General features: G+C 41.9%; 1 protein-coding gene across 2 annotated transcripts; it reads left to right on the top strand.

The window, feature by feature from the left end:
* The first annotated feature begins 40,006 nt into the window (after positions 1 to 40,006).
* On the top strand, positions 40,007 to 139,963 carry SKAP2 (src kinase associated phosphoprotein 2). Of its 2 annotated transcripts, none has more exons than XM_080975038.1 (13): positions 40,007 to 40,180; positions 46,138 to 46,243; positions 50,625 to 50,650; positions 60,474 to 60,581; positions 88,855 to 88,932; positions 90,405 to 90,488; positions 97,003 to 97,127; positions 98,045 to 98,108; positions 98,602 to 98,724; positions 118,186 to 118,272; positions 124,350 to 124,462; positions 135,709 to 135,810; positions 137,776 to 139,963. In XM_080975038.1, the coding sequence occupies exons 1-12, from the start codon at positions 40,132 to 40,134 to the stop codon at positions 135,799 to 135,801; spliced, it is 1,056 nt and encodes a 351-aa protein (XP_080831164.1). In that variant the 5' UTR covers positions 40,007 to 40,131; the 3' UTR covers positions 135,802 to 135,810; positions 137,776 to 139,963. The 2 variants fall into 2 exon arrangements, with proteins under 2 accessions (XP_080831164.1, XP_080831165.1); XM_080975039.1 differs by having other exon boundaries at positions 40,009 to 40,180; positions 118,189 to 118,272.
* The last annotated feature ends 4,216 nt before the right edge of the window (positions 139,964 to 144,179 follow it).

Here is a 144,179-nt window from a genome sequence, read left to right as displayed (position 1 = left end):
AACATGGCTGTTGTCAAACTGACATATGTTCAGGCCTGCCCCAAGCTGCCTGGAGTTGCAACAGCTTCATGGTGAGCTCCAGCACCTATTTTTCTTGAAAAAAGGGAACTGGGTAAGAGTATGTTTTAGCACATTGTGTTTTAGCTGTGATGTGAAGTCATCTACTAGTTTATGACAGAAGGTTTTAGGCAGATTTGAGATTCCACTGCAAGTATGGCAGGTTAGAGTTAGCAAAACCTGAAGGTGTTTGGTAAGCGGTAAACTCTGTTTGACTTCTAAAATTAAATGTAACAATGGGCAGGCTTTTGCGGGGGCAGGAAAAGGTTTCGTATGTATCTTCCCTGGCTTTCAGTGTTCTTGTGCTAACCTACCTCTTCTGCCAGATGTTGCCGAGTTTTTCCACTGGAAGAAGTTGGTTGCAGATTGCTGTCTTTATTGAAAACATTCTTAGGAAATTTGTCCCAATTAGCAAGTGCTGGGTGCTTCTGAAAAAATTAGCCCATGGCCTTTCCTTTTCATTGTTTTCCCTTTCAACTTGAGCAAAATACAATATGCCCAGCCATACTCGGTTTTCAGTTACATCAATGGATTCAAAATAGTGCAGCGCAAATTATAAATGAAAACATAATGTTATCCACCGTGTGGTTTTTATTCAAGGCTGTCATACATTCTTTGCCTAAGCAAAGCTCCTGTTGAACCCGATGGGATTTGTCACGTTGCCTATTTTATGAAGGGTGTGCAATTTGAGCCATATCATTTGTCAGCAATGGCAAGGTGATCAAAGTACAGTAACAGCTGTAATTGAGGGTGGGGGCGAGAACAGATGGAGAGTTTGAAATAAAGCACCTCACAATGGCAGGTTCCCCCCACCTTCCACTTTTTGTGTGTGTGCCATGCTGTACTTCTTGAAACATCATTACAAATCCTTTATAATTGGGGGACCTTAGCTTGCAATATTTCTCACAGCAGAAAATATCCCCTGCAAACCTATTAAGGTGAAAAGAAGTGAAAAGCCATGGCAGGATGTTGTATTCCCCCCCCCCACCTCTCTCTCTCTCTCTCTCTCTCTCTCTCTCTCTCTCTCTCTTGGCTGAACAAAAGGTTCGAATTTACTTTTGTTTGATCACACACACCTCAAAGGCTCGCCCCACCAGGCTCTGTCAGTTGGCAGTTTTACATGGCTTCAAGAATGCTCCCTAGGCCATTCTTGTAACAAGCTGGAGGAAGAAGCCTTACATGCAAATGAAAACAAAACTTCTGAAGCTTTTGATCTGCGGAGGGTCTTGATGGAATCTCTTGAGCAAACGGAGGGATTACATGCAACACCAAATTACATACAAGTATAATCACCAATCAAGACTAAATGAGGAAGTTGGAGAGCTTACAACATTGTTATTTCAGACTTGTTGAGCCAAAGTCTAGAAGCTGCTCCTGAAAAGGATAAATAATTACTGAATCAAAATATTCATTCATATGTAAAGATCTTTGCTCTGGAGGTGCCTTTTCTCTAATCTCCCCCACTCTTGGTTTCAGCACGTCCTTCTGACTGGGATGCATAAAACAAAGGCAACCCATCCCATGAAATTCACCCGGTTACTCTCCCCAAAGACTCTTTTTTTTACCACCAGGGAGAGAGGTTCCTAAAGGTCTTTTGTTGTTATCTGTGTAAAGAACAGAGAAAGCAGGCATCCTGTACATGAAGAGTTTTGCATGGAAAGACAAAGGCACTTTTGAGACTCAAGGATTACCATATCCTCCATGTACCAATTGTCATTCTAAAAGGTGACCTATGCATTTCTCCTCAGCTGTAAACAAGGGTGGAGCGATGACCTGGTCAATCCAGGTTCAAGTGTCATTGATTGGATGATGATGGACAAGAAAGAGTCCTCGGCAAAACACGAATCTTTCAGATTTATTTTCCAGTTCAGCTCTTACTACCCCCCCCCCCTTTCCATTTTAGCAATGACAACATGCATGGACATATCTCTCAGCTTGCATCTGGTAGCAACTCACTGTGGGGGGAAACCAACAAACCATAACTCTTTATGCAGTTTTCACATTCCACAACTATTAAACAGGCTGGCTAAGTTACAGCAGGAAAGGGAAACACGGAGGAACTAATGCAATTAAGTACTTCAAAGGAGCAGTACTGGAAAGCAACTGAGTGGAGAGTGTTTCTTTTACAGCGCTGCCAATTGTCTTATCACTCCACTTATCACACGGCTGTGTGCAGGACAGAGAGAAATCAGCTACCACTGAAAAATGTTAAAAACCAGAACAAAGTAAGAAAATCAACCTTAAAGTGTGCATGCTTAAAGCTGTAGCAACGCAATTAATTGTGGGGGGATGTACATTAAATGAGGCCTGTTACTGAAATTTGTATTTAGTTTCCTAAAGCATCATGAGAGACTAGTAAGTGTTCACACTGCACTATTGTCTATTTTTGTCTATATTTTTTTGTCAGTATGTCCTGATGCGTTTATTAGGAAATGTCTATAAGACTGGCCTCAGGGACTTTGAAAATTATCAGGGTTGTTTTTTTTTTTTGTGTGTGTGTGTGTGTGTGTGTACCAAACAACACTTTCAGAAACATAGATTAATGACAGGGTTCAAGATGAACACCAAGAAGTTCTGAAAGGAGTACATTTTCTTTATCAAACAGTGACCTGTATCAGGTCCCTAAGCTCTCTGAAGTACAAAGGTCTGCAGTATTGCTTGCTATCATGAAAAAGATAGGTTTATCTCAAACCCTACCATCCTTCATGAGAAGAGATAGCAAGGCTGCTGTGACATTTTAGCCACTGTCTTTCAAACTAGAACCAGCTGTTTACAAAGCACAGAAACTTACAGCACATCCTCCATCCTCATTCCTAATGAGAGCAAGGTGGGGTGGGGGTGGGATGGAGGGATTAAATGAGTTGCCATGAATACCAGCCCTTACCCTTAACTGCAACAGACTCTAGAATTAAAGAGGCCTTTTGCCCTCCCAAGCAACAGTTGAGAATAAATAAAATAAAATAAAATAAGTAATAATTCCCGAGCCAGCTGAAAAGAAGTGGTTTGATAGGCATTCAAAAGATGGGATATTCCACATAGTTTTGACAGATCTATTTCTCTCTTATTTCAAAAACTGACAGTTGCTTCTGGCTCCTTTCTTTCTGTGCAAGGGAGAAGACAAGCCCCAGTTTAGCAATAGGTCTACAATTAGTTCACTCTGTGTATCTGCCAAAGGCAATACTTTGTAGGGTGTAGCCAGGGATAGCTCAAGACATGCTTCTGCCTGAGCTGAAGGACAAGATGGTGCCTCCTTCCTCATTCCATGTATTCAAAGGAAACAGGACTAGCAGTTTAATATTACTTCAGTACTGGATATGGGGCAGCACCATCCATCGCACCTGAGAGAAGGAAGCTAACTTAGGGAATGTGGGGCTAGGCCAAGCTCTGTATGTTTCACATATTTCAGAATCGGTCACCTACCGAGTGGTAGGGGTGGCCCTTTGGAGTGGGCCTCTACTTTTGCTTCTATCAAATGGAAGGGACTTTAGTACATGAGCTTCTCTTGTACCCAAAGATGAAGAGAGTGACGAAGAGTACAAGGAAGCAAGGAGAAACTAAGCTGCAAGAAAATTATTTGCAGCAGGAGGATATTGAGGACTCCAGTTCTCTAAGGGTATGAACAACACATGTCATTAAGGCAAAGAGTTTATTGTGAAGCATGGAAGGTGCAGAGGAAACCAGACCCCTCTCTAGGTTGGTTACTGTAGATATTAGAATGGAAGGAGTGAATGCAAGGGAGATGGTTGAGAGTGAAGGAAAGGGCCATGGTTAAAGAGCAGAACATCCATTTTGTCTGTATGTATGCAGAAGGTCCTGTGTTCAGTCCTCATCATCTCAAAGTAGGGCTGGAACAGGCCCTGGCCTGAAAATCTGAAAATTCATCTGATTCTGTATAGGACAACTTTCTGTGTTCCTAAGGAGTTACAGGATAAAGGGCTATGTTGGTGTTAACATTGAATAGTTTGCTTAATATGCCCCAAATTTCCAAGGCTGGCCCTAGTTCTGGAGGTGCTGGGTCAAACCCTGACATTTCGCAAGTGTATATCTCTATCACATAAGGAGATGGGAGGAAAGGAAAGGAAAGAATAAGTTTGTCTGTTATTTAAAAGGGCCAAAATAAATAAGTGTGGAATCTGGCATCTGTCAGAGTACCTCAAGGACTGCTTCCCTGGACCCAGAGATCATCTTTTGAAGCTCTTCCTCGTGTGCTTCCTCCACGAGAGGTCCGGAGGCTGGCAACAGGAGAACGGGCCTTTTCTGCAGTGGCTCCTCATTTGTGGAATGCTCTCCCCAGGGAAGTTCAGCTAATGCCCTCATTATACACCTTTAGACGCCAGGCAAAAGTGTTCCTCTTTAATCAGGCTTTTGGCTAATTGACACCCATTGCTCTTTTAAAATGTGTAGGGAGGGGGGATTTATTGGGTTGGTTTTGTTTTTATTATGTATTTTGTGATTTTTATATTGTGAATTTATGTTGTAACCACCCTTAGACCCGCGGGGATAGGGGTTATACAAATTTAATAAGTAATAATAATAATAATAGAAGTACTTGGAAGAATCTTAGCCATTCTTTGCATAAAGGCTTTGTAACCAGAAAAAAACCATGGAAATAATTCCGTTAACCTTCTAACTCCAGCCTCATAACATCTGATTGGCCATTTAACTGCAATCTCATATGATATTTGTGATGAAGAACTGGAATTTTGTTTCATAGATCTAAATCAGGGGTCGGCAACCTAAGGCCCGTGGGCCACAAGCGGCCCACGGGGGCGTTTAACTGGCCCATGAGCCACCCCCGAACTGAGCTGCCCGCTCAGCAAGTCCCCATGCGCTGCGCTAAACTGGCGTAGCACAGTGTGGGGACTCGCTTCCACAGCGCTGGAAATTGCGTCTGCACAGACGCAGATGCCGGAAATCGCAGGTGAGCGCGCTCATGCGTGCGCACAATCCAGCCCACAGAGGGATCTCCGCTGGAGTGAACCAGCCCAGGCAAGGTAAACCTTGCCAACCCCTGATCTAAATGGAAGAAAGACCTAGGACACCAGAATTATGCGTTAGACTGTATAAATACAATGGTAGAGGATTTGCATACTGTATTGCTATTTACAGTGGTACCTCGGGTTACATACGCTTCAGGTTACATACGCTTCAGGTTACAGACTCCACTAACCCAAAAATAGTACCTCGGGTTAAGAACTTTGCTTCAGGATGAGAACAGAAATCGTGCTCCGGCGGCAGCTGGAGGCCCCATTAGCTAAAGTGGTGCTTCAGATTAAGAACAGTTTCAGGTTAAGAACGGACCTCCGGAACGAATTAAGTACTTAACCTGAGGTACCACTGTATAGTGCTATGTTTTGATACTGCCCCACCTAGTTTTGACCCCATCTGTACCCACTTCTGTAATCCAAGGATCTGGACCAGGATAAACAACATAATTAACAACCGGGGATGTGTGTGTGTGGGATGCTGAGGCTGAGACAATGGATTGTGTAGGTACCTTTCCAATCAGTGCTCTGTCAGTTTTCTACCATGAAAATTCCACCAAGTACAATTATTTCAATGAATATTACCATGGAAACCTCAGTTAAACCGTCAGTCTGCTTTCTAAACACACAGGGTTCTTGTTTCTTCAGTTGCTAACATTACAGGGGAGCCTATGGGAACCAGGATTCCACACTGTTCTAGGAGTGATCTCCATTTCCTCTTCTGCATTTGTTTTATATTATCCAGAAACAGGAAAAAGCAGTCTGAGCAATGACCTATTTGCTTTCTTTTACCCATAATTCAAGAACTGGGGCTTTCTTGCAATAAAACAAGAAACAAAAAAAGTTCTGTCTTCCAACAGGCAGGGCACAGTCATACCACAGTCTTGGTTTAGCCATCATTGCCTTGCCCCAGAGGATCCTGGGAATTGCCGTCCTGTAAGCAGCTTATGGAATTCTCAGCCTCTTGACCAAACTACTGCTCCCTGTGTTTTCCTGGGGAAGCCATGACAGCTAAACGGAATTAAAAGTGCCATATAGGTTTGCAGTGTCGATCTGTGCTCATTCCCAATTCTGTCTGGCTTACCAGGAGCATGGGAACTGTGAGACTAATCTACTTGGCCTCGGTACCATTCCCACTTCCTGTGGGACAGAACAGTATTTTGCCCAAAGTTAATTACAGCATAAAGTTCTGGACTTCATGATCTGAATATTTTTCAGCCCCCACCCCCAAAGTATAAATGAATGATGTGGTTAAAAGACCCATTAGCTGGAAGAAGTTTGACATGTGGGTGGACTTGATCCATGGTAATGCTCTATCCTTCTCCATGTGGATTACAACGAGCAGTCAAGCCTCCATATTCTGTATTAGCTGCAGTTTTCCAGGTCAACCTGAACAGCAGCCCCACATAAAGTGCATTGCAGTGATTCAGTTTATCATCAGTCCTGTGCGGGTAATTTGTGTTCACTTCAACAGGACTTACGCAAGGGTTACAAGATGTAGGATTTCAGCCAATATGTGCACAAGCTTTTACAGTAAGAATAAGTAACTACAGCTGTATCTTATCAAAGTGTTATTTACACTGTCAGTGTAGTGTCAAATATTCTTTTTCGCTTATCATATACATCAAACATGAAAAATCTGAATTACTTTTTCCATGTGGAAAAGACATCTGTTTGATGTACCCTTGTGTCTTTATTAGCACTTGTTCTCGATAGTATTTCCTTTTGTTAAGGCTAGACTTCTTCTGCCGTGTTGGTGTAGAAGTTGCAGCTTCTTTTCTTGGAACCCTAAACTAATTCAGAGCCAGTGACAAATGCCAGTGCCTCAAGTTTATTTGAAGAGCCCCTTGAGGAATACTTTGTATTGTGCATTCAGGATTAACAGTATTGGGGTGGTCGCTCATGCACCCACATTAAAGCTGATTTCAACCCTCAAAACGTTCAAAGTGATCACATGGCATAAGTAGCAATCCACAGCTGCCAGCAAATATCATAACATTTTTCATGCTAGAAATGTTCTGCTGCTGTTTTGATGTGAATGGTGGTACCATGGCACTCATCAATGCACAATAAAATGATGTCAGAAGCATACTGTCCATCATTTCTCAGATGAAAATAGTTATTTAACAACAACAACAACATTTATGCTCTGCCCGTCTGACTAGGTTGCCCCTACCACTCCGGGCGGCTTCCAACATATATAAAAACACAATAAAACAGTAAACGGGGGGGGGGGGGGACTTCCCTGCACAGGGCTGCCTTCAGATGACTTATGAAAGTTGTTTACTGTTATACCTCAGCTCCCAAACACCTTGGGAATCGAACATTTCGGCTCCCAAATGATTGAAAACCAGAAGTGTTCCAGTTTTCAAACATTCTTTCAGAAGTCGAATGTCCAATGGGGCTTCTACAGCTTCCAATTGGCTGCAGGAGCTTCCTGCAGCCAATCAGAAGCCACACTTTGGAAGTCGAACGTTTTAGAAGTCAAATGGACTTCTGGAACAGATTCTGTTCAACTTCCGAGGTATGACTGTAGTTACTTATCTCCGTGGCTCAGGGGGTCACATAACTCCATACCCTCCAATATTTCTTCAATGAAAATAAGGACATCCTATCATACCCTCCAACATTTTTCTGATGAAAATAGGGACATCCTAAGGAAAAGCGGGATATTCTGAGATCAAATCAGAAATCAGGACAGCTTCTGTAAATCCAGGACTGTCCCTGGAAAATAAGGGCACTTGGATGGTCTTTAAAGGAGCCCAAAGTTGCTTCTTTGTGATGTGGCCAAAAGGAAGACATGTCACCAAAAAAGAGGACACAGGATGCATTGACGCTGCATGTACCAATTTACATCTATAGCTGCAGATTTGGAATTCATTGCTTTAGAAGTACAATTCTTCCCATAGCAGGGAAGACTCTCACCCAACTGACCTGTGTGCCTGCTCAGTCGGCTGTTCAGAAGCTAACTGTTGATGGCCAGCTTCCAGGCCCCTGCTCTCCCCTCTTCTGACTCTTATCTTTGAGCCATACTTCAATAGAGAACTGTTCTCTGTCAAGGAGGACATATGGCTACTCAGATAAAAGGATAGAGCAGAAGCCCCAGTGCAAGTGCAAAAATTGTGATATTTAGATCTTGTTTCTCTATCTGAAATGGCACCAGGCCATGGTACAGAAAAATGTATATGAATAATTTCATCAATAGCCAATTACTCAATCGGCTATTGATGAAATTATTCATTTTTTTTCCCTTTGGCATAAAACAGGATGATGTTTCCACTAGATTCAAACTTTGTCTGTTGATTGAAGAGATCCGTGTTTGTTTGTGCCATTTTCATCTCTTGGCGAAAGCTGAAGGTACAGTCAATTAAGAAGCTAATAAACCAGGCTCTCCCTGAAAATCTGACATCTCATGTCATAAAAATAGCAAAGCTACTTGTGCGCTAGATACTTAAAAGAGAGCTGGCTAGTTATTCATATCTGATTGTGATTAGAATAATATGATTGTTACTTAACACCAAGAAAACTAGCGCTAACATGCCCAGGAACCTCACCAAAATACTGGAGACGGTGTGCCTCCACAGGCACATACCTCCACATGTAGTGCCCCAAAATCCAACTATTCTGGACAACAGCCATACAAGAGAAATATGTAAAATAACTAAGCAAGTATTAGAAATCACCCCAGAATTGGCCCTACTAAACATCTTCCAAGACAATAATGCCCATTTACACCACAAATAACTCATAACCCACTTACTTTCAGCAGCCAGAAACACCATAACCAGACACTGTCAGGAGTAAGCATGGACCAATGGTACCAAATAGTATGGGAAATAGCCTTACTAGAAAAATTAACCAATAAACTGAAACTGACATCGGTATGGCTCCCCTTTATCACATACACAGCCCAACAAGACAATGACAAAAATCCTCCAACAGCATACAAATCAATATGGCTAACCTGATCCAAAACACACCCCTCCACTCACACATGAAAACAAAGATCACCACAGCCAATCACAAACAAACAACCACACCCTAGGCCAGAGGTCCGCAACCTTTAAAACAAAAAGAGCCACTTGGACCCGTTTCCGAAGAAAAAACAACTGGGAGCCGCAAAACTCGTCATTACAAAAATAACTTTTTTGTCACTTTTTTATTATTTCTTTGTTTGACCCCTCAGAATTACTCCTCCTCATAGAAATAAACGTTAAATTAACAAGTTACCTTTTTGTGTGTGTGTGTTCTTCACTCCCCTTCAAAACAGTGACCAGCGTACATGCCCCCTTTCAATGCAGTGACCAGCGTACATGCCCCTTACAATGTAGCGGGCGGGTGGGAAGGTGACGTCGGGACGGTGCGTGACTAACGCACGCATTGCCCCCATGCGACGTCACAGCCAGTACAGCGCCCGCCACAGTGGGGAGTGTCGGGGCGCACAATGCGCCTCCTCCCCTCGCTAGTATCCGGCCCGGAGCCACGGCAAAGGTGTAAAAGAGCCACATGCGGCTCCGGAGCCGCGGGTTGCTGACCCCTGCCCTAGGCCAACCCCAACCTGTCTCACCACCAAAGGAACACAAGTGAATAGCAGAGAACCTGCACAAGCGATGCTGACACAAAAGCCCAAATATATTAAGTAAAATAGAAAAATTGCCACCCGACCCCACCCCCACTCCCACTCACCTTCCCCGCCCTCCACCTCTTTCCCCCTTTTCTTCCTAATGTCTCAACAAATGAAACTGATCTGTAAATAATGTTACTTGGGGGGGAAAGAGAGAGAGAGACATTGCACATACTTTTGTAAACCAGGAAAATCTTTAATAAAAATACATTTAAAAAAAGAATAATACGATTGACTGTGTTTTTACTGGTCTGTATAGAAGTTTACCCTTTTTACAACTCTCTAACAATCTCAAACATTTCTCCAGCAACAGAAGCCTCAGCTCTTCAACCTGTTTCATGTAAAATATGACAGACAATTAGTTTTTCAAAAGTCACATTAATTTGATTGGGATGTTTTGTGCAACAAGCCAACTTCCCCCTAAGATCAGGCTTTTTGCAAGAAGGAAAGTGACAGAAAAATCCAGTGGAATGTGTGGAATAACACTTGCTTTAATGCAACGTCTTCAGGATTTCAGATGGATCATCTCCCAGCCCCATCTGCAAATGCTAGGGACTGAACCTAGGGCCTTCTACACACCAAGTGCATTGTGGACAAGTAGCGCAAAGCCATTGTCTCAGCCATGGTGACATTTTGTTTCTACTATTTTGTCTTTTAGATAGACAAAAACATGGCCTAAATAAGTAAAAATGAGACTGCAACTGCACAAAAGTGACTTGGGAGCTGCTTCTCAAATCCTGATGTGATCTTTTCTGCAATGAAAATGTTTTAACAAAATAACTACAGTCTGGTAAGAAAAAAAGCCCAGGTTATTGTAGTACATTAAATAAACACAGAGAGACTTCTATATGGACTTTCCCAAAGCAGTTCTATACATTTCAGACAGTACTGACAACGCAATGGATTTTATGCTTCTAAAAATCGTATGAGTGCATTTAAAAGATGTCCACCTTCACGGAAATAAAAATATTGTCTGAAAGGATTCTGTAGGAGGTTGTTTGATAAATCTACACGGTACTAACATTTCAGTGTAAAGAGTTTTTAGCTGTTAATCATAAGCCACCAGTACCAATTTGTCTGTCAACAGATGTCATACTTCTCTCGCCAATGAGACGAAAAGTGAAGTAAAACTGAGTATCATGATCCAGAAACAAAACAAGACGTGTCTAATCTCTTTGAAGAAAACATAATCTCGTTTAGTCTGTTTTTTATATATACCTTTGGAAGGTTACTTTCTTTAAGCCCAGACGGTGGAAGTTAAGAGCACCATACTTAGTACAGTTTGAGCTGAGACACCTTGTCAGTGTTAGACCGCCTGCTCCCAGCCAAATGCATCTCAGAGACTTCTACAGTCTTGGCTCAACAACCCACTCGATTGAGAGAGTGTGCTGTGTATTACATATTTACATTAGGAACTGTTAGCTGCTTGTTTGATCTGGCACATACTGCTCATGTGATGCACCACTTTACATGGAAGTTGATACTAGAATCAACAGTCTGATTCCAATCTGCGCCACAGTGTAAACACCCTTCTCTGCAATATCTTATCTCTCGAGTAGGAATAACAATATTGCATGTGACAGTGAAGTGTTTAGATACAATTTCCCCAAAGTGATATACAAAGACAGACTTCTCGATTCGGTTTTGCCAGTGTAAGGAAGCAAAACTTGCCAGCTGCATGAGATAGAACCTTGGGGGAGGGTGGGCTTAAATAAATCATTTTTATGTAATGCTCAAAATACTCCTGTTTGATTCAGGCAACAATTCTATACACACTGACCTGGGAATGCGTCCCATTGAACTCAATGGAGCTTACTTCTGAGTAGACCTGTGCAGAATTGCACTGTTGAAGTAGTAACACTAGGGTAGTCAAAGTGGGTTCACTCAGCCAAATGAAGTGCTGATTCATTCCTACTAAGTTATTTTTTTTATTGCATTTTGTGTACTTTCTGTTTAAAGAACAAGAGAGTCCCATTTTTTTTAGCATAGAAAAATCTTTGATAAAAAACAACAACTGGGGGCAGTTGGAGCCCCTCAAAAAATCCCAGCGCTCCAAACTGCATCCAGTTCACCCACGCCACTCTGCTTAACTAAATTGCTTCTGATGAATTCTTCAAGAATCTGAAGTGACCTCTTCGTATAATCTTTAACTGCTAGATTTTAACTTCTACTGCTGTGATCACAGCAGATTGCTTAAAGGTTTGGAGCAACAGGTAATGTGCAGCACAATTGTGTGTGTGTGTGTGTGTGTGTGTGCGCGTGTGCGCGCGTGCGTGTGTATACACACACACACACACACACACACACACACATTAAGTTCAATGGGACTTACTCTCAGATAAGTGTCTGTATAGTTTAGCCATAAATGGATGTCATGGACTGGCTGGATACAGAGGAATGATGGGAGGCCCCAGCTGAGGAAATCCCAAGGGAACCCCCAGGGGAAGAAGCTCAGAGTCAGGGGATTGGTGGTGGGATGATGATGATGAGTGGTCACCTGGGAAGAGGAGGTGTCAGAAGCTGAAGAAGCAACAGGGTTTAGTGAGCAGGAAGAGGCTGGGGCAGAGGGCAATCCAGACTCAAAGGCAGGAGAGGTGAGGGAGGGGGGAAGAGGCAGACTGGAGGCAGCAGGGCCAGCTTACCCATAGGTGCTAAGGGTGTGGGGCACCCGGGCGCCAGGCTCTCAGGGGCGCCATGCCGAGAGTCCAGGGCCGAGATTTGGAGTCTAGGGATTGAAGAGCCAGGCCAGCCGACAGCTGCTGCCGAGCAAAGCAGAGCCCGTCAGAGTGCCGTGGGCTTTTCTACTGCAGGCACTGAGGCAGCTGGCCGGCTCCGCCCTCCTGCGTGCCTGGGATTGATTGGAGGCCCACCCAGTGGACGCATGCTGCTCACACGAGGCATGCAGCTTCCCTCGCAAGCCTCTGCAGGGAATGCTCTCCTCCCTCCACCCACAGAGGCATGGGAGAGAGTTACTCAAAAAAATGGGGGTGCTGAGCAGTTTTTTGCACCCTGGCGCCACCTATGCTAAAGACGGCCCTGGGAGCCAGGCTGCAGAAGAATCCAGGGAGCCTCCCCCTCCTGCTATCGCCAGATTCCCTCCCCACTGATCTCCCAGAACACGCAGAGAAATTAAGAAGATGGAGCAACGAGTGGGAAGGATCTGCTTGGGGGAAGAGGAGACTTCAAGAGTGGTGGGAAGGCCCTCAGTCCTCACAACTGCTTCTTTTGGACAAGACCTACTGGGAAGGGATGCTGAGACTACTCCCTCTGTTAATGGTGAGTCCCCAGCCCAGAAAAGCTTTTGGAGAACTTATCCTCTCTCTGGATAAATTGGGTGAAATGCCAGCCCATGTTTTCTGTGGAGAATTTTGAGAGGCCATTTATGCACTGCTCCAAGTATCATAGAATCATAGAGTTGGAAGGGACCTGGAGGACCAGCTGGTCCAACCCACTGCAATGCAGGAATATGCAGCTGGATCAAGCCTGCAACCTTGGTGTTATCAGCACCATGCTCCAACCAACTGAGCTACCCAGCTGATATATTGGCTCTAGCAAATATGACAAGATCTAGACACACCTTTTAGGTACAAGGAAACAAATTTGCCTAAGCATCTTCAAGGCAGGACCTATATCAAGGATGGGGAAACCTCAGGACAGGGGTCCAAACTCTCTCCAGGCCACACACCACCCAGGACAGTGGGCAGGGGGCTTCAGGGTCTGGGTCAAGTGTTTCCAAATCCTCGTTGCTTAGTTTGGCCCTTGGCATGGCAGCCATGATAAGTGCATGGTTCCCATGTGTTTTTACCCAGCCAGCTCCTACTTTCAGAGAGTTTATGATCCCTTTTCCAGGGGGTTCAGCGACGGGACAGGAAGGAGGCTCTCAGCTGACAAATCGAAGCATAACTTTTGAACTGAGCTCAAGTTAATTTCTATCTTGATTGCTCTTGCGCAAGATCGATTGCCACTTTCTGTAGGATACACAGGAGCCTTGGGGGAATCGTGGAAGATAAAGTATGGAAAGGAGTGTCACTTTCCTGAAACCCTACAGAGAATGTAGAAGCTCTAAAACATAGCTCAACGAATGTTTCTCTTTGCATTCTTGATAGTGAAAAGGCCTTTGTTCAAAATTAGAGGAAAATATCACATTAAAGAGAGTGAATACTTTGGGGACTAATGTCTTTATCTTAGAAATATGGCTCACATGGTGCGCCAAGATAACTAAAAAATTAGATTATTTGCCTCCTGAGAGTAGCATCAAACTATAGCTGGTTAGAGACCTTTAAATCTTGCTCCACAATTTCCCCCCAAAATGTATTATCTCCCAAAGGGTTATTTTTGCTTGAATTATGCTCTTTGGTTCCCTTTCCTCATTTTTCACAGCATCACATGCGCGCGTGCACACACACACACACACACACACACACACACAGTATTTATTTATTTGTTGTGTGCTGACTGCAAGATACTACATTATGTTCTGTGAAGGAAAAAGAAAATCTACGCTCATATCCTTGACAAGGAGAAGGGAATACTGGGAGAATCCAGTGCAATTGCAGCCAGATATCTGCAAGGCATTACAGTAGCAAGGGATTTGGGTGGCACAGATAACCTCTAGGTTGTGGTGTGTGTGTGTGGGGGGGGAGCTTTTTCAACCCGAGAGCTGCATTCCTTTGTGGGCAACCTTTTGGGTGGGGCCAGAGGCACAAGTGGTCAGAGCCATGGAGGTGACTTTGCACAATGGGATGCATTCCAACCATGCAGAAGTCTGAGATTGCTACACCCTCATCCTTTATTCAGGCAACCAAGAGGTAGTATCACAGCAGAGGACAGTCCTCTATTGAAGTCTGGCTTGAAGATAAAAGAGTCAGAAGAGGGGAGAGCAGGGGCCTGGAAGCTGCCCATCAACAGTTAGCTTCTGAACAGCCAACTGAGCAGGCACACAGGTCAGTGGGTGAGAGTCTTCCTCGCTATGAGAAGAATTGTATTTGTATAGCAATGAATTCCAGATCTGCAGCTGTAGATATAAATTGGTACATGCAGCGTCAATGCATCCTGTGTCCTCTTTTTTGGTGACACGTCTTCCTTTTGGCCACATCACAAAGAAGCAACTTTGGGCTCCTTTGAAGACCCTTCAAGTGCCCTTATTTTCCAGGGACAGCCCTGGGTTTACTGAAGCCGTGCTGGTTTCTGATTTGATCCCAGAATGTCCTGCTTTTCCATAGGATGTCCCTATTTTCATCCAAGAAATTCTGGATGAAATTTCTTGGATCTCCGAACCAAGGAGATAAGTCCGCTCACCCCTTTTGGTGTGGCGGTGTTGCAGGATGGCAGAGGCTCCACTGGGGCCCCAACAAGCAAACCATGGCTTGGTGCCCTTCCTAGTAGGGGGGTTGGGGTGCATAAGCTCCCACCACCAATCAGGAGCTGGATCCTGGCCTGCACCCTGCCTTGGCAAATGGGGATGCGGGCTGGGACTTGGGCTGTCCCCGGGGGGCAGAGCCAATGGAGTGGGAAGGCTTCTCTTGGATCCGCCCCCTGGTCATTTAAGCAGCCTGCACCTGAGGTATTACCTGTTTGTTCCTTCGTTGGATTTCTTGCTTCGCCTCTCCGTCAAATTGTATTGCCGTCCTTACCATGCAAACCAAGAAGATAACTATACAGCCTTTAGAAGACATCTGAAGGCAGCCCTGTATAGGGAAGTTTTTTGATATTTAATGTTTTATTATGTTTTTATACATGTTGGAAGCCTCCCAGAGTGGCTGGGGCAACCCAGCCAGGTGGGCAGGGTATTATTATTATTATTATTATTATTATTATTATTATTGAATAGGACTTCCCTATTTTCATTGGAGAAATGTTGGAGGGTATGTTACATTTCAAGGAAACATTTTAGCCAGGCAGAAGTGCTCAAGGAGTGTGGGGAGAAGAGCTGGTGAGGAGCATGACTTGGAGAGAGTCCCGAGAGACACAGAGAAAGGTTTGGCAGACTGCATTCAACCTCCAGGCCTCATGTTCTGTGCCACTGCTCCCTCTGATAGTTATGTGCAAAACCTGGCACTTAAAAAGAAAGGTCTTTTGCAAAAGAGATTGGAAGAGATACCTTCACCAAGAATATAAACCCATATCGTTGAAGGGAAATTTGTTCTTCGAGATAGAAAAACTGCTTCTGGTAACCTTCCCCAAGGCAAGTGTTCTTTTCAATGAACCTCATGATTCAGAAGCTGCTGCTGTCCATTCTTGCCAAGTCCAGGGCAATTCAAGACCAGAACTAGCACGACAGGTTCCGATACCTGTGAACCTTTACCTCCGTAGTTAATGACAAAAGTGATTTAGATATGAGGGGAGGAAAAGAAAAGCTGGGGAGTGAACTCTCTGTCTGGTCTTCGCAATGAAGACTGCTCAGCTAACTGTCAAACCTGTCTGCAGGAAGACCTGCTTCCTGATTTGCATTGTTCTATCAAAATCCCAGGTTTAATTATATACATAATAAAATGCTTGACCACGAGAGTCCCTGGGCAGCCTTTGGCAAATTCCTCAGCCTAACGTCAGTCTGAGGGTTGCTGTGAGGATAAATGAAAAAGACTTGCAAAGCATTTGGCACAGAGAAATTATATACAGTTATTGCAATGGTTTTAATTTGGTTATTACAATCTGCTTTAAAGAAAGGAACAGAGTGGGAGTTGTCTTCCACCCAAAGTTGTGCTTGCACATGAAAGCTCATACCAAGAACTAACTTAGTTGGTCTTAAAGGTGCTACTGGAAGGATTTTTTTATTTAAACCTTCCTTAAGTGTTTCTTACAGCACCATTGTGTTACCATTGGCAAATACTTGTTACCAGATGACTCCGGCACCCATGCCTTTTATTATTATTATCCCCACCCCCTGCCAATATCCGATTTCTCTGCCTTGACATCTGATGAGCCATCTTAAAATCAAAAATATGTTCCGTATAATGACATTGCCTGAAACAAGGGCCCAATAATCAGTGTCCGACCCTCAAGGTCACCTGGTCAGCTTGTGATTACAGCAGCAGCTTTCCTGCTTGCTATTGTCCTATGTCTGTGGCAGGTCAATGGAAAAAAATGTGCTTTAAACACCATAGTGTCTGATTGTGCAATTCCTAAATCAGTGTCATTGATTATTCACACCGCCGGACTGCTCAAAGCTGGGGAAGTAATTAGGGCTTTTTGTGTGGATTATCCACCGAGAAAAGGTCAAATAACTACAAACAGTGCCAGAAAACAGGAGCCACCAAGGACCTCAGCCTCCGTGATCGGTTAAGAAATGCTCGAGCAGGGGCTTGATAATGATGTGCTTATGCCAGGTTCTGCAGAATTTGATCATTCTGTCATAGAAATCCAATGAAGCATGAGTGATGGTTCCTTTCCCCCTGGAAGCTTGCTTTAGGTCCCCAATGCCCATCAAACAAGTTTGTCACGCCAAACTTGACTGAGAAGAATTTAAAAGGCAGTTTTTGTTCCGAAGGGAAATCCGAATATATATATCCATGCGTGTACATTAAAGTCATTCGTTGTCAAGTGACGTTCATTTCTAATTCAGAGAAAGGCCGTAATTATCTTTTCTTGATATGCAAGCTGCTTTAGCCGTCTCCTCCTTTCCTGCTTCTTATTACCCGTCCTTCACTGTAGTGAATCCAAATATCTGTTTCAAAATAGTCATCTGTAAAAAGGATCGGTGTCTGCAAATTACATTTCCCCTTCTACTGATATGCAATAGAAATAGCTGTGGATGTGTAACAGAATCTCTGGCACCTTGTCACATTTACATAGGGGATCATGATACAGATACGACAGAGTTTAAACCTGGGTCTGTCTTAATGGGAGAAAGAGGTGGTGGTGTCTGATTTAAGGGGCATGGGGAGCTGACTCCTCCATCTTCCCGTGCCTTCCTTTCCTCCCCGCTGGTCTGTGAATGTGCACACAACATTGCCCACAATTCACCTCTATCCCGTAGTTTCTTAAGAAACACTGTGTTTGGATGGGTTTTCCTCCAAATGAGCGTCAATCCAATTTGAAAATGTAAACCATATGAAGGCATCCACACACCCTCTCTGCCCACTGGTGTGGACAAACAGGGTGACTTGAAAGACGCATCCAGCCGTACTGATATGTACGTCAAAGTACAAATGTGATTTGAAATGCAGCAGGAGGGAAAAACCTCGCTGTGTTTCCAGATAGTAATGTGTACACAGCCTCAGTCTGTTGCTCCAGACACTCTGCCCCCAATCTGGGCTTGCTCCAAATAATGGAGTTAGTACATCAGGCTGCCAGAGGTGAACTAAGGAGGGGGAAAGCTCTGCGCTCCTTTTGCTCTGATAACCAGGCCACCCTATTTGCAACTTACAAGTGGGTCTAACGTAATCATGCCTAGTTTCAGCCTGAGAGTCTTTCGCGTTGCCACTCAGACAGGTTTTCACCCGTACAAAACGCTGACGTTGTTTTAAATGAAATTCTTCCGTTGCTGTAAGAGTTATTCTGTGTTGTGATTTACACATTGTAATCCTGCTTCTGAAGCACACTTCTTAGCACCCATAACTTTCCTATCAAAATCTGCATTCTGTCATGGAGTGAAGCTTTCTTTCAGCAGGCGGCCCAAGTGCAGGGTGCCATACATCAATGCACCCTTTTTAGAACACAAAGCAATGATGTATTCAATTAGGTTGGAAATAAAACTTCTCAGCTTCCTTATCATAAATCTTTTAGTAACCCGCCTGCATCACACCTTCGCTGAGGAAATAATACATGTCGTTCAGACTAAGGAGCTATTGTAGATTGCTGAGGGAATCGTGAAATTCTGGAGGTTTCAGCAGTCCTGTGAAACCTTGCGACCAAGTAAGTGTACAAATTAGAAAAGGATGTAAAATGTGACTAATGATATCTCTTGGGATACCTTTGGAGCTTATGCTTACTGTTATGGTCATGGGGCCCACGTAACCTGCAGGAGTTGAAAAGAAATGCCCCGGTAAAATGAAAGCACCTCTCCGTTCGTTAGATGTGGCTGTAATTTAAGCTCAGAAGGCATTTTCTTTTCTTCTTTTTTTGTCATTCCTCGTGTTTTCTGGAATTCTGGTGCTTCCGCGCCTAATAAAAGCGGCAGACATCATGAGAACATAATCTACCGTTCCTGTAAAACACATTTACACCTCGCCATCTGCAGAAGCACCACGGTCTGAATAGCAGCCTAATTCACCCCAGATGGCACTTTAAAATGAAGCCTTGCAGAGGAGCTACTGTTTAGATTTTGTGATGGTCACACACTCTGCGAATCCAAGCGCTGTCAGTGAGTGATAAGTATTAGAAAATACACACACAATCTAAGGCTTTCCACCATGCAGATTGCTCAATCCCTAATTTTTTTGGAGAAAGCATCTTGTGGTGACACAGAAATAATGGGCCTTCTCTGTACCTGGGACAAACTTTGAAATGATATTCCCTCTGTTTCTGTCATTGACCAAAAAATATATCTTTTTGCAGAAGCATTTCCCAACATTTATGCCAGCTTTCAATGACCTTAGTATTCTAATTGTGATTCCCCCCTGTTTTATTGTTGTCTTTTATTGATACAGTGATTGCTCCTCTTTTATTGTTGTAAACAACCCTTGGATTTATTTTCAACTGAAAAGCAGTCCAGAAATTACTTTAAATAAAGAAGGATTAAGTCCCATTGAAATCAATGGAAGCTGAGCTAGTGGTGGCCAAGTCTCATTCCATTGTTTTCACTATGAGTACTTTTTCCTGGATCATACCCTTGTCAGGGGTGGACACCATGGGTTGGATCCAAAGACTGCAGTCCAAAACACATTTTAGGAGTTAGTCTCATTGATTGTCAGGAACGTGGCCCCCCAGAGCACAGGGGATGAGTTAGACTCAGAGACTGAACTAAGTGAACGAGGGATCAACTCTGCGGATGAGAATTGGCTGACAGAATTGAGAAAGTATTGTCCAACCCCAATTCACGGGGAAGACTCTATTAGCTCTTAAGAAGAGGAAGAGTTGGAAGGCAGCCAGAGCATTGCTAGGCAATCAGCAGATAAGCAGAGGTCTGAGGCTGTGTCGAGTGAGAGTGGGGAGGAGATGGGATGTCAGTCTCTCAGTCCCCGTTCTTGGCATTTGGATAAAATCAGATGGCAACGGAAAGGCAAGGGGAGAAAGGTGGGAGTCTGGCATCTTCCCTGCTGTGGGAGGGGCAAAACTTCAGACTGAACAACAAACGTAAATGCGAGCAGGCAAGAAGCCGGGCTCTAGGTGTGTTTTTGTTGTAAATAAACATACATAAACTTGCTGGGAGTCATTACTTCTTATTGGGGCTTGCTTGCTTGCCAGAGATCATTACACTGATCTCCATAGGGCTTAGTTGTGAGTGCACATGCATAGGATTGTGCATTAAGTTAGTTGAACTTAGATCCCATTGAAATCAATGGGATGTAATTGTAACTAGCTCAGTCTGGATATAACCCAATAGATTTAATTGCCTATAAGCAGGTGGTCATCGATCTGATGTGCTGTGGGACACAAGGAAGACCAGCCTTTTTGATATTTTAAGGCACTTTCAGAAAGGGGTGTCAACTTGAAGAAGAAGAAGAAGAAGAAGAAGAAGAAGAAGAAGAAGAAGAAGAAGAGTTTGGATTTGATACCCCGCTTTATCACTACCCGAAGGAGTCTCAAAGCGGCTAACATTCTCCTTTCCTTTCCCTTCCTACCTCACAACAAACACTCTGTGAGGTGAGTGGGGCTGAGAGACTTCAGAGAAGTGTGACTGGCCCAAGGTCACCCAGCAGCTGCATGTGGAGGAGCAGAGACGCGAACCCAGTTCACCAGATTACGAGTCTACTGCTCTTAACCACTACACCACACAGCCATATCGGGGGGAGGGGCAAGGTAATCCCCACCCTACATAACTGATCACAAGATGCAGCACATGCACACAATTAGAATGGTAATGCCCATAATCTTTGGGGGTGGGATGGCCCCCTCAAATATTTTATGGGGGAACTGAAGGGACCTTGGTCTCTAGGAGTTGACTCCTGTGCTTTCAGATTACCTGTTTACTGAGCATTCACCCTGATTGGTTTGCAGGGGGAATAGACAACACTGTCCCTTTAGTGAATATTCGTTCTGATTTGTTTGCAGGGTGGGGGCGTTAAATGATGTTACATCAAAGGAAGTGCTATCCCATACTGGAGTGTATTTTCCTTATTGTCTTTTTTGGGGGGATGAGAACAGGGTTCATTGTGCAAGATCATTCAATCAACTAGAATGGCACAACTTGAATCTGCAGGGATGTGATTGAACCCCTCCCAAAAACAGCAATGGCCTGGAAGCACCCTTTGACCCAGGAGTGAAGCTTCCGGTGGTGTCAATGGAAACAGTCTCCTGGAGCTAATGGAAATTTGAGAGGACGGAGGGTAATCCCTCTCCACCTGGTCGCAATCCAATTTGGTCACCAAATAACAAAACATGTTTTGATCTTGAGAAGGAGGGAGGGGAATTGTCTAAGCATTTTTCAAGCAACTGTTACGAGCATCAAGAGACACCAGAGCAAAATAAGCACCTGATTTCTGAGCTCCCCAGTTTAGTGTTAAGAAACCAGGTAAGTTGTGCCAGGTACATTATTGTGTGAGATGAACAGCATAGACACACCATTAGAATTATTTCCACTAAGCTCTATAGTGGTTAACCCATATTGAGTGCTATTTGAAAGGCACATCTTCTCTCTCCTTTATCAGGGATGCTTGTAGCTCAGCCTTATGGATCTGTCCGGAGGGAACAATCTCATAAAAATAAGATTTGTACCTTTGTGTCGTCTCATTCCAGTCCTTTATAAATTACGGTAACAACATTTTCTGCAGCGGCATTTAGGAAGACAGAGAGGTCAACGGTTGCTCTGCAAGCAGAGAAAACTGTCCTGTTGATGTGATGGACTGTGAACTTGGGGGGAATGAAGAAGACCAGATTTTGATATGGTTAATGTGGGAAGTTTGCCCCCTTCTTAAATGTTGTTTACTTTTGGAGATTCACCTGTTGGGTGAGATAATAGAGCAACCGAATAATATTCATCCAGCCAGCATGTTCCATGGTGAGAGATGAGGTGAGTTGTAGTCCAAAACATCTAGAGGACACTAAGTTGGGTGGCGCTGTGGGTTAAACCACAGAGCCTAGGGCTTGCTGATCAGAAGGTCGGCGGTTCGAATCCCTGCGACAGGGTGAGCTCCCGTTGCTCGTTCCCTGCTCCTGCCACCCCAGCAGATCAAAAGCACATCAAAGTGCAAGTAGATAAATAGGTACCACTCCAGCGGGAAGGTAAATGGTGTTTCCGTGTGCTGCTCTGGTTTGCCAGAAGCGGCTTAGTCATGCTGGCCACATGACCCGGAAGCTGTAAGCAGGCTCCCTTGGCCAATAAAGCAAGATGAGCGCCGCAACCCCAGAGTCGTCCGCGACTGGCCCTAATGGTCAGGGGTCCCTTTACTTTACCTTTACAGAGGAGGAAAAGTAAGCAGGGGTAGAGCATGGGTAATGGAATATTTAAAATGCAATTATATGCATGTGCAGAACAATTTGATGCATGTTTTCTCAGAAGTAAGGCTCATTTATTTAGTTGTGGCAGGTGCTGCTTGGTAAGTTTATATAGGGCTGCAGCTCTAGCCTTCATCCCAGTGCAAGGTTAAATCAAAGGTGACAGAAGTGGTGCGTTGAACTCAGGGGGCATGTAAAGAAGTACGTGGAAAACTAGATCTATGGCAATTATAGAGAAGCACTCTAAACAGAAATGAAGGGAACCAAATCAACCATCTCGAACGAGAAACACTCAGATACCGAAACGCAGCTAATGAATCCTACACTTGGTGGAGACAGCTGCACGAACGCTCCCTCCCAGGGCTGGAAAGGGGTTTGTTGAATGTCTGGTTTGCTGGTAAAACTGAATTACTGTGTTGTAAAATGATGCATGTTGAAAAAGTGTGTCACCAACGTGAAAAGTTTGGAAAGCTCTGCTCTGAAGCAACGGCTTGTTCTTTGAATTTTCCGGCCTAATGTTGTGCCTTTGTCATGCTGTGGACTTGCTGAGCTATAATAACCTGCGGAGGGAGAGCCCAGGCAAGGATAGAATGTGCTGGGCAAGGGAGCTGACGGAACAGTTTTTCCCAGTGACAATCATTTGGATTCATAAATATTTTACAAGTGCAGCTTTCAGATCACTAAATTTTACTGCCACATTAATGTGACTTGCAAATTTACAGCATGGGCATTTGTGGGTTGTGAACGTCGAGTGTATGAGAAAGATGTCAGTAAAAATTTTATGTTTTGAAGTGGTATCCCTTGTACAGTACAGCCTAACACACACACACACTCACATATATCACAGCTGTGTTTCTAGTATAATGTTACAATTCATCAGGTCCTAATTCCATTGAAAAGAACCATAAATATTTCCTGCACAACACACTCTGTGCTGTAAGAAAATATTTGCACGTCTGAGGATCACAAGGAAGTATCACAAAAGATTTGCATGGAATGCGGTCTACTTTCTTTGAGCCTAACTATATTTTGTTGTCAGTGCTCCTGGAATTTTAAAAAGATAGCCGTATAAATTGAAATCATCTGTAGACATGGCAATGTATTTCAAGAAACCCTTTTAGTTTCTGCTCAGTGGCATTGATGTAAATGAGTATTGGGAAGAAAAGGCTGGAGAGAAAGTGTGTTCAGCACCATCTTGGTGCTGAATACACTTACTCATGAGTATGTGTGAAAATTTCAGTGGGCATTTATTTTATTTGCATTCTTGTACACTGCTTTTAATCAAAATGGACCTCAAAGCAGCACACATCAAAACAAAACAGAGCACTAAGGGTTGTGAGAAACAGTAAAAATACAGTTAAAAATCAACTGAAGAATTGATGTTTTTGTTGTTGTTGGCCTCCGTCTGTCTCGAGAGACTATGGAGTATGCCTCAGGGGGTGAAGTCAAACCGCTATACTAGCAGCACCAAAGTGAATTCCCCAGGGCACAAGTCTGAGCAGTGCGTATGGACGTTCTGGGCTGCCCCGACAATAAGACCCCCTTCTTGGGCTTGCTGCTGTGGTCCAAAGGAAAGCAGAGCAATATGACTGGCACCAGCAGCTGTTAATGGAAAGTGTCACTTAGATTCCAAGTAGCACCAGGAGTTTGCACCAAGTTGCTGTTTTACTGTTGGGATTGGGTTTGCTGGTAATCTTGCCAGTTCTCAGCCTGACCTTTGAACTGGCAGTGATCTCCGCTGTCTCTCTGAGGTTTGCAGATAGTAGACACTGTATCAATGTGTCTGAACCTTAAAATCATCCACCCAGGAATACCCTAAGACAGAGAAGAGCAAACCCCAAAAGCAATTTAAGAACTACGGAGGGTGAATAGCATGAAGAAAACAGGAGATGAATATTTTTTTTGCTGCCATTTTGTACTGGCACTCACGGCACTTTTTGCAAGATGTGTGCCAGCAATTTAAAAAACAAACATGGTTTCCCATGTTTGCTCTAGAAGAACGAAGTATACCAGATAGAGTGGATAGTCTCAACTCATATTTATGTGAAATGGACTTCTGTGAATAGGTCTTACTGCCCTGTCATCCTTCACATACTGCAGCTTGTAAAGTGGCTATGAGAAATCAGATGCTCAATACAGTCAGTGGATAAAAGCAGACAGGAACAGACAGGTATGAAGGACTGCAAAGGTAGCATTGCAGACGTCAAACAAAACACCCCACCCACCTTTATCAGGAAAGTTGAATTATGGCTGTTCAAGCTCCCCAACCCCAATTTTTATCAAAGGATTCAGTAAATCAGAAAAAAAAAGTTTTTAAAGGATGGCTGAGTAAACATTTGTTTTAGAATCTGCAAGCAGTTTTAAGGCCTATGAGCTGCCTAAGCTGGAAAATATTAATCTGACATTTAGCCCCTGCATCTTCCCCTATTTCCAGAGGCTAAAATGCTCACATTTATATATTCCTGTGTGGTTAAGCCTTTGAGAAACAACAACTTGCTACTTGATATTACATGTGTATACATTCTAACGTGAAATGAAACATGACTCTAAATGACTTCCAGAGGGGTAGCTGTGCTAGTCTGTTGCAGAAAGAACAACAGAGAGTTTTGTGACACTTGAAAGACTAGCTGTTTTATTGTGGCATAAGCTTCCATGGAATGAGACTGTTTCCTTAGATGCATGGTGTGTTATCCTCAACTGGCAGATATACACATGAGTATAAATCGGTGTGTGTGTGTAACTGTAAACACTGGGGTCAAATCACCATAATATGCAATAAGTAAAGTCTGTGATAATTCTGTGCAAAGCTTAAGTGTATATTATTATTATTTTTCATTTCTAGACTGCTTTATATTTTTAAGGGGGGGGGAATCTCAAAAGTGGTTTATAACACATTGAAACATCCAGTAAAACAATCCACAATAAAACAATACTGAATACACTCAAATATAAAATACACATTCAAAGCAATGTAATTAACAGGAAACTAAAATATTATCTTAAAAATTATCCACACTTGCCCATTGACATTGCTGGTGAGTGTATACCAAGAACCCATTAATCTCTTCCTTCTTCACTCACCTGGGGCAGGTGCAGGGAACAAAAGGCATGGATAGTCTAATCAAGGGGAGAGTTTGCAAATACATAGCAAGGAACCACACCCAGCTTTGTGGACAACAGGATCCAGAATCAATCTAGATTGAAAGAAGCATTTTGAAGAGGTGAGCAGCAATGATTCCGGATTGAGAAAAACTATGTTTTTGTGCTACAAGTGAGTCAGCCCAAATGCGATCTGGACTGATATCAACGCAGGATGTGAAATGCAGGGCAAACATTTGTCTCAATAAATTTTTAGCTATCTGGATAAAATGCTTATGTTGTGTTACTTTCTTTTTTTAATTAAGCAGTGCGGAATTGGGGAGTGGCTGTATGATAATGTCACTTGGGCCTGAGAAAAATAACATCTGGTTAAAGAGAGAGCATTTAGCCTGAGTACATGGAACCTTAAATCAGTCAAAAGGGATTATTTACTTCTCTCATAAATCCATGATGATAGCACCATTATACATAATGGGTTGGGCTTTCCTTTGGTCAGCAAAGAGAGAAGCAATGGAAGTAAATGAGCTTTTTTTGTGTGCAGTAATGCAACATATATCTTCATATGGCCTGTAAAGATAGATGTAAATAATAATCTGGCATACTTAAAACTGTAGTGTTATTTGACAGCTGTGTTCTAAGTATATGTTGGGTTTTATTTATCTGCTTGGTAACATTTTATAACATTGTTTTCTTATTCATTCAGACAACAGTGTTCTGAAGTACTGTACAGTATGAATACACCCATTTTACAGGTGGAAAACAAAGCCTGAGAGAGCGGGACTTGCCCAAGGCTATCACAGGAATCCTTGGACATTGGGATTTTGAATTTAAGGTTTGCTGGTCCTTTATTCTCATGTCAGTGTTAATTTCCATGTTATCAACATCTACATCCCAGTTGTTTTTGGGTGACAAAATATCAGCTAGCTCCCTGAGGGGGGAAAAGGGCAGGAGAGAGAGAGCTCAACGGCAGTGCTGCAACTAGTGGTACCACAAATCTCTTAAGCTATTTCCAATAACAAGGACTGGGCTTCTAATCAGAGGAGTTGGAAATGCAGGCACTACACAGAGTAGAGCAATTACCAAATTTGTAAATACAGGTGATACTGATCTACAGTTTCCAGGAATGCCTAGAAAACTTTGGACCAACACATTTAGACAAGATGGACCCAGTTAGACACACAAGGGCAATGCAATATTAAAAGATCTACATCCTGCTGATCTCCTTTAAGTGAAAATACTGTGATCATGGTTCTTATTGTTTCCACGTTGTTTTGTTTGTATGCAATTTAATTAAAGAAAATGAGATGTCTGAACCATTTGCCATGAGCTTAGATCTCAGTTTGGAGAAGCATTCCATTTTTTTTTCTTAAGTGGGAAGAACAGCATAACAAATTGAGAAGGTCACACAGTTCTCCTTAGGTTACAAATATAAGCTGGTAGATTACACCAAACACACCTTTGCTGGGGTACAAGGGAATATCTCCTGAACAAAGAAAGCTGCCTTAGACGACTGGTACACATGCCTCAATAGTGTCCGGGGGTGGGTCACCTGTGATTCTCTAGAAGTCATTGGAGTCCAGCTCCCATCAGCCCCAGACAGCATGACCAAAGGCCAAGAATGGTGGGAGCTGTGGAAAAGAAACATCTGGAGCAGAGTTTCCTAAACTTGGGTCTCTGGGTTTTCCCCTGCCCACCCTTTAAGCTGATAGTCAATGACTTTGCTGTGGCTACTGTGATTGCCATTCTTTAAGGTGCTGGGTAGGAATTTGCCCACTGGGCTAATTGGCACCGACCCGGTGGTTTTGCCTACCTCATAGCAATCGTCACCACTGGGTTTGGCATTGGGGTAATCCTTTGTTTTGGATGGAGGGGAGGTTGTAGTCTCTGTCTGCCCCTTTAAACGATGGGGTATCTTGTTAAAGGGATCCGGGGGGAGTGGTCATGTCTGCGGGGCCAGTCAGGGCCAGGGCCAAAGGCACTCCCCCAGACGGTGGTCCCTGTGGAGGTCACCCTATTTGATGTAAGGAACCCCCGTCTGGATTGACCATGCATCACTTCCGGCAGGCAGGCTGGAAGTATTTTGATTGCCCCATGCCCAAGCCAAACCTCTTTCATTTGCATTCAATAAAGTTGTTGCCTGTTTTGACCCCCAAAAAAGCAGCCTCATTGGTCTCTTATTTGCATGGGTTGGGGTATAGGGAACCTGACGCCTAGTCCTGCAATGGTGGGAGCTGTGGACCAGAAACAACTGGAGCAGAGTTTCCCAAACTTGAGTCTTCAGCTGTTATTGGACTACAGCTCCCATCATCACTAGCTAGCAGGATCAGTAGTCAGGGATGATGGGAATTGTAGTCCAACAACAGCTGGAAACCCAAGTTTGGGAAACACCAGTCTGGAGGGCCACAAGTTCCCCATTCTGAATCTACAGAGACTGGTGGCAACCCTTCAGGTTTTAAACAGGACTCCTCCCCGTCCCTACCTAAAAATGCCAGAGACTGAACCCAGGAACTTCTGCAAGCAGCCTTCTGAGTTACAGCCCCTCAGCCTTTCCCCCCTCGCACAGAATCCTTCTGTTTCTCCCCCATTCCCACTGGACATGGCAACTCTCAGTGCAAAATGGCTAATGTGGAATGGACTCATTCGTCACCAGATGCAGCTTTTCGTATCAGAGTATTGCAGCTTGTGGGGGGGGGAGGGGGGTGACTTCAGCTGCCAAACCTATTCTTGACATGCATTTGTAAATGCTAATCCTAATGAACACATAGTTCACAGAAATATGAGTGGTTTAATTACTTAAATGTCCTGAGCCGCTTGCATGAAATATGTCTTTCCAGGGGAAAAATATTATTATTGCCAGTCTGAAAACATGCTGATCAAGCAGCTTGGAACAAGTTTACTCGCCCTGCTTCACTTGTTGGTTTTATTTATTAATTATTTCCGCAAGATTGCTTGCATCGTTATCTTTAGCACTTCTGTGTACGAAGTTCTTGATAAGAGTTATCTCCGTTAACCTTAGGACAACTCTGATGTTGATATTCCTGTTTCTTTTATCAGGAGCTTCAGCTCAGGAAAAGCAGCCCAACTCAAAGCCACTTTTGGCCTAGGTGTCGTAAGCTGAAGGACAGCACTCCAAGTTTACATCCTACATCACACTGCTCTCATAAACCAGGGCAGGGAAACTTCACACCTGGAGGCTGAATGTGGTCCTCCAGGCTGTGGCCTAAACCACTGAGCCTCTTGGGCTTGCTGATCAGAAGGTCAGTGGTTCAAATCCCCATGACAGGGTGAGGTCCCATTGCCCTGTCCCAGCTCCTGCCAACTTAGCAGTTTGAAAGCCTGCCAGTGCAAGTAGAGAAATAGGTACCGCTGTGCCAGGAAGGTAAACCGTGTTTTCCTGTGCTCTGGTTTCCATCACGGTGTTCTGTTGCACTAGAAGCAGTTTAGTCATGCTGGCTACATGACCTGGAAAGCTGTCTATGGACAAACACCGGCTCCCTTGGCCTGAAAAGAGAGATGAGTGCCACACGCCATAGTTGCCTTTGAGTGGACTTAACCACCCAGGGATCCTTTACCTTTACCTTTTTTTTCATCTGTGCACACCTCTCTCGAGCCCTGCTTTGCACCTTCCCAAAGTGTTTTTGCCTGTGTGTCACTGAACTCTGATAATTCTCCTGCATGCCTGGATAGAGGGCAGACGGGTTTGTGTGTAGAAACTGGCCTTCTGCATAAAGGTACAATTTATTCATTGTTCCACCCACTTTTGCCTCTTGCCCTGCCCACCACTAGCATGTGGCCCCCGCCCCTGGCAGAAAAAGGTTCCCCACTCCTGGGTTAAACGATGTCAGAATGCAAATAAGGCATCAGTTTGCACATGTGCCACTATGTTGATTTCAGCACACATTCCCATAGAAGGAGATAATATTTCATATATGATGCTTCTCAACCAGAAACAATAGATTAAAAATTCTGAAGGCATGTAGTATTGAATGCAGAATTAAACGCCTGTTCCTGCTAAGGTCTTGACTGATAAATGTCTCTAGTGGTACAATGCGTGTGCGCGCACACACTCACTCACTCACTCACTCACTCACACAGACCCAGGGGACCTCAACGATCATCTAGTCCAACCCCCTGCAATGCAGGAAACTCAGCTAAAGCATCCATGGCAAATGGCCATCTAAATTTTGCTTAAAAACCTCCAAAGAAGGTTCCCCATTCTCAGAATAGTGGTCTGAAATATAGGAAAGAGTACAAAATAGCAGAACACTTATTTTGTGTGTCTCCCTTCTCCTTTGCAAACTTAATAGCTTCCATTCAGAGCTTGTTCAAGAGATTTTGCTGCCTGCGGTGAAGGACAAGGCGACATGCCCACCCTTCTGTGTGAAGACACTGACTGGACTGGAAGTTGAATCTTCAATGGGGTCCTGTTCTCCCACACACCTGAGGGCAGTTTTTGGGGTGGGGATTGTCCATGCAGTACGTGCTGTCCTGTCTGTCCTTCAAATGAAGGTATAGTTGGTGTGCCCAGGAAGAAAAGACAGGGAGCTGTAGCTGCTGCCTCTCCCCAGCATCTGCCGCCTGAGATAGTTACTTCATTCTGCCTAATGATAGAGCCGGCCCTGCTTCTCTTGCATTTGTACACCCATAGATCAGTGTATCACAAAATACTAAGTTAGCAAAACAGAGGAAATTGAATTGAAATATTACCCACATTTGTCTCCTTCCAGAGTTACAGAATTCACAAGGAGGTACTCTGCCTTCCTCCTTCAGAGCAGAAACATAGAAATTAATTAGCAGAACAATATCTGCACCATTAATGCAATTAATTATGGTTATTGTGCTGTACAGCCACATGTAATACTTCACACATAATGGAACATTTCTGATTATGCCTCTTTAAAGAATAATATATATGAGAATTATGGACCTAAACCTGCTTCCACTGAGGTCAATGGGAAATCTGCCATTGCCTTCCTTTAGAGGGAGATCTGGCTTCAGGGCATGGGAGTTGCATTTACATTAATTAATGTAATGAATGAATGACGGGAAATGTTGAAAAATCTGACTTTGGGCCCCATGACAGACTGGCACTAAACTTGAAAGCAATATTGAAAGCAATACTGAAAGTAATATGCTTTCATTACAAATAATTGAAATGATAAACTTGGTGCCATACTGGATTGTGATAGATGTAGCACCACAATGAAGTGTTTGAAGCTTTAGTCTGTCTATTAGTTGCAATTGCACTTTAGAGCAGAGTTGGCCACCTTTTCCATCCTCATGGGCCAGTATCCTCCAGATACTGGTCCAGGGCCCAGGAGCACATTTTGTTATACAAACTGACCTCTTCATCGATGGCTAGCCTTGATCATAAAGCCAGCTCTATTTATCAAAAAGAGTTTCACAATTCTGGAGCGCTGTGCTCAATCCTTTTAAATTAAACAGTTGCCAATGGACCCTCCTGAGGAAATAGCATCGGAGCTAGACTAAGCTCACAGGCTGCCCTTTAAATCACCACTGCTTTAGACCACAATTTTATTTCTTTTGTATTTTCTTCCTTATAAACCCTAGCTTCCAAGCACTTTTTATAAATACATATTATTATGTCAATAGAAAAATACAGTTGTTTCCTGACATTGAGCAGGATCCAATGCAGTCACTCTGTGGACAGAATAAGCTTCTGTGAATCGAAGAATCCCTTTTGTGGGTGTTTTCCTTCCACAAACAGTCATATGATTTTGTTAGAGAAACAGATGCAACAGAGGTAGTGCAAAAGTTACATAGGACTGGAAATTGGCCTCCAGAGACATCTTTTCCCTCTCAAGACCAATCATCATGTATTTATTGTCAGGCAAACACACAGAACTTCACTGTGAAATTCACGAGACTCGAAAGTATATCTTGGGTAGAACAAAACTGAGTGTTAATTTCATGCCTATGTACTGGTTTATGAATGAAAGACAGTGATGGTGAAAGTTTGTGTCAGGGTCTGGAAGAGTGGTGGACACTGTCCATCCAAGAGCCTCCCAGGTATGACACAGAAGATGACTTAGACCCAGGAAAATGGTGGTGGGACATGAGGGACAATGGTGGTGGTCTGACATGGGGGACAAGATGGGAGATGCTAGGTGCAGGAGAGTGGAGTGATCAAAGGGGGTTTAAAAAAAGGAGATCCTTCCAGGACAGGGCTGAGTGCAGAGAGATTTAATGTGAGCACGGACTCAGACAGTGAGGAGTCAGAGGTTGCCTCAGCTGCCCAACAGCTAGACAGTCCCAGTCCTGCTGGCTCTCCTCCTCTCCTGACACCCCACTTGAGAAGAGTCCTGCACGTTGCTGAGCAATGGGCCAGACAGGCCCCCCAAAAAGAAGTGTAGCCCCTTGCCACCGTCTGCATCTGCTTGGGAGAGATCCAGAGTGAGAGGCTAGAGGGGGAAGGCAGGGTCAATGGTCAGTCCCAGCTACGTCTTCAGGTAGGTAAGATGAGACAGAGGAACTCTGCTGTGTTGTTTACTTTCTGTGAATAAAAGCTAATTGCATTCCATGTCCCAAGTTCTTTCCTGTCCTGTGGATGACCCATACTTGCCGGACAGCTCCTTGACAGATTGCTGTGGATTTGGGGGATACAGACCATAAACTTGCAGTGAGGTTATTGAAGTAATAGGATGTAGAACTGGATTCAGCCACATCCTGAGAAATTCAGGCTGTGCAATTAAAGCCGATTTGGTGCTCTAGTGCAACAACACCCTCTTACTCACCCAATTTGGACTATTTGCAGTAAGAAAAGTGTTGTGAAAATGCACTTGAAAATGTGGATAAAAACATGCTTGATATGACCTTGTATAACCTCCCTGCATATATAACCTTGCATATTGTATAACCTTGTATAACCTCCCTGCAAACAAATCACAATGAATGAATGCACAAAAAAAGTAGAAATCACACAATCTCCTCACAAACTTTGACCAAATAAATAAGGATGAATTATCGCATTTCATATTCAACTTTCAATAAAAATATAAGAGCCTGCAGAAAAAGTGGCAAAATATTAGTTTTGGCAACTGTTTGTTTTTGCTCAGCAGGCTGTCAGTAAATGTGTTTGAAAACCTTAGCCTTTTAGACTATAGCATATGGACACTGCTTCAGAAAATAGGTGCTGAGGAAAGCTCTTTTATTAATTGAACAGTCTCACAGTAAAACACGTGACATCCCATTAGAGAGTTTATAAATAAGGCTAAATTTGCATGTAGAGTTTTGCCAAGCTTCCCCCAATTTCACAAAGTAATAATTTGTAGCTTAAGCTGTTCTCTGAGGTGAAGTTCAATCGCACACCATGCTTTGATAAAACAGGAATGGATGCGTGGTCTGTTGGAAGCAAAAAAATATACCTTGTTCAGCAGGATATTTTATATAGTGGAGCATCATTCAAAAGAGGGCACATGATGGTGTCACCCTTACAAGTAGAAAGATGTCTAGAACGTTCTTCCCGCATCTCTTGCACTCTAAGCAGAATTCTATTTGTGAGGGTCTCAAGGTCTTCATTCGCATGTGCTCAGTGAGAGCACTGGATCCACACAGTTTGAACTCCTGATTCATTTGAATTTTTATGATGGCATCTTTATGTATTACTGCTAACAGCAAGCATATTTGAGAGTAGGAAATGAAAAGGGAAAAGAGCCCCTCGCCCCCCCAAAAAGAATACTAAATTGAGGAAGGTTTTTCAAGTATTCAAAATCATCCCCCAAATCCCAGACATTTTGCCACTTTTCTGAAATCCCCCCCATGCTATGCTGGTCAAATCCCATAAATACCGGGGGGCGGGCGAGGTCCTTTAAGAGTGATGTAATGGTTTTGAAGCAACCTCTAAATCCTGCAATCCAATTTTTATTTACAGAAGGCTCAAAATGGATATGCTGCTAATGTGTTTGGAGCAGAGACCTCTGCCCTCTGCTCTACAAGAGCCCTTTATATTGTTATGCATTTGGGGGTGGACAGGCTGATGCCTGAGACCCTTCTGATTCCTGGATCCAGCACAGATTCATTCCTGGAATAGCCAGGCTAGCTTCCTGGTGAGGTCAAAGGCCTCTAAGTATGGGCCATTAAGATAACAAAGGAAGTGGCTCTGTGGCAGACAGAAAATGGGTGGTTCCCCTTCCCTCAACCCGCTGGTAGTTATGTAAGCTAGAAGGTAGAAGATGGCAGAATGCAGGCTGGGAAGCTGGGAGCCAAGGCTGTGGCTATGGGAGAAGCAAGACCCTCTTGGGGTGTCAATGCTGTGAACCACTGCAGGCTGTTGTTGGCATCCATCTGTCTCAAGAGACAATGGAGTACACCTCTGGGGGTGAAGTCAAACCGTTGCATTAGCAGCACCAAAGTCACCTTCCCGGGACACAAGCCTGGGCAGTGTGTATGGAGGTCCTGGGCTGCCCAGACAACAAGACCCCCCTCTCAGCCTCATTGATGTGGTCCAAAGGAAAGCAGAGCAATGGGTTTGGCACCAGCTCAGCTGCAAGAGTTGCAGGAAGGAGGTGTGCAAAGCGCCATCCAACTGCCTTAGGGACAATACTCCAGATTTGTGTAATGTTTACCCCACTTCTGCCAGCTCCTAGCAGAAGGAGCAATAGCCCTTTTCTTCAGTGTATTTGGCCCTTCAATTTTTAGTTGAATGTACCATAGGCAGGTACATGTAATAGGTGAGGGGACGTAATTTAAAACACAGGTGAAGATTTCATGACTTGGAACATTTTGCTTCTTTTGTTTTAATTTATGCCCGCAAGGCAGAATTTGTGTAAGCCATGATTATTAAAGCCTATAAAAAAACCTCATGGTTGGCAGAGGAAAGAATCTTACCTGGAGGCAATGCTAAATAATTACATACATTAGTTTCCAAGTCATTAGATAACAAGGAAAAAGAACAGACAAAATAGTTGGCAGAAAGTCAGACAGCTTCAGAAGCTATTACACAATTAAGATAAATTGGAGGTATAAATATATTTTGAAAACAGGGCTGCTAAAAGATAGTTCATTACACAACTAATTCCAACCCTGGGTAAGCAGGCTTGTGATAAACCCCACAAAAGTTGGAGACATGAGTGGCCCAAATGATGGCTGGGTGGAGATTTGAACCCCGGTCTCCAGGTCTTAGTCCAACATTCTAACCACTACACCACTAATAGAATAGATAGCCCCATTGAAATTAACAGATCTATGTTAGTCACATTTCAAGGGAGCAGCTCTGAGTATGACAACTGTTTGTTATAACCTTGTATTGGTAGAACATATAACATAAGTAGCAGGACTTCACTTCTTTCTTAATCTGTTGTAAGGAAATTCAGATAGATTTTCCTCTTGCCATTGAAAGAAATGTGCTATACAAAATAACAGGAAAAGTTAGGTAATTCTTGAATTCCCCAAGTTATTGAGTGCAAGTTTTGCAAGATGCAACTGGATCAGTGGATTGCTCTGTCCTATTATGCAAAACTAAAATAACAATATGCAATTTTGGACTGCCCTTAGGCTTCTAAGATTTGAACTCTAAAAGATAGCAGATAGATTTGGCTCTAGTAATTGCTCCAACCTTTGACATCACATTTTTAAGAACAAAAAGTTTATTTCTTAACAGATGCAAATATATATATCTTTAAGGATTCCTCCTCCCACCTAGCATTACTATATTTAGAAGGCGATATCTCCTTACATCTAGACTTCTCCAGGCTTGTTGAAAAATTGTGTTCTGCCTACGTGGTTTAAGCCAAAAGAATTCAAATCACAGAAATCATCTCTCCCTCTGGTATTCTATTTCTAAAAAAAGAACTTTAGGAAATATGTTTAAGGAAATAGGGACAGAATATCTGTCCCCTCAAGTGTTTTTCATATATGTTGTCAAGAGGAGAAAAAGCATGATACAGACTTCTATTTTTATTTGCATAACAGTCTTAAAGTGGGCATTGGGTTCAACCGTCAGGGCGGAAGACTGAAAGAAAATGTACAGCTGGACCAAATTCTATGGGTAACTGCGCTGTGAGAAGTGGCATTACAAGTGACATTTGGGGAAGACAGCAAATTGTGGTGTTGTAGCAGTACAGCAAAGCATGCTGGGAAACTAGCTAAGGTAGCGGCCATACACAAGTCAGGTGTGAACAGAGAGCGATGACTCAAAGAGCAACGTTATCCACACTGCCAAAACTAACCCCACCACCTTTGTACAGGTATGTTCATGTAACACATGGGTGGTAATGCAAAAACACAAGCATAAATTCTCATAGGTTGAACGGGATGGGAAACCTATGACCTCTCAGATGCCTGCACCCCACAGTCAATAGTGAGGGATGATGGGAATTGTAGTGCAACATTTGGAGGGCCAAAGATTACCCATTCCTGAGCTAAGGAGTTGCCACATCGTTTGTGTATTCATCGGTGAATATGCAAGTGACAAGGCTGTGCTGTCAAGAGTCTTTCCCACAGCTGCTGCCTACAAACCAAAACCCAAAAGTGATAGGACAGAGAATCAGAGAATACACCACAGCGCAAATCTCAAAGCACCTCGGATTGCCAGATGGGAATTGTATGCTTATTAGTTTTCCCCAGTTGAAAGGTGCTAATGTGTTAGGAGCTATTTCGAGGCACCCTTAGGCTGAGGCTGCTAATCTACAAGCGAGTTAAGAGAGACTTAATGGATTTAAGCCAATTTGTTTTCATGAACTTTCATGGCAATATAGTTCTTTTAACTTGCCCCATTTTAGCTTGACTGCATTGTTGTTGGAGTTGTTGGGCCGTGATCCACAAACCATTTAAGACAACGTGCTTGATTTTTATTGGAGTATTTTCAATTGACTTCAGATCACCTTCTCTCATGCAGCTAACAGTTATAATAATGTCAACAGGGAAAGTAATTTCAATATAAATAGTATTTGTTAGTTCAAGTGACACCCTAAATTGGTTTCTGAGGAGAGACCAAACAGTAAATTAAACTAAAAGAATAAAGTGGGATTAAGATTAGCCCCAAAGGTCAAAGTCACTGGAATGGATACCATTTCCTTGTTAGTCTATTATGTACATACAGCGTGCTTCCAGAGTCTTTTGATGGAAATGTGTAACCTAAAGTACGCATTAATAGCCATTATAACAATTGGAGGGAGACACAAACACAATAGAAATATTCCCTAGGCAGAAAGAATAGGCATTTATTAACAATTAACACAAATATAAAATCACTATAACCCACAGCTACCATTATTGTATGACATTATACGGGCCAGTTACTTAACTGCTTGAATGTTGGTTAAGCCAGCAATAAAATGGATAATAAAATACTACTGCTATCTAAAATAGCATTCCTGTCTAATTAAAGATAAAAAGTGGAAGAGATACTAGGGCATAACCCATGAAGTGAAGAACTTTGATTTTCATTACTGTGCCAAACTGCATGTTACATGGGGTTTTCACATAACTTCCTTCCCAAGGTTTATTTTTTTATATATTATAATTATAAAAAGCTGCTGGAGACTGCCATCAGAATGAATGATGTGGGAAATTGTTAATACTTTCTGCCAACCGTTTTCCCTCTCAAAATCCTCTCCAGCTAAATCTACCCTGTCACCTCCCTTCCACCACAGGATCTATTATTATACCCAAGGCAGGGAACTGTGGACCTCTAGATCAGCCTCCCCCAAAGCTGATACCCTCCAGATCTTTCGGACTAGGACTTCCAATATAAAGCACCACATAAGTGCCAAATAATTGAATAATGGGCTTATTCAGGCTGAAAACCTCCATCTCCTGCTGCCAAAGGTATTTGGGATAACGGGCTTCTTCATACTGAGTCATCCATTCTTGTCTTGCTACCAAGGACACTCAAGGTGTCAAGCATTCTCCAGTCCCATTAGTTGGTTCTTTTAAATTGTGGATACTTAGGGTAAAGGCCTGGTTTTTTAAAATGTAAAACATAAGCTGTAGGTCGTCTTCCACCAAAGAGGTGACTTCACTTCTAGACTCAATGATCTCATAGCTTTTAAATCTTTGTAAAGGGGTTGCTATTCAATTGTCTCATATGGTTTTACTTGCCAAATTGCATGAGGATTTTTATTTTTTGCTAACTAGGGATGAGCTGTCTTCAGCCTTACATGACACCCCGTCATTCCTGTGGTTCAACCTTTAGAAAGAAAAACTGCATACCCACAGTCCCTTCACGGCGGATTGGCAAATCCTAATGGTAGAATACTTGCAGCTAGCAAAGACGACAGGAAGGATAAGAGGCCAAACAAAACAAACAGTCTATAAGGACTGGAGAATTTTTAAAGAATACATAAAAAATTACGGTATAAAAGGAAACTTCTTGACAGAATTAGACTGAACCTTGCATTGTATAAATATAAGTTTGTAGGGAAGTTAACAGAAACTATATAAGAAATATGTAACAGTGTGGTATAAGATAATCAACAGATAAAGTACAGCAAGACTAATTGGAAGTCATTTTTAATTTCTTGTTTTACAAGTTTTACAATCGTTCACATCATTGGGAGTACAAATGATGTTAGTTATAAGAAATGTGTTGTTTCATATAATGCTACTGTCTGTCAATTTATAGTTTGTTTATTTGATTGTATGTTTGTCTGTTGGTTTGCTTTCCTGGCATAAATGTATCTATTTTAAAACAATAAAGATATACACATTGACAATTATTTCAGTAAAATAATTTTGCAAAAATTACACCTGTCTGCTAACCACTTAATCAATAGATTAATCAGTGGGCATGCTTATTTAGTTTTGGAGTCTTTTTGCTGTTTTGAAGGAAGTACGAGACAATTCATAACTTAATAAACAAAGGATGCAGTTCATTGTTATTCCATCATTAGTATGTTGCTGTTTATTGTTTGTTACATACCAGAATCAAAATAATACCTAAAAACCCTCGTGTGTGTTGTTTCATCCCTCCCAAATAAAATCACAATTAATTTATTTATTTAAGAAACCTTATATTCCACTTTCTTTTAAAACCTAACCGAGCTGAAGCCAGTTTACAGAACACCTCATAATAACATGAAGTTGATCAAATTTCAAATAATTCAGCATAAAAATAACCACACTTCAAACAGCTTATCATGAAGCACAACCGCCACAGGAAACAGTATTAAAATAAGTGTCAGAGAAGCATTCGACCAAATGCCTTTTATGAACAGCTGTGCTTTAACTAGATGCCTGAAAGGGTGTAGGATCTGCTGAATCTCAGCCAAGCATTGCACAGAGCTGCTGCCCTCCAAAAAGCCCCTGCACCTAGTAGTTGCCCACTGGGCCTTACAGAGATAATGCAACAGAAGGAAAATGGAGGCCTCAGAAATTGAATGGAACATGCAGGGAGGAATTAAAACTAAGGAAGGGTGGGGAACCTGTAACACTTCAGATGTCACTGAACTATACCTTCCATCGTCTCTGCACTATTGGCTATGCTAGCTGGGGCTGATAGGATTCAGGAGTAGATTAACATCTAGGAGGGCAGTTCCTCCACCCCTGAATTTATACAGTAAGTTCTAGTTTCCACAAACAAGACACCACAAGAACTCCTTACACATGCTATTCATGAATTAGAAAAAAAGATCTTTAAGCTTTTGTCAAGGATCCTTTCTTTCTAGCTCTCAGACCCGGAGAGTGTAAGTTGCTACTTTATTCTTTTATAGGGGCAGGTGGGGCTCGTCAACCTGGGAAGGTAAACTCTGATCCTAAACAACTGCTGCCTTGTGTGATATCTTCGGGAGATGGAAAGGCTTAAGGAGTAAACCCTACACAAATCTGGAGTGGAGTCCCTAAAATGGTTGGATGGCGCCTTGCACACCTCCTTCGTGCAACCCCTACAGCCCAGCTGGTGCCAACCACATTGCTCTGGGCAGCCCAGGACCTTCATACTCACTGCCTGGGCTTGCACTCCAGGGAGGTTACTTTGGTGCTGCTAGTGCAGCAGTTGGACTTCACCCCCGGAGGCATACTCCATTGTCTCTTGAGACAGACGGATGCCAACCACGGCATATATATATATATATATATATATATATGTTTCGTTCTAAGAGAATCCAACGAAAGCAGTTTTATTTTGTGTGCTAAGTAAGTTTTTCTTTTAGCAGAATGACAGTGGTGTGGAAAAACAACTCTAAAAATTCTGTTTGGAAGCAAAACAAGGGAAAAGGAGCCTCAGGATTCTCTTCTCCGTTCTTTTTTTTTACCCAGGAAATCCCCCAGCACGGCACTGTAAACGCATCTCCCTGCCTAGAGCCCGGGGTCGTGACCCAGGCGGGATGGGAAAGGGAAATGAAGAGAACGCCAAATGGCGGCCAAAAGTGTCAACGAAACAAAAACAATGCCACGCTCAGCCAACCGCTGCAGACGCTTCCCGCGTGTCCTATTCCGATCGCTGTGTCCAATAGCGCCGAGGCGCTTAAGGCGCCATTTTTGATTTCGGAACGCTCGGGGCTTAACCCCAACACCTGCGGGAATGGGTTTTGCCCTCTTTTAAAATGGCGCCCGGCATCGGCTGAGGGTCACGTGGTCGTCCGTTCCCCCCCCCCCCCGGCGCTTTCCTGGACACACAAGGCGGCGCCTGTGACCATAGCAGACGAGGAAGTCGTGACTGAGTGTAACACAAGCGGACGGCTGAATGAGCATGCGCAGACCGACCTAATAGGCGGGACACCCCTGGGTTAAAGTAGTGTAGCCACGCCCCCCGCCTTGCCGCCTGTGGCTTCCTTGACTGAACTTCCCGGAGCCGGGCAAAGTGGGCGGGGCCGTTGTCTTTCCCTGACGGAGCTGCCGAACAGCTGCCTCTCGCGCGCGACCACCTGGCGCATCATGCACGGCTCCCCCGCCATCCCCGAGGAGGTCAGCAGCCTCCTTGCAGGTAAGGATGCCCCGCGCGCCTGAGAAAGATTCAACGTGGGTTTGCGGTAGAAGTTTCTCTGAGACGAAGGGTAGAGTGAAGTGGAGTTACAGGGAGGAGGGGAAGGTAGTCTAGGGGAGGGGGCGATGTGGCAGGAAGATGGGACTGGTGCTCTGTAAGCCGGATAGGGGAAAAGAAAAACTTATTGGGAATAGAGTTTTCCAGCTAGGGGAGAGAAAAGAAAATGGGGAACTGTAGGTAATAATATCATCCAGGAGTTTTGCTAGAAAAGCCTCCTGGAAAAGGGAGGAACAGGATGGAAGCTGTTGGGCAAATTGTTAAATTATGCATGTACAAATATACAGTGCTTTTTTCTTTAAAAATGTTTAGAGGTACTCTCGTTTTGACTCAAGAAAACCACCATTTTATAGTTCAAATCGCGAAAAATAAAGGTAGTAAATGGACAAAAGTACAAAGATTCACAAAATGTTTAGGGGTATGCATACCGCTGCGTCCCTCCAGAAAAAAAAGCACTGCAAAGCATAGTTAAGAGTGTTTCTTTGAGGAACTAAAGTGCTTCAATGTGTCCAGCCAGCTTCCTGACCCCCCCCCCCCATATCACAATCTGCTTTTATGTGTGAATGCAGGGTGGAGTGAACTAAATGGAGAAGTCCAAAATTTAGAAGCTTCCTCTTTAACCAAATGAAAGAGGCCTATGAAGTCCACATATTTGCTTACATTTTCATGCATCTGACAAATGGGAGAACAGTTCTGTACTATACTGCATTTCCTGTGTCACCCAATATACACTCTGAATGTCTCTTCCTTGTTGAAATTTGCATCGCTTATCTTGACAAATGCATCTTGTGACTGGAAACCTACAACTTCCCCTATGAAGTTCTTCTTTTACTCCCTTTCAAGAAACTTTGGAATAAACTTCCAATTTCTCCTGTCCCAAGCAGTTGCCTTTTTGTGTTTGTGATTTTTCTTTCTGCCTGGGATGAAGAACCTGTGGCCCCCTCCCCAATTCCCAATGATACAATTCTATACCCATTTACCTGAATGGACAGTCTGTTGAACTCAGTGGGACTTTCTGTGTAAATATGTATGGGGTTAAGAGTCAAATTGTTTAAATAACCTCTTTCAGAGTGAGCAGGAATACAAAGACATATGGTCCTGTAAGCACCTTAATTAAAGTCTAATTAACTTATTGCAGCATAAGCTTACAAATGCAGGGTCTCCCATTAACAACCTACATAGCTTCTTCTTTGGCGATCGCTTGTAGCCGAGTAAGATTAGCTTCCATGAACATGGTCTAAACAGTGAGTCCGTAAGTGACGTGTGGATCCACACGTCCTTCCACAGTGGGGACATAGGTTTCCTGGGTGGGAGTTGATCACGGTGAGGGTTTGCCAAACATGCCTTCCTCTTAGCACGTTTCTCCCTTTTGTCCTGAGTTCGAGCGTAAAGGTGTAGGATGTGTGTATGCATATATACATTCCTAAGACTAGAGCAGGCATCCCCAAACTCGGCCCTCCAGATGTTTTGGGAATACAATTCCCATCATCCCTGACCACTGGTCCTGTTAGCTAGGGATGATGGGAGGTGTAGTCCAAAACATCTGGAGGGCCGAGTTTGGGGATGCCTGGACTAGAGAAAGGGAATCTAGGTGAGAATAAAACAACAAGGAATCCATCTTTAATCTTACCTGCTTAAAAATGAGACTGCAGTTACACATGGGCGAGAGGTTGCCTGCTCTTGATGGAGTTACACTCGCTCTGAAGGAGTGGGTACGCAGCTTGGTACTTTTGGACCCATTGCTGTCGCCTCAGGCTCAGGTGGCCTCAGTGGTCCGGAGTGCCTTCATCAGCTTCTGCTGGTGGCCTTATCTGGACAGGGATAGCCTAACTTGTGTTGTGTATGCTCTGATAACCTCTCGTTTGGATTACTGCAGTAGAGTAATGCACTCTGTTACTTCCGGGTCGCTGCGAAGCGCAACCCAAAAAGTGAGTTCAACCCGAGGTATGACTGTACGTTATATGTGGGGCTATCTCTGCAGACAGTTCAAAAAACTTCAGCTGGTGCAGAGTTCAGTGGCCTGGTTGCTCACTGGGCAAGACAGTTTAAGCATATAACACCAGTACTGGGCTGGCTGCCAGTTCATTTCTGGGGGCCTTTTCTGCGGTGGTTCCCTGTTTGTGGAATGCTCTCCATAGAGAGGCTTGTCAGACAAAAACATTCCTCTTCTCCCTGGCCCGTGGCTAATCTACCACTTTTAAAACTGTGTGTGGGGTATATGTTAGTGTTTTTGTTTGTTACTGTGTTATGCATTTTTGGTTTTTTATATTGTAAACCACCCTGTGATCCTCAGATGAAGGGCGGTATAGAAATTTAGTAAGTAATAATAATAATAATATATTTTCACAAACTCTGAAAAACCTGTTACATTCCAGGTGAGCCTTGACCAATTAAGATTCCATCCAGCTATTATTTTGTTGGTTGACCTGAATTAACAAGAGAAAAACTCCTGAAAACTCTTGTTAACTCCTAAAAATATGCTTAGGTGGCAAGTTTTTGGATTGTAGGGCAGCTGCCAAATGGATTTGGCCAGGAAGGCACTTCCTGCTGGTTTTAAAGACATAAGAAAACCAATGTATTTGGAGTTTCTTCTGCTCATCTTCCACTAGGCAGAACATTATGCTCTGGGATATCTGTTTCTGACTTGCTGAGGCAGCATCTATCAATATGAAAAAGATGGAATTGCCCAGCATTGAGGTGATGGGCACCTCTCCTGGACTTCCTATGTACTGCTGCTGACTCTGGCCTTGTTTACATGACTAATTAACCCAAGATGTAATGACATATTAGTGGATTAATTTCTTCTTGATAAATCAGAAGCTGAAAGAAGTTAAGGGGTGCTGGTGATAAGTGACTGCAAACAAGCCTCCAGTCTCTTTGTTTCAGGGCTAGTTTTTGTGGGGTTGTAGTATATTATAACCCTTCTGGATGATAGGCCATTAGGCTGTTGGACCAGATTTCTCCAGGTTCGACAACTGCGACTTTTAAACGTTCAATGACGACGGTGCCTTGGATATGCCCATATGGATTCTTGCCTAAAATAGTTGTGAGAAAAGTGAATGGGTCAGGGCTAGTGAGGATGGGGAAAGAAAGAGAGTCTTAAATATTTAGCAGAATAAGTCAGATTGTAGTGCTTCGGTGGAGTATTTGCAGTAAGAATAGAGATTAGATAGCACATGCTTTTGGACTTCCAAGGAAGCCTTGCAGGTAGTTGGATGGCTTGTGAGCCTCATCTTGTCTTCTGCACCTCAACTAATTTTGCGTGCATCAGTGCACCCACATGAAGGGCTTGCATGTATCTGGTCTTTGAGACTTTACTGAAGAAATAACCACTATCATCTACTTTTGCATAACTGCTCCAAGGGCTATAATCATAATCTTTATCTAAATTAATATACCACCCCTCACCCAAAGTTCAAAGACAAGTTACAACATACTAGTGTTTGTACAAAAGCACATTATTTTGAATTGAATTACATAGGTTTGAATAGCACTCATTTAGGATTTGCTTATTAATCTTCAAAGCAGTCTTAGAATAATAGAATCATAGAATGAAAGAGTTTGAAGGGATCCCAAGGAACATCTCGTACAGGGTTTCCCAAACTAGGGTCTCCAGCTGTTGTTGGACTACAACTCCCATCATTCCTAGCTAGCAGGATCAGTGGTCAGGAATGATGGGAATTGTAGTCCAACAACAGCTGGAAACCCAAGCCTGGGAAACCCTGTTCACTGATCTTGCCAAACTCTCTGTTGTGTTGTGTCCAGTGAGTACAGTTGTACATATTCTTTGGCAAACCTATATGGTTAGATCAGGGATGGCCAGCTTCTATATTGTCATGTGCCAGTTTACTTTCAAGACAGTGGTCAAAAGTTTTTTGGGGGAGGAGGAGTAAGTTTTACAGAATGAGAAGGTTGGCAAGGTTGCGGATCTTGAATATGGATGATCCATCTGATCCTATAAAACTGATTTAGCGCCATAATTAAAAGAATGGTAACCACCCTCCTTATTTCTTATGCCCATGCTCCCCGTTAAGGCAATCTAGCCAAGGTAGAATATGATATTTTCTACATTTAGTTCTCGGACATAAAGATTGAATTCTTATAGTTCTTCATTTCCAGTCTGAACATTACTGAAATGAATGTTCATTACAGACGGATTCTGGATAACTGAATAAGACATAACCATTATGTGGATATCATTTAAGCTGATTACCTTTGCAATTACCATCTATTAAAACAGTATTGAAATGAGGCTAGATACATTGAAGTTAAGAGAGTGAGAGAGAGAAAAGAAAGGAGACCACTGACATTCTTGAAATAGCCTACAGTATCTGAAACATAGTTCAATTGTCTTTGCTATAAATTTGATGTAAGTGTCAGATCTGTAATAAAAATGGCATGGGGTATTTTTTATATACTTGCTGCTCAATTAGCTTCTTTTTTAATTAACAGTGGGCCTGGTTATCTTGTCCTTCTGGCTTTTCTTCCAGTTACCTGTCAGGGAAACTTAAATGGGTACATCTAAGAGTATGTAAACTTGGGTTTATGTTTTTGCATTTAAGAAAGTGGTGCTCAGTTTCCTCAAGACCATTCTAATTCCCCCCCTGCCATTCCAACTAGTCAAGTGGGATTTAAATTTTGATTCCACCCTGCCCCACTTGAGACCACTTTCCTCAATATGTGAGTGTGTATGTGGGGGGGGGGGCATAAAGAGCCAGTGTGGTGTAGTGGTTAAGAGCGCTAGTCTCGTAATTTGGGGAACCGGGATCGCTTCTCCGCTCCTCCACATGCAGCTGCTGGGTGACCTTGGGCTAGTCACACTTCTCTGAAGTCTCTCAGCCCCACTCACCTCACAGAGTGTGTGTTGTGGGGGAGGAAGGGAAAGGAGAATGTTAGCCGCTTTGAGACTCCTTAAAGGGAGTGAAAGGTGGGATATCAAATCCAAACTCTTCTTCTTCTTCTTCTAACACAAATAAATAAAACTACAGCTAATTTCACAAGCTGATTTGTCCATTTTTCAACATATTCAGCCAAATTTCCTCTTACTGTGCTAAATGGTTGTCCTTCCTAAGGGGACTTGTTTGCATGCTGACCTCTCCACCCTCAGAGCAACCCCCTCCCTCCCCAATTCTCATAGTAAAATACTACAAAGCATTTAGATGTTGGAGGGTATTTAATCATTTGCAAAGGGGATTACAAAAAAATAAATAAATGCAAAAATGTAAACTGCATAGTTTGTTCTGCATATGAGGTTAAATGTTATTTCCATATTTTTAATGATCAAAATCCAGTGAAACTTAAAATATAGGCTCATTTTTCAGATATTAAGTTTTCTGGTGTCATATCTTCTGTCCATAGAATTATACTGTTGATGCCTTTTAGATTATTGACTAGTTTTAATGTGACACTTTTACCCACATGCTTTCAAAATTGGGACCAGCTTTAACCCAGAGGAAGACATCATAAGTCTACGGTCACTTCTGAAAATGGGCTTTTGTTAATGAAAGTGCCAAATGATGTTTGATCTTGCTCAATCATATATGCATTAGAACAGTTTATTGTCTTCTAGCTTTTATTTCTCAAGTAATGGGGTGTATATATATTTTACACACTTTGACAGTTTATTAAAACTTGTTGGGTTCTTGTTCATTTAATGATGGCAAATGTCAAAACAGCATTTGCTGTGCTAAGCATAAGCACAGCAGTGAACAAATCTATCCAATTTAGAGTTTGAAATATCTTTCAATTATATTATGCCTGGGACTGATAAAGTAATTCCATTAGATAGTTTGGATATTATTGCCTTATGAAAAAAGCCATAATAGAGGTATTTATCTTCTGAGAATTATCATTTCTTCTTTTGACTCATCTCTCTCTCCTTTTATTCTTTCATGATTTAGATGTCGACACATTTATATTAGATACCCTAAAAGGAGAGAATTTATCCAAAGGAGCAAAGGAAAAGAGGGATGCTCTGATTAAGAAGATAAAAGACATCAAGTCCAAGTAAGGAATTATGCATGTATGCTGTGCATTTAGTGCAGAAAGTGAATTATCCCTGCATCAAACCTATCATTATTATTTCTTCACGTTTTAACAGTGGAAAAACTGAGGCTGAAAGAGGGCACCCAATGGCAGTGTCTAGTTAGAACTGTAAGCCAGAATTTCTGGATCATCATGGTTTGTTGTGAATGAGTAGAATACTAGTGCATGCTCCTGAGTAATTCCCTCTTCACTCCTCCATCTTCACTCCTCTGGCTCATGGTTTGTTGCTCTCTATCAAGTCATGGTTGCTAGCCAGCTATAAACCATGGTTTGTTGTTGGCTTATGGATAGTGACTTGTTAGAGAGTAGGAAGCCAAGGCTTCCTGGTTGCCCCCTCCCACTTGTGCCAGGAGCTAAGTGGGAGCAATCGAGTACAGTTCAGCATCATATTGCTCTCTTACAATTCTTATTATTACTTCCTATAATTGTGAGTCGCTTTTCTCACAGAATAACCAGTGCCGGATTTCTGTATAAGCTAAACAAGCTATAGCTTAGGAGTGGGCCCCCCAAAAAATGTAAAGGGGAAAAAACCACTGGATGTACATTTCCAAAATATAAGATAAAAAACAAATAAAATAAAACCTACATACAGCAACAGTGTTTTGTGTTGTATAGGCTCCTGTGATGTAAGTAATGTGCCCCACCTGCTAGCCTGCTCCCTAAAATATCACTGGTTTGCTCATTTCTATATAGAGGGTGCCTACATTCTGCATGTGCAAATGGCTTTAGATACCGATTAGGTCCATAAATTACCATATAGCATATATTCAACACAAAAAACAGCGGCAATTTGTTGTTGACAAAGGACAGGTGGATACATAAAGGGCCCCATTACCTTCAGCAGCTTAGGGCCTCATCAAACCTAAATCTGGCCCTGAGAGTAACCCAAAGCTGTATACCTTAAAACCAGTTAAGAACAACCGATAAAAACCTAAAAATACAATTACTGATCCTTCCCCGGTAAAATAAGCTGCAGTGCTACCCTTCAAATTAAGGTCGTAAAGCCCAGATTCATGCCTGAAAAAAGATAAAAATGGTGCCAGGCCTGAAACACCCATTCTCATGTTGCCACTCTCTGAAACTCCTATAGTGGAGCACACAAAGAAGAGCCTCAGATGATGATCACATGGTAAGGGCTCATCACAGTAAACCATGATTAGCCAGAAACTTTGGCTCACCATTATGTGTGAACATGGCCTATAAATTCCAGATCCTTGCCATTTAAATGGTTTCGATTATGCTGGTCCGGTTTGGGACATGCCATGTGGCCAGGCTCTGCGATGTAGTTGTTTCTTGCTTGTTGTGAAAAGTTCGGCACAGAAGAGTCTTTTGTTTTGCAGCCAGGCCAGAAACACAGGCTGCTGCTTCTCAGGAGGTTAGTTAAAAAATAAGGAAAGCTGCCTTTCACTAAGCAGAGTGATGGAGGAGGAGGACAACCTCCCCTCCAGCTGTGTTTCTGTACTGGTTGTGGAGGCTTTTCTTCCTTCGCAGCTAGCATGGAAACCAAGCGGACAGGCAGAGGACCGATGGTGAATCCATCTCACCCCAGCAGGCTTGTTCACTCAGCTGTATGGAATTCCTAGTTGCCTGTGGCTAGCAGGTGAGTTGTTAAAATACAAGCCTGTACTGGGAAAAGGAAAGAACTGCACTACCTTTTTATGGCTTTCCGTCCTGATGAGTAATAAGAATGAAGCATTTCTGTCTCTCTTGGGCTCTTTTGAGAATTTTTTTGGGGGGATCTTTCCTTGCAGTTGTTTGTGCATGTGGTTGGGTTGCTTGCATTTCTTTGGCATCTCAGAGCGTGGCAGTTGGGCAGAGTTGGGAAAATGTGAAAGGAATGTGCCTTTAAATTTCTTAAACTAGAATGCAAAGGCACATCTAAATAGCAGTGGCCTGTGTTTCCAGCATTGCAATCTGCCCCCCCCCCCCCCGCCGGCAACTCTGAGGTTCAGTGTAGGAAGTCTGCAGTCTGGATGGAATAGCTTATCATGGTCTTCTGCCAGTGCTTGTCAGCTTTGTGGACTTATAGAGACCAGCATGTTGCCGAATCGGTGCGCCCAGTCTCTGAACTTAGAAATACCAGAGCTCTTGGTTGACCCAGACAGATTATTTACCTAATAAGAGAAATCATGGCATGCTACCCAACCTGTGAATAATTGTTTCAAGAAAAATGAGGAATTGCAGAAGAATGGAGTGAGGTTGCTGTGGTTTTTGTGTAAACAGATCGGCATTTGAAATGAACTTGCTCTGTACAGAAAACTTTGACCTACTTTGTACTATTCCTGTGGGCTAGTTTACACATGTAAACCTTGCTTACTGACTCCACGTAATTCATTATGGCAGCCTGGAGAAATGGTTGTGTTAACTGGGCAATAGATAGATTCTTGCAAATCTGTGCAGTGATTCTTGTGAATATAATTTGTCAGTGTAAGTTGCTGTGAAAGATTTGTCTGTGCATATAATACTTTTGCAAAGAGAAGTCATCATTTTGATGACTTGCAGCCAGTGTAACATTTAGCACTGGTAAGCATGTCTTAATTGCTTAATTACAAGCCACAGCCAACACTCCTCAAGGACTGAAGTGAGGACACAGAGATAATAGAATCATGGAATTGTAGGGTTGGAAGATACTCTGCCCAATGCAATTCAGGAATCTGCAGCTTTCCTGTATAAAGGGAATGAGCCTGCAAAGCTGTTATTATCAGCACTGTGCTCTAACCAACTGAACTATCCCCCATATTAAATGAGTCAGATTGTTATTGTTTATAGTCAGTTGCTGTTATAAAACATATCTCACACAAAAATGCACCAGCCCCCCCAGGATAATCAGATAGTGAGTTAAAACGTATCAGTTTTCAGAGTTGCAAGCTATTAGAGTTTAAGACTGTAAAGTTTCCCAAATCTTGTGTGTTTGTCTCAATCTCTCCCTACACCTCTCTCTCTCTCTCTCTCTCTCTCTCTGTGTGTGTGTGTGTTCTGGCTAAAAAAAGTAGCCCATAACTTTCTCATTGCTAGTGCATATATAACTCCCCTGCAAGTAACAAACTTGTCTACACCAGCCAACAGCCATCTAATTTTGACCTCATCCCATGGAACCGTGAACCCCCTCCCCCGAAACAAATAGAGGAATTTATCCCTTAGTGAATTGTATAACGGGCAATACTGGATTTAGTGCGCAGTGTTTGGATCTGTCCTGATCTCAGTGCTTAAAAAAAAAAAAAAGTTTAGTGGTACTCTCATTTTCCTACTCATATTGAAATACCGGCCCTCAATGAGACCAAACTTAGAGTCACAAAATCTGCATCCCCTCTGAAAAAAAAGCACTGCCTGATCTGCGTATGCAAATATTTGTTGGCCTGCTAAAGGATTTACTGGTCAGATATCCCGTGGTTTGAAATCTAAGATGATCAAATGCATCTTGAACAGGCAGTGCCCCATATGAGCACCAAACCACTCTGGATCTCCACAGGCTGCTTGTTGCAGTAACAACAGCCACAAGTTCTTGGTGCTTCGGGCATTAATTTTATTTTTTTATCTATATCAGCAATATAAACACCCTGGTTTCTAAGCAGTGCATGTTGAGGCTTCAAAAGATCACAGAAGTTAGATCAGTCCTGAAGCTCCATTACTCATTACTCTTCCATCCAGATTGTTGCATGTTGCATTTCAGATGTTGCACTACAGATGTTGCACTGATGTTGGACTACAGCTCGCATAATCCCTGACCATTGGCTATGCTAGCTGAGGCTGATGGGAGTTGTAGTCCGGCAACATCTGGAGGGGCACCACATGGGCTTACACCTCCTCGCCGCCTTCTCCGCTCACATAAGTGGATTAACGGCATTTTCTGTTTTTGTTTTCTTTTGCTCCTTCCTTGTATTTCATCAGTTTTACCGATACTTGCACCTTCACTCTTTTGTGCTCAAAATGTTCTTGCCAAGTTTAACTTAATTGATTTTCTTGTTCATTTGATTTACCTAATCTTTCTTATCTGTCAATAGGTATTTTGCAGAGCTGTACTTAAACACCTATCAGTTTTCCAAATTAATATATTGATCTTAAAGTTGGAGATTGCATGCATCCCAACCAGATACAGTCTGTTTGCTCCTGTAAACATGCAAATCGTGTAAAACGTGCAAACCTTTAATTTAATATCTTGAAGGGCATCTTGAAGCTAGTAAAATATTCCCTTGATAGTTTCACTTAGCGTTAAAATATTCAGTGTCTCTTGTTGGTTTTTCTGTCTGTTGTATTTGTTCTCGTTTTTAAAATAAGTAGCCTTAAGACTTTCCAAATACTTACATTATCCTTTCTTTCCCATCCCCCACTTCCTCTTCTGCAGCTACCCACAAGACTTTCCTGAAAGAGGTAAGGATATGACTACTCATTTGCACGTGGCATAGAAATCTTGCTCACTGGTAGGCTTTTAAACCGATCTCCGGTTTTATTCAATGTACTGTTGTACAATTTAAAATCCCAAAATTCAAGGGTCCAGAGTTCACACTGTGTGTGCATGTTGACTTTTTCATGGATGAGGATGCTAGCTCCCCCTGCTGGAGGAAAAAGAGGACAGCTTGCGGGATTTTCCTTTTGTGAACTTTTTGTGTTGTTAAAAACAGGGAAAGACACACCACTACAAGAACAACCAAACTAATCATTACATTCCAAACTTTAAAAAAGGATTATTTCCTTTAGGAATTAATTAATATTGCCCTTCTAACGTGAACCCCAAGCTCTTTAAATGAACCCCAAGTTTTAAATGGACGTTTCAGCAGAAATTGAGCATGTTCAAAATATAAATTATTTATTGTCTAGAAGTTTGTGATATAGTACAAACATATTAATACAGATTTTTAATTAAGATTTTGTTTCCCTGACTGGTGTTGGTGTTAAAGCAAAAGAAATTGCTTTTTGCATTTGCCAATATTGTACTTTTAGTTTTTTATATGTGGGAACAAGATCTGAAATGATGAAATGGGAAACTCCAACGTGGTTTGCCTATAATCGCCTAGTGCATGTATTGAAACAGACCTTTATGGTTTCATTAAAAGCAGGCTGCTACAGTGGCCTGTTCTGAATTTGAAATGGCCCTATTTTCACGATGCTAATTCATGAGGTCATGACCTGCAGACTGTGAATGCTAGCATGAGGGTCACAGCATGAGATAAAAAAAAAAAGGATATGAAACTACAGTAGGGTCTCTGCTAACCTGCAATAACGTGGGGATCCTAGCCAGGACATAATAAGAGTTTATTTTATTTTTAGCATTTGTATTCCAGCCTTCAACAGGGGTATGTTCAGGGCAGCTTGCAAATAGAAATGTTTAGCATGGATTGGTGCCAGTATTGTAAGTGGCACATATCTGAAACAGAAAATGTGTTTTTTGTTTACAAGCGCGCATAACATCAACACAAAAGTTACTGCCCAGTGCAGGACTGCAACGATGGCAGAATTTGGAAATGGAAAAACCACATTAAAAACCCTAACTTTACTATGGGTAAAATACTATTTTGCCTGGTTCAAGCACAGACTTTTTAAAAGGAAAAAAAAAGAGTAAAATCAATATTGCATAACAAATACTAATGAGCAAATTATTTAAAATTGATCCTAGTCCATAGAAGCATAGATGCGAGTTCTGTATGAGAGTGGGGCTTTCGGTTCGTTTCCAAATAGCAAGAACTGGCTCAGGACCGAAATACAAAAAGGACTGCCTCTTTCCATATGAACCGATCGGGACCCTGTGATCATCATCTGAGGCCCTTCTTCGTGCGCTTCCTCTGCGAGAGGTCCAGAGGGCGGTGACATGAGAACAGGCATTTTCTGTGGTGGCTTCCCATTTGTGGAATGCTCTCCCCAGGGAAGCTCGCCTGGCGCCTTAATTACATATCTTTAGGCACCAGGCAACAGCATTCCTCTTCTTCTAGGCCTTTGGCTAATTAAACCATCTATGGCCTTTTAAACTGTGTGTGTCAGGGTTATTGCTTTTGTTTGTTACCATGGTTTGTATAAGGGATGTGGGTGGCGCTGTGGGTTAAACCACAGAGCCTAGGACTTGCCGATCAGAAGGTTGGCGGTTCGAATCCCCGCGACGGTGTGAGCTCCTGTTGCTCAGTCCCAGCTCCTGCCAACCTAGCAGTTCGAAAGCACGTCAAAGTGCAAGTAGATAAATAGGCAGGAAGGTAAACAGCGTTTCTGTGCGCTGCTCTGGTTCGCCAGAAGCGGCTTAATCATGCTGGCCACATGACCCGGAAGCTGTCTGCAGACAAACGCCGGCTCCCTCGGCCAATAAAGCAAGATGAGCGCGGCAACCCCAGAGTCGGTCACGACTGGACTTAATGGTCAGGGGTCCCTTTACCTTATGGTTTGTATTTTTGTGCAGTTGTACCTTGGACCACAAACGCCTTGGTACTTGGATGTTTTGCCTTCCGAACACCGCAAACCCGGAAGTGAGTGTTCCGGTTTGCAAACGTTCTTTGGAACCCGAACATCCGATGGGACTTCCGATTGGCTGCAGGAGCTTCCTGCAGCCAATCAGAAGCTGCGCTTTGGCTTCTGAGCGTTTTGGAAGTCGAACACACTTCCAGAACGGATTCCGTCCGACTTCGAAGGTACGACTGTATTGTAAACTGCCCTGTGATCCTCGGATGAAGGGCGGTATAGAAATTTAATAAACAACAGAATTTAATAAACAACAACAACACTCTCCACTGCACTACTAGCACCCCCCTGTACTTGCTCTGTACTTGAAGGAGTCTAGGCATAAGCCTCTGGGCAAATTAAGACACTGAGTGGCTGGGGGTTCATCAGCACTCTGCCTTATGACACACCCAGACCTCCTACCAGATAATGGTGATACTAGGGAAATTATAGTTTAAAAGCAGGGAATCCCGGGTGCTCTGCAGAAGACTCAAGGCTTGCACTGCCCGGTCTACCCTCTAACAATGTCCTTGCTGGGCAAGATGGGCCAACAATCTTGACTCTGTGTAAGGAGCTTCATACATGCATATATACTCACACGCTCATTTACTGTTATTGGTGGTAAGGGAATTGCTCCTTGAGTTCAAAACCTGGACTTTCCTTTTGTGTGGAACACATCTCAATAATATACAGGCCAAAGCACCACAAATGAGTGGAGTAAGATAGTATAGTGGTACCTCGGGTTAAGTACTTAATTCGTTCTGGAGGTCCGTTCTTAATCTGAAACTGTTCTTAACCTGAAGCACCACTTTAGCTAGTGGGGCCTCCCGCTGCCGCCGCGCCACTGGAGCACGATTTCTGTTCTCATCCTGAAGCAAAGTTCTTAACCTGAGGTACTATTTCTGGGTTAGCGGAGTCTGTAACCTGAAGCGTATGTAACCCGAGGTACCACTGTATAGCTATTTGTTTTTTAAATAGCAGAAAGACTTTTTTTTTTAAAAAAAGAAATGAAATTAGGAACTAAAGGGTCTAAAATGTATATGATTAGATACACAACTGGTTAATTGGCTAAGAGCACTGCAGAAGGTGTTTGGTTGTGGGATAAACGATCAGCTTAATTCCTAATGGAATGTGATATAGCAGAAGATGAAGAGACTTTTTAGAGATGGAACTCTGAGCAATTTGAGAGCATGGGTTCGTTAGATAGTGAACACTGTACATATGTCTAGGGATCTGAGAGGCGGGGTGGGTTCTCAGAGCAGCAACAGTTTGCTTCAAATGTATTGACTGAAATATATGTTGATGGCTCCTTTATTGCGGGTTTTGTGACAGAAGGAAATATTGATGATGTCAAAACACTCCGCTTGTTGTGGAGAGCATAGGCGGAAGAAAGTTCACTTGTGTTAGAAAACATAAGACACTATAAAATACCGATTCCTTGATATGAAGCTGATGCAAAGTCAATCTGACATCTTTATTGCGATAACTGGGAATTCCATTAACAATGGGGTTAAGTGACTAGCTTCCCGTATTTAGTGCAACACCATTATCTGCTAGGATCAATAAGCAAATAATACTATAAATGAAAAAAGATGCTATTTAATAAAGAAGGGTCAGGTACTGTGTGTCATATTGTGAGCAAATTAAAGCATCCTACCCTCAAAACATAAGTGATTAAATCACAGACGAAAGAAAATACGAACAGTGTATTTTTTCCGGTAACCATTAAATGTGTTTAATTAATGAAACTTTTTTTTAAAGTTCTAGGATAAATCAAAGGTTGTTCTGGGGAAACCATATTAATGAGCATTAGCCTCTTAATTATCCTCCTGGCTATGTCACAGGGACACATTCGTGCTTTTTCTTTGTGTAATAACTTTTTATAAAGAAGTATTTTTAAACTGATCATTAATTTTATGACTGCAGAAATGAGATGCAAAATTTATGCTGTTGTCATTGGCACAGGCTCAAGGCATCGCTGACATTATGCATGATTATAATGGAATGGCTGCCCGCTAATGAGTCTATAGACATTTCGTTTGAACATGCCTTGCTTTTAGATGTCTGATTAGGCTGTAATGCTTTCAATTATGCCTGCAAATTGTATTGGATACATTTACCTGATGCTTATTGTTCCTTTGTAGTTTAGTTTTCTATTACATAGATACCAACTGAACGCTTTGCTTTATTGATTTCCTTCCCCCTCCCAGGTATGCTAGTAGACACAAGGTACCTGTCAAGGGCACAATTATTATTATTATTATTATTATTGGGTGAGAAGCTCAAGAGTGACTTCTCTGACCGAACGAAGGCACAGCATTCATTGTTTCAAATGTGGTTCCCTTTGACAAGCTGTAGAGTGTTGGCCGTAGGGCCAGGCCTATGAGTGTGTGTGTGTGTGTGTGTGTGTATGTGTGTGTAACACAAGTTTGTTTTTTTTTAAAAAGAGGAAATTTGGACATGTTAAAGTGAACTGCGTTGCATCCTTCATCACATGAACTCTTTGTTTGGCTCTTATAACACTTTTTTTTTTTGTTATAGGAAAAGCTCGTTTCTTTTTGTTGCATGAAAGAGTGCATTGGTATGTTTGGTTTAGTTTTAAGTATGCTGTATATCTTGTCTAAATCTTTTGAGGAGGAAGCAGCCCACTTAACGTTGGCTTTTTAAATGGACAGACTTAGCAGATATAGACATCTGGTGCTTTTTAATGCCTTTCCACAAATCTTGGAGGCTTTGAGTACTTTTTCAAAAATATATTCCTCGTGCTACTTTCCTCACAACATTGAGAAATGTAACCAGGGATGCGTCTGCTCTCCATAAAACATATAATAAAATTCTGTGCCGAATCCAAACTCTCCAGTATGTATACAACTTCCAAATGAGGACCGTGAGAAGAGCTTGGCTGGATCAGGCCAAAGGCCCATCTAGTCAAGCATCCTGCTTCCCACGGTGGATAACTGGATCCCTCTGGGAAGACCACAAGCAGGGCATGAAATCAAGAGTTCTCTGCCACTGTTGGTTCCCATCAATGAGAGGGAGGGAAGGGAAAACTAGTTCCATATGACCATTTGCGTTATCACATGGAAATGAAAAAGAAATAAACTTTGCTGATAGTTGGGAGTCCACAGTTTTGGCTTGGGTTAACCTCAACCATTATCTTCAACTCCTAGGGTAGGAGTGTCCCTTTCCATCGCCAATCTTGTAGTTGGGTACCTTGTGCTTCCCATATCTCAGACTTGCGCTTTCATGCTGGGCTCCGCCTCCCACGAAGGACGCTGCCAGAATCTCATCCCCCTGGGAGAGATGCATAAGAGGCGCCATGATGGGGGAAGGCGCACAAAAGTGGGGTAGTGGACGAGGTTTCTGGTAGGGAAGAACAGCAGGTGAAATGGAGAAGCGAGCAGGCTGAAATGGAAGGACTCTCGCCTCTTTCTTTGTGGATGGTTCTATAATAATTTATTATTTATACCCCGCCTATCTGGCTGAGTTTCCCCAGCCACTCTGGGCGGCTCCCAATCAAGTGTTGAAAACAGTACAGCGTTAAATATTAAAAACTTCCCTGAACAGGGCTGCCTTCAGATGTCTTTTAAAGACAGGATAGCTGGTTATTTCCTACACATCTGAAGGGAGGGTGCTCCACAGGGTGGGCGCCACTACCGAGAAGGCCCTCTGCCTGGTTCCCTGTAACCTCACTTCTCGCAATGAGGGAACTGCCAGAAGGCCCTCGGCGCTGGATCTCAGTGTCCGGGCTAAACGATGGGGGTGGAGACGCACTTTCAGGTATACAGGACCGAGGCTGTTTAGGGCTTTAAATGTCAGCACCAACACTTTGAATTGTGCTCGGAAACGTACTGGGAGCCAATGCAGATCTCTCAGAACCGGTGTTATGTGGTCCCGGCAGCCACTCCCAGTCACCAGTCTAGCTGCCGCATTCTGGATTAATTGCATTTTCCGCGTCATCTTCAAAGGTAACCCCACATAGAGCTCGTTGCAGTAGTCCAAGTGGGAGATAACTAGAGCATGCACCACTCTGGCGAGACAGTCCGCGGGCAGGTAGGGTCTTAGCCTGCATACCAGGTGGAGCTGGTAGACAGCTGCCCTGGACACAGAATTAACCTGCGCCTCCATGGACAGCTGTGAGTCCAAAATGACTCCCAGGCTGCGCACCTGGTCCTTCAGGGGCACAGTTACCCCATTCAGGACCAGGGGATCCCCACCCCCGCCCACCCCCTGTCCCCCCAAAACAATACTTCTGTCTTGTCAGGATTCAACCTCAATCTGTTAGCCGCCATCCATCCTCCAAACGCCTCCAGGCACTCACACAGGACCTTCACTGTCTTCACTGGTTCTGATTTAAAGGAGAGGTACTACTACTACCAATGTACTGGAGGAGCAGGAGAGCAGCACTCTGAACCAAGTCTCTCATGTCAGCTGCAGGAGCTGGAGGGGAGAGCTGGATTCTGAGCCCAGTTGCTGTTGCTATTCCTCCAAGAATATGAGGAAGTAGCCACCAGGGAAAGGATGGGTGTCCTCTTCATTATTTTAGCTTGTTCTCCCTGTTTTGGTCCCTTCTTTTTCTACCCCATCCTCCCATGTCATTCCTTTCAGTTCTCCCTTGGTATCCCTCAGCTGTTGAGTGCCATGGCAGTACAACACTGTGGGCTGGCATGGTGTCCGTCATGTGGGCTAGATGGACATTGTTCCAATGCTCTAATAAATTGATTGGGACCTGTTTAGGGAAGTTTTTAATATTTGATGTTTTATTCTTCTTTTAATCTGTTGGGAGCTGCCCAGAGTGGCTGGGGAAACCCAGCCGGATGGGTGGGGTATAAATTATTATTAATAATAATAATCTTTGACATATTTAGTATACAAGACATAAGAACTGCTCTGTGTTAATTTTATGTGCTGTGTAAAATTTTTGACTCCCCACCCCCAAGTATTAAGTTGGAATATTTGATTCTGGGGGCATCAGCAAAGTGCATGTAATGTGGCTTGAAGACTTTATTCAAATATATTTTGAATATTGATATTAATTACATATGCACACACGTTTATTACATATGCATGCACACTTCCTAGGATAGTCACCAGAAAGACTGGAGTCTGGGCTGCAGCTGGTCGTGACTAGAGTCAGTGTTGTGAGACTCTAGCAACACAAAGTGAGGCTGTTGCACTTTCCCTCTTCCTAAAGTTCTGTGGCTGCCCGCCCTTATCATTGGTCTTCATGATCTAGTACAGAGATCCTTCCTTAAGTAATTTATCAGTAGTGGAGGAGAATTATTATTATTATTATTATTATTATTTATTCTCCGCCCTCCCCAGCCAAGGCCGGGCTCAGGGCAGCTCACAAGCAATAATAAAAACAAGTTGAATGAATACAACTTAAAAACAAGATTAAAATACAACATTAAAATATTGAAACATTAAAATATTAAAATGCAGAAAGAGGGGGAGGGAATCAAATTGGCTCCAAGCCAAAGGCCAGGTGGAACAACTCTATCTTACAGGCCCTGCGGAAAGAAATCAGATCCTGCAGGGCCCTGGTCTCATGAGGCAGAGCGTTCCACCAGGCCGGAGCCAGAGTTGAAAAGGCCCTGGCTCTGGTTGAAGCTAATCTAACTTCCTTAGGGCCCAGGACCACTAGGGTGTTGCTATTTATGGACCTTAAGGTCCTCTGTGGGGCAAACCGGGAGAGGCGGTCCCGTAGGTACGAATAATTGCCTATGGGGATGGGGATTTGTGGATCCCTGATGGTGGACCTTAAAATTAGAAAGAAATTGCCATGTGATCTGGCGTTTACTTGGCTTGCTTCCCATTGACGACAGAGAGGTTTCTGTGATTCCACGCTGGCTGTGGTCTGTGTTCACAACTCTGTGACAAAATGAGGTTGAGCAAACCTCTGTTACTTTATCTTTCCTGTTTTCATCATTCCTTAATGATTCAAATTCATAGAGTATTATAATGTATGTAAGAAACACTTTGAAACTTCAGTTTAGAGATTTTGAATTAACGAGACTGCATTTTTCAAACACATGGGGATATTCTGTTCTTTCTGTAAGCTTTAAATGTTGCTTTCATCAGCGTTCCAGGGCCTGAAAGATACTCAGAAGGCGCACTCATGCGTTAGCCAGAAATAGTTGCAATTATTTTGATTCTGTACATTGTGGAGGATTCAGCTAAGACACATCCAGATTACAAAGAAGCCCTGGGAGTTGTAGCTTTTGGGGAAGCACAAGGTGAGCTAGACAAATAGCAGTTGTGCAGGATTTAAATTGCTGTGGAATTTGGACACTAATTATTATTTTTTGTTCTGCCCTTCTTAAAAAAAATGCTTTAGGAGGCGAATATTTCAAGGAGGGCATTTTACATTTATTTTATAACATCTGAAGAGAAGTTTTTAAATCCCTTGTGTAACCTCTCTGCTCATAGTAGTAATAGGGCTCAGTGCAACACATTTTAGTTGGTTATTGTTGCAAATCAACACTGTGAAGCGAATGTTCAAGTAACCATGGATTTGACAAGCAACAGAGGCTAAAGGGCCCATTCATATGACCAAGCGGGTGTTATGTGAGTGTTATGTGTTGAGTGGATCTATGCTGAGTTTGGCATGTGGCATTTACCCTACCGCAAGGCTGCTGAAAAGTGGACTGAGTGATGGCATGATAGATATAGGTTGAACTGGCAGGTGGATGGGTGATGAAGCGTTCATGTCACAAGTATGTCATGCCACACATGGCCCAAGATTTGCTGCCGCAGCAAACGAATGTTTACTACAGGGAAACCTGACTACATTGTGCTACCTATGGCATGTCAGCGTTGCGTGGCTGTTATGCTGGAATGGTCAGAGAAAGCACTAAATCAAATGTTACGTTTAAGCACATATTGCTGTGTAGCTAATAAAACATGGTCCTCCCCCCCCCCCAGTTAATAAATGAATTATTGCATTGGGTTTCTGCTGGAAGGGATATTATGGTAGTTAATGGAATTTGTAGCTAGATAGTGCTGACAAGCCGTTCCTCATTCAAACACTTCATGTTGGATCCAGAGTAAAGTTGAGTTTATTTTTGCATTTATATCTCCTTTCCTGCAAGGAGCTCAAGGTGGTGTATAGAGCTATCGTCCCCAGGTTACTCAGTGAATTTCATGGCTGAGTGGGGATTTCACCTGAGATTGAAATTAATGGAATTTTAGCCATGATTTGAACATCACATTTTATGATCTTAAGCTCAGCTAACTTTAATTCGGATCCAACTCTTCTTTCTCATTCTTTACCATAGGGTAAGGTTACAAGACGTCCCCATTTCCCAGGGACAGCCCCCAGATTTACAAATCAGTCCCCTTACGAAATCCTATCATTCCGACTGAAGTTGAAAAGTGTCCCCGGATTCATTGAAAAAAATCTGGTAACTTTACCATAGGAGCCCATTCCTATTGCCCCCTTCAATAAAATATTTGAGCCCCCACAAATTGATTGGCATAGCCATTCAAATGGTGTATGTGTACCACATCTTGTGATTAATTTTGTGGGGTGAGGCTTATCTGGTCCCCCTCCCCCATTTTTATTCAAGTTGGCACCCCTGTTCTTTACTGTAACTTTGATCTCAACCATGCTTCTGAGGTAACTGGATCGAGGGGAAAGCTTACTGTTGGATTCAGGTTGGGGTTTTTTTTGGTCATGCTTTACTTTGAAATTCAGCTCATGATGAATATGTGTATAATTAAACTGAAAGGAGCCTGTTTTAACTCCTGATAAATATTTTGGTTTGTGCAGGAGAACTCGAAGATGGGGAAGAGCGTGAAGGCCCTTGCCCTGTGCCTCCTGACAATATCTCTGTAGCATCTGACCGCTGTGATAAAGAGGATGAAGGCCCCTCTGATGGTAAGTGGTTCTCTTTGTCTCAAGGTACCATAATCACAGTGATTTGGGAGTTTTGTTGGCCGCCAGTGTCTCTGAGCTGGTGCAATTCTTGGGAAACAGATGAGCAGCGAACCATGTGGGTCCTGTTCCTTACCTTCACAAGACCCTTAAGGAACTGAAGAGCTCTCTCTAGTGGCTAAAAATAAGATACAGTGGGATTTTTAAAAATTGCACACTTGCTTGTTTGTTTCAGTAACCAAAACAGATCTCTTAGTTTTTCCTCCCTGCCCTCCCACAAATGAATCAGCAACGGATACACTCGGATTTCTTTTCTTTAGGACAAATCTCTTCTTAATTCAGCATCAGATTCTTCCTTAATTTTATTGTACTTGTTTTATTTAGTGTATAAATAATGAAAGAGAATTCATTTGATGGATTTTTGTTTTTTGCATGTGGCACACTTGAAACAGAGCGAGTTCATAAAATATTAAATTAATTGTTCTTATGGTGTGTCTTCCCGTTAATGTACTGACGTTTCTCGATCAAACAATTTTTGGTGCTTACATTTGAACAGTACTCCCCCCAGTCCAAGTTTATTATATATCAAATTTTAATCATTCTTACATTTTTGAAGATAAGAACAAGTGAATGTTCTATGGGGATTATTGTTTGCAGCTATCTCTTTCTGCTAGTTGACAGTGTTGATAGATCACAATTTGCATGCACATAACAGTGTATACTAATTAGTTGTTCCGAATTTTAGACTTGGAAGTGAGCAACTTTTACTTCCTTTCTGTCATATGATGATCAAACTGTGTAGCTCCAACTCAATTGCTGTTTGAAAATAATGCTTCCCTGCAACATGCTACTCCACATTTTATGTTTTTCAGATTATTCCCTTTGGAAACATATATTGCTTTTATGAGGTATAAAATTATATCTATTGCAGAACAGGGATAAGTCAAATATGTGCATAAGTGATGCACATTCTAACAACTGATTCAGAAAACAGGATCTTCACATTTCTAGAACTCTGCAATTGGAGTTCTCTTCTGCTGGATTCAACTTGCGCTAAAGTAAAGGAAAAACAAGCAATAAAATAACCTTTAGCTTTTGACTACCCCTTTTATATTTGTTGGCAAAACAGATTCTATGAATTTTTTAGATGAATCTCTCCCCCCTCTCCCCCTGGCGTTAAACGGCGCAAAGACAGAAGTGGTTTATACCGTAACAAAATATGCAGCTGTGTTTTCTGCCTATGGCTTACTGCACACTAGGCATAACGAAGAGGTTGCGAGAAGTGTTTTCTCCTTGCTTGTTTAAAAATGGACAACCGTTTTTGTTTGCGAAAGCGAATTCGACGGTGCTGACGCTTTAGCATTAAGTACCACCAATATTAATGTGCGGGTCATCTGAGAAGTTTCCAACTTTGTTGCTGATTTTATTTATTTATTTTTGATTTTTTTAATGCAGTCTTACAGTTAAAAAATAAAAATTTGGGGTGATGTACGTCACCATCTAAAGGTGAGGCAGACATTAAAAACATCATTGGTTATTAAATGAAAAGTAAAGACGCAACACCCCCTTTGCTCCTTCCTTTCCCAGTCTGGGCAACCAATTGTGGAGTGGCTGTTTTAGTAGTGGTTTCTGCTCAGGGTGGTGGTTTTTTTTGGGGGGGGGGGTTGGAGAGAAACTAAGTGTAAGCGCTGATCAGTTTGTAATGCTAAGCCAGCTGCGCCATGGTTTGTTTCACAGCTGGGGGAGGATGTGGAGCAGGTGCATTTGAGCAGTGTGCACTAGTATGCTGCTCATTCAAGTTAAACCATAATTTCAGACTATGGTTTGCTGTGATATACAAACTAAGCAATTATGAATTTTGCTGTTTGTCTCTCGGTTAAATATCAGATTTATCCTCCTCTGGTGCAAATTGTGTTCGCTTTGCTCTATGTCAGACATTTTGATATCCGCTCCGTAAGTTAAAATAAGAAATCTGTATTTTTCTCTACATAGCCAGCAGATCTCAAAGGCTTCTGTGTACAGAGAAAGGAGTTACATTTAAGGTCAACCTCCACCAAATTGAGCCCATTGTTTCTCTTCAGACTTCTTTCAGTTGTTTGTGCTTTTGTTGGCATTCAGTGTTTTTAAATGCACGAACTTTGTTTCAGTATCTCCATGTGATTGTGCACACCTAAAATATTCAGATTCAGAAATGTGTGTTAATATTGCAAGAACACTTATTGAGAAGAATGAAATCGCTATATGTCCCAGTAAACTGTTTTTCTCCATTTAAATGGAAACCACTGCACTCAGTAATTATAGCACACCTAAAGAATTAAAGCACCATTTTCAAGTTTTTTTTAAAATAAAAATAAAAATCAACTTTTGATTTGACTTTGGGGTTTTGTCGAAAGATAATTGAGAATGTGTAGCAAAAATCTGCTTTCAGGACTGTAGGTACATTGTCGTATGGAAAAAAATCCTGCTTTTTTGTCTGACCTTTGACTAACAGTGTGCATTAATTAGAAAGAAGGTAATTATTTTTAACAGGTAACTACAGTATAACTAAGTTAGCCCAGGTCATCAAAAGGCCTTTTTGTCAAATCTGATGAATTTGTTTTGTCCTTTCGGTTGTTGCCAAGTGTTCGGCATGAACTCGGGATCCAAACGTTGATCGATTATATAAGCTATAAACATGTGTTTGTTTTATTATGTCGATAAATTTCTGTACGGCTTGAAAATAACAACCCTCTGTCCCCTCCCCATATCTCTATATGTATTTAAAGTCTGCCTCCTCAAGCCCACCCCACTTTGTTTTCTAACAAATATCCCCCACCCCACCGTTTCCTTGGTTCAAAAGTTCATCCCATTCCCCAATGGCCACCTAATTTTCCAGTTATTCCCTCCAGCCATATGTGTTTGGGTTTCTTTTATGGTTTATTAGGTACTGTAGTAAAGTGGCATAAGTTATATCTTCTAATGAAATTCAAGCGCACTTCAGTGATGCTCTGTCTTGATTGCCGGCAGCAATTAAATTGCACGGGAGGAGAAGCGTGCAGAGTCCCAGACACCTTAGAGAAAGAGGTTTAGCAAGACGAGGGGAAGGTGGAAAGAACTGCCAGGGAACAGGCCTCGGAATAAAGCAAGATGCAGAATTCTCGCCAGACACCCTGTTCCTGGCGAGCTTTTATTTTATTGGCTCGCAGCCTGATTGATAGCCAAATCATAACTTGCTATATGCTAACAGGCAGAGTTCACTGGTAGGTTATTGTGAACTGATAAAGGGTTAGATGGAGTTTTGATTTTCACACTGGAGCCGGCTGCACCAGATTAATGGAATTTCAATGAGAGGCTGGAGTAGTTGCCGCTTTGTCAGAAAAACGGATGGAGATTCTATAGTCATGCCTGCTCATTAATACGAGTTGTCTGAAAGGTGTGGTACTTCTCTATACAAAAGACTCCAGATAATTGATTTTTGAATAGGATTTTTTTTTTTTAAAAAAAATCTTATTGACGACCGGGTTTCTTGCAAAACAAACGACAGGATCTTGTATAGTACAACAGTGTTGCGCGTTTGTTGTTCTTCTTAATACATTTGTGGTGAGGAATAGACATTGACCTGATGGTGCTATAACCATTCCTTTGATATACTTGGAAATCAGAAAAGCTAAGGTGTGTGGTTTTATTTGCAATACATTGTTAGCATTGCTGTTTTCTTGAAAAGAGACGTGCTATTTCCCCTCCCTTCTCCCCCCCACCCACAAATATTGAAATGCAAACACATCTATAGATTTATAACCGGCAGGATCATTTTATTTTTAAGCAGAGAAAAACTGCAGCAGTTTTACATGGCAAACTTTTCTCTTACATGCAAGCTGGTCTAAGCTCAACTCAGTCATATGTGTGCCGATGACTGCACGGAGAAATGCATGTATACACTACAGTTGCAGCTATGTATGGGCATCGAGTGGCATACAAATTTAATAAATAATAGTAATAACTAGTAGAAGGTTTCACAATTGTCGCACCCTTTCCTTCCTCCTTCCGCACTTGCAGGAATTGATGCTGACTATAGCTATCTCCTTTATACAGTGGTACCTCGTGTTAAGTACTTAATTCGTTCCGGAGGTCCGTTCTTAACCTGAAACTGTTCTTAAGCTGAAGCACCACTTTAGCTAATGGGGCCTCCTGCTGCCGCCATGCCGCCAGAGCCCGATTTCTGTTCTTATCCTGAAGCAAAGTTCTTAACCTGAAGCACTATTTCTGGGTTAGCGGAGTCTGTAACCTGAAGCGTATGTAACCCAAGGTACCACGGTATTGACTTTCTCTGACTTAATCTGAGATGAGCCTCAGCTCCTCTAGAGCAGGATTCCTCAACCTTCGGCCCTCCAGATGTTTTGGACTACAGTTCCCATCATCCCTGACCACTGGTCCTATTAGCTAGGGATCATGGGAGTTGTAGGCCAAAACATCTGGAGGACTGCAGGTTGGGGATGCCTGCTCTAGAGGATGTGGGACAAGCAGAAAGTGTGCTTTTTCTTACCATGTGCAGAGGGTTATAATGAGTGAAGAGGGGCAGCGACAGTTCTCCTAGTGTGCCAACTACCCTTACACTGGCACTGAGCTAATGGACAGCCACAGGTTCTTAGTCCTGTAGGAGTTGTAATCATAATGAAGCACAATTCAGGTTTAGGGCTGTGTTCTACAGCACTGTGGAGGAAAGCGTACTGGGTTGATTCCTAGTTCACTGTTTTCTTTATGGAACTTTTGACCCCTGTTAGATTGTAACTTGTTTTCACGAACACTTTTCTGCCATCTTTTTTTCTTGCCATCAAGGATCTATACTGGCTTGCGGCCACCTTGCATTTATGGCTTCTCCAGAGTTTTCCTTCTGCCATGTATCTCCAAGCTTCTAAGGGTAAAAACATGTTCCGTACCCTTTTGGCCATTGTTGGCCAAATCCTCCTCCTCATAGTTTAAGACTGCTAAATTTTAAACTTCAGTTGTTTGAGACATCTTTCATTGCTTCTGAACCCTTCGTTTGTATTTCACTTCGATGCATCACACTGCACCACTTCTCGGTTTCCTTTGCAGCCCCAGCAAGGCCATCATGTTTCATTGCAACTAGTTGGCTATGGGCTTTATAGCACCATGCGAGTGGTAGAACTTGTGACCAGCCTCGTCTGACATACTAAAAAACGTCTTAAAGCGAGTGATGTTTCAGGGAAGCAGTGGTATTACTGTTGCTTGGCTTATTGCTTTTTGCAAGAAGTGGGGAAAGAGACTCAAAAACAACACTGTGTAGCATGTCTTGTTTCTTGGGAAAGTAATGGAGAAAGGGTATCACACTTGTCTAGTGTTCCCTTTTCTGCTTCAGATAGTATTTCAGCCTTAATTGTGTAGGCTGCTTGTGGGTATCCCATTGACATCTGACTGGCCATTGTGATAACAGAATGCTGGATTAGATGGTTCTATGGTCTCATCCAGCAGGGCTGCTCTTATATTCTTATGAGAAGTTTAGGTAGTTTAAGCTGTGCAATGAAATAGCTTTCTGCATGCTGGGTCACTGTGCGTGGGGAACTTTTTCCAGCTTGAGGGCCTCATTCCATTACTGTTAAACTTCCAGGAGTCACATATCAGTAGCATATGAGACCAAAGCTAAAAGTGCATATTCACTTGCTTTCATTGTCATCTGTTCATACACAGAGATTGCTGACATATCCCTTTCTCTGCCATAGGAATTGGGATTTTTAAAAGCCTCCTATTGGAGTGGAGGAGAATCTTCTTTGAGATTTTAGCGTTGGAGGAGGGTTAAACTGTGATCTCAACAAGATCGTTCCCCCATATGGCAATTATGCTTGAACAAGGTTCCCATTGGCCCCAGTAGGATATTACCCCCCCCCCCCAATTGTCTTGCGAGGGATGGGAATAGGGGAGGCTACAGGCCTTGTCTCTAAAGCCATAATGCAGAAGCTCTTGCCTTTAAACTTCCTAGCTTGCTTTTGAGTTTTCTCAGTGATTTCTTGCCAAATGAGTAGAGCACAAAATGCAGCTTCACGGTGCACATATTTCCAATGCCTGTAGGAAGCTTTTCATGGCAGTGCTTAGAAATACATTTAACTAATCCCAATAATTGCCAGCTACCAAATTAGGAGATGCTGCATTGTCAATCACAAAAAAACATTATATCTCATTCTATTCCATTTCCATTGGCAGTTAACTTGTCATCAGAATGGATGAGAACCTGATCACCTAACCAGGTGCTTGATAGTTAGGAGAAAGAAGTTTCTAAAGTAATCTTGGGGGGGGGGGGAAGGCTGCAGAGAGTTGGTGATAATTGATTTACTCTATCACATCTAACTATTCATTGTTTTCATTACTACTTCCCTTGGGCAGTGATCACAGGATCAGGCTGCCAGTCTGTGGGCATAATTTTTCCAGTAATGCCATCTGGCTCACTGGCACTTGAAGTTGTGATGGCTCCTTTGCTGTTGCAATGGACTTTGTCAAATGGCTAGGCAGTTGATTAGAGTTCTTCTGCTAGTGGCTGCTAATTTTCCTGTACTATTGATTTTAATTGGTAATTGTATGCACTTTTAATCCCACTTGTGGACACGTTGAGAATTCAGTACTGTACTGTAGACATTTTGGGAGGATATTATATTGTTCGCCTGTAGTTTGCTTCTAAGAAGTTCAGGTTCCACAATTAGTCTGATGCTTCAGCAGAGAAATTAACCCTTCTGGAGTTATCTATACTGATAATGGAAACTATGCTTGATCATTCTGGAGAATACTTTTTATAGTCTATGTGTTCATTTTGCATCGGTAGACAGTGATGCTCCAGATACTGAAAATTTCTGTAATGGATGAGGGACATAACACTTAACTGCAGTCAGCGTTAATCCTGATTTGTTAAGTTTCCTAAACATACAGTGAAACTGTGGTGTAATTCTGCCTGAGCTGAGCATTGCTTTTAGAGGGCATGTACAGGAAGACATTAATGGGGCCTCCTGGTCACATTTCAAGCAAAGAAGTGGTGAAGTGGGAAAACTGCCTCCGCTACGCTGCAGCAATGCACATACATAAGAAACAAAATGTAAGACACAGAAAGGCTACAAGATCACAAAAGCAGCACAGAACAATACCTTTTAGAAAAGGTATTTTAAAGCAGCCGGAAAAAAATAAGATAGGGAGAATTTGGGAGCAACACAAAGTTGGCCCTCTTTCTGGTAGTAGCTGTCTCCTACAGAAACTGGGGTACTTGCAGAATATTGTCTATTGAAGAGCTCAGTGTAGTCTACACATGGTGCCCCAAATTTACCTGTGTGCATGTGCTCAAAAAGCAGGTAGCCAGTACCTCTAGAGCAGGCATAGGCAAACTCCGGCCCTCCAGATGTTTGGGATTACCATACCCACCATCCCTAGCTAACAGGAGCAGTGGCCAGGGATGATGGGAATTGTAGTCCCAAACATCTGGAGGGCCGGAGTTTGCCTATGCCTGCTCTAGAGCCTGGCAACCTATGAAGGATTTCTGGCCCCTTGAGAAATAGACCGGCTCCCAAGAATGCAGAGGTTAGCCACCTGTGCCTTAGCTGGTGCATCCTCCCATTAATATATATGCATTAGATAATTTTCAAGAATTGGAATTATAAAGCACAATACAGCTTGCATGTACTATAAAAGTATAGTCTCTCTCTTCATTCAAATTCTTCATTGTTATTTCCTCTTCTAAAATTATGCCAGTATTTGGGGGGGGGGGGTGAATCCCGATATCTGTTTTATCAAAGCACTTAATGAAAGGGTAGATTTCATTATAGGCTACACTTAACGCTCTTCCTTAAACCCTAAGCAACAGCTTTCATTCGGATATATTTCGTCACTGCGTGTATTTCCTTGCTGCAGTCGGTGAAGCACTCTGATTATGTGCAATATTTAATGGTAATTCTGCAGAGAGACACTGCTGAAAAATCATACTTGAGAATTACACTCAAGACTTGGAAGAAGGGTTTCGCCTTCACTTTGTAGCTTGCCAAAGCTTAAAATGGACCTGGACGGTAAGTGAATTAAACTCGCATTCAGTAGCAGGGATGCAAAATTCATTATGAAGAAGGGATCCCATAGAAAACCGCTAACCCGTCCTCGGATATTTTATCCTAATAATTCTAGGTGCGTTCAGCCTAATGACGGTACTGGGATCCAAACCTTCTCATGCATCAATGGAAAGCAGCCCTGTGTGGACCCAGCTTGTGTGTGGAAGGGTTGCTGATTCTCAATATGGTCCCATATGGCCACACCGGAGCAGCTTTTGGAGGGGCTGCGGCAGGAAAAGGGAGCACATAGATGCAACATTGTGCAAGGCTATTTGGATCCCAGCCCATGTGTTCAATTTGTGTGCGTTAAAGTTTAGGCTGTTCAGCAAAAAAACAACAACGTTCCTCTATGGAAGGTTTATAATCAGCAAGTCGTGATTGGTTATACATCCTTTCTGAAATTGCATCATATCTTTTCAGCTGTAACTAAAACGTGCAGCTTAAATGTTTCCTCTAATCAATTGTATAGGATGCTGCCAGACCATTAAGATTTATGCCACCGTCCATTAAAAAAAAAAAGAAAAAGGAAAATCCACGGAAATTGTTTGTTTCACTCAAATGCAGAGATAGGAAATTCTGCCACATTTTTCTTTAGAATCACGGGGAGCTCGGTGACCTTTTGTGGCAAATTATGTAGAAAGAAAATATTTATATTCATTTAAAATAACCTCCGTGAAGAAATAGTCTCATTACCCTGTTTGATCAATTTCTCGTAGCCTGAGCTGTAGCATGCTGCTGTTGCCATTGGGTGATGGAATACACTGAGAAGTGGCTAATGGTGATGATGCTCATCAGGACAGAGTTCAGCCAGCGGTCAGCAACAAATAATTCAAGACTGTTTCTAAGTTTGTGGCTGGTGGAATTTGCTTTTCGCCCCAAGCCAGCAGCAGTGCTGAGCTGGGCTATTTGATTACAAGGGGCATATTTGCCTCTTAGCAACTGCACATTTGCACAACCGACAGAACTATACTGTCTCCAATGGGTCTTTCTCTCCCCCCCCCCAAAACCCCTTTTTTTGTGATGGTGGAATAATGCTTTATTGTTTCCTGACAGGCAAACGATGCCTTAGTTGTTCCATAAGAGTCTACAACCAATTTTGTATTTGTCCTTTGTAGATTTCTAGTGGTTGCATTGTTGCTGGAAAAAAATGGTTGGGGTGAAGATGTTTGCAGACAGAGCGTTGAGGCCGTACGTTTCTAGCTGCCGAGTTTATAACGCGCTATGTTTTACCGGCAAAGTCAAAATGATGCGTTCTCATCACAGTTTGAAACAGCTTTTCTCAGATATTAACCTTACCCACTCAGAATAAGGCTTTTAATACCCATGTGTGTTATCTCGCGGAGCACTTCAGTTCTCTTTGACCATAATAATACTACGTCTATGTGTTTGGTTATTATGGTAATATGTAAAGAATTTACAATTTCCACAGGAAATGGAGCCTCTGGGAAAAAAACGTGTCAGGAGATGAAAAGTATTTATAACCCAAATAGTTAAGGCACAACTGAGTGAAGAGGGTTTGGGAAGGATGCTTTGAGTTTTATGACCTCAAGAAGCCAGACCAGGAAATCGCACACTGGTTTTTATAGCTTTATAGCTTTCTTCACTCCTCAGCTGTGTTCTGACTTTCGGTGTATTCATAGTCAAATCTTTCGGAAGAATTTTCTTTTTGGCCACTGTGATTTTTCTTAATAATTCTATTATAACAGAACAAGGAGTGTGTTGTCACATGGGGTGTATATTCATATTGTTGTGATATTTAAAACAGGATTGGTAAGGGAGAGATTATTACTTTTACTATAGGACTTGAATCTTTGATTTTAGATTTCAGTATTGAAAATTTAGGAATCTATAGAACACCCCTAGTGTATTTTTAAAAAATGTTTAAGATTTCCAAAGTTAAAATAGTAAAGTAATTCTGTACATTACTATGGCTCTGCAATATCTGACAGGAGTTTTGCAATACATGAACCATTGTAAATATTATTATTTTGTTTATTTCTCCTCCTTCACCAGCAGCTCGCAGGGCAGATTACAATTTAAAATTCCATATTAAAAACAGTGAAAACAAATTGCAGCCACAGAAATAAAGACAGGATTAAATATATAAGAGTCCACTTAAAATACTAATTTATTGGAATTGTTGTCAGAGTACATCACTAATACAGACGTCTTTATTTGGCTAAAGAGGACTGGTGTATTTCCAAACCCCTTTGTAGGGTAACACAAACCCACATACACACGGTATGGAGCCGATATAGTCTGCAATGCACGTATCTGGGAGTAAAATCCTATTGAACTCAATGGGACATGTCTGAGCAGGCAAGCGCAGGATTATGCAGCTGGACACTTTTCTTTTTGCATGGTAGAAAGTTTGGCACATCTCACTAGCTTTGCATGTATTTCTGACATATATTTTAGCATTGATGTGAACTATTTCAGCTTTACTAATTTTACTAAAAAGAAAATGAGAACTATCATGCTAGACTTTGAATACCGGTAAGAGATGCATAGATCATAGCATTTTAATGGTGTGTAAAATTATTTGCTAGTCAACAATGTGAAAGGTTTTTTTTCCCCCGTCTTTGTTTATAGTTATAACAATGCAGTATTAAAACTGAAGTCCTATTACTGTATGCTGAAGTGCTTTATAAAATTAGCTGGTTGGTTTTTTTCCTGCCTCTTTGAAAGGAGCTTACATAGCATAATTCAGAGAAGCTTCCCCCGCCTCCCTGCTTCTCTGATTCACAAAAGAACTTTTCCTTTGAGGGGTTCCCACATATGCACTTGGGCACCAATTAGGTTTCGCTTTGTGGAATGTGGGTAGCTGTATGTGTTTTAGTGAGTTATTTCTTCAGAGTATTTTAATGCAACACAGTTAACACGATACTAATATTTTGAAGTGCTTCCTAGGATATAATCTGTGATCTAGATATATTATCATTGTGTTAACATCAAACGCAGCTGCCTCTTGGGTAGAACTTAGGAAGCCGTCGCAGTGGTACTGTGAACCCACGAGAACATTTTAAAGCCAGGAAATGAGGAATAGCCTATCTAATTAAAGTGACAAAGGGGTTTTTTTTGGCTAGGAAGATGTAATTAACCAACTTGGTGTTTGGCCAAAATGCTGAGGTTAAATCCCCCAGTCTTGCTAATTAGACTTTTCAGTTTCATTAACAATCAGTAAAACTTGATTTTCTGAACAGCATCCTAAGCGCACTCTGTTCCATCTTGGAAATGCCTTTTGTATTGTTTTCAGGCTGCATTAAGATAACCTAACTTGTCTTTTGCGAGCAAAAATGACTGAAGATTTCAGATTTCAGTTGTTTGTTATGTTCTCTTCAGAGGACAGTTTCCCTGAACGAACAAGGATGATACGTCGGCAGAATTGCATTAATGCACCATCTTTTGGATTATGAACCACATGTGGGAGGAAAAGGGGTCTGTGTACAGTTTCTGGGGCCTCAAACATCCTTCCTAGCACTGAATCGGGAACCACTTCTTGCACAGTGCCAACATAGTCAGCGCGGTCAGTTTTGACAGTGCTGACTATCTGTGCCAGGGGAGCAAATCCTGGGCCTTCAGACATTTGAACAGCGTTGCTGTGAGAGAGGTGGCTGTCTGGGTAGGCATGCACAAACGTGTATACAGGTGTGTTCATGAGGCCTCTTGTCGTTTCCAGACCTTCAAAGGCAGAGCTTTCTAACGCATACTTCATTCCATTTATTATGACAGCTTTAGTGAGATTAGCTCACCTTCCTCCTGCGTCCCCAAATGCCACCTGAAACAGAATAGCCACTGAGCCACTGGGTTTATCTGGAGATGAACAGAGAAGCTACTGGGTGACAGGGAGAGCAAAATGGAGGAAAGGATGGCTCCTCTGGGAAAGGCAGCCTTGCCTTGCCTGGAGATATAATACGGAAACAGCATGGCGAACTCCTAGTAAGTTCAGTGGCTGTTGGAGACGTGTGTGTGTGTGTGTGTGTGTGTGTGTGTGTAAGGCATGCCCCTCTTTTGACCCACCCCCTTAGGGGAAAGTAATAAGAGAAAGTCTCTTGAGGAGCAGAATTGCTTTTTGACAGCATTTGCCCAATCCTATCACTCTGCCATTTGGAAAATCCATTTTCTAAAATGGCAAGCTGGACCGTGCTGCAGGCACCATCCCTCCTGCCGATTGGTGGGCATGCCACTAGTTTATATAACACACAATAGAATTTTACAATTATGCTTACAAGTTAGTACTGTTTTTTTTATCTTATTTTTTAATTTTCAAGACTTTAATATGAAGTTAAAATAGCAACCCATGAAAACATTGTTCAATCCATCCAGGTAGGTGGACTGGTACGCCCATTGTAAACCTTTGCAATGCTCTTATATATTCTTTTGTGATTATTTTTATGTCAGGAATCACTTTTCTGCTCTGTTCTGCTGACTTCCATTATTACCATCTGGTTTTTATTTGCATTCCGGTCTCCTTCGAGAGAAGGCATTTGGACCTTTTTTAGTTCGTATTTTTTTTAAAGTAAAATAAGGGAAAGCATAGTCAAAATTTTATGAAACAACGAGTGCCATGAAGAAAATGTTTGGTAAGAAATTGGAGTCTCTCACACAATGCTAGAATTCAGCACCATTTAATGAAGTCAGTTGGCAGAAGGTTTAGGACTGAGAAAAGGAAGCACTTGTCACACAACACATAACTGACTTATGGCATTCATTACCACAATATGTGGTGATGGTCACTGGCTTAGATGACATCAAAAAGGGTTAGATATGTTCATGGAGGGTGGGTCTATCAACAGCTATCAGCTATGATAACTAAATGAAGACTCCACAAACGGAGGCACCATATTTCTGAATGCCAGATGCTGTGGACAAACAGGGAACTGCTATCATACTCACAATCATCTTGTTAGTTCCCAGAGGCTGGCTGTTGAAGACAGGATGATGTACTAGGTCAGCCTTGCTAACCTGGTGCCCTGCAGATGTCCGGGGCTGATGGGAGCTGCATTCCAAAACATCTGGACGGTGTGAAGTTGGAGAAGGCAGATTTGGGTGGATCTTGGTATCTTGGTATCTCCTTCAGCAAAATCTCGTTACGTTCTCATGCGAATGATGTTCGATCACTTTCATCCTAAGGAGCTCCCTGCTGTATTTTTGTAATTGGCATTAACCTTGAGGTTTTCACTTATTTTGTAACTTGTGATCCCTCTAAGCACTTCTGTACGTTTTGATGGCAACTGCCAAAGACTCCGAAGCCAAACGAATGTGCTACTTCATACTAGGATGTGGCACTAGCTGTACAAGGTGGGACTGGCTTTCCTTTAAACAGCCGTGGCCATATCTGCAGGTGGTTATTCATTTGTTTATTTGATTTATAGCCTACCTTTTCTCCATGGAGCTCAAGGTGGCATACATGCTTTGCACCCCTCCAATTTTATTCTCACAACAAATCCTATAAGGTAGGCCTACGACAAGGCCCAGTGACTGGCCCAAGGTCACCCTTGGCTTCATGTGTGAGTTGGGATTTGAATCCTGGTCTTCCAGCTCCTAGTCCATCACTCTTAAACCACTATACCTCAATGGCTCCTTGCCTTCTGTGTGTAAGTATATGCACTTCCGATTTTTCTGTTTTACCTGGTGTTCTGTAAACAACAACAACAAACTTGGCACATCCCAATAGTAATTGCACGACACCTGGAACTGCATCATCTATGGTATTTTAAATGAGAGTCCTTGCATCCTGAGCAAACCTATTTTTTTAATCGGCTTTCCCGCTGCAAAGTGAAAACGCCAAGCGTTAATCAAGTTGAATTGAGACCAGAGTGGAGTCATGATGCAGTTGGAGGTATTGGTGAATTGTGTGTGTGTGTGTGTGTGTGTGTGTGTGTGTGGGAGAAACACATTTTAATTTCAGCCTGCCTCAGAATCAGCAACTTTCATGTTTTTACATGAGCAGGCAGATGCCAGCAATGATGTAGCGCGGCACATACTAGCAGCAGGGCTCTGCCACTGCTGACAGGAGAAAACACCTCACCTTCTCTTTCATCTTAATCTGGACTTCTGCTTAATAGCTGCTCTATTGTATTCGCAATGCTGTGGGTGATGCGATGTGCTCATGAAATTGCTACGTATGCTTGTTTTTCCTCAGCAGTTACAAGAAAGGAACAGTGTGGTGTTTGCAGGTAGGGGGGAAAAAGCAAGTAAGCCTTAATGGACGGTGGAGCTCTTTATGCATTTCAGAGCAGGGCTGTTGTGCTCTGAAGCAAGGAACAACATTTGGGAACAGGGCACATGGGGCTTAGGTTTTCCACTGCACTGTGTTCGGGTGCTAAACACCCTGAGGATGGTGCGTCTGTTTGGATTCCCAGATAATCGGAAGAGCAGACGCAACGGAAGTGCTTTGAAGAAGCATACAATTGTCACTGTCCTCAGACCCTCCAAGTGTCCTTATTTTCCAGGGACTGTCCTGGATTTACAGAAGCAGTCCCAGTTTCTGATTCGATCCCAGCATGTCCCGCTTTTCCTTAGGGCATCCCTATTTACATTGGAGAAATGTTGGAGTGTATGGAGTTATCCGACCCCTGAGCCGCCTGAAGGCAGTCCTGTACAGTGGAACCTCGGAAGCCGAATGCCTGAAAAGTCAAACATTTCGGCTCCCGAATAATTGAAAACCGGAAGCGATTGTTCCAGTTTTCAAATGATTTTTGGAAGCCGAATGTCCGGCGTGGCTTCCGATTGGCTGCGGGACGCTCCTGCAGCCAATCAGAAGCCGCGCCTTGGAAGTTCAGCGTTTTGGAAGTCGAATAGACTTCCGGAACAGATTCCGTTCCACTTCCAAGGTATGTCTATATAGGGAAGGTTTTTTGAATGTTTAATGTTTTATTCTGTTTTTATATATATTAGAAGCTGCCCACCGTGACTGGGGCAACCCAGTCAGATGGGCGGGGTATAAATAGTAAAAGTATTATTATTATTGTTGTTGTTGTTATTAATTTAGTATTATTGAATATTATTACTATTTTCATCAGAGAAATGTTGGAGGGTATGTATCCTGTGGTAAATGCCTGGCACAGGCCTGGTAGTCTCTTTCTCTTCTGGAAACTTTAAACTAATATGCACGTTGATAGAGTAGAAACAGGAAATTTGGTCTTGAAGCCAGAAGTAATAGGAGTGATTTGGGCGCACTCTAGAGGCAGGAGGAAAGACTGAGCCAACTTGATACTGTTATTACTCCACAGTGCCATAATTGCCATTAGGATGAAATTGATTCCTTTTTGAGGGAAGAAGAAAAAAATGTGGGGAAAACTTCTTTAAAACCCGCCACACATTTATCTTGTGAGATTATACTTTCATTCTGGTGATGAATGTTTGAGTGGGAGAATTTGATGGAAACCTTTCAGTATTAAATTCTGAAATATGGAAAAATCCTACCAAACACTTCCAGATTGCCTTCTGTCTGTCTGCCTTGCAAAAGACCCTCAGTTAAATGGACCATCCTTAAATGGTGTCATTAGCTCAAATTGAAAAGACAGAGCCCGAAGCGAAATAATTTAATTGTCTTAAAAGCACTTCCTAGTTTGGGTGCGAAGATCGCAAAGCACTTTTTGTCGCCAGGTAATTTATCTAAAAAAAATTCTTCTTCGAATTCTCTGTCAGATTGCCGAAAAGTAATTTTCAGCTTTCATTAAAGTTTGAGGTTCTGAAATCTTTTCTCGATACCTACAAATTGTTGGGGAAAGTTTCCTCATGCTCCCCCCCCCCCCATGCTAAGTTTCCTCATGCTCCTGGTACTGGCTGCCTTAGAAGAGAAGCTTTAAATGTCAAGGATTGCGGGTAAAATTCATGCCTGAAATGAACGTACCTATAGAGCACATGCTGTACATTCTGGGGGGTCTAAGGTTTAACCTCTGGCCTCTCCAGTTAAAAGCATCAGGAAGCAGTAAATAGGAAAGCCCTTTGCTCAATAACCTGGAGACTGGGACCATATAACACCAGTCCTGAAAGACCTACATTGGCTCCCAGTACATTCCTGAGCACAATTCAAAGTGTTGATGCTGAGCACAATTCTTTAAAGTGTTGATGCCTTTAAAGCCCTAAACAGCCTCAGCCTGGTATACCTGAAGGAGCATCTCCACCCCCATCGTTCAGTCCAAACACCAAGGTCCAGCTCCAAGGGCCTTCTGGCGGTTCCCTCATTGCTAGAAGTGAGGTTTTAGGGAACCAGGCAGAGGGTCTTCTTGGCCCGCCCTGTGGCACACCCTCCCATCAGATGTCATGGAAATTAACAACTATCTGACTTTTAGAAGACATCTGAAGGCAGCCCTGTTTAGGGAAGTTTTTAATGTTTGATATTTTATCACTTTTTTATTCTGTTGGGAGCCGCCCAGAGTGGCTGGGGAAACCCAGCCAGATGGGTGGGGTATAAATTATTATTATTATTATTATTATTATTATTATTATTATCTGACCCCTTCCCTGGCAGGGAAGAGAACGCCATTTTGGGATCTGCCATAGGTGCCAAAATGTCTTGGGTCAACTCTGCCTGGAGAGTCCTTGCCAGTAAGTTTAGGCCCAGGGAGTCACCAGCCTTTTTCAACCAAGGGGCACATTTTGAATTTCAAGAGAGTGATGGGGGGTGCCAGTCACAAAATGGCTGCCTTGCGGGGCATGGCATAACACAATAGAGAGTACGGTCATGATGAATTTTTTTCCATAATTGTATTTTCGTACCAGAAATGGCTTAACCTGTTGAATTGCTGCCTAGAAAGGAAGACAGAAGCAGCAAAAGTGCATTAAAGGGGAGGGGGACTACACTACACAACACACTAATCAATTAATTGCAGCTCTGATTGACAGTGGAACGGTCTCCCTCGGGAGGTTGTGGACTCTCCTTCCTTGGAGGTTTTTAAGCAGAGGTTGGATGGCCATCTGCCATGGATGCTTTAGTTGAGATTCCTGTACTGCAGGGGTTTGGATTAGATGACTCTCGGGGTCCCTTCCAACTCTACAGCTCTGTGATTTCAGTGCACTGTGGGACACAAGTGGGTCACAGGCCAGTAGTTCTCCACATTTTGGGCTTTGGGTTCATGAATGGTAGGCACAGTATGTATATGTGCTACTTCCTTTCTTGTAACTTCCGGTCTACCTTTACCCACAGTAGGCCTGGTTTACTTCTCTCTGAGCCCCTTCTAATGTCAGCTTTGCCCCTTCTAATGTCAACAAGAGGAAAATAAAGTGCTGCCACTTTCTACACTACAGGGTTTGAGAAGGGACAGTGCTGTGGCTCCTCGTTGCACCACCATCCCTCCCCCTCCCTCAACAATGGTGTTAGTCTGTTAAAAATCCTTGTCTGCAGTGCCATAATCTGTGTTTGAATGTGGTTATTCCATAACATTGTGGCCTGCTTTCACTCCAGCTCAGTACATTGGTTTTGAGCAGAAGAAAAGCTCAACCCTTACTGTCACTGCAGTTACAGTCGTACCTTGGTTTTCAAACAGAGCGCGTTCTGGAAGTCTATCTGACTTCCGAAACGTGCAGAAACCAAGGCGCGGCTTCCGACTGCGCAGGCGCCCTGGAAACAATAGCGGAAGCCACATCAGACGTTTGGCTTCCAATAAAACGTTCAAAAATTGGAATACTCACTTCCGGGTTTCGATTGTTTGGGAGCTGCAACGTAAGAGTACCAAGGCGTTCGACAACTAAGGTATGAGTGTATTGCCTTTATTGGCATTCTTTGACTAATCAATTCTAATCCCATACAATATTTTTGGGGTTTCTCTCTTACTGCAAGCTGCTTGTAGAGAGACAATATTTGTTTAGAATAGAGCAAGCATTATTGACCACGGTATGCAAGCACATCTCATTTTCTTGGCCAGGCAAGTTTTTGAAAAACAATTTATGTGTCTTCTATTTTGACCAGAGATGATAGTGGGGCCGTAACAATAAGTGTGTATACCACAAGCAATGACACATCTGTGGTAATGCCTTCAACTCTCTCCAGAATGCTGTTTGCCTCCACCTGTTGTTTGCTTCCAAAACAGTCTCTTCATTGATTACCGTGGCTCTTAAGGTATCCATAACGGGTGTCCTGAATATTGGTTTCACAAGGAGCTGCACGTTGTGATTCATTCAAAACTGAATTGATTCGTTTGGTGTAACTCAACTTTTTGCTAGTTGTCAAGTATCACATAACAGGAAATGAATAAGAACCATGGGTTTCAAATTGTTGGGTCATTGTCACGATTCCCTTTATGACTTCTAAAATGGAACCAGTAGTTGCTCCATATAAACCCAAGTGCATTCAAAGGGAGATGCTATGAAAAGAATCCAGTATTTTTAACTCTGTAAATGTCGGGCCAGGTAGCTGCCTTATACTGAGTCAAACCATTGAGTCCATTTGGCTCAGTATCATCCAGACTGATTGACAGTAGCTCTCCAGTGTTAGTCAGGGTTCTCTACCATTCCTTTCTGGATATAACAGGGATTGGACCTTATGCTCTACAACTGAGCTACAGCCCTTCTCCAGATCTGCAGCAAGTGATAACCAGCATTGCGGAAGTCATTTAGTCTTTAGTGCTGGTGCTGATGCCTTGAGTTGGTTCTGGCAGACAGATTCTGGCCTGAATCAATGCATTCGTTGTAATCTTCATTTCTTTGGCTTTCAGATTTTAAAAAACGTAGTCAACTCCTAGGGGCAGTGGGGGCTTTGGCCCCCACAATAAAATATCTGAGGGTGCTGGGCCCCTACAAAGATGATGGGAATTCCCATTCAAATAGTGTGTGCGCACTGCGTCATGTGATCAGTTATGTGGGGTAGGGCTTACCTGGGCCCCCACGATATTTAATTCAGGTTGGCACCTCTGACTTCTGCATTTGGCATTCATGCCCCTTGAGAATAGAAGTCCCAATGAGTAGATTTTAAAAGCTGATCCAATTATTTCCCCCCGTCCCCACCTCCCCGGCATTATTTAGTTCTCCCAATAAACTGAACCATCCCAAGATCGGTTGGAAAGGTATCCAATTTTCTCCTCGTCACTGGTTCACTGCTGGGTCAGCAAACTCTTCCGAGGAGAGAATGAAAGGCCAGGGGGTGGTCCAGAGCAGGTAATAGTCAGCTCTGTGTATCCAGGTGAGAAGGTTCATAGCTTCCAGACCTAAGCAATTACGGGGTAAGAATCCTCAGATAATTCAGCCAATAAAGGTGTTTAATGATAGTATGAACAGTTAGAGGTGGTGATTAATTAGCCTGGGCATTTTGGGCTGGCTAGTGTGCACACTGTACTACATACTGGCCATCAGCTGGTAGGCATGCAGTCTTGTAAAGGGCTTTCTGCTTTGACATTGGTCATATATCACTGCAGCTGTGCCCTTTGATTACTGGGAGGGCTTGTGGAGTGATTAATAGCCAGGATCAATGTTTCTGCCCAGCACATGACATTTGGTCACAGAGCAACCATATACTTATTCCCCCTTGGCACAACGCTTAGGAGAAATGAAGGATGAGACCTGCCAATTTATAGCTGAGGAGCTTCCAGTTTATAAAATGAGTCAACTTTGACTGTACAAGATTATTCCCCATTGAAATAATTAGTGCAGCATTAAACACAATTAGAGCCCAAACTATGGGAGCATGCTTGCTGAATCCAAGCCAGTTGACAGATGGTTAAAGCCTGATACTTGGCTGCCTGCAAGGTCCAAAGAGTTATTATTTTGCTGAGAAAATGAAAAAAGCCCCCCCAAAAAAAGCCCAGAAAGAGTGGATGCTTTGTGTGGGGGATGGGGAATAGATAAATAATGCAAATGCATTTTGATCTTTGGGTAAAAAAATGAAGCATTTTGAGAGTTTAATAAAATGTACGGCGATATGGAGCAGCAAATTATAGCACAAACGACTCCGAAGGGTCATATTGCATATTGCACATAGTGGTATTCTCCTATTCAGTACAATGAAACTGCTGTCTTGTAAGTGGTCATCTAATCATGCCTTTAGTATCTGCTAATTTTAGTGCTAGTTTCAAGGGCTCTGCATCCTGCTAGAATTTCCCTCCTTTGCCTCGAGAATGATGACTTTGCTTTAGTTCACTCAGTAAAAAACCCTCTTTGCTTAACTCTGAAGGTGCAGTAATCGAGCCTTGGGGAATATTTCATTTTGATAATGTATATGTTGCCCCTTTTAAAAAATCTGTTTGGCCTTTGTATGTTGTGTGAAAGGAAAGAAGGACTGTACAGTTGTACGCCTATTTTGAGTTAGGTAACTCTGTCCCCCCCCCCCCCAGTTTCCATTCATAAAAATTGAATTCTGTCCTTTTAACCCAGGTTCTCTGCCTTATGGCATCTTGCAGAGGTGGTAAGGGGGAAAGCACAAAAACCGCTTAGTCAGCCAGATTTTTTTTCTTGATTGACAAAGGGAAAAGTGCTTATCAGGTCTCTTCTGAGGTCTTTTGGGGATCTGGGAAGCAAGGACTTCTCACACTGCTTGTTCTTCCTTCCTTTACTTATATTTATATATTGCCTTTCTTCCAATGCACTTGCGGCAGTTTTCAAATTCAAACAACAGCTTATAGTTTCACGCACGTGAAACAAAAAGGAAAGAAGAGGTGTGGAAAGAAGACAAAAGCCAGCAAATCCAAGTGCCAACTTTTGCGTAAGACGTTCTGACATTGAGGAAAAGAATACCTGACTACCAACCACTGAAATGGATATTAAATGGTTCTGTTTAGTGGGCACATATTCAGGGAAAGTTATACGTGGTTAAGGCTGCCATCCTACATATAACTTACCTGGGAGTTAGTCCCACTGAAATCAGTAGACTTACTTCTGAGCAGTCTAAATAGTGAATAGTGTGCAATACGTGGTGCTTTTAGGTTTGAATCCCTGCTCAATCATATTTGCATTTTTCATTCATTTTTTAATTTTATTTTTGACGTCATGTGCGTGCATATGCATGCATTTCAGGGAGTTGGACTAGATCAGGGGTAGGCAACCTAAGGCCCGGGGGTCGGATCAGGCCCAATCACCTTCTCAATCCGGCCTGCGGACGGTCCGGGAATCAGCGTATTTTTACATGAGTAAAATGTGTCCTTTTCTTCAAAATGCATCTCTGGGTTATTTGTGGGGCATAGGAATTCGTATATTTTTTCAAAATATAGTCTGGCCCCCCACATGGTCTGAGAGATGGTGGACCGGCCCATGGCTGAAAAAGGTTGCTGACCCTTGGACTAGATGATCCATCGGGTCCCTTCCTACTCTATTTTTCTGCTGAGATATGATCATAAGATTGTGGCAGTTTGCTTCCAGAAGATGTTGCAACAGGTGACTTCACTTCTGATCCTTATTAGAAGATTGAGGAAGTTTCAGGTGCATCAGGATGGCAAACATCGGTACAACATCGGTACAACAGTAGGACCTGGGGAAGCCCAGTTAATAATTGATGGCTTTGAAACCTTAGCAATATTCTTATTTGGTACTTAAATATAGTTATGTACCAAAAACTAGTGTACTGAAGAATATAAAAAACCTGCTTGCAATTAGTACGAAGTTCATACTTTGCTCAGAATGGGGATCCTGAGTATCTGTGCATATTAAACAAATATTTTTTGTTCCTTCTGCTTGCACAAGGGGAGAGGGGGGATATAAAAATATATGCAGCATTTAGCAATCTCCCAGGAGCTGAAAAGAATGCTCATTTTTTCCATGCTGTTGGCACACGTAATGTTGTTAAATGTTGCCAGGGTATATGGTGTCCAGCATTCATTCTGCATATTTCTCTTGATAGTAACTTGAGCAAGTTCTTCTAACGTGTAAACTGTTTGTTTTTCATGAAGGCTTTGGACATGGTTGCATGTGCTGGGTTCTGTTTCATATCCTTATCGCCATATGGAAACAGCGAACCAGAAGGGGGAAACATAGATATTCCTGTTTCAACATTTCTAATGGCCAGTTTTATTAGAAGAGGAGGAGGCAGGTGTGAATGCTTGTGTAACTTGGATGGACGAGGGGAAGAGATAAATTTCTAGAATAGCAGGCACCCTAAAACAATCCTTCAGATGGTGTTTTCCTCTTGCTTGCGGTTTGCCTCAGGATTTCAGCATTCTATTTTGTCACTTGGCTTGCTGGTGCTTGCTGCTCATTCCAGCTGTTTCCCCTCTTTCCGTCTTACAGCCAGGCCTTAAGCATGAACATCTGTCTGGTAGAGCTATGTAAAAACCCATAAGTCATCAGCAAGACTGAAACTCCCTTATATAGGAGTCATGTTAAAAGGAGATGGAACACACATTTTATGGGCACCTTATGTTTCTCCAAGTCACAGAATAAACCTTGCTAGTCTTTTAACATTTTTCTTAATCTTCTACTTTTTGCTTGTATTCATGTGAAAATAGTAAAACTCTCTCTCTCTCTCTCTCTCTCTCCCCCCCCCCTCTCTCTCTCTTTCTCTCTCTCTCTGTGTGTGTTTATTTGTGTGTGTGTACAGTGGTACCTTGGGTTACATACGCTTCAGGTTACATACGCTTCAGGTTACAGACTCCACTAACCCGGAAATATTACCTCGGGTTAAGAACTTTGCTTCAGGATGAGAACAGAAATCGTGCAGTGGCGGTGCAGTGGCAGCAGGAGGCCCCATTAGCTAAAGTGGTGATTCAGTTTAAGAACAGTTTCAGGTTAAGAACAGACCTCCAGAACGAATTAAGTTCTTAACCTGAGGTACCACTGTATGTACTATATATCTTGGAAAGTTGTCGGTTTGCTATGCTTTTGGACACTTCTTCAGATAGTGTAACTAAATTTCACACGATGGCTCCTGAGAGCAAGGAGCAGGTTTTCATCTGTGTTTGGTTACTGTCGGGTGCCATTTTGAATCAAGATGGCAGATTGAACTTTTCAAAACTGCAACCATTTTTTTTTGGGGGGGGGTGTTTCTTAGAATTCCTTAGGAACGCCAGGTACAAGGCTGTTCAAATAACATACAATTGCTGTGCGGGCCACACATTGTTTGTCAGTTGCTTCCACTTCCTTAACAGTGCCCATATTAGAGTTGAGGTCATTTGTGTAAATGGTGGGATATTTTGGGTGAAAGAAGAGAATCTTCTAGAACAGGGGTGAGGTGGCCAATCTATTGTCCTCCCAGATGTTGCTGGAATACAGGTCTGACTGACTGTGCTGGCTGAGGCTGATGGGAGTTGGAGGCCAGTAACATAGTGAGACCCACAGATTAGCCATCCCTCTTAGGATAATTAGCAATCTGAGGTACCTCAGGTATTTGTCTCAGGATTTCAGCATTCTCCTTTGTTGCTCTGTTCCGCTTTTCTGTTCTAGCATTGGGGCAGGTGAGTGGCAGTGGTGCTCCTGCTGCAAGGAGCTGTGAGTACATCTTCGCCTCACTGGGTGAGCTGCTTCTGGTTGTAATCTGGCCAGAAATTGGGAGAGAGAATTGTGTAAAAATGTGGAGGTGGGAGAAAGAAGCCCACAAAAAAACCACACACATCCCAACAGCAATATTTATAGATCTGTAATGATGATAAACTTTGCTTTTACTCCCCGCCACCCCATTCACATCATGCAACGAAGTTCTTTCCAAAAACCGAGGAAAAGAACTCTAGGTTTCAGAGGAGGGTTAAGTCTCACTGGTGTGTCACTTTGTGATGTAGAGAGCCCCAATGGCTGCCTGCCATCAGTCTTGTGTGCTCATCTCACCTATGCCAATCTCTGTAGCCCAAATGAAAGCACATCAGGAAAGCAGAGGGTTGTTTTGCTGACTGGCCACTCTTCCAACCGTGGACACCCACATGGGATGTTCCACACCTGCAGAGGAGGAAGGTTAGGGCTGGAGGACCAAGGGAAAGTGTACAAGCATGGAAGCTCATTTGTATGCAAGCACTATGCAGTATGTGAGACTGTGCAATGTGTTCACTGCACCTTGGTGCCTTAACATACAATCCCCAAGCAGTGTTTCTCAAACTTTGGTCCCTACTGTTGTTGGCCTACATTATCCCATCATCCCTGACCACTAGTCCAGCTAGCAAGGGATGATGGGAGTTGTAGTCCACCGACAGTTGGGGACCCAAGTTTGAAAAACACTGACCTAATGTGTTTGCTTTAATCTGACATGGTTTTCGACTCTTGAATGAATTTGCAATGCATTTTTATTTTGCAGGAGTTATGGTTTGCTTCCTTTTTGTGACAGTTTGCAGCCTCTCCCCTTAGGGTCCATCCTCAGCTCAGGAGTTTATGCTGTTTTGTTTTACAGGGCGATCTTTAATCTAGAACAAGTGCCATTATCTTGAAATAACTTTTGCCAATCCAGGTTTCTCAAGGAAAAGAAGTAGGTCAAATGTTGCAGGCATCATTTGCATGCATTCTGTTGGTGGCAAACTTGCAGGATTTTAGTTTAATTTTTGTTATTGTTATTTTCTTTTTAAGGTTTTCCCTCTATAGAATCATAGAATTGCCAAGTTGGAAGGGATCCCAAGGGTCATCTAGTCCAGCCCCCTGACATGCATAGTTAAAAAGTTTTTTACATGCCGTAAACCAGTCATCCCGGTGTTGCCCTCCAGATAAGTCCCATCACCTCCAAGTGGCATGGCTGGAGAGGTTGGGATTGATGAGAGTTCATTTGGAGGCACATCTCTTATATGAAGTATTTGCTTTGGTAAATCATAATCATAATCATAATCAATCTTCCCATGACTTAAGCAGTTTCGCATCTTTCCAGTTTAAAGAAAAAATGTCCATGAGGGCTAGAAAAAGATTCAGTGGTAAGGTGGTTACTGTAACTGGTGATGTGGGAGCAGGCCATGTCACTTGAAGTTAAGACCCTTTGCAAACATTTGATTTCTGGATGTTGCCTTCTGGCTCGCTAAGAAAAATCCCTGTGTTTGTAGAGATTATCCTGACAGTAGTAAGCTTTTGTCAGTTGTCAAGGCATGTTTAGCATGTGGAGATGTATTAATCTGACACAGCTACCATTGTAAGTGGCTGAAATAAATAGAGGGCTCAAACAGATGAAGAGGGATTAACTGTGTAGATGGAGCAAACTCTTCAATCACTAAACCAGTGATTTTACAAAGGATTAGCTTGCTTCTACAAATATTGATTACTGATTTGCTTCTCAAAATGAAGACGGCATCCCTTGTGCTGTGTATAGTGTGCCTTGTGAAGCAAACATCGTTCATATTAATGAGTTTGTCGTGGGTATTATAGGAGCTTACAGACATATTATTTTTTCATCCTCTAGCCATGCTAGATTTAAGATTGTCAGCTGCTACAAGTCCCCCTTTTGATCTTAGAGGCGTCATATTTATTTTCAACTAAAGTTGGCATTTGGGCTACACAGTCCTGATAAAACACTGCCATGCACTTTCGCCCCAGAACCAACCATTTTAAAGCAGCATGGCAAATGAGTATATATTTGCTTTACAAAGGATATGATTATTTAAGAAGGGGAAAATGGACTCCTATAAGATTTAGCTGTCGGACATCACGTGTTTTAAAAGCTCTGTGTGTGGAATGCTCTCCCCAGGGAGGCTTGCCTGGGCCCTTCATTAAACATCTTTAGGCGTCAGGCAAAAAAATAAAATAAAAATTTTCAACCATGCCTTTGGCTGATTAATATTCTATGTCCTTTTAAATGTGTCACCGGAGGGGGGGTTATTGACTTCTTCTGTTCTTGTTTTTATTATGTATTTTGTATGTTTATGCTGTGACCTGCCCTGAGCCTTCAGAAAGTATTGTAGTACACAGTCATACCTTGGGATAAATACGCTTCGGGATGAATATTTTCGGGTTGCGCTCTGCGGCGACCTGGAAGTAACGGAGCATGTAACTTCTGGGTTTCGCCGCGCGCGCATGCGCAGATGCTCCAAATGATGTCATGCGCATGCGCGGAAGCGCCGAAATGCGACATGCGCTTAGGCGCAGACACGGGTTACATTTGCTTCGGGATGTAGACAGGGCTCCGGAACGGATCCCGTTCGCATCCCGAGATACCACTATATGTCACAAAAGTTGCAAATGGGAAATGGGAAAAACACAATCCTTGCTTATTTCCCTTTCTTTACAGTACATTTGATGAAGGAAGACTTACTTTGCTTTCATTTGATCCTCATTTAAAGAAGGAGAGAGCCCACGACCAGCCATTAAAACAGCAGGAGGAGTCATATGCTTTTAAAAGAGCAGGAGGAGTCATATGCTGATGAAAGTAATCTCAGACCAGACAGTTTTTGCTACCTGATGGGTAGGGATGAAGGAGAAATTTACCGTCCTCATTTGCAGGGTGAAATAGCTGCTGAGTGATACTGATGACTCTGTGACTTATAAGGTGGCTCTCTTTGCCCTGGCAGCTAGGAAGATTAGGAGGAAAGACCTGGATGGACTAGCGGTCAGTTGCAAAAGAGGCTCTGATATCTAATTTACACATTTTATTTGAGAATTACTTCTTGTTCTGGGTAACAAGAAATTTTGGTGGATTTGATCATGGTTTTACTGCAAATGTAGCGACTGCTGTCCCCGTCCCCCCCTTTCTTCCTTCTTTGGATGTTGCAGTGGCATTTGGCTAGCACAAGAAATAAATAAAAATGCAACTGGTCATTTGACTACTTATGTGCGTGGCCACTCGGAAAAGCTTAGCCACTTGTGGAACCCTGTCAAAATAAATAGTGCATTACCAGTACACAAATGAAACTTTGTTGTTATTGGCAGTATTCAGCAAAAAGGTGTTGATGGTTCATAATTGTGGGAAGTTATTCAACTTGCGCCTCATAGCAGAAGGGGGGAAATATTGCACTTTTTCATTGGGGGGGGGGAGTTTAAGGAAAGAAGATATGAAAGGTAATGTATTATGGCAGTACCAGCTTGAATATATGGCTAGCCTGTTATAGCAGCACTGCTACAATGCCTTGGAAACAAGAAGCCATGAGGTTTGATTTAAGCAGATTGTGCAAAGAAGTCCTTGCTCTCTTTGCCAGATGACATAACCAGAGACTCCCCAGTCTTTTCCATGTTGATGATGAAATTTCTCTCCAGTAACCCAAAAGCATGCAGACAATGCTGTGAATGACATGATTGCCTAGAGTGTCATGCTGGGAAATGATTATTCATGTTGCCCAATGCCAACCTTGATCTGGATGCCAAGAGCTCTTGGTGATCATTGTAATTTGCTGACAGTTGGGTAATTGCCTGCTTTGCAGTTGCACTCCATCTGAGCCTTTAAAATCCATGCAATGCCTCTCTTAACTACTGTGATGTAGAAAAAGGAGCATATGGGAACTAAAGGGGAAAAATTAATTACTGTTTAATTATTTGCAGTATTTGTTGAAGTGTAGCAAAGAGGCAACCAATGGTAAAATGGTAAAGCTTTAAAAAAAATGAGGAGAAATGTGTGCTTTCAAGAGTTCTGTCTCAATTCTGCTGACTACTGGAGCACCCTAGTGGTATAAATTGACAACTGGCAGGTGTCCATCAATGCCTGGTATAGGAAAGATGATTTTAAGTACTAATAAAAGATGTCAAGAATAATTCATAGTGTATGTTATCTTAAATCTTAAGGTGTAATTAATGTTACTTATGTAACAAATCTTCAAAGGACTATTATTTAGAGCTGTCATGATGGGGAAAAAATCGGTGTCAATTAATTGATTGCTTAAATCTTCCCTAATTTGGTGCTATTCATAAGCTATTTTTTTTCCATTCCTTTTAAAATATTTTTTCCTAACATATTAAATATTAAAAAATTAAACATCAGTATAGGATGCACCCCAGTTGTTGATAAGACTTGGGGATGTTCTTAATTTTATATTTGTGGACCTTGGTTATAGTAAAAGACAGGCATGCTCAGATGCACTCTTTACTTCACCAATCTGTGTAGTAACTAGTATCTGTTCTAGGTTTTTTTTGAAACTGGTGTTATGAATGCTGTCTCCCGCAATTGCACTGCTGCTTGAGGAAAGTGCTTGAGTGCTCCTAACCAAGTGTCTCTCCTCCTAAAACACAGGAAATTACTCCCAAGCCACAGAAGGAGGGCTGCCTGGAAGAGGGAATGGAATACAACAATTTCACACTTATAAGCCCCACCATCTTGGCTTAAAAGTGGGACTGACCCATGTCTACAAATATACTGAACATTCACTAATAACTAGTGGTTATATTTCCCCCTGTTTGATAACGATTTGCCAATGCTTTTAAAAAATACTACCCACTACTTTTTCTCTTTTTTTCAGGGAATCAGTTCCTACCAGTTGCAGCGCAAGACCTTCAGTGTGTTTTAAAATCTGGGTACCTGGAAAAACGCAGAAAAGGTAAGCAGCTTTGGAAAAGTTAAATTATGGCTTCTCTCTACTGCTCCCCATTGCAACTGCTGTCACTGGTAGCACAGGTGGGAAGAACTCTTAGCTAGTGGAATAGCAAGAAGTATTCAGAAGACTAAAACCACGAAATGAGTGGCTTTCTTTGGAGAGTCCTGAAAAGTGTGTGACTATTTTTGAGGGTGCTATAAAGAGACCTTTAAAAATGCATCCATCACTGGGTGGAATTTGATGAACAGCATGAAGACGTGGGGCACTGCAGTCAACATGGGACTGAATGTGCTGTTTTGGATCATCGCAACCCTGTTTAAAAACCTCTCTTTCCTTCTCCCTTTTCCCACAGCTCATGACTTTCAAGAACCAGCATGGGCTCTGAAGTCTTACAGTGAGGGCGGGGGCGGGATGCCAGGTCACAGTGAGAATTTTAGCTAGTCCTAAGAGATTCCTATGCCCTTCCCCATAGGAGCCAAATCCTAGGGGCCAAAGATGGGCATTGCCATTCAAATGGTGTGTGTGTGCCATGTCAATTATGCAGGGCGGGGACATAATTTTATTTTATTCAAGTTTGCTGGGCACATCTTTAATTTTTTTTATAAATCTGCATCTGAAACAGCATGTGATCTATTCTAGTCAACAATTAAAGGGAATGATATACGAGACAGAACCCATTAATTTGAAGAAACACAATTATATATTGTAAGAATTACATTCCCTGTTGTAGCTAGACTAACTCCCAAATTCAGCAGGTATTGCTAAACACCTTGAAGTGCATAGAGGATCAAGCATAAATCTGTAGATTGAACTGCTGGATGCAATTCTTTTGAGAAAAGAGTCTCCCCCCCCCCCCCACTCTTATGGATTTAAGACCTTACAAGCTGCAGAAGCAAAATTTAAGTTGGAAATGATATGAATATGCGCAAATTTGCGTAACTTGCCTCTTCAAATTTTAGATTTCTGAAGGGGATGCATTGTAGGCCCTCCATCATACAAGATTGCTGTAAAGCAAGACTGAGCTGGGCCAGTGTTTAAAGATCAAGAAAAGTTTGGCAGGATGTACTTGGAACTGTTAACTCACTATGCTGGAAGTTGAAAAATAGCTAGTCTTTCCTTGTCTAAAGTTTTGCCATTCTTCAACCACCTACTGATACTTCAAGGAAAGGGGGAAAGTCCTAGGAAAATCTCTCTCTCTCTCCACTCCCCCCCAACACAAAAAAAATCATACTAGCACATATACTTGCCTATATACCATTATTTTGACTAACAAAAAATACAGTAGAAATAATAAATCATAAATTACTGTTTATTTGCACTGCTTAAAATTTTTTGTTCCAATATTACATTTCTGCTTTTTAATTGAGAAGTCAGTTCCATCCTTAAAAAAGAAAATCTGTAATGAAAACAGATATGAAGTGTGTTACTGAATTTTGTGTAGAATGCCCATCTAATATAGATTGTGTTAATTGCAGACCACAGCTTTCTTGGCTTTGAGTGGCAAAAGCGGTGGTGTGCTCTGACTCCAACAGTCTTCTACTATTATGGAAGTGACAAAGGTATTGTAAAAATTTGTGGTTTATCTTAGAATCCAGTGCAATGCGGTTGACTGCTTGCAGACCTCTAGGGTCGCCCTGTTGTTTTGAGGCATTCCGGATTCCCGTGCAACATTCATGGCCTTTGTATAATGGTCTCTGTGTTTCCAGATGGCGTGAATGTACTGTATCTGCTATATGTTGTCTTATCTCTTCTGTTCTTTCCTTTGGAATTTCAGATAGGTCCTCCCCCCCCCCTCAAACTTTGATCAGTTTTCAAGATGCCTTAGCATTATCCCCACTTAGTTTCCTTTGTTGTTTCTTCTTCTCTCCTCCCCTCCGTAAGTGGTTTTGAAGTTTCGTACCTGTTTACCATCTTCTTGTCTCAATTTAGTTCCAGATGGAATTAATGACAATCTTGAATTTGCAAGGCAGAACAGTTTGCATTGTGGGAACACCTATATACTTAGGATGTATTTCATTCCATGTTAAAATTACAAATACAGTGGAACCTTGGGTTAAGAACTAAATTCGTTCTGGAGGTCTGTTCTTAACCTGAAACTGTTCTTAACCTGAGGTACCACTTTAGTTAATAGGGCCTCCCTCTGCCACCGCGCCACCACTGCGCGATTTCTGTTCTCATCCTGAAGCAAAGTTCTTAACCCGAGGTACTATTTCTGGGTTAGCGGAATCTGTAACCTGAAGTGTCTGTAACCTGAAGCGTCTGTAACCCGAGGTACCACTGTATTATATAACCCCTTCCAAAGGTGATTTGTCCTATAATTGTGAAATTTGGTAGAGAAGATCTCTTTGGTGAGGGGCAGATGTTTTCTGAATTTCAGAGAAGTCTGATGAAAGTTGGTTGGTTGCAGTAGTTAAAAAACTGGAGGCAGTTCTTATTTATGAATTGGCATGTGCACACTGGCAACTTCCACAAAGGTGAGCAGTGCCCATTGTGCCATCTAGTGCTCCCTGGCTCTCTTCCAAGTACTTCAGTCTCCTGCAATTCCTCTTGCATCTCACGATTTCCTTTCTTAATAACGAATAATGGCAGCCAGGAGCCACCTGCCTCCATTGTAGCCTGTTGCCAGCATTTTCTTGCTGGCTTTATCTGTGGTTTTCATATGTGCAAAATGGCCAGCGTGCCCAGGAACTGCCACTCCACTGCTTTGAGCATACAGTGGTACCTCAGGTTACATACGATTCAGGTTACAGACTCCGCTAACCCAGAAATAGTACCTCGGGTTAAGAACTTTGCTTCAGGATGAGAACAGAAATTGTGCGGCAGCAGCAGGAGGCCCCATTAGCTAAAGTGGTGCTTCAGGTTAAGAACAGTTTCAGGTGAAGAACTGACCTCTGGAACTAATTAAGTACTTAACCCGAGGTACCACTGTACTTGGTACACATGTTGTTGAAATTATTGGGGAGTGTGCCTCCAAATGGTTGTTGCTTGAAAACAACCCAAGAAGTTACTTGTACACCAAGACACACTAGTTGCTATACAAAAGTTTCAGGGAGAGAGAGACTCTTCATAGATATGCCATGAGGTGTGCTGCAAAATTAAGGCCACCCCGAAAGCTGACATTAGTATGCACACCAATACATTCTGCTTCTAGATTACTACAAAAGTCTGAGAATGGGCAATTTTGCATATAGCTGTGCAAGAGGTTTGCTGTAGTTATATACCCACGGTGGACTGATTTACGCAGCAAACTAAACATACATGGGAAAGGAGTGTTGTCTTCTAGGAGTTCTGTTATGTATTTAGACATAGATTTGATGAAGGGGACACCTCAAGAAATGTGTGTGCGCGCATCTGAGTGTGTGTGTGTGTGTGCAGTGTAAACATCAAATTAATTAATATTAAAGGCCAGCTGTTCCTTTTCTGAGATGTTTGCTATGCTAACACTCTTTGTGTCTCTTGTGCAGAAGTCTCATTCAGGAAATACCAAATCTGTCACTTGGCAAACATCCTTTAGCTCAAGGATGTTTTTTAACAACTGCAGTAGCACTAATTGCAGAAGCACTGTGTGAGCAGACAGTTTAGATTGTGAAGTTAAGGAAATGTTTTTTAACAATCATACATGGCAGAGAACTCATGTTATTTAGGCATGACCTGTAGATCTGTCCTCCGCATTGAGATTGCCTTGTGACGTAAGCAGAGTTCAAGTAAGACTAAAGAAAAACAATTAAGAAGGCTCAAACTAGTGACTGATGCTACCGTGAAAAGTGAAAGACATTCCCTTGTTTCAGCACAGGTCCATTTCCCATCTACCTTGCAGCAGGTGTTTCGGAGAATGCCCTTACAGTACTGCCTGTTAAAAAAATGTTTAGGGCTGCATTCAGAGGCAGAAAAATAAATTTGATTCATAATTATAGCATTGGAGTTTCCCTTGAGGTAGAAAAGAACCCAGATCTACTGAACTTTTTATTACAGAAAATGGTTAACTGCTTTTTGAATTTCTAATGATTCTCGGCTGAATTGGAACTACTTGCAGCTTGAAGATGAATCTTTACTAGGATTCCACTGTGAGTCTTATTAGGAAGGCAGTATGATTGCAAAATTTGTTTTCAAAGGCCATTGCAAGAATGTTAGCAGCACCATTTAATTCTGTTGTTTACAAGTAATTATTGTTATAGCTGCTGGCTGGCCATACGTTTTGTTGTTAATGGTCCAGATTGACTAGTAGATGTTTTGTCAATGGAGCTAATAGTTAGGAAATAGTTCAAGGTGTCTCTTGAATTTCTTGAAAGGGAGAGGCTTCCAGGGTTTGGAAGGTGACAGCCAGGGCTGGGCAATATCTGGTTTTCAACATCGCAATATATCAACAGCTAAACATCACGATAAACTGATATATCTCAGTGTCTGAAATAAGAATGGAGCTATGGAGAGGCACCTGCTGGTTTTGTGTGGGGTTTTTTTTTGCATTGTGATTTTTGCATAGTGCATGCGTGCGCGCACACATCATGATTTGCGACATATTGCCAGGTCAAAAATTATGAAACCAATATCACGATATGAACTTCAAACTGGTTTTGGATGATATAGCACCCAGCCCTATGACAGACCTCCCCTCCATCTATGTGTGAGCGAAGAAACAGCAATTTTGAACAAAGACACACACACAGAGGAGAGAAAGCATATTTGCATGCAAACTCTTGCTGTATCAGCCCTCTGCAAAATATAATTAAATTGTATCCATTAGAAAGGAAAAGAGCCCTTACCTGAACGTTTTCCAGGCATGCCATGAAGGTTTTGTAGATAATAATTGCTTTGAGTTTTGCTTCATGTCCAATGTATTATCAATGAACTTTAGGGATGGGGGTGGCGCTGTGGTCTAAACCACTGAGCCTCTTGGGCTTGCCAGTCAGAAGGTCGGCGGTTCGAATGCCCGCAACAGAGTGAGCTCCTGCTCCTCTCTCCCAGCTCCTGCCAACCTAGCAGTTTGAAAGCACACCAGTGCAAGTGGATAAATAGGTACCGTTGCGGTGGGAAGGTAAACAGCATTTCTGTGCACTCTGGCTTCCGTCACAGTGTCCCGTTGCACCAGAAGCGGTTTAGTCATGCTGGCCACATGACCCGGAAAGCTGTCTGTGGACAAACACCAACTCCCTCGGCCTAAAAGCGACATCAGCGCCACAACCCCATATTCGCCTTTGACTGGACTTAACCTTCCAGGGGTCCTTTACCATTTTACCTATCAATGAACTTCTGTAAGAAGGCTGAGCGTGCTTTGTATGTGGATACCGTTGCCAGTAAACCAAGTTTAGCTCTATCGGATGCCTGCCAGTAGATGCTCTTACCTTAAGGACAAAACAGCTGTTTCTGGTAGTAGGCAGCACCATTTATGTCTGAGGAAATGTAAGAGAAGTCACAGGGCAACTTCCCTCATTCCTTCCAGCTTCTTGTGCTTGTAGGTATTTGGGGTGACTCTGAGCATGTTTGTATTCCTTAGCCATCCAGTCTGGTAGCCACTGGTGACCCTGTCACTCATGACTTTATCTAACCCTCTTTGTGTTTAGTTTACTTTGAATTTAGCTATGCAGTTTACCCTAGTGACATGCCCTGGCTACACACAACATGGTTTTGAATGTGTGAAAAAAAACCTATTGACAACTTTTAAAAAAATTGCTGCCTATTTTGTTTAATGATTCTTAGTTCTTGCAAGAGGAGATATATATATAGCAGGCTGTGGTTTACTTTCTCACATTATATTAATGGCATCCCAGGTTATCATTTCTAGAAATGGAATGGTCAACTCTTCGGCCATCCTCTATTGTGAAGAGCTGTCCTGTATATCCATTCACCTCCCAGGCAGCAAAATTCTCTCCCTGCCACCTTAGTCTGAGATATAATCTGTAATCCTCCCTGATACAGACCTGCTGTGCCACATGTGCTACTTCTTCAATCTGTACACTTTACTAGTTCACTTACACCTTAGGCTGATAATAATCTCCACTAACAGACTTTGGATTCTATGCTCAACGCAAATTATTCAAGTCAAGAATATAGGCACTCTTTCGCCTATATTATTGACCATTTTGCGGTTTTATTCCGAAATAGATATGTGAGCATATGCTGTATTTGTGTAAATGAGTGGCAATTGGGAGCTTTTGCACATTTTCAAAGGTATGATCAGAACCCTCCTAAGAGGTCTAGAAATGTGCTGATTTTAAAGAAAAGGGGGATATTGAGGATTTCGCACCATGCATTAGATCTCATGGAAACTTGCTGGTGAATTACAGCAGAAGAACAGTTCTAACTATTCCTCTAGTCAATTGCAGCTAGTACAACATGGGCATGCCACAAGTTTAATGGAGATTATTTATTTCCTGATGCATGTTAAAATGTTTTCCTTTTGATTATTTAGACCCAGGAATGGTTTGCATGGTGTTGTTGCAAAATGCAGGACAGTTAGCTTATATATATTGGTATGTATGTATGTATGTATTTCTACCCCGCCCATCTGGCTGGGTTTCCCCAGCCACTCTGGGTGGCTTCCAACAAAAGATTAAAAATACATTAAAACATCCGTCATTAAAAACCTCCATAAACAGGGCTGCCTTCAGATGTCTTCTAAATGTCGTATAGTTGTTTATTTCTTTGGCATCTGATGGGAGGGCGTTCCACAGGGCAGTTGCCACTACCGAGAAGACTGTCTGCCTGGTTCCCTGCAACTTCGCTTCTTGCAGTGAGGGAACCGCCTGAAGGCCCTCGGAGCTGGACCTCAGTGTCCAGGCAGAACGATGGGGGTGGAGATGCTCCTTCAGGTATACTGGGCTTAGGCCATTTAGGGGTTTAAAGGTCAGCACCAACACTTTGGATTGTGCTTGAAAAATACTGGTTCACTCATTGAACTGGTTAGTATTGTAACGCTAAGCCAATCCATGACTTAGTGCAGATGCGGAGGTTCCCAGAGAGATCCCTGCTGCATTGCTCATACTTTGGTCCTGCTGCTGCAGGGCTGCTCTGAGCTCAGCAATGGTTTGGTTTGAAAAGCCACAAATGGTAAGCCATAGAACAAACGTTGGCCAGAGCTCATGGTTTGTCTAGAGCAGGACAAACCGCAAGTTTAGGTGGGTTTGGACAATGTGCTAAACCATGGGCTGGTTTACCTCATAGGAGTGCAATGTGGCCTCGATCTCGTTTGTTTGTGCACAATGCTTCTTTGTTTCTCCCCAGTGTACTTTGCACATGTAGGCCCTGAACATTATACTGATAGATATTCAAATTTGTGAGAGCTTTCTCAGAAGTTTCCTAGCTTGCTTTGCTTTTATCTAAACAGCAGGGTCGTCAGTATACTTCAACCCTGTTTAGTGTTCACCCTTTTCCCCAGACCATAGCTTAATATGTTAAGAAGGCTATGCAAAGAGGTCTCCAAAGCAATTTTCTGTTTGTGCTGAGGGTACCTTTATCTTGAAATGGTTGCGTATGCTGCTACTTGGCTTTTAGGTTGTTTCAGAAGAAGTCAGAATAAGCTGAGCATTTTGTAGGCTCCTTTAGATTCCTTCACATTGGTCAGTAGGTGAAGAACCCCCTGTTACAGTTGTTGTTAACACCCTCTGAAGTTCACTTCTTCTTTTCTGAGATGCAATAGTGGGGCAGATGTACCAAGGAGATCAGTAAGTTCTTCTTCACTGGACAGATTTTTCCAGTGGCTACTGAACCAGAAAGAGACACTGATTTATGATGCACTTGTCTTGCAAGTTCCATGTTCCAGTTCTTGGTTCTCCCTGGGTACAGAAATCATTGCATGTACTTCTCACTAAATGTGACCATCTGTAAGTATCATCCTGGGGGATTCTGTAGGCAGCTTTCATAAAAATGTGCTTTGTTTGTACCTTCTCTTTAAAGGAGAGGTTTTTCTTTTTTTTAATCACTCATAGTATCACCTAAACCATTCGGCTAATAATGTCTAACCTATTCTCTCGAATATTCATGAAATGGAAAACAAAATCTGAATAAATGATAACCTGCCGTGCCATTCACGTTCAGCGTTGCAAATGAAGTTCTATCTTTGCTTTTTATCTACGACAGACAAACAACAGAAAGGTGAATTTGCTATAGATGGCTACACCGTCAGAATGAATAATACCCTTCGGAAGGATGGAAAGAAAGATTGCTGTTTTGAAATCGCTGCTCCTGATAAACGCATTTATCAGGTTGGACTTCTTATGTCATCTTGAAATGAAATTGATAAAAACTGTTACTGTTCCAGTTATGAAGACATTAACGTTTCAATAAAACAACTCCTGACATGTTGAAGGAAAAGTAACTCTTGATTTGCTTACCTTGTACATTCATTCATATATATATGTATATGAATAGATTAAACATTATACTATCTTTTTGGATAAGAACAACCAATATACCATTTTTATCTGCTGTTCCATTTCACAGCTTATATTTAAATATCTATTATCTAATAGGTCTGCTCTTGGATGAATAATAATGTAAATATTATGTATGTGTGTATATATATCTATATATCTATATATATATATATCCCAAATGTTAAACATATCTTGTATTGCTTAGAGGACAGGGAAGGAAATCTAAGTTAAAGGCACATATCAGCTATGTGATTCAAGATCTATCAGCTAGGCATCAGTGTGGAATGTAAGTTTAATAAGTTTTAAATATCTGAGATTGCAGTTGAAAGCCAGTTAATTAAGTTGTCAGGTACTGTGTTGGAATCTGACAAGAACATTTTTAAGAAAACTGTACCCAGCAGTCTAAAGAAATTCATGGGTGTCTTCTAATTGTCAAGGGCGAATTTTGTTCATCAGTCCTGCTTTTGACATTGATGAAGAGAAGCAGCTTTTTTTTCTGCACAGCTGCCAGCTGCTGATCAGAGTTCCAAATCCATCATCCTCTGCTTCAATTACGTAAATTTGTCAAAATTAACTGTACATTATAAGAAGCATCCTTGCAAGAAAAGTACCAGAAGACATGTAAAGAATTGCTAATGGTGCCTTGAAGAAGTGACAAGAATGTTACTTTCTTTTCATTACTGATACTGTGCTGGCTGTATTTTTATGCTCATGATTCCTACTAGTAAAATCCACTTTTTGAACAGTTTACAGCTGCTACTTCCAAGGAAGCTGTGGAATGGGTGAAGACGTTGAGACACGCAATACGAGGTAAGCCAGTTGTTGAAAAGAGCCTTTGTTTACATTGCATGTTGGAATACAAATCGTTATTGCTTTCTAATAGATTTTCTGTTTATTGATCTTGGAGTTTCATTGTGGCCATTTTTGTGTAACACGTTTCCTGATTTCAGCTTTCTGTGTGAGTGTGAATAAGGAATCCTTTGCACACTTGGGTATAAGTTCTTCTAGACTCGGCTAGACTTGCTTCCAAAGAAATATACATAGTAATAAGCTGAGGACATGCTACTGGGTTAAATTCCGCTGAAATAGAGATGTGCCTGTTTTTATTCAGCTGGTGCTAGCTAAATAAAAAGAGTCACATCTGTATTTCAGAGGCGTCTCTTAATAAGCTAGAACTGGGGCATTGAATTTCCTTGGATTTAAAATGGAAGCTTCAGAATTATTTTGCTTTTCTTTCACATTCCTTATGGCTGAGTTCACTGGGTGGGTACCTGTTGAACAGCTCTTGCATTCTTCTGAACAGACATGGGATCTGAAGATATTCTTGAGGAGGATGAAGAAGAATATGATGACATTGAGGAAAGTGGCGTTCCTTCTCAGCAACCAAGCACAGAGCCAGACGAAGATATTTATGAAGAACTTCCAGGTATTGGGATGGGGAGAGCCTGGGTTGCATGGTGGAGATGCCATGTACAGCTCTGAAGGGACAGAAGGGGTTGGTGGAAAGAACTGATTCTAGCAGATAGTCCTTGGCTATGGCAGACCTCAACCAAGCTCAACTGTCTGGTCTTAGGTGAGTCATAGTGTGTCAGCCTCAGTTCCACATGGTCTTCCATGATTAATGCCAGACGCTTGTGGTATTTAAAGAAGTGTGGTGGGCTTGTTTTCTACTAGGTTTAAAAAAAGAACTATTCACTTCGGGCTAATAAGGGCATTGAAACTAGACAGGAATTGTAGAAATGGTCTCTTGAGATTATTGGCTCATTAGCATCATCTCTGCTACATAATTTTTTAATTAAAACGTTGACGTGCCTTACAGCTTTGTCTCACCAACGCAGTCACTCATTCCTGCCCACTTTATTCGTGGTGTCACTTGCATTAACCATTTTCCTTCACACTCTCTGTTTTTATCAGTATGTTCCCTCATACTGTGATCTCATAATCCCTGCATATAAGCACAGGATGTGAGTGTGTGTTTTGGTTTGATTTCTGGGGTTGTAGAGAGGAACTGTCAACAAAGGTACTTGTGGGGTTTGGCTTGACTTTTTTTCTAATTGCATCCAGCGTGAATCTGATCGTGCCATGATTTCTTCTCTGGATTTTTCAGTTACGGAAAAGTTTTTCTGCATCTTGACGCCCAGATGTAAATCTCATTCAAACCTTCCTTTTGGCACCTAGTGCTGAACTTCACTCCAGTAAGAAGAAAGTGGCAGGACAGGGTCTGTAGGGATGTAAATACATGGAAATGAGGTGTCCTCCTTGCTGCGGTTTAAAGAGATCTTGGATATAGAGAGCTGCAACACTTATTACTGTAAATGTAATGGGGAGAGTGGGGTATAGCTCTAGAACAGGCTTGGCCAAACTTGGCCTTCCAGATGTTCTGGGACTACAACTCCCATCATCCCTAGCTAACAGGACCAGTGGTCAGGGATGATGGGAATTGTAGTCTCAAAACATCTGGCGGGCCAAGTTTGGCCATGCCTGCTCTAGAATAAAAGAATGCTATCAGAAGGTAAGTTGGTAAATAAAAATTACTTCCATCTGATGTATTTCAGATATTTTGGTTCTCTAGAAAATATAGCTGTAATAAGTTCAGTGCATAAGGAAAGACACAGACTGAAAACTATTGTAGACTTTTTATCAGCAGGTGTATCAAGCGGTGTGCTGCTATGTTAGCTCATTTTAAAACTTGGTTAATGAGAAACACAGTAACAGATCTCAAACAGACCCCTGGGTATAGGACAGAATATAAATTCAGTAACAACAACAACAACAATACAGGGAATGTTGCAAATTTGAAATCTACCCAATGGTTGGACTGTATCAATTATTAAGATTAATCTTTGCATTAGAGATGCTTAACTTATTTTGGGGAAAGTTTCAAGATAGGCAGAGCCCAGAATTCTTACCACTGACCACAAGGCAATAATGCACAGTTTGAAATGAAAGAGCTGTTGGGTAATATGAAGTTTTCGGACTGTTTTGGAATGGTTTGAAAAATATCAAAAGAAGGCATAATTAAGTCATGCTATCCAATAGGATATGGCTTGAGCACTGATCCTTTCCCTCCAGTATTGCCGAGTAAGACAGATATTTAACTATTTATTGACATGATATGGATCACTTAAGAGACTGCGCAAAGTTTGAAAAGTTAATGCCAGCTGTTGGCCTAACAGGAGGAGTATTAGGTCCAATTTACAAAACTAGCTCTAATTCAGAAACAGTGAAAAAATAAATAAATGCCAGGTATAATGGGAGGCAGATTTATTAAAGTAAATCCCTGATCAATTATGGAAGTGGATGTGGAAAAATACACAGTATTTTACATATACTACATTACATTCAACAGGCATCAAGACTGAATAAAATTTACCCAAATGTAAGCAATTTGGGCTGGTGCTGTCAAACATCACGTGCAAATTTACTCCATGTTTTTTGGACCTGATTTACATTACTATTAGTACCCATTCCTCACAGGGGAATTTGCCCTGTCTTTCCTCAGTTGTCCAATCACTGCTGCATCTTGTGATTTATTTGTGGTGGCAGGTGTTTTGCATCTGCCTCATTTTCCTGCAGAATCATAGAATGACCTCGAAAGGTCATCTAGTCCAACCAAATCCTTGCCAGCGCAGGAAACTCACCACAACAGCATCCTTGATAGGTAGCCATCCGCCTTAAAAACTTCTAACCAAGGGTACACTGCCTTCTAAGGCAGACTGTTCCACTGTCAAACGGCTTGGACCACCAGGAAGTTCTTCCTAATGTTTGATCCTAGCATCCATATTGACATTAATTTAATTATGACTTGGTCCCTTTAGTCTCACCCTTCTACTATAATTGACCATGCTGTTGTCCTGTGCACATTACTTTTGAACTTCGCTAGCTGTTTAAAGTAGCTTTAAAGCAATGAGTATTGGCCCGCTTAACCCAAGTAAAAGGTAAAAAGGGCCATCATTTATTTTTTTTACAAAATGACACTCTCCCTGTCACCTTCATCACAGCTAAGTTGTACATCTGCACCAAGCTTGGCTGAGAATGGAATATAGATTTCAAAGATAGCCTCCTGCCAAAACAAGGAGATGGGGGAATCTTTCAGTTCATTTTTTAAACATGGGTACTCCGCACTAGAGAGAACTCAGAGTTGTGCCACATTTCCCAGATATTATGGTTCTTTCTAATAATACCAGGATGTTCTGTAGAAATAATTTTTTTCCTTGAATAGAGCAGAATAGTTTCAGACTGATGCATAGTACCAATTTGTTGGTTCATTAAAATCTTTAGCTTGTCTTGTAGATTGATAAGACCTCAGTCCTGTACACACTTACCTGGGAGTAAATCCCACAGAACTCAATGGGACTTCTGGATAGACTTGCATAGGATTGAGTTGCAATTCTCTTGCTATGTAAGGAGCTGTTTATTGGATAGGGGAGACTAATCTATTGATAACTTGTGCCATAAATCTGTTTTTACAAGGGGGAAGATGACTAATTTATTTTCCGGTAACAGAGTAAATTTATTGCAGTTGACTAATATTATTCTCAACAGCACCAGGATTCTGGGCTGCCTCTGCTTCTCAGCCAAAGTCGCATTCCAGAGTTCCCTTGAGCTCACTTGTACTAACACCAGTTATTTGCAAGCAGACTGCATTTGGGCTGCTCTGAGCCTTTCCTCAGTTTTTAGAGAATTAGGAGGCATAATTTCATTCCCTTCCAGGGTTTGCTTTGTGGTCAGGTATTTGCTTCCTCCACAGAGTTGGTGTACCTGCAGTCAGCTGAGTTCCCTCTGCTTAACATCTCAGAAAGTACAAAGTGTGCCCAGTTCCATTTAGGGCAGTGGTTCTCAACCTGTGGGTTGTTGGACTACAACTCCCATCATCCCTGAGCTCTGGCCTTGCTAGCTAGGGGTGATGGGAGTTGTAGTTCAACAACAGTTTGAGAAAGGCTAATTTAGGGTAAAACAAGCAACGAGTTGGAGCCACTCCCCTAGGAGAAAAGGCTGCAGCATTTGGGTATTTTTTTAGTTTAGAGAAAAGGCAAGTAAGAGGTGACACGATAGACATTTACAAAATTATACACAGCATAGAGAAAGTGGATAGAGAAAAGTTCTTCTCCATCTCTTATATAGTATTAGAACTCGTGGGCTGAATATTGGTAGATTCGGGGCAGAGTGAAACAATGTGCTATTTCATGCAGCACATAGTTAAATGATAGAACTCGCTCCCACAGGAGACAGTGATGGCCACTAACTTGAATGTCTTCAGAAGAAGATTCAACAAATCCAAGGAGGATAAGGTTATCAGCAGCTGAGAGCCACAACGGCCATGTCATACCTCCACTGTCAGAGGCCATATTCCAGTTCCTGGGAATTGCAGGTGGGCAGAGTGCAGTTGTGCTCAGGTCTTGCTTTGCAGGCTTCTCTTAAGCATCTGTTTGGCCGCGGTGAGGCTGGACTAGATGGACCACTGGCCTGATGCAGCAGGCTCTTCTGATGTTCTTAAGTTTTGTTAAGGAAAGTTAAAAGGACGTTCTCTTGGGTGGAATTGAATTACGCTGGGTTAAAAGGCTTGCAAAGAAATTGAATATTGAAGCACAGACTCCAGTCTTGACCCAACGTAGCTTGTTTTGGCCTGGATTCAAAGAACTGTGCAACTTACTCAATGCATCCCAGGGAGCGTTAGCTATGCCAAATGGATTCCTTCCCTTTTTGAGCAGCAGCCCCACCCCACGTTTACACAGCAAACCTGTTTTGGGATAGAACTTTTAGAAACAAATTGTGATGTTGCATATTGAGACGGGAGTTTTGGGTGGGGTGAGGTGTCTGTCTTTTAAAGGGAGAACATTACACCAGGCATGTTAAAGCCCCCTAGGTGTACTTAAAAGCATCTCTTCCACCTAAAGCACTCAATGTTCTGTTTAAATATTGAATAAAAAGCATTACAATTAAACTGTAAAACACAGCACAGACTCAGATTTGATTTTCTACTTGCGGCGATCATCCCAAGATTTGCCCTTCTCCCAACATGTATAATTTAAACTTGTTCAGATAATACAATAATTGCCCCATTTGTTGCAGATTATATCCTATCGCTTTTGTCCTGGGTTTTGCTAAGTAATACGCAGAGTAGCCATCATAAGCTGCTCTATGCCTGGGGGAGTCCCGTTCAGCTTTCCTTTTAAGAAATGTTCCAAGGGAGTATTACTTCACTGTTCACACTGACCTTTGCAAGATTTCAGCCCCAAACCCCAAATGTCAGCAATAATTGGACTTTGGTATCAGTCACAAATGTAATAAAACCTGTGACATTTGCAGCTTCAGTCCATAAGCGTGTTTGGCTCCAAAGCATCTTGCTGCCAAGTGATGCAATGGCATAATCATCCTACCCCCTGAAAAAAGTAGCTTTTCCTAACTTGTGATACAATAAACCACATTTCTTGTGCTTTTTGTAGTATCCAAAAAACCTTTGTGACGTATCTTAGAATAATAGAATCATACAAGTTAGAAAGGACCCTGAGGATCATCTCACCCAACCCCCCCTGCAATGCAGGAATATGCAGCTGTCCCTTACGGGGATCGAACCTGTAACCTTGTTGACGTTATCAACACCATGCTCTAACCAACTGAGCTATCCATTGCCGATCTATTTCTTATTACATTCATATCCTGGCTACTGTCCAAGGAGCTCATGGTTGCTTACGCCCCCTCCATTCCAGTTCACCCTTACAATAACACTGGGAGGTGGGTTAAAAAGGTAAAGGACCCCTGACAGGTAAGTCCAGTCACAGACGACTCTGGGGTTGTGGTGCTCATCTCGCTATACAGGCTGAGGGAGCCGATGTTTGTCCGCAGACAGTTTTCCCAGGTCATGTGGCCAGCATGACTAAGCCGCTTCTGGCTCAACGGAACACTGAAACCAGAGCAGCGCACGGAAATGCCATTTACCTTCCTGCCAGAGCGGTACCTATTTATCTACTTGCACTAGAGTGCTTTCAAACTGCTAGGTTGGCAGGAGCTGGGACCGAGCAACGGGAGCTCACTCGGTCGCTGGGATTCAAACCTTCTGATCGACACGCCCAAGAGGCTCAGTGGTTTAGACCACCGTGCCACCCGTATCCCCTGTGAGGTGGGTTGGGCTGAGTAATAGTGGCTTGTTATCCCCCACCCCACCCCAATTATTAATATCCAGAAAAAGAAGCACATTGCTTTCCCAACACAATTCCTTATTTCTGCCCCCAAAACATGGCAGGATAGCTTTAAGCTTTTCTCTTTTAGAACGGAATCTAGCTACTTAACACTGCAAACACAGTTGTTGTGTGAAACTTTTTCAGGATTCTGGTCTCCCTCTTTGCATTTTTACTGATGCACGGGAGCTGCCATGTGCTGCTCAGTTGACCTGAAAATCCCCCAGGCCATGTGGGAGGATGTTGCAGCAGCCCTTCCCCAAAGCAGTGTTGTTCCTAGAGCAACCAGAAACTACAGCAACACCACTATGGGGAGGAGCAACAAGGTGAGCTACTCATAGCCATTCTGCATGACCTCTGAATGGTTAGGGGGAAGAAACCTGCATAAGCAGCTTTTGTCTGCAGACGAGCATTTTAATGTTCAAATTAGCACCATTTAGCTTTTTATCATTTTAAAGCATTTTGGTAATACTTATTTCCTGTAATTTTTGAAAGCGATCCCCTTGCACAATGAAAAGAGAGGTTTCTTCATAAGCATGCAGTTCAACTTTTGAAAGAACCATAAAAAAAGAGAAACGATCAAGCATCATATTCTCACACATTTGCTTCCTATTAAAATAAGATTGCTTATTACTCGTTCTGATCAGTCATCCTTTTTACTGCTTCGAATGGACCAACGCGAAAACATTTTTGACACTATAGATTTGTAAAACCAATATGATGTGAATGCTGTGTGACAGAAGTTGGCTGTTTTATTGAGGGGGGAGAATCCCAAGTTGGAGAATCTTGTCATTCTAGAGAGACAAAAGTAATTTTCCTTATATTGAAGCCTTTTCACTGTTGACTACATTTTTGACAGCTGGCTTCATGTTACACATTAACAACACTTTGTTTATTCATGAATAGCTTTGGCACACTATGTGCCCAAAATAGAATATTTCTCCATATGCAAGCAAAGCTGTCTTGTGATTAAGAAGCAATGCAACGAAACAGTGTTAAACTTGAACATTAGTGCTCCAGAATATCAGCCTTTTTAAAAATTAAAACAAAGAACAAGCAATATATTTTTGTTGAAACTGGTGGAAAGCATTGTTCAAAGACAGAATTGCCAAGCATGCAGAAGAACAAGTCTTGCCCAAGCAGAACCAGCATGGCTTTTGCAAGGGCAAGTCATGTCTCACAAACTTTTTAGAGTACTTTGAGAGTGCCAGCAAGCACATAGATAGAGGCAATTCACTTGGCATGCGCTTAGATTTCTGAAAAGCCTTTGACATTCTACCTCACTGAATACTCCTGAGTAAGCTTAGCTGTCGTGGAATAAGAGGAAGGCAGGGTTAAATCTTGTATAGTATGTGCCACCCTGTTCCAAGCAGGGAACAGGACTGCGCGGCCTAGGCAGCAGAATTTAATCTATTTTCCTTTAAGTGGGTGGGGTGCACCAATGCTGCTTCTCACCCATTTAAAGGAGAAACCGAGCAAAATGCTCTTTGAACCAGCCTCCCTTTGCAAAGCTGCAGAGGGGATTTTGGCAGGTGGGCAACCCTGCTGACCTGTCAGATTTGGCCTGTGAGGCCAATCCTGCTCATGATGTGGCCCATGGAGCCAAAAAGTTTCCCCACTCTTGCTTTATTAAACCAACGAGAAAACCCACATCAGGGATCTATTGCATGGGTACAGTTAGCTCCTTACCTAAACAAAACACTGGAGGACAGAAGGTGACAAATTTGAGTGACAGGAGGCACATGAAAGAGCACCTTGAACAAAGCTACCGCCAAAAAAGCTAGCACCACAGAGTGGTCATGAAGCCATAATACTAAGCCCTGGGGTCCATGGGGCAGAAGGGTGGTGCATAAAATTAATAAATGATTAGGATAGGATGCCACCCTGTACTGAATCAGACCATGGGCCCATCTAGATTAGCATACTCAACACTGCCATACCCGAAGCCTTAAAACCACCACAGTCCACTTCTGTTGTTGAGCTCTCTGCGGATAGCGGCATCACCACTTGCCATGTCTTTCAGTATGCATGCATGGAGGAATGAGAATGTACACCTGATATTTTAGAAGCTTCAGGTTCTTTCCCTTTGTATGTCTGTGGAGGGGAGGCAGCTTAAGGGATCCGCTGGGAAGGAAATTGCTAAGTGCCTTTCTAGGGGATAGTAAACACAAAAAGGGTTAGATTAAGCTAATGGCTTTTCAAGTGCTGGAAATAGTCTGAAGGGGAATAGCCGCTACCTAATAACACAGCAGTGCAATTTTTGCTCCACCACAAAGAGTTGCATGTTTTAAAGTGGCAGCAACCACTTGGCAGATATCTGAACTTGTGCTGTAAGAGAAAGAAAAGATACCCCTTTTCTGTGGATATACTGGGATGGTATAGTGCAAGCATATGTTCTTAGTATGTGGGTTCAGATGGGGATCACAAGACTGGGTTGCAGAAGAATTTAGACTGAAATTATTGTCGAGTGCTGGCCAACAGCTCTTTTGCTGTCTATTACGTATTCTTACTTTTTGCTTCTGTTGTATGAGTCAACCTTTAGCTAGTTTATAAACTCTTTTAGTACAGCGGGGGGCGGGGGGACAAGCTAATTTGCAGGATGTGGTGATGCCAATTTCAAGCAGGCAGAAAATGGCAGCAGTGTCTAATTATATTGACACTGAATGAAAGTATGGCAAATGATCTCTCTGGTTGAATCTCTTGTCCCTGTGCTGTCTATGCAGGGAATGCATAAACATTAGTTACTTAAAATGGCTAAAGCAGCTAGGAGAGAAACATCTGGGAACCAGACCTTTCCTGTGGAACCATTCCAAAAAACTGCATTGTGTTTCCTTTACTGTAGTAAGTCACACTGAAACAACTTGCTTTGGGTTTCTCTTTCCCCCTCTCTCCCCTGAATTCAGAAATGAATCTACCCAAAGAACAGGAAACAAAATTCAGTGTTCTAAACCCACAAATTATTCACAAAGTAGGAGGTACAGTGGCTCATTCTGATGCTATCTATGTTGCCAAGTCACATTTGTCACAATTAGAGATATTTAGTTTTCATGAATGACTCTTAAATCAAGATCCCTCCCTCCTGATAGATATGCATGGGAGATGTCACATGACATGATTAGTTTCTGCTTCATTCTGCTAATATTATGCTTAAGGCACAGAATATTGTGTATGACAAATTGTTCTTAAAGTAGGGCAACTTTTTATTGCAGGCTTTTGTGTGTACGTGTGTGCACGCTTGGTCATTTATTAATGAAAACTATTTACCCTTGTCATTCATTAGCTATATTTTAGCATGAAGCTTATAGTTCATAATGTAAATCTGTTGAACTACTTGGTGAGCTGCAAATCTGAGTATAGGGTATGATGTGGAGACACAAAACACACGGGGGTGAATAATTTTGCTTTCAGTTTATAGTGAAGCAGAACTTTTTGTGCTTTGCTTTGTGTTGCCATGTGTGAATGACACCCAGCGGTCAGGAGTTAACCATAACATTTTGAACCACATTTTGTACGTCATGTTTCTTTATGGATCCATTGGATTCATGCCGTTTTGTTTTGAACCTGTAAAATGCATTTCAGTTAAAAGGGGTTTTGACTTCCAGTGTCTTGTGTTCTTTGCAGGTCCAAGGTAGAATGCCGTCTTCTGTCAGGGTCTCAAAACACTTTAAAAATCAAAACATATGGGCTTGACCCAGGTGATTCTAAACATGTGAAAAATCGCTGGTCATAAATCTTTGGGAGTAGCTGTTTGTGAGAGGAGCAGTTAAAATTAATAAGAGCCATTTTGTTCCTCCTTTTGCCTTACGGTTTCCACCTGCTTGATGTCCGCTATTTTAAATGGTAAGCCATTTTGGACAGGCGCCAATCTGTTTGTGCCAACACAGTGATTACTTGCAGGTACAAGGGCTGCAGAGTGTGTCTGTTTGTGTGTGTGTGTGTGTGTGTGTGTGTGGAGAGTCCCACCACCCACATAACCTTCTCATTTATTTATACTCTCTGCCTTACTGTAAAGTGCACACAGAAATCCACATTTGCAGGCGCTTCGTCTACACATTAGGAGTGTGTAGATTGCAAATGCCAAGCATCAAGGGAAACAGATGTTTGAGAAGTTGGGCCAAAGTTAGTTTAAAGTTGAGGCAAAACATTACTGAGATGGCAGACTCTTTATAGTTTGCGGTTTGGCAGGCATCCAGTAGGGAATTCATCTATCTGTATGAAAAATCAATGGTTCCTCTCGCCATGAGCCTAACAAATGCAGAGGCTTGGCACATATATGACCGTATGCTGTTTGCATTTCTGATTTGTGAATGGACTGAGTCCCAAGAAGGAATGCTTGGCAGCGCATCCAGCAATTGCGGCTGCCAGTTTTGATCATGCCATATAGATTTGGCTGAAATGCCAAGCACTGGGAGCCAATGGTATATGGAATATGAGCTGGAGGCATTCTAGGAAGCAAGAAGGAGAATGGCTACGCTGTGCTTGCATATCCTGGGCTAGTATCCAAAGACCTGCTTAGGCTCACCAAAGGTGTTTGCACTGGATCAACGAGTGTTAAAACAACAAGACTGAATTGCCCATCTCTATGCCATGTCACAAACTGCTTGAGAGTGTTGCGTCAGCTTCCAGAGCGATTTGCCATGTGGCACTGACTACAGGAGACAGAGCTGTAGTTGGAAGGAAACGAGTGCAAGAGCTCCCTTTAGACTTGCAGAATTAGTTTTCACAGTTCTCTGAATACTGACCCTGTAATGGAATCTATAAAGGTGAAATCATGATACAGGAACCTCTGTTCAGATTGGATGGCAGAACTGAAATTTTCTCTAATGCAATATATGAATAAGGCAGCTTCTTGGCTGAACTATTTTTTTTTGCAACCCCCCCCCCAAACAATCTGGGAACTCTAGTTTACAGAGCTACAACTCCCAACACCCCAAACATACTGCAGTACCCATGATTCTTTGTTTTTCTTGATGGGATGTGCTTTAAATGTAAAGTGTGTTTGCAGCCGGAGACTGACCAAGCATGTATGAAAATGACTTTTTGGTTTGTAACTCAGATAACTGACATAAGTGGGAAATATCAACAAGAACAAAACATTGCCCAAACACACTAAGTGCTTAGGAAATCTGCTTAGGAAAATAATGTGTGTGTTCACCTTGTGGAATGACCAGTCTTAGCTATTATCGCCACAATCTGAACTGAGCAAAGTCTGTGCAAGTCTTTGACCAAGTAGGTCCTTGTGGAAGTTTGGTTGTATGGTGATGTTATTTATTCCTGTGAAAAATGCTGTTTAAATCTCCATAATGGGTAAAAAGAAGAAGTTTGCTTTAAAGGTTTCATTACAAGCTGTTACACCACATTCGCCATTATAATTGTGTGCATATAATCACCCCTGTGTTCATGACCTTTAGCTGATGAAGCTAATAAGTTAGAGGGAGTTATCTCAAGAGGGCATTATAAAGGTCAAATCAAAACCTAACCTGTACTACAGCTAAGCATCGTGTGCTTTAAAAAAGTGTCTGAAAGTATCCATAGTACTAGAATCAACCATTACATGCAGGCATTTTGGAACTTCTTTTAACAATGATTCAGAGATCTGCTTAATTGCCTTTTGCCATTCAGGCAGTTCCACAGCCCTCTGAAGTTAAGCGTTTATGGTCCCTATTGATTTAGGAAGTGTTTAGATTAGGATTTGTGTGCATGTTAGCTGAGAGTCCCGGTGTTACTTGTGGTATCTCCTGTTCTTTGTGGCTTGATCTGTTTCCATGTGTGGTCTTTCTAGAACTCAGACTGGAGCCATTCTTTATTCATCTCAGTATTGCTGGTCTGTCTCTAGCAGAAGGTGTTGATAAGGATGCTCAAAAAGAGTCGAGGCAAAGACCTGTTGCCTCAGGTCTTTCCAATTGTCAGTATGCTTCAATAAGTATATATTCTCTCTTCTAACTTCCTTGTTTACCTCAGAATGTATTTTGTTGTCCACACCAACAATAACAGAGGCAACAGTTTTCCATTTTGTGTGAGCGTACATCTTCTTCCTGCTGCTTTTGACTAATGCCACAATAAATTAGTTAAGACTTTAAGGTGCCACAAGAATTTGTTGCTTGCTGCAACAGACTACTACAGACTACAGTGGTACCTTGGTTTAAGAACGGCTTAGTTTATGAACAACTTGGATTAAGAATGCTGCAAACCCGGAAGTAGGTATTTTGGTTTGTGAACTTTGCCTTGGAAGCAGAACATGTTGAGTGTGTTTCATTTGTAAACTGAGTCCCCCGCTGCTATAGGAAAGCACACCTTGGTTTAAGAACGCTTTTGTTTAAGAATGGATTAAGTTTGTAAACCAAGGTACCACTGTAATTGTTTGGCATGAGCTCACTATAAGCTATTAACATGATTTTATTTTTGATTTTAATAAGGAAGTTCAAAAATGGTGCTTCCCTCTCTGTATCATCGGAACCAAAGGGACTTCAATGTGTTTTTTCTTTGGCTTAGTTCACATTTTTCACATGAGTGTTCACTTTAACTCTGAGATGTTCAGCATAAAATAATGAGTTCTACAAGATTTCTTAAAAGCTGCTGCAAATGCTGAGATGTCTTCTGAAAGTAGTAAGGTCAAGACTAACTTCATTTTTCATGAATTTGCTTCTCTGATTTTTTTTGCATTAAACGAGGAGAGGGGAAGTGTGCTCAAAGAACAGGTGTTTGCTTTGACTTGATTTTATGGGTGCTTTCTTTCTTCAAGTGTATACAGCATAGAAGAACTGAACAAAGGCATTTTATGTAAAGCTGTTTCATGGGTAAATAATTACTACATGGCAGGTTTCCTCTTCTTTATTTTTTTTCTTATTTTAGTCTAACCCACCCCATCTGACCTCTCTCAACAGTCACCTTATTCTTGACTTTGTTTAATTAACTCTGCTTTCCTTATGTTGGATCAAATTATTGTCTTGCAGGGGGAAATCATTTCAGGAAGTGCCAGGAAATGCTTTATTCAAAGCCCCGCTGATTGCTTTTTCAAAAGATGTCCCACCCTGCGAAGCCAGCAGGAGTTGAGACTAACCATGCCTGCTGATGGTCTAAGTTGTCCATGGAAATGTTGCAGATCTCTGGCCACCCACAGAGAGCTGTGGCAGTCACTCTGAAGTTTAGTGTTTCCTGAGCCTCCTACATTTTGCCACACACTCGTCCTCTTTACCCCTTGGAAATGAAAGAGACAGAGAACCATAAGCGTGTGTGTGTGTGTAGATTTATAATTCTAACACGTTCAGGGCCTTTTTAAAACAAGATGATAAGATTTAATGTCCTTTTACTTAGGTACACAAAATAAAACCATTGGTTTCTGAACAGTTAGAGTATGCAAGCCTAGAAATAATCCCACTTAAATCTGAACACACCAAAAAAATGTTGTGTAGATGCTTATGTGTTTGTTATATATATGTAACTAAGTGGACTCTCAAATCTATTTACACTAACAGGATTAAATTTTTGTTAATTTACCCACAAAACAAGAGTGGCAATGAAACTTAATTCTAAATGGTGGTTTAATGTTACATATTTGTATATGTAATTTATCTTTCCTTAGAGGGGAAATCAATGTCTGAAATATTGAGGAAGTATTTTATTATCTTGGAAATTAGGGAAGAATGAGGAGACTCTGGCTTTCTTGTGGGCAATAGTTTGTATTTGTTTAGCCATAGCATAACATCAAGAGCATTGGGATTTGAACCACAAATTTAGTCCTTCATAAACTGCCTGCCAATGCAAATGAGGTATAATTGCAAAGCAACATAGTTTTCATGGTCAAATAGCAAAAAAATACAGAAACTCGGTAGGTGTGAGAAATATTTGTTATGAGGGTCTTTGTAAAAAGGACATTGATGTAGTGAACAATGTGGAATGCTCTCCTGAGGAAAACAGGCTGCGTTTTTAGGCACCAGACTAAGAGATTTCTATTCATTTAGGCCTTGGCTAACTAATATGGCCTCTATAGTGGTACTAATCTTTTAGTGGGGTGAGTTGGACTCCTCCTCATTATTATGTTATTGGATGAGCATTTTAGTTACATTGCATTATTCATTGCTTTAAATATTCTGTTTTTTGCTTTTATCTGTAGTATTTTATCCTGTTTAGTTGCTTTGACCCTTTATTTTTTGTAAAAAGCTACTGATACGGTGATGATAATATCCTCTACAACTCTTTTACAGGACGAGCAAAAGCACTTTTCCAATAGCCTTTTGTCATAACAGCCATCCAGAAAATTACAGCTTGAGAGTAAACAAGCACAATATTTTTAACTGCAGCTATGTAATTGGACCTGACATAAAATAGATTTAGGTGTGTCCTGTTGTATCACCATGTAATTCAGAAGGTTTTGTACTTATTTACCAAGGTAGCACCTGTCTGCTTCCCCCCACCCCACCCCAGAAGTCTTTGCAGTAAGCTGAGGAAGGATGGGCTCTTGGAAGTGTTGCCCATGCAAACAGTTTGTTTAACGAGGACACGAGAGAGGCAGTCTTGGTCACTCTTCTGTTTTCAGGCAATACCCAGAGCTCCAGCAAAGCAGAATCTGGACAAATGACCAGGTCTTTAACTCAGCAACATCTGTGCCAGCTGTATCTCAGAGTGGAGGGAGTTCCAAAGCTGGGGTGCCACTCCCGAGAAGGCTCTCCCTTCTCTAGTATGATCAGTTTTGAAACAAAAAATTGTGTACTTCTTAAAGTGGCTGAGATGACACTGAGCTTTCAAATAAAAATAAAAATGCACCTTGATACACTACAGGCATGAAATTATTGACCAATGCATTTTTCTTACAAAGGCAATTGTCTTAAGAATCTGCAGCAGTACTGGCTGATCAAAATTTATCCCAATGACCCTTCTAATGCTATCGGAATAGCAACTCTATGTGTTGAAGACTTCCACAGTGCAGCTGAAAGGCATGTAAATACAAGCTGCTTATTTGCAAGGATCTTCCAGATTTGCAAGATGATTGCTATGGAAACCACATAATGAAAACCTTATAACCATCTGTGTTGCTTGATGGATTTTACTGCATAGCTCAGCTGTTTGTGTTTACTGTTGCTAAAAGTATTGAGTAGAATATATTAACCCACAAACTGTTGTTATCTAAGGTATTAATTAATATTGTGCAATGACATGGTGTCTCTTAGCTAGCATAGCACAATACAGTGCTTGTTTGTGATTAGCCATGTTATTAATAAGGGCTAATGGAGGTATCTTAGTAATGAATACTAGAGCTTTTGACGGGAATCTAAACTGAATTGCTTACTTCAAATACATCTTTATCTTGGGCATAACTGATCTCATGACAGAAGTACGCTCTAGAAAGCTAACTTGGGACATTAACAAAACAACAACTACCTGATATGATTTTTGCTTTTTATTTCAGTTAACTGTATTTGTAGCATTCTAGTCATTCAGTTCCATTATATGCATTTTGTGCACACTTTTTGCATGAAGTAGATGCTTCTCAGCACATTCACAGTAAAATATGCATCTTGTATACCACTCTGAGTTCTTTTCTACAGCCAAGTGGTATATACAGTTTATGCACTAAATAAATAAAATACATGTTTGGTCTGCTAAAAATGCATTGCAAAATCTGGAAAAGTCTGCAATCCATCTGGGAGCTACATTCCAGTCTGCAAGCAAATTCTGGAGTTTGAGATTGGGTTTAGTCTATTGCAAAAAGTGGACCAGACAAATTCTTTCTCCATCCATAGTCACAAGATATTTCTACTTGTCTTTCATGGTAGTTTTGCTCCCCTGTTTATAACTACAGTACTGTACCCAGGAAGACGGGCTTCATGCATCTGATGAAAAAAGCAACATAGTCCATGATCTTCTGGCCTCTATCAAAATTTAGATCATATAATTTTTCTCATAAGATAGGAAGAGACCTATTGTCCTTTATGTAGTCATCTACAGTTCCTTGTGTTGATCTGAAAATCACCATCTATGTCAGGGAGGGGGACCACCACAGGATGTTGAGCTCATATCATCCCTGATTTTTGACCATTCTGGCAGGGACGAGGTGAGTTGGAATCTAACATCTGAGAAATCTGTACTAATTTGTTTAAAAGTTGCTGGTGCGCAGGCTGAGAGCCTACCTGCCTGCGGACTGTCTTGCCAGAGTGGTGCATGCTCTAGTTATCTCCTGCTTGGACTACTGCAATGCCCTCTACGTGGGGCTACCTTTGAAGGTAACCCGGAAACTGCAATTAATCCAGAATGCGGCAGCTAGACTGGTGACTGGGAGGGGCTGCCGGGACCACATAACACCGGTCCTGAGAGATCTGCATTGGCTGCCAGTACGTTTCCGGGCACAATTCAAAGTGTTGGTGCTGACCTTTAAAGCCCTAAATGGCCTTGGCCCAGTATACCTGAAGGAGCATCTCCACCCACATTGTTCAGCCCAGACACTGAGGTCCAGCTCTGAGGACCTTCTGGCAGTTCCCTCACTGTGAGAAGTGAGGTTACAGGGAACTAGATAGAGGGCCTTCTTGGTAGTGGCGCCCGCCCTGTGGAATGCCCTCCCTTCAGATGTGAAGGAAATAAGTAGCTGTCTTATCTTTAAAAGACATCTGAAGGCAGCCTTGTTTAGGGAAGTTTTTAATATTTAATGCTGTATTGTTTTTAACACTCGATTGGAAGCCGCCCAGAGTAGCTGGGAAAACCCAGCCAGATGGGTGGGGTATAAATAATATATTATTATTATTATTATTATTATTATTATTATTATTATTATTAATTTATTTAGGATGAATTGGGGCAGTGGAGGAGAGGGCTAGATCAGCATTTTTGAAAGACTAGTCTCCTTAGTTAAATTCAAATATTGGAAAAGTTTTTACCCTCTCCAGTTCTGGAGAAACTTAAAGCTGGTGAGAATTGTTGGCCTTGATACCGCAGTAGAATAGTTTTATAGGGTTTATTAGGAAAAGCTTTTTCCCTCCATTGTGCTGCATATTAACAGATGCTTATGCAGTGTAACATAATTAGGAACAGTGATACCCAGTGGAAAGGAGAGATAACTAACAGGGCATGTTTGTTCCTTGGATATAAGCCATAGGATGAGAGTGCCTCCTGGTGCCCCTAACAGTATATAGAAAGACATTTCTTTTCTTTTCTTGTCTTTGTGTTCCTACTTAGCCTTCTAAAATGTGTGGTAACAGGAAGCTGTATCCACTCTTCGGCATTTCCCTAGCGCTTTCCCTTGTATGAAGTGATGTCATTTTATCTGTACAAAATCCTTATCTAGTTCTTCTCTTGCCCTTGGCCACCCGGTGAGCTTTGTGGCCGAACGGCAATTGCAGGTGGGTTTATTTCCAAATCCCAGGACAACATATTGGCCCCAGCTGAACCTTGAATGTGCTATGTCAGTCTAAATATGGTTTCCACAACAGATCTACCCATTCCGGCTTTCTTGTGGAGTCTTGTACCAACATAAAATCTGTCTACGTTGGATGGTGGAATTGAGATCTACACAGCTGCTATGTTCAGTAAACTGTGCCCTTAACATCCAAACTATAATTGCTGCTTTCTGTGGGTAAGCAGCACATAACCAGCCTCTTGAGAGCCAGTGTGGTGTAGTGGTTAAGAGCGGTGGACTCGTAATCTGGGGAACCGGGTTCGCGTCTCCGCTCCTCCACATGCAGCTGCTGGGTGACCTTGGGCCAGTCACACTTCCCTGAAGTCTCTCAGCCCCACTCACCTCTCAGAGTGTTTGTTGTGGGGGAGGAAGGGAAAGGAGAATGTTAGCTGCTTTGAGACTTCTGAAGGGGAGTGATAAAGCGGGATATAAAATCCAAACCCCTCCTCCTCCTCCACCTCCTCTTCTTCTTCTAAGTGGGGTGTTGTGGAGCAGGTATTATGAACTGGTACTATGCCTTGCATGCATTTGACAAGTGCGAAACATGTCTAAATAGATGAGTGGTCTCATGGCTGCTAAAAATCTCTGTTCATCAGTTTGAAATGAGAAGTCACCAGCATGCTGTCACCCAATTTACTTTTTTTTTTTTTTAATCCTCTGTCAATCCAGGAGTAGTGTTGTGTCATGAGACAGTGTCCGGTAGTTGTGGTTAGGTATGTAGGGTTCAACAAAATGAATCTGGGTGCAGAGGTTGTAGTGATAGTTAAAGCAACCTTGTGATCTGAAGTAATTGGGGTACTTCTGAACGATGGGGTCTTCTTACCCCTGAAGCATTAGGTATGTGGTGTGGTATTGTTGTTAGCCGCCCTGAGCCCGGCTTCGGCTGGGGAGGGCGGAATATAAATAAAATTTATTATTATTATTATTATTATTATTATTATTATTATGTGCACCCTGCTCCTGGCATCCCAGGCTGAGGCTTATGCAAGAGCAGCCACGGTGTCCCCAGATTTTGTTGGACTACCACTTCCTTCTTCCTTGAGCATTGGCCATATTGGCTGTGGCTGATGGGAACTGGAGTCCAACAACAACATCTGAGGACCACATTGGCTAACACCATCCGAAAGGTATGGTTGGCTCCTTCCTTACTGAGTTTCAGGCTCGGTGTAAAGATGCAGCCATGTTTAGGGAAGTTTTTAATAACTGATGTTTTAATTTATTTTTAACCTTCTGTTGGAAGCTGCCCAGAGTGGTTGGGGAGACCCAGCCAGATGGGCGGGGTAGAAATAAATTATTATTATTATTATTATTATTATTATTATTATTATTATTATTAGGTCAGAATACTTGCTGCTTTGTTTTCTGAGTTCTAGGATTTCTGCTGTGGTTATGTTTAATCAACCGGGCTGTGTTAAATAGAATAAAATGCTTAAAATGGTGTGAATGTGGCCATAGCTTAGCAGCAGCTAAATTGCTTTGAGAATGTATGAATCAGTGGCACAAAAAAGAGTAAATTAGTTTCAACCACTTTTGCTTTGTTTTTTTGTTTGCTTAGAACCCATTAAGCTTTTAGGCTTTCCCTTTTGAAATGAAAATGTTAGCTCATGTTGACTTAATTGCATACTCTTTATGTGGTGAACCTTGTTGCATATGGTGATACCTTAGATTTTATCAGGGAGAACTGTGATTTTCAAGCCTGTCTCCTTGATGCGGGATAGGCCCGGCCATATAGCAACTTCCTTCAGGGAGCACAATGGGGCCGTGGCAGTGTGGGGAATAGAGAAGGGTCAGGAATGAGTGTTTGAATTGGTCCTCTGAATTGGTTTTCCCTCAGTGCAGAGGGTGCTAGGTGAGCTCTGTTTCGGGTGGCAAAATGGCTTGGCACAGCACTGCCTTGATATGCTACTAGCTTTCACTGTATGAAGGCGAACTTAACGGCAACATGGTGGCATTGTGAAAACAATGTGAGAAGTATTGCCTTGTGGGGAGCTTCATCACATCAAAAACCTGTGTCAGCGCTGGAACTAGAGAAGCCAACCAGTGATAATGACGCTTCAAGCCTCCTTCTCTTCCCTTCGGAGGACAAGGATTGGATCTAAAGCCACTCGAGTTATATTTCTAGTTCAAAACTGGGGTGTTTGTTTTTAAGAGGGACATCCAAGTGCTTGACCGTATTTCAACCTTGCTGTATGTGCTGACTTTGTGGCCTCCTTGACAGGCAAAATTTACGCCGCCTCAGCCACACTCTGTATTTTCTAAACTGTCGTGGGCTATAATTCCTGTAGACTAACATGTTTGTTCAACGTATTGCTTGTGTCTGCAGAAGAAGAAGAAGCAGCACCGGCCAAAGTGCCAGTGAAGGCTGAAGAGTCAAGGAAACCGAGCCAAGAGAACCTTAGCAATCCTTCAGGTACCTTTTGGATTCCCAGCCTGTGTTTTGCCTCCATTGCTTTACGTTTACTTTCCGGTGTTTGCCTCTCGCCCATCCCAGCCCTCGGCACAGATAAAAGCCTTGAAGTTTCTGAAAGTTTAACTGATTTCTTATGGCAGGAGAAAGGTGGGGGGCGGCGGAATCTGAATAGCACCATTTAGGATGCATGAAAATCGCTTGAGAAGGATTTATAAAGTAAGCCAATTTATACAAGGTATTCCTTCCTGAATTACTTTGTAATGACTCAATTAGCTTTCATTTCTTCACAAAGGAGATTTAGCTGCATAAATTAGCTTATCATCATTGAGGAAGTGTCACTGCTAAAGGACAGTTTATAGATACAACATGCAGTTCCTGTCAAACCTATAAGAATGTAATATAGACATCTGTGTATACTTTGTGCTTGAGCAGAACAGACTTCTGTCATTCAGAGACTAACAGGGGACAACAAGTTGCCCAGGGGACCAGCAATGTAGACGTCTCTGAAAAGGTCATCTTGACACAGGCTCTGACAATCGACCCACAGCTCTGTCTTCTTTGATAAAAATCAGATAAACTTAAGACCACTAATTGATCTGCAGCCTGTTTAAATGTTGGCCATGCATATCTTCATTGCATATGATTATACCACAGAAAGCAAATGAACTGGGCTAAGAAATGCCGGTGCTCAGTGACAGCAGAATGGAAAAGTGACGGCAGCATAAAATAATCAGAAAAGGACATGAAGTGCCGTGAAGAATGGCCTCTCTCCACTGTGCCTTGGCAACTTGCCCCGTGCAAATTAGCACTTCATTCGGGAGAGCAGGGTGGGGACTGGACACGGCATATGAAGCCCTTGGGTTAGGGGCAGCCTTCTTTGCCGCTCTTAAGAATCAACTTAACCTCTACTTTGGGAGCTCACTCTCTTGCCACTTTGAGCTCCGTGTTGTTTTTAACTTCGAAAACCAGAGCTTGTCCCTTATCAGGACAGTTCTTTACGCCCCAGACACCAGCTGAGCAAGTGGCTCAGGGTTGCAGCTGGGCCCTACAAAGGAATGAGCCCTAGGGTTATCTTTCTCGTCATATTTGCTCCACATCATTCTTCCACTGCTGTCACAGAAAGGGTGGACGAGGAGTGTGTTCAGGAAGTGTCTTGACTGTGCCCTTCCTCATATAGTGTGTGGAGAGGAAGCAGGCCTGATTTCCGGCCTCTCACAGGAAGCTATCTGAGCAGGTTGTTATAGACAGTTTGGGTTTGGGTTTGCCGTGCACAGGAAACAAGGGGGTGAGTCATCAGATGTTGCTGTCAGAGCGGACCACTACAAAACAAGCATTAAAGAAATAATAATTCTCAGCGTAACCTTGGCAACGGGATCACGGAAGCTTTCCAGTAAATAGACACGTTCCCAAATTAATGCGATGTAGGCCAGCCCCGTTTCTCAGCCATTATAAAGTGAGTGCCAGAATCTTTTCTAAAACTGTAGCCTCTCCTATACATGTTTACTCATAAGGAAGTCCCAAAAGTTTGACAGGGTTTACTCCCTGGTAAAGGTGCATCTTCAAGTTGGGCTGGGAAAGACTCCTCCCTGAAACCCTTCAGAGCCGCTACCAATCAGGGCGGACGATATTGAGCTGTGTAGACAATGTTGAGTTGGATGGGCCCTGTGGTCAGATGCCTGGACTCCTAGGGATTAGAGCCTTAGTAAACTTTGAACACAAATCAATTTAATAATACAATGCCATCCCTTTCACCTGAAGGCTGTGCTGGGAAACTGCCATACCACAATTGCCTCTTAACTTCTAGGCTCTGTATGCAACGTTCAGGATGTTTGTTCAAATGAATCCTGATAAAGCTCCCAAGTTCTAAAGTTAAAAGTTTGTTTCTAAAACCCACAGAGTTGAAGAATTTTAAAGGTGCTGGCTTGTGTAGTAGGCCCAAACTTGAATGCAATCTATTCCTTGCAGTTGGATTATTTTGAGAACCTTTCAGGATTTCTTCTTTACATTTCGGTTTTGTTGATGTGAACTATAGCGCTGGGAACAGTCCAAAGGGATTTGACAGTGGGAAAGGATGGGATTAACACATATTTGTTGCAACGTGTGGCCAAATTACCTTTTCTTTGTTCACATTAGAAAGCCCTGCTGGATCAGATCAAAGCCTAATCCAGGATCTTGTTTCCCACAGTAGCTTCCAGCAACACGGCATAAAAGTGATAGTCTTCCTGTGGTGTTACCCAGATTGAAATAGGTCTAGATAATGCTTCGCCCAAGTAAGCTGTCCTGTAAGCATCAGTTCATCTTATTTTCCAAACACTAAAAGCTGTGGTTAATGTTAAGTTATTGTTTGATTAAACAAGCTACCTTCATAAACCATGGTTTGAAGTTGGCTTGTTTTTAACAAACCATAGTTAAGATTAAGCACCATTTGTCAGGTTCAGGCAACACAACAAGCTAGGGTTAATCTAAATGGGTAGTAAACATTTTGTAGGCACAGCAGAGGAGCACGTGAGACCAGCATATGCCATGGTTCATTCTTTTCATGCTAAACTACAGTTTAGTGTGATGTCCGAGTGATGACTTTCTGTGTCCTAAACCTGCTGTTCATTTCATTTTCTGGCTTCAGGTTCTGCTCTAGTTATGAGAGAGGATGAAAAAGTTTTCTCCACTTCCTGCTCACTATACATAATTTTATTAACTTCTGTCATGAACTCCCCTTGCCTTTTCCTCACCAGCTACCCTCCACAATGCTTTTAGCTTTTCCTCACAAGTCTCTTTGTGTATATATTTCCCCCCACTTGCTAAGTCTTTAAGGAGTTGAAACTTTAATCTTTCCAAAGTGATTGTAACTTACAAAGCACCCTCAGAGCTTTTAACTCCCACGTCAGAAATTGTACAATTGTCCCAGAGTGGCAGTTTCTGCAACAGCTGTGCCCTGACAGTCATGCAAATTCTATGCAAATGACGGCTATTGCACATAAATAATAGACAGCGTAGTTCATGTTTCCAGCAGTCTCTGTGCTGAAAAAGTGACCTGCCCCCATCGTGAAATATTACTATTTTTCTTTGTTAGCATGGTCTTAAATTTTTATGAGCGAACCTATAAATATAAGTACGTTTCATACAATATCCTTGAAATAATGCACCATAATAATTATTCCCTGACGTGAAATTCATTTCAAGCAATGGTTCTAACACTTTAGTACGGCAGTGACCTCTGATCCTCTCTGGACGGTTAAACATGTAATGCTAGAAGTTTGTTTGTTATGTAGGGTCGTGAATTGGCAAAGAATATTTCGGCCTTACTACGGATCACATGACATGAACTTGTTCTAACCTTACTTAAGAATGTAAGATGTTTTTCACATTAAAACTCCCCCCACCTTCCAACAATAATATATACAGAGTTTTCTATTTGTATACCTGTGTGGCTTGAACAACCAGGCATCATGTGTTGATCACAAGCAATTCCTTACTTGTGCTACAGTCCTCTCATAGACAAATGTGGCTTTTAGATAGGCATGTGGGGAAAAGTTGTTTCTTCACGTACCTTATTTTGATATCTAAGGTTGTGATCCTGTACACACTTCTCTGGGAGTAATTCTCACTGAACTCTGGCCCTCCTGAGTAGACAAGCATAGGTTTTCACTGTCAAATCCTGTTAACGTTAAGGCTGTAATCCAAATAACTTTACAGCAGCTTTGCCCGCTTGGTCTTCGGTTTTGGCACTGAATTCCAACTCTCTGTCAGAATTCAATTTACTGAGAGCAATTTTTTACATTCTTAATAGGTAAATGCCTTGCAATCTCCATACAAAAGGATACGATGTTGAAGATAAAAAAGATTTTTTAAAAAAAAAAACATTATTAAGCATTCGACGGCTGTATCCAAAATCACCTTAAATCATCATAAAGGGCAGAACAAATTTAAAATAATAAAAATTTCAAAATGATAAAGCTGCAGTTAATAATATTGTTACATTCATGGAGCCAAGTTTACATTTAGTTGGACTAGATGACCCTCAGGGTAGCTCTATGATTCTGTATTCTGATTTCAGATAAGAACTAGTTTATCAAGATATATATTGATCTCGATATCAAACCCCTTGTTCATTATCTATCAGTTGTACAGAGGTATGGGGATATACCCTTATCTGTACTGGTGTTCACCTTATTATAGTAGGATAGGATTCTCCCTTCTTAAAATATTTTAGGTTGAGCATTTTTAGTTATTGGTGTTGTTTTTATCTTTTTGGTGTTAATTTGTACATACGCTTTTGCAAGCATGCATCGCTGTGAGACAATTTGTGTGGTAAGCAACGGCATATTGCAGCAGCTCTAGAACCCTGTTGGGAATGATTAAATGCAAGATAATAAATGCAGGCGTTATCAAGCCCAACCACCTTATTTTTAAGACTCTTATTTTACGATTTTGGCGAGGCGGGGAATAGGAACTACATTCCACAAATCAGATTTCTCCCCCCCCCTCTACATTTATAAGCTATTAAAATATCCTAATGAAATATGATATAGGTATTTAACATAGAACGAGCAAATTGCTTATGGGGGTGGGGGGAGGAAAAAAGAAATGGCTAAAAATAAGTGGTGCATGCACAATCCCACTCACTGTGCAGATTGCCGCCCTGCGTGCCCTCTAGCGTTCTACAACAGAAGTTAAGCCGGTTCTGTTTAGAATTCAGGCCACGTGATGAAAATGGAAATGCTGCCTCGAGTCGAATGCAGATCAGGGAAACATCTGCCTATGACTTTCCATGAGCTGAGCTGAATGTAGCATTGGAAGATATTATTATGACATCTTAATACTGGGGGGGATTAAATGTAGATCACCGTCATGATTAGAAAACCGCGCCGCTTTCTGAAATGCAGTGCGCAGCTTACATTTGGCAAGGCTTTTTTTACAGATGTGATAACCATTAATTATACACGGTGGTATGTGGAGGGGTATAAATAATGATTTTTGAGTTCTAATACCGTGAAAGTGTCGCTGGATCGCTTTCATGATTCTCAGTATGGCAGTTTTGTTGCATCTGTAACAAAATGAAGACGGCGTTCCCTTAATCCGATTAAATCTGGAATGCTTATCTCTGAATGGAAAGATGCAGATTATTAGCACACTCGCATCTGTTGTGGGTCTTGTGAGCATAATGTTCCCTGCTTGCCTCATCGGGGCTTCTTGCATTCTTGCTGTGTTAAACTCGGCCGATGCGCTTCTTACAGAATCGCAAACAGGAAATAGCTTCCTGTGTTCACAGAAGCTTCCCAAGTATTTCAACTGCATGGAATTTCTGTGCTCCAGTAAGTGCTTCTCTGTATGGCAAGCATATGACAAAGCATTTATTACTGTGTTATGGTGGCATTACAGAGCAAACAGTGCTAAAATAATCAATCAGTTAATGGTCTGTATGGCAGTTTGAACGCAGCACATTCATTGTGCTTATGTTCTTAGAAGGATGAGTTTACGGCTGTAGTGTGTGTTGCATATTTAGCCGGAACTTAATGTCCTAAGCTGGTGCTGACACAAATATTTTTTTCAAATGCAACTTCAGCAAGGTTAGCTCTACCGACGTGACAATATTTCAGCTTTAGCCCTCAAAAAAGGGAGAAGTTTTCAGAGGGGAAGTTTGTCTTTTTCAGGAGAAAGACATGGAGAGCTGCAAAGTGCTTGATTTGCCCTGTTGTCACAGGTTTTCTTACTGTCAGCAGCCATCTTACCCTTATTCTATGGGAAAACACATAGCTGCTTGTGTGAAATAAAGTAGCAGATCTGTGATGTGCAACTCCATGGCAATAACTTGTTTTTGTTTTTGTTTTGTTTTTTAAAAAAGATAAATAAATGTGACTACATGTTTGACGACTGCAAGAAATGGAACTTGTTTTTCATCCTTGCTGTAGCACTTATGAGATGAAGGGGTGGTTTCCTACGACAGAAAAGAAAGTTGGAAAATGTTTCTCGGTCGATCTTTGGGTTTTTTTGAGCGGTGGTGTATTTGTAACCTTGATAACAAAACCCCAGATCACATATGCTGACAAATCTAATGTATTCACCTCTTCCTTCCCCAGGCAGTAAAAAAACCGATTATGCTAATTTCTATCAAGGTATGTGGGACTGTACCGGTGATGTTCCTGATGAGCTGACATTCAAACGTGGAGACGCTATCTACATTCTCAGCAAGGTACTGTATCCTACCGAGAATAGATAGGTACGAGGAGATAGCTGAAGTAAAGAAAAAAGAAAGAAAAAAGCGTGCAGCTTTCAAGGGTGTCGGGAAATTGGCATTTCCTTTACATCCTTCACGTTCCGTCAGAAGTTCCTTGCCCATTAATTATTTTGTCAATGGAATGTAATCACATCTGAAGTGGTATTGTGCAACAGGAATTGTCTTTAAAGCATGTTTATCTCTGCTTCCCTCAGAGACAATGCACTTAATTGCATGTAAAAGTTAGCTTTGTCAACTCCTGTGTGCGTACAAGTTACATCCTCTTCCTTGGCAGTTCTTGCATGTGCTGAACTCGGAATTTTTGGAATTGTTTTCATATCACAGTTTTTGGCCTCAGCAGTAACCAGCGGCTGTGTGTGTTTACAGATTCAGTTGACTTTCCCTACATTGCTTCCCCTCCCTCTCTTTCCTGTTAATCACTCTGCAAAAGTGCAATTTCCCCCCTGCATTTACTGAAGGAGGCAGAATTAACGTCAGTATGCATCAAACTAATATTTAATTCTTACAACATTTAAGTATTCTGGAAAGCAGATCACTGTAACAGCGCCTCTAAGTTGCAAACACAACAGGACTTTATTTTTGAGCCGTGTACGGAATTAGGCTGTTAGTCTCCCTTAAGAGTCGTTTCCCCCCTCAATTCCTCCCCAAATGAGCAGACCCCCTTTCCAGAAAATGTTCAGTTCTTGCTGTGCAGAAACTAGAGGGGTAACCCTGACAATGAGCCATGGCTGTGGCCTGGACACCTGGCGATACTTTGAGCAATTGCTTCTTGAACCCCATCCTTGCTGTCTGTAGAGCTGCCAAGCCATTGTTCATGGCATACTCTTGCTCGGGTTGCCACCTCTTCCTGCATAATAGAGGATTGTCCTGTATTTCAATGTAAAATGTTACGTCCTGTATTGATACAGTTTTGTCCTGTATTTCAGGTCGTCTCTCTCTCCCACCCCAGGTTAGGGAACCTCTCCAAATGCATGTTTTTGAAAGGGTATGTGAAAGGTCATGTATTTAAGCTCTGGGAACCAAGCACAGACAGATTTACAAATTTGTGTGTGTGAGAGAGGGAGAGACAGACAGACAGACAAATTCCAGAGGGGCCATTGTGATAGGCTGCAGTATATTGTAATGGATTGCTTTGAAGTCACTTCAGCACCAGATAAAAAAAAAAATTGCCTCCCAACTGCCCCGCCCTGTCCTGTCCTGTATTTTGCCAGAACAAAAGTGGCAACCCTACCATGCCTTTCCCACGCCTGTAAAGTGCAAAGTATCTCTAATTAAATAGATGTGTTTCATTAGAACTAAGTGTACCTCTTCTGCTTTGTTATTGATGTAACAAAATAACTTAATAATAATGATTTACAATAAATCTGTTGCACAGCTGCCCTCAGAACACTATGAGAGTTAGGTCATCCTTATTCCCATTTTACAGATGGGGAACTGGTTCTTTCCCAGGCCCACCTTCTAAGTCCTTGGCACAGCAGGAATTTAGCTCCCCAAAATCCAGACCCGGCATATCTAATCCACTCTTTTTGCTTTGTTAAATGCAGTAGCTAGCTTCCAGGTGTGTGGCCATGCTCTGCAATCCTGTCCATGCTTTTCTGGAAGTAAGGCCCATTGTATTCCAACAGAGCTTATTCCCAAGAAAGGGTGCACAATTGCAGCCTTACACGCTTTTATTTTATAGCACTGTCTTACTGTACTTTTCTCTTAAGTGTGTTAACTAACATGTTAAACAGCTACAGCTCTTTAAACATTCCTACAAGGAATTGCATCTTGATTTTCACCAGTCAAATTTGTGGTTCATTTGACCCAGAACTGAAAGCATTCCACTTTGCAAAGAAACACAAGGTGGAGCAAACATGCCCTCTCTTTCCCTTCAATCCTATGTAGTATCTTGATTCATCTACCTACCTACCTACCTACCTACCTATGTATCATATATCTATCTTCTACACCATGGGTAGGCAAACTAAGGCCCGGGGGCCAGATCCGGCCCAATTGCTTTCTAAATCCAGCCTGCGGACGGTCTGGGAATCAGTGTGTTTTTACTTGAGTAGAATGTGTGCTTTTATTTAAAATGCATCTCTGGGTTATTTGTGGGGCATAGGAATATGTTCATTTTTTTCTCCAAAATATAGTCCGGCCCCCCCACAATGTCTGAGGGACAGTGGACCGGCCCCCTGCTGAAAAAGTTTACACCTTGGTTTTGATCAGTTGTAGCTGCTCCCGATCTATGGAAGTTTTATGTTCAGAATTTGCCCTAAAGAAATTTGATGAAAATTCAACACGCCTTTGCTGTTGACTGCAGCTATTTCAGCAAAGTGAGGTCTCTAGTCAGCATTGAATTCAGGGACTTTGGAAAGTAAAACATTAGGGAATAATCTGCCTCTACGGTTCAAGGTCTAACTGACTGTTACCAGCCAGACAAAGGGTTTGTTAAGAATATAAACACAGTAAAATATAATCCAAAACCTCTTAAGCTGAAGGATTTGAACAAATGCTTCTTAACCCTCTAAATTGGTGCTTCAGTTTTATGGCACTTGGATGATTCTTTGGCAGTTTTTTGTTTTTTAAAGAAACATTTTTTTACACCATCTAGTGGTTGAAAATGAGAGATGCAGGTGTTGGGAGACGCTAATGTCTGCAGTTCCAAAATGGTGTCATAAATTTCAACTTTGGCTTGATCTCAGCTATTGCTTATTACTTTCTGATCGTATATCAGCCCCCCTTGACATTAATCCTCAGGAAATCTTATTCTGCTGATAAGGAATTAAAGGTAAGTATTATATGTTGTGGGAAGAATGCAATGTGAGCTGAAAGATAAAGTACTTGTGAAGGCAGAAAGCATTTCAGCAGAGGAAATTTAAATAACAGCAAGGCCAGTTATGAAACGAGCTGAAACATACCTTTGGTGCTTCTGCCAGTAACATCCTTGTGAGTGGGTGTTCCTAAAATATGATCAACAAAATTATTTTTCCTAACCATGTCTTGACAAATTCCTCCCTTCCCTAAAAGAAATATTTGGAAACAACTTCACTTTAAGTATGGAAACAGTAGGATCTTACGTAGGTTTTGAAACGGAGCGCACACTTCAACTTTTGACTCTTGTTTGTGCATCTTGTTGTTCATATCTTATTTCAAACAGTGGCAACTGTAAATGGGCACAAGACTGGTCTTAAATGCATTTTAGTAGTACAGAGGTTTATATTCTGTGTTTTCACATATATATCCTGTATGTGTAAAGTTCTCAGGGTTATAGTCTCACCTTTTGATTTTAAACTTAATAGCAATATTATATAGGAGCATTCTGACTGCACGCAGGCTCCCATACGTTTCTGATCTCATGCCCAGTAACATAAAGTGTTGTGTTATTAGTTAATACTTTGTGTTCGCTTTATCCTGACTTTTATGCAAGAAAAAAAAATCTTCAGGTGGTTTCCTACCTCCATAATGTAATTTGTTGTTTTCAGTACTGAGGATTCTAACAAGGGGGAAGGATCAGTATTCACTTTTGAAATATTGTAACTAACTTTTTTTTTTTAAAGGAATCTTTCTCCCCTACTTTTGGCTAAATTTTAAAACCAGGTTTAAAATAGGAATATAAATTACAATGTAGGTTTTGGGGACCCTAAAAGAACATCGTTTTAGGAATAAAAAACTTTTCATTTAGAAAAAGATTGCTTAGTACCAGATCCTGTTGTTCTTTTCACAAGCTGCATGCTCCAAAATACCTGCAGCATGGACCCTTCAGCTTTAAACATAAACTTTTGATAGAAATGTGCAAGTCTTCATTTTGCTCCAAGCCTTTGTTAGGGACGCTGTGGCCCACATTATGCAGTAAGGAGGGTGTGAGCTATCTTGCTATGAGATAATTTCATATTGTAGAATGGCATAATTTCATGTGCCAGGTGCAAATGATTATGTCGAGTATATTAGAAGGCCCCTCCTCCTCATTATTATAACACAAATCTGAATTCAGGCAGAATATAGCCTTATTCTAGTCTTATAGCCAGATATTCTGCAAACCCAGACTTATACACTCCTATTTTCAGAGCAATCAATAACATTTACTGGGATGATGTGTGCCGCAGTTCAGAGATTATTACCACTGCTTATTTCCTGTTTCTAATTCAGCACATGCCCATGCAACACAAGGCTAGCTGTCCTTAAAAAATGAAGTATAGGCTCAGCTCTGCTTGAACATCTTTTTGGAGCTTTTGCTTATAAACGAAAAATACGCTCGACATTGTCTTCCTGTTTTTAGTAGTAGAAGTATACAGTAATGACCAAAGTAGTTTTAGGGAAAAACAAAACCCTTCTCTTAACCAGCAACTTTGTCCAGCAAGCAAACAGGAATCTCTTAAAATAGTTTACAGTCTTTCACTTCCAGTTATATCAGAGCTAGAAATCCAGGTTTGTATTGTATAATAGCAGGCATAATGCCCATTATCCACTTACTCTGGAATATGCCGTATCTGTAGGTTATGTATTTCATCAACTTTTTTTTAAGATATAATATTTGATATTTCTGTGCTATTGAACTGACTGCTGGTTTGAAACTTTGTTAAAAACAACTGTGTACAAATCACACGTTGCAGAAAGATACTTCTTTAAACTGTAAAAAGATACTTAGAGTTGATCTTAATGTGTTGCTTTACTAAATCCAATCTAGACTTGGGATGACTTTGCATCAAAATAGTTCAGCACAGAATATAGTGCATGTCAGTGGACAGGGTTCCTCTTGGACCTGGTTTAAAACTTCAGTGTCACTCAGCCACGGAGTGATTTAATTGTGTTGTTGCGATCTCTCTGTTTCTGCTGCTCTTAATAATAATAATAATAATAATAATAATAATAGAGCAACCAACTTTTCCGGGGCTCCTGTATGAGTTTGAATCGTAGCTGTAAATCGCTTCAACCTCAAGCTTAGCCATTTAGACTCTATTCAAACTCACTGTGTCTGGTACGCTACTGTTTAGCAGTCCTCTGTACCACCAGAGATGCATGCTTGGAAGTCGAAAGCAAGTAGAAAAGTTTAAAGTAGGAAGTTTACAAAACAAGGAGAAGGGACCTCTGTTTTCTGGCATGGACTTCTCAAGCTTAGGAAGTTTTTGATGGGCGAGTTCATACTCAGGTGTTACAGGGTGTGAGAGGGTTGTATAATCAAAAGGCTTTTGATGAGCTCCTTGAGTCACAGCATCAAAGAGTTAGACAGTTTGAAAAGGCAATCTAAACCAATGCCTTGGCTGGAAGTCAGGGCTGTCCACCCAGCAGCTCTTTTCCCATGCATTTCAAACCACAGAATAGTTTGAATCACAAACTGAGTATATTAACTTAAGCTACTTGTGACTTCAGCAACTTAGTAACATAAAATGTCGTGTTCTGCATTTTGCTGTTGAGTTGCCTTATAAACACCCTCACAGAGGGTGCAGAGAGAAGGCCCTGGAAATTCATATTACGAAGGCAAATGATGGGATTTTGTGCGTCCGGGACAAATTCTCCAAAGATGCTCAATTCATTTTATCTACTTGGGCAACCTTTGTAAGATCAGGGTCTCTGTTGCCTAGTGCACATTTTATTTTTATGTTAAAGAGTTGCTATGTAAATCTTCCTATATTCATCCACGTGAACCTTTTTTGTGTGTGTGGTAATTGTAGAAAACCTTCAATTTCTATTATACTAAAAAAGCACATGCCATTTCTTTTTTAAAAACTACTTTATCGTTAGTGTTGCTTGTTTATTTAGTTCTGTTATATTAGCAAGATTCTGATTGTACTGAAGTTTGCGGCAAAACCCTACAGGAAGTTAAGCCAGCTAAAAACTCCCTTGTCACTTGCATCAGCCGTTTTTCATTGGGCAGCAGCTGAGCAAGAGGAGGGAAGCAGGATCATCCTATTGGCTCTGCCCAAAGACCAGCAACTTTTGGCTCCTCCTCTTCTTTTGGACTGTTTCCATTCCAGGTATAAGGTTGTACTTAAGATCCAGGGCCTAAATTTGCTTTCCTCCCAATCGTTCCCTTCTGTCTTCTGTCTAATGATAAGCAAGGGCTGACAGATTACTGATCTTTGTGAGCTGCTCTGGGAACCTTTTTTGGGCTGAGCCGCAGGTGTAGAAATAAATTGATCTTTAAATAAACCAATAAATAGATGTCACTGAGATTTAAGCATTTGTAACTGTGTTCTGACTCACAGCTATAATTTCAGGTAGCCAGATACTTGCATTAAGTGCTTCAGGAAGGATGGCTAATAGTTCCAGATGAAATTTGGGTGCATGGCTTATTTTGAAAAAGTCACTGCTGGTTGTCCCTTTATAGTTTTCCTTCCACAAAATTTTAAAGTATTTTTTTTTTCTGCCTTCTCTTCCTCCCTCCTCTTCTCCCGGCCATGCACACATTTGCCTTTAAGCCATTCATTATGTGGCTCTTTAATTTCTTCCGAGTGTTATTTTCATACAATAAAGCATTACAGTGCTTCTGGATCTTGATAGCATTTCTACAGAAAGAGAAAGAAGCTTTGTGTTCATAATTACCTAACATTGTCAGGAGCTGACTGCAGGCCTCTTCCTAGCGATAACAGAATAACCACATCATGTAGCTTTATAGCGCATGATTAATAGAAAATAATTACACATCCTACAAAGGAATGCAATATTTCTTATAAATTGACTGGAATGGTTTCCTGCAGATTAAAGGACTCTTCATTATTTTATCAGTCTCTCTGAAGTGGAGTCAATTGCCCAAGCTGGAGCTGGTGGGAAGCATATACACTCCACCTTCATATGCTGAGGAATACCAGATAGTAGGCTTATTCATACCTGAATAAGGTATAAATAAGCAGCTTACACAACAGGCTCTCACGGTGCTGTTTCCCCACAAATATTAAATAATTTGCTGATTGATGCTGTCGTTCACTGGCTGTAGGATAAAGACGGGCTTTTAAATTCGAGAGACCTCCCTGTAATGAACAGAGCGTTGCTGTTGGCAGTGTTGCAAGAATCTTTGCAATCTCCTGAATGAGATGGAGCTGTTCCATAACATAAATTATTTTGTCTCCTAGCATTTAGTTATGAAGGAGTGGCTACATGCGTCTTACCTGCATTATGATATAATGTGATCAGTCATATTTTGCTGTTCGCCGAGTTGATGTACAAATAATAAATGGCTGAATCCAGAGTAAATCGAACTGATCTCTGATTGTGCAACAGAGCTTTGCTGGCTCGCCATCACTGCATTCCCCTGCCCGCAACAGACCCTCACAGTGGGATGTGGGCACAGGGGAACAAGGTGGGGCTGCCTTGTACAAGCGTATGTGCTTTTCCACTTACGCAGGACCCCCAAGCCGTGAATCAAAATGCATGGCAGCTTGTTGGTTTTCAGGGAACCTAGAATATATGAATTGCCCTAATGCTTATATTTTCCCTGGAGGTGAATGTTAAGGCTTTTTATTCCATATGTGCATGCTAGTTCAATAACTAGCATATATGACTCTCAGAGTAGCCCGAATCAATAACCTTTAGAGTCACTTGTAAGTAATGTATCTGTAACAGAGCTCTAAGAGCAGGATCAGATTGGTTTTTGTGTGCATATGAAAGTCAGAAGCACTCTTTAAAAAAAAAGAGAGAGATGTAAATACATTAACCGGTTAGAAAGAGGTGTCTCTGCAATAACGACTCCAGCCGAAGGTTAAAATATGGCGTTCCCAATCAAGCGGGGCCTGTGTTTTCTTTCCTACTTGCTTATACTACAAATGCTCTAATTGGGATTCATGTTGCTCGTGAGGCTCATACCAAGAATAGTAATGATAAAATAAAAGCATCTGGGTTGCAGGCTTCTGCCTCTTCCTGGGCCGATGTCTGCAGCCAATCCATAAATTAGCTTACTAGACTGTTACATCACCAGCCACTTCATCTTCAAGTTTAGCTTCACGCAAGTGCATTAAACTGTATATTCCTAGCAGCTAGAAATTGTTTTCAAAAAGGAGGAGAAATTTGGTTTTAAATTTAATTTAATTGGATTCTTCTGAAGCAGCCTTCTCTCCGCCCGCCCACCGCAAAATACATGTTATTTCCAAGTTCCTGAAATGTCTGCATGGGATATTTCCATTCTGTAATTTAGGAGACTGCTTTTATTCTCTGCCATTAGTCGTAAAAGCCTTTAATGATCACTTAACTAAAGCAGCCTTCCGCAAACCTCACGTTGTTTTGCTCCCTGCCCCATCTATGAACGATTTCTACGGCTAGTGTTCAGAAAGTGGTCGTTCCCCCCCTCCCCCGACTTTCTCTTCTTTCTCTCTTTTTTTGGGAAAGCTTTTTTGGCACCATTCCCTCCCGCACAGGTGAGGGCTGGCACCGTGAGTGATTGCTCGCTCTTTAAGTCTGCAGGGACATGGATTGTATATTTAAGCAGCCTAATGTGGGATGAAACATGTGTTTATTGAACACACACACACAGCTGGAACATCTGAACCCCTGGTGAGGCGGCAAAGCTCCTCTTTGCCTTTAAGGGTTTTGGCCCCAGAACAATCGTTTCGAAACTGCAGCAGGAGAGTCGTTGGCAGAGCGGCCCGGTTGCTGTATGCACTGATGAACCAGCATCATTCACTCCAATGGGCAAAGGGGAAATCCGATTTCTGCCTTGGGACTTCTCTTGTTCCTCTGAAGGTGCAGGGCTTCCGAAGCAGAGCCTGGGCATGCTTTTCGTTGTAGGTGCTCAGTTAAATTAACATGCTTAGTGTATTTGTTTTTAACATACAGGCAAAGTTAGGCATAAAATAAAAGATTGCGTCCATCATGAAAACTCTGCCATCTTGTTTATGTTAGGGTATTACTGTGTGGCTCGCAAGCACACACAACCACACACACACTTATTCATGTGTAAAACGTGTAAAACATCCTGTATAGCCACATCCTACCCAGAATACATCTTTTTATCTGAGAGCCAAGGAAGATCCCACTGGGTCAGTCCAATGGCCCATCTGTTCCAACATGCTCTTCCCACAGTGGCCAACCAGATGCCCATAAGAAGCCCCAAAGCAGAATCTGAGCATTGGACTCTACCCACCGACCTGAGTAGCCATTAATAGCCTTGATTTCATTGATTCTCCCCCCCCCCATCTAAATTTTTAAATTTACAAAGAGGCATCAGGACCATATCTTGACAGATTCAGACTTGATAGATCCATGATCTGCCATCGTTGATTTACCTGCAGAAGAAGTTCCCCTGCTTTCACACTAAACAGTTAATGTCAAATTATAAATTAAGGAGAAGCCCTTTGAAAATGAAAAAAGGTGTGGCATATTTCAGGAAGCAAGGTGTAGTTTGGATTGTTTGAACAGCACAATCCAGGCTAATGGGTGGAAGTGACTGGGAGACGTGCATTTATGAGAGATGGATGAGTTGGGGTGGGAAGTATATGGACTCTGGGGGTAATATATATGGCATGAGTGAACAAGATTATTGAAGAAATCCCTGTAAGGGTTGGGTATAATTTTGATCCTTTTCATATAATCTATAGAAAAGGACTGATAAAATTTGCATCACATCTGATTGCATCCAATCAGAATGCCACCAGTGCTTAGATTGAGATAGAAAACAGCTTGCTTTATTCTGCAGAAATTCTCTACATTTGCAGCAGAAGGTTGACGCTCTCTCCTATATCAAAGTCTCTCTGTGTTTCTGCTTTCCTCGTCCCTCATGTGGTCACTGTCAGCCTGATTTTGGAATGAGCTCTCTGTTTTCATACTGCTGCCTGCTCCACGCAGCGTACGAAGGGGCAATTTCAGCAGCTGGAAGTTATTGAGCTGCTGTTAGGATTGATCTTAACAATATTTACCTCAGAGGGACAGAAATTAAATTTGGATCCCACAATGCTCTTACTTGGTATTGCTTTTGGAAAATATTATTTCCTTAAACTATCATATACTTGTTTTGTTCCAGATTTATCTCGCTACGCCTAAGCAAATTTCAAACCAAAATGCATTAGTCACCTGTCAGGCATATGAGAACTGTGATAGAATTTTCCGCATAAAGCAATGGTGAATTCTGAGAAGGGATAGAGGCTGTGTGTGGGGAGCATCGCCCCTCTACGTCAACTTAACTTGGCATATATGTGAACTTAACTAACCAAGGTTCTTTACAGCTCAAGGCTGCGTTACTGAATGGCTCCCAGCTGCTCTCCATACCTTATTATAAAGTATTAGTTTTCAAATGTCAGCTGTTGATACGGTTTTGGATGAAGGAATGTAAAAAGAAGGCAGAGTAAGGCTCCCTGACTGTAGGGGAATTCACCCCATGAGCCTCATGACCTGTATTGCAAAATAATAATAATAATAATAATAATAATAATAATAATAATAATAATTAATAATGGGAAGAAGAAGAAGAAGTATACTAGTGATAATACCAAACCAAAACCTACAACACACAATGACCCAGTTCACACAATACAGTAAACCACAGTTAATGATTTCCTGATCTTGCTCACTTTGCTGCTCCCCATTTGAGTGTGGGAGACACAAACCATCATCTCTTGGTTAGTATTGTGTCCATCCAATCCTGGGTTTTTAGTATGTTTTGTTCAAACCACAGCTAGTAAGCCAAGAACAAACCTTGCCTCAGATTGTGATGTGTTTGGCGTGAAATGAGCCACGATCCTTGATTTAGACATAATACTGAGCCAGAGATTGTTGGTTTATTTCTCCTTCAAAGTAGCAGTGCGGAGCAAAGCAGGCAAAACCAGCAAGTTCAAGGTGAACCATTAACCGGGGAAAAGCAAAGTGGGTAACCAGGAATGAAATAAGGCCAATGAAGACTGCATGGTTTGGATATTACTGTTAAAAACAACAACTGGACTTATATACAAACTCTACAAAACAAGACATTAGTACAATCACATTCTGTATTGCTCGTTGAGTGAATTTTGGCTTGCTATAGGTAGTTAGTATTTCTCTCTCTCTCGTCTCTCTTTCTCGCTGTCTCTCTCTCTAGGACGTAGTAACAGATAGTCTTTAAAAATGTAATTTCCTGTTTTGCTTAACAGCATTTCAAGTGCTTCAGAAACACATACACACGCAATTCCTTAATGTTTTAATTTTCCATTCATGCTTTTGTAACTGTATATAAGGAGGAAACCTAAGGAGTCACATGCAAAAACTCTATTGCATTTATATCAGACTAAAGGTTAATATTGCATATTGTTTTCAATTAGGAGTACGGTAGATTTGGCTGGTGGGTAGGAGAAATGAAAGGAACCATTGGCTTGGTGCCTAGAGCCTACATAATGGAGATGTATGATATTTGAGAGGCCTGGGTAAGTACATTTTAATTCAATCTTCTGTAATGGCTTATATGTTCCTTGCTCTCTGTTTCATACAGATTTCTTTTCCAGGAATCTTCGCTGGAGTTCTGTTAATAAAGACTGCAGCAAATAAAACAAAATAAAAAATGGACCCGTAGTGTAGTTTTAAGTGAAATAAAATAAACTATTGTATAATGGGAGGAAATACGTCTTCCACAATGCGTCCCATCCTTCCCGGGTGACTCACCATATTTCAGCCTCAATTTTTTGAGGGTGCCTACAGATGTAATGTTGAAGCAGGATTTTCTTTCTGCAGGATGAGGCTCTTGCTGCCACGACATAAGTGGGATACAGACCAGTAAACTGAACACTTGATTCACTACCCAGTCTTGTCCTTCTTCTTATTTTCCACAGAGGTTCCCTTTTTAAACAGAGGAAGAAGCATCACCTGTAAATTTAGTAAACTTTAATTCTAATAATGGTAACCACAACAGTAATCATAATTCTATTCCCCACTTCTTCTCAAAGGTACTAGTGTTAATATTTTTAGTTGTAACAATATCATACCCAGGAGCACAAAACTGCTTCCAGGATGGGACAGGGGGACAAGGGGGCTTTATGGTATCAGGTGGTAGCCTAGATATTTTGGACTGCAACTATCTACTGCTGCAGGCCTGGCTGTGGCTGAAGAGAGTTGTAGTCCGAAATATCTGGAAGGCACCGGGGGGGGGGGGGGGCGGTGCTGCTGCTACACAAAGCCCATCAAATGCTGTGTGCACTTGTGGTTCTGCCTCAGATGCTCAGAACTGCTTTTTCCTGAGCAAAACCAGCAGGCAAAAACCATTTGTTTGAACAAGTTGGTGAGGGTGCTCTCCCAGTGCAGCAAATAGTGGCTCAAATAATGGGATGTCTGTATACGCCCTGAAACTATCTTAAGGCAAATTCTGAGCATGATCCAATCAAAGTGATTTTTAAAATTATTATTATTTTGCTTTAGAATTCCCATTATGGCAAGCTCTGTTAGCCACATTCCGTATACACAACAGCCTGATGGTGATGATACCGTCAGGGTGCTTCCATGTTTCCAAATGCCATATTATAGGAATGATCTTATATGAATGGGTTTCAGGCCACTCAGAGAACAGAAAGTGCTGCTTCCTAGGATTTCTTTACATCACCAGTAATGCTAACGCTGCCTGGGGGTCATGGCTTGCTTCAAATCGCAAATACCACTTGTCTGTGAATGTTTCTCCTCTTTATATTATTATCATCCCAAGGCAAAACAGCTCCCAATTATTCCCGGACTCTGCCGTTTTAAATTAATTCAGCTCTGGGTTTCACTCCGTGATACGGCAAATGCAGCCAATCAGATGGCCCCATGTAGGGAAGTTATTCTGCGTTGGTGGGATAGTTGCCACAAGAGCTTTCATAGGGAGATTCCCAGCTTGCCATCGATGGCTACTGTTGGCCAAGCAATACAAGGGATGGACAGAATTTATGTTCCTAGAGGAAATAAGTAGAGCAAGGTGACCTAGCCCCCTTACCTTTCGTGTCTGACCTGATCTATGGTTTTTAGAAGTCTGTAATGGGCACAATCTGGCTAAAATTGGGGAAGGTGGGGTTTGTGAATTTTATTAAGGCCCTGCCCCCATCTTTTCTTTTAAATTCTGAACGCTGCAGATAAATGATGCAGAACAAACACAGCATTCTGTCTGCGTCTTCTTACCTTTAGTTTTTGTAGTCTGGATCGGTGGTGACTGATCATAGAAAAAATGCCCCATGTCTGCCTGATTGGTTTGTGCAGTTTTCGTGTGCTCATCCGCATCCATGGGGAAAACTAATTCACTGGTACTAGGTATAGTATTCAAGGATTGCCATTCATTTCAAAGTGGTGTGAGTATTTTCTTACGCATTAACTGTGGTCTTCTTTCTTTCTTTCTTTCTTTCTTTCTTTCTTTCTTTCTTTCTTTCTATTAGGTGGAGTCTACAAATTATGGGAAGCCAGGCATAGAAGTATGCCAATGCAAATCTGCAGGTGCCTAGATTTTAGCCAGAGCATTAACCCTAATATATTGCACTTCTACATATTGATTCTAATGCTGTATTTTTATATTTAATGTTTATTGTGAGTGTTGATGTATAAATTAAGCTAAACTTTTTAAAAAGAAAATCTCTGCTTATCGTAGGACTCAAATTATTTTGCATTGGAGTTATTTTTAAAAACCGTTGCGTTCAGGCATTTGTTATACTTTTGCAAAATGGGCATCACACACAGGATATGTATCCGGAGCAGCTGCAGCTGAAATGAATGTCAGGGAAATCTACAAGAGATTCTGGACCGTCTCACATTCATTTCAACACAAGTGATGCAGAAGACATCTCCAAAAATTAAGCTTCTACGTTTTATACACAGCAAAGGGTCTTGGATGTGAAATATTCCTCTGGTTTGTTTCTTTTTCCTAATGGTACATTTTACTTTAGTGGTATTTTACATTTTTAATGCTTTCACATTCTTTTAAAATGCAAAAGTCGACGACACTGTGGTAGCAAATTATATATGATGTGAAATTCTATCATCTATCTATCTATCTATCTATCTATCTATCATCTAGCAGTCTTTGATTATAGATGCTTTATGTTGCACTTTCTAGGATACATTCTTACATATCCTTGGGCCAGATTCAGTGCCTTTGTAGAGTTTTCAAAAACAACCCCCAACAGCAACCCTGAATATTGTGAATCTTTGCTTTTCCTCTTTTTTTTTTAGGGGGGGGGGATTACCGTTTTTTCTTCCTCTTTCTGATTCTGTTGTCTTCACATTTCCTCGGTGAGTCCTATAGAATAGATGATCATCAGAAAACCAGGATATGCATAATAAAGGGATTGTGTAATGATGTACCACCAACATGTCACTGAGACATATCATAAAACCAACTGAGAGTGCGAGCCATGCCGGGGGGGGGGGCGGGGAGCAACCCCTGCGAAACCATGAAAAAGATGTGTGCGCTGTCACTCCTGAACATGTTTGCAAAAAGTCCCCCTTCCGGACTTGTTCCAAAAAGAAGCAAAAAATGTTCCCACTGAAACGAATGGTCACAAGTTAGTAGCTAATTGAGCCCTAAACGTGACTAACTTGGTACGCTTTGCTACCCTCACATATGAGGGAGCAAGTCCCACACTGAACTCAAAGGGGCTGACTTCTAAGTAGACACGCACTGTTTTTTCTGGATCCAACTCCCTTGTTTGTGAGATTTTCCTCCCCGGGGGCTGGGTGAGAAGCATTCAAACATGTCTGCTTACAAGCCAAAGCACTGTCATCCAATCCAGTCCAAAGGACTAAAGACTTCCTCAGGTTAGTGGAGGAGCTGGCTTAAATCCCCGAGAAGCAGTTCTAGTCAAACAAACCAGAAATTACATCAGGGCTGCTTAGCACTGATCTGAAGGGGGAGAAATAGACTTCTCTGTATTGCCAATGTTTGCCAGTAGATGGCAGTAGACTTTCACAGCATATTGGGCTTCTGGGAAAACCCATCCCCCACCATCACGCTCAGATGAATCTTTTGCGACTTAAAATATTTGGAGGACTCCCTTCCCCTTTTCATGTAAATCCAGGAGAGGGAGTCCTTAGCCAGCTGATGAATGACAGATCTTCAAACAATTTTTCCTATTGATAGGAGAATATAGACAGCAGCAGTTTTATTATTTCCATAACCTTTCCCCCCCCCCATGCAGTATAAAGTGATATATTTAGCAAACACACACGCACATTGCAAATGAAGATATTTCAAAGGTACTGCATCCCCACCTTTTAAATAGACATGCCTTGGAATAAACCTGCAAAATAAAAGGGGTGAAATGTTTGCTTTGAAATCTTGACAAATACCATAACCTTTTTAGGGGGGATGGGAGAATCCCCCATTAATGTGTCTCAAACAGAAGAAAACGTTGCAATATATGCTAATTGCTTTGTTCTCATTGTTTACTTAGATTTCCTTTGCGTTCCTTGGAATACTGAGAGAGCTGTTTTGCAAGTCATATTTTATGCAGCATTTTGCTTGATTATTTGCTCTGTACTGTGGGTTTGTACTCTGCCGCCATTAGATCTTACAATAATGTTCCACGCTGCAAATTTTTAAGGTTCAAATAAAGTTTAATTGTTTGCAAACTGTTATGATGCTAATAATTCAACAGCCTGCTGTGTTACTAATGAAATTACTTTGTTATGATTAATTTGGAAAATAGTGTGTTGATTGTAGTAATTAAACACAACAAGGTGAAGTAAATGATTCTAATGCCATCTGGCCTCCAAAGTGAATGAAGAAATGAAATGGAGCTGTCATCTGAATTTATTCAGAGGAGTAAGGGTAATACAAATGCCTTCAACTGCAGTGCCGCCGTGATGTAGCCATGCCACCTTATATAATGATTTCATATACACTGCCTGCAGTAATTCACTTGGTTGTACGCTTACACGCTCCAGAGCCCCTCCGTTCTAAAGACTTCTTTGCCTCTCGTTTAATGGTATCTGCCTTTCGCATGGCCAGGGCTGTGAGAGCAGACATTGCCACGTTTGCACGCTAAAAACGAATTGCCACGGGGAACAATTCCACTGCTGTGTTCTACAGTGCGACAAAAGCCTGTGCAGACATGACACCTGCTGTTAAACTCAGGGATTGGCAATAGTGGAGGTGCAAATCTTCTCTGTGTTTCAGCCTTGACCCAATCTCCCTGTAAAAAGATGGTTAGTGATTATAGGTACCATACCTTATAATCTCAGGAGCAGGGCCCTGTTTTTCGTGACCGGTGAGGGAATGGCATGTTAAATGGTTCTCGTGTGAAATGAAATAGCTCAGTACTATGTACTAGTGCTCTTACTTATAATCCTGCGCACACACTTGGAACACAGCGAGGCTTACTTGCAAGTAAACATGCTATATATACACACACCATATTTTTTGCTCTATAAGACGCACCAGACCACAAGACGCACCTAGTTTTTGGAGGAGGAAAACAAGAAAAAAAATATTCTGAATCTCAGAAGCCAGAATAGCAAGAGGGATCTTTGCGCAGTGACTTCTGGGATAGCTGCGCAGCCTGCATTCGCTCCATAAGATGCACACACATTTCCCCTTACTTTGTAGGAGGGAAAAAGTGAGTCTTATAGAGCAAAAAATACGGTATGTGAGAAAATGTGGGGATTTTTTTTTTTTAAGTGAAATATTTTCTTTTTCAGAAGGATTAGTGGAACACTTCTTGCAGCAGATTTAATAATAATAATACTGTTGCAGACAGTTCATTGTACTATAAATCTCTTTAAGATCCCAGATTCAAGTATAGATTAATGTTAGTGATGATAGAATTGCAGCTGCATTTGACTGGATTGTTAAACAAGCAACACTCTTGGATCATGATTATGGAAAAGCACTTGCAACTTGCTGCGACTCTGGGGAGGTGCTGGGTGCTTAAAGAGCTGTGGGCATGGGCCCATGACATGAATTTACATAACATTTGCATGTGCTAATATATGTGCCACTGACTCAGTTAAGATGTTGGGTGGGGGGTCTCATCAGCACTGCACCCGGCAGTGCATATAGCCACAAAAGCTTTTAAAGAAAATAGGGGAAAGGGACAGAGATCTGGGGCCTGACACAAAAGACCCGGGTATTTTGGTCCACTTTGTGAGTATGCCTGGCATTTTGCTCCTTGAATTCTTCTTGCTGCTCACTTGTCTCGGATTCTCCTCATCTTCTGCATCAAGTGAAATAACACACGAGTTGAGGGACAAAATTACCTGTACAAAGAAGTTCAGAATCAGAAAATGCGGATCTTTCAGACACTAGTTCTGATTGGAGAAATAAACTGGAATTATGTGAATAACTTCAAGCACATACTGTTTACTGGGATGGAATGGGATACAAATAAAACCAGTGGCTGAATTAGCCTATAGCTGCTGTGATAGTAAAGGTAAAGGGACCCCTGACCATTAGGTCCAGTTGTGACCGACTCTGGGGTTGCGGCGCTCATCTCACTTTATTGGCCAAGGGAGCCAGCATGACTAAGCTGCTTCTGGCGAACCAGAGCAGCACACGGAAACGCCGTTTACCTTCCCGCTGGAGCGGTACCTATTTATCTACTTGCACTTTGAGGTGCATTCGAACTGCTAGGTTGGCAGGAGCAGGGACCGAGCAATGGGAGCTCACCCCGTCGCGGGGATTCGAACCGCCAACCTTCTGATCGGCAAGCCCTAGACTCTGTGGTTTAACCCACAGCGCCACCCGCGTCCCTAGCTGCTGTGATACTTGCTGCCTAATCTTGTGCATGTTTACTCACGTAAGCAAGTCACCTTTAGTTGAGTGATGCATACTCCCAGGTAAGTGTACATAGGATGAACAAAGAGAGGACACACTGTTGCAGAGATCTCTAGATCTTGGACTTCACATTGATGGGGTCAATAGCAGTGGACAACCTTTTTTAGATCACAGGTGATCCGATCAAGACTAGTAGTGCAATACCACACATAAATGTCTAATCAGAAGTACATTCAAATAGGATGTACACCCAAGCGAGTGTGTACAGTTTAGGAACGTTGGTGAGTTGCACTCAGGTCTCACTGAAATCAACAGGAAATGAGTCCTAAGTAGCTATTTCAGTGGGACCCAAGATCAACTAACTTAAACTTGAGCCACCCCAAGGATAAGGTGGATAAGGTAATCTCTCCCTGAGCATCAAGTAAATGTTTCATAGCTTCTCGAGAGTAGGATTGGTTAAAACCACCACACACAAGGTCTCTGTGCTAGTAAAAAAAAACATGGGGTGGGAGCGAACCTATGAGACTTAGCATAAATGCTTAGCCTAGAGAAGACAACATTGACCTTAAGATGTCACCACAAACTCATCTTTTAAGCAAACCTACGAAAATTTGCTCTTCTCTAGCTGGATCCTGGATTAGCATTTTTTCCATTAGAGGCAATTGAGTTTCAGATTCAGAATAAAAACAGACTCTCTTCTACTAGTGTGCATCATTTTCTTCTTGGAAGAAGTTCATTTCAAATTCAGCCAACTCCATAGGATTTATGCTGGGGGAGGCAGGACTTTTGTTGGGCAGGGGCAGAATTGTGATACAATTGGTCAGCTAAGTATTTTTTATTTATTTACTTGATTTTGAGAGGTAGCAGCTGCCCCCCTGTCCCCCTCTGCCTATGCCCATTGCCATCTCTAACCTGACCCTTTCTAATGTTTTGGCCTATAACTTCCATTTGGTGGCATGTGGTGAATTTTTTTGTAGGGGAACAATTAGGGCCAGAGCCACCAGCTTGTAAGGGTGATGGAAAGGGGGACACATTATGTGTATAAGCATCGTGCCTCCCTCCCTAAGCCAGGCAGAATCTTCCCGGCCTTTGAGAAGGAGGCATCAGGGAAGCATTTAGGGGTCTAGCCTGGTCCCCTTAGTCAACTGACCGTACACCGGTGCTGCCATCATCCCAGACCAGTGGCAATGCTGGCTGCGTTTGATGGGAGCTGTAGTTCAAAACGCCTAGAGGACATCAAGCTGGGAAAGGCTAGTCTTATTCAAAACAAGGCCTATGTTCTATTGGGGTTGCCATATGTCCGGAATACTGCAGTCGGCAGCAGTGTCTGGGCAGAAATTGGACAAATGTCTGGGAAAATCCAGATGTATGGCAGCCCATGTCAGCAGTGCCATTTTTGCAGATTCCATATAAAAATAGCTCAACAACTTTGCCACTGTTTGAAATGTGGCAACCCTAGTTCTATAGAAATGACACTCGACTTATTAAGACAATCAAGTGTTGTTCTTGTTTTTGTATGTGTAATATGAATGTCAGTGTCTGTGTAGTCAGTTTTGCAGTCACATAGAGAAGTTTCCCGGAATCCGTTCAGCCACAGTGAAGCAGAAAGTCGTAGGGGATTGGGGGGGGGGAGGGAATGTATTTTGCTGCATACTTAACTAGGCAGGGTGCTTCACATTGGCCTGCTCTGTATTAAATACTAGTTAGAAACTGGAAGTTTGGAATAGGGAAATCATTAATGAAGTTCCATCTGTAAGAACACCAGCAGATGGGCACTGGTATATTGTAGAACGCTGATCAAATCTACATGGAAGGCCCCCATCCATCAATTTTCTGTGGACTCCTAGCAGGCTGTAGTTATATGAAACAGAGGAGTCATACTTCATTAAACAGTGGTATTTATTAAAAACTGTATATTTCTTGAATTTATACTGTACCATTAAACTGCTTCTATATATATCATTCATTGTGACGATCAAAGTTTTTAAATATATGGAAGCTTATAAAAATTGTGCAAGCTGTTCCCTGCACATTCACAAACAGTGCATTCATGATTTATATTCATGATTTCCA

Source organism: Podarcis pityusensis, assembly GCF_964106645.2.
Source record: "Podarcis pityusensis genome assembly, chromosome: 12".
NCBI classification, from domain to species: Eukaryota; Metazoa; Chordata; class Lepidosauria; order Squamata; family Lacertidae; genus Podarcis; species Podarcis pityusensis.
The sequence above is the reverse complement of the archived record's forward strand: the minus strand, read 5'-3'. Positions and strand labels throughout refer to the sequence as shown.

What these genes read in the sequence shown, in the direction of transcription:
- SKAP2 (XM_080975038.1), top strand. Translation starts at nt 40,132, where the DNA reads ATGCACGGCTCCCCCGCCATCCCCGAGGAGGTCAGCAGCCTCCTTGCA. An exon ending in ATAAAAGACATCAAGTCCAA is followed by an intron (nt 46,244 to 50,624) that starts GTAAGGAATTAT and finishes CCTCTTCTGCAG; the next exon opens with CTACCCACAAGACTTTCCTG. An exon ending in GTTGAGACACGCAATACGAG is followed by an intron (nt 98,109 to 98,601) that starts GTAAGCCAGTTG and finishes TCTTCTGAACAG; the next exon opens with ACATGGGATCTGAAGATATT.